Source organism: Dama dama, chromosome 25 (assembly GCF_033118175.1).
Source record: "Dama dama isolate Ldn47 chromosome 25, ASM3311817v1, whole genome shotgun sequence".
NCBI classification, from domain to species: Eukaryota; Metazoa; Chordata; class Mammalia; order Artiodactyla; family Cervidae; genus Dama; species Dama dama.
In genome coordinates, this window is record NC_083705.1 from 29,504,513 (window position 1) to 29,648,691 (window position 144,179).

The following is a 144,179-nucleotide window of genomic DNA, read 5'->3' on the forward strand; positions in this document are numbered from 1 at the left end:
TAACATTTGGAGAATCTAGATGAAGAATATATGATAATTCTTTGTATCAGTCACAACTTTTCTATAAATCTGAAAATATGTCAAAGTATTTTTTTTAATTCAGCTTGGCTGGAAGACAAGGGCATACATGCATAATGCTGCCTCTGTCACCTCTACTACCTAGAGAAGCATTTTCCACTACCCAGCTGTCCTCGCTCCAACTCTGGCATTGTAGAAGCATAGACATAGGACTGGGGGTCAGGAAATTGAATGTTAACTCAGCTCCTGCATTCCTTGTACAAACATTTATCATCTCTGGGCTTCAGAAGTCTGATGTAAAAGAAAGTTCAAACAAAATGATCTCTTAGCCAATTATCAAATGTCTTTTGTAAATATCCTAAGTTCTGGAACTGCCATAGTGAGCAAAACACCTGTGCTTGAGCAAATCATGGTCTAATGCAAAAACAGACCTAAAACAAATTATTCAGCCATATAAAATTCTGGAAGAGAACACATGCATAAACCAGAGATATGGGAGCATAAATCAAAGAGATCTGAGCCTTAGGAGTTCAGGAAATGCTTTCCTAAACAAGTCACAATCCAGCCAAGACCTGAATGCCGGGGAGCGGCTAGCTAGTGGAAAGAACTTTGGGATGAAGAGCATTGCAGGAAAGGAAACTGTATCTGCCAGATTTGAGAGAGAAGATTTGCTTGGCATCTCCAAGGAGTTGAAACAAATCCAGATGTGTAAGTCTAAGGACTAGAGAGAGAAATCTCAGGCTAGTGATGCAGATTGGATGGAGAGGTGGTGGTGGGAACCATGCAGAGTGCTGAATGCTATCTCAGGAATATAAAAATACCTTCCTAATCTATGATTCTATTGAAAAGATATTTATATACAGATATTTGACTTTAAAAAAGAATTCAAGGGAATTCCCTGGTGGTCCAGTGGTTAAGACTCCAAGCTTCCACTGCAGGGGGTGAAGTTTGATTCCCTGGTCAGAACTAAGGTCCTGTATGCCATGTGACACAGATAGAAAAAAGTAAAAATTAAAAAAAAAAAGAAGAAGAAGAAAAGGAATTTGAAGTTCATAAATACATCATAACATGGCTCTGGATTTGAGTGTCTAGCTCATAATAGTCGTTCAGAAACAGTTGTTGAATGTCAAATATATTCATTATCTTATGGCTCTTGAAGCCTAACAAGTGCATCTGATAAAAGCTTGCCTATCATAAAGGATGAGGAAGTCATCATAAAATTACTACCTTTCCATTAGAGGCTGGCACAGATAAATCTGATACTGACAGAGAAGTTCATTGACAGTGACAGAAAGGGAAACAGTCCTCAGAACAGAATGCTTCATGGCTGCAAAATCACTGCAAGTTGTAGCCACCTAAGATCTGAAATGAACAGTGAATAATCATCCTTTGGCTGGAAGACTGACAGTACAAGCTAACATCTCCTGCCTGTAAATTAGAAATGTAGATTAGTTCGTGGAAAGTTACACATATTATGATTTCTAAAACTTCTCTGGAATAATAAACATCACTCCCTTTGGGGCATATGTTACTCTGATTGTAAAAGAATAGCATATACCCACCATAAAGATTCACCAAGAAATTCACGCTGTTATAAAAATGAGGACAAAATGGGTCAAAAGCTTTATTTTTTAAATTAATTTTTATTGGAGTATACTTGCTTTACAATGTTGGTCAATAGCTTTAAATCAGCCTCAGCTAAAACCACTGGGCTTCAGAGCCTTTTCCGGAAGAGGCTGTGTCTGGATTTTTATCTTCTGCAGAGGCCAATAAGGCTGCTAATCTAATCTGCTGCTGTGTTCTCTCAGGGCAGAATCAAGCACAGAGGCCACTCACAGTGTCCGCTCTCTCATGAAAAGGTATTGACCGTGTGTGCGCCCTGGAAGAGGGCTGCATGTGGATGACAGCAAGGACCTGGCACTTTGGTAACATGGGCTTGCTGGATGTGCTTTATAGAGCACCTAACGTGGCTGAAGACAGCTAATAAAAATGGTGCAGAATATTCCTCTGGCCAAAGGGTCACACCACAGTGAACATTCATCCTTGGGTAATGGGGCAAAAAACAAAGCTGCTCCTGGCACACTCCCTGTCCAGAGCAAGTCAGGAAATAAGACAGTATCACCTTGACTCAGACTTGTGTCACGTAATTCCTGCATGTCCTGCATAGACTCTAGAGAGGAAATTAGGTCTAGATTCTAAGACGTGGCAATCCAATCTAACTCTTGATGTCAACTTTACCAAACCCTATCTCTGAATCAGTCTAAGCTGCATAGCTAGGCTAGGCATCCAAAGCCCTCAAGTATGGCTTGAGAGTCCATGTCTAGTGCTAATTCCTCACTGTTCTTTAGCTAAACTAAGCACACTTTCTCAGTCCTGTTTCTCAGCATCCCTGTCCCTTTGGTATGAGATGTCCTCCTCCCATCTTGACATGACCGAACTAATTTCCAAGGTCCAGCAGAAAAGCATCCCTTCTATAAAGCCTCTCCCAATGCCCATCCCTCCACCACCTCAGCCTCTGAAGTCCCTTAGCTCTCTTCATTCTACCCCTAATTTTTATTACTTTATGTCCAGATATTAAGCTAGCATTACTGCCTTTAACCATCACAACACTACCTCCATGCAAAATGAAGCATGGAAAAGTGAAAGTCTTGCCCAAGCTAAATTACTCACACTTGGTGTAGCATGTGCATGCATGCTAAGTCGCTTGAGTCAGTCCAACTCTGTGCAACCCTGTGAACTGTAGCCTGCCAGGCTCCTCTGTCCACGGGATTCTCCAGGCAAGAATACTGGAGTGGATTGCCATGCCCTCCTCCAGGGTATCTTCCCAACCCAGAGATTGAACCCATGTGTCTCACATCTCCTGCATTAGCAGGCAGGTTCTTTACCACTAGCACCACCTGGGGAACCCCACTGGTAGCACAGGATATAACAAATAATTACAACATGAGAGATGTATGGATTTTAAATGCAATATTTTTAGTAAGTGAGAAATTGATACACAATCTATCTAGGACTACTGGAATATTTTTAAACTACTCCAGGAGTTAACAGCATGATAAATATGCTTCAGTGAAGTAAGCTAGCATATCCACTTACGTCCCAAATATATCATGACTTGTATATTTATAGGATTTCTTATTTTATAAGCAAAACAAGAGGCTTTTAAAAGAAAAAGATATAAAGAGGATGCCTAAGTGGCTTTATTATTTAGGAAAATAACTGATGCAGCCACAATAAATCTGAACTCTATGAAACCAAGGTCAAGGTTTCTCAACATTTCTTTCCTCTTCATCTTTGAACTAGCAGGAAGGCAGACTTTCCAGAACATGGACAAAGGCCATCTCTCTGATCTCAACATCCCAAACCATTTTCTACAAACATAACTAATTACTGAGCTGAAGAAAAATCATCTGGAGACAAGAGTGATGATATACTACGGAAGGAACTGCAAAGTCAGCTCTGCCGGCTTCTCTGAGAGAAAGCAACACTGATTAGCACAGGAAAGAGTAAAGGCTGATATGGTCCAGCCACACTTGGGCCTGGAAAACCAAGGGAGTGTCTAAAATTCAAAAGAAAAATGCCATTAGGTAGTCCTCATCTTTTACTACCACTCCCTGCCAGGCCTGCAGTACCCTTCCCAGAGCCAGCCTGGCATCTAAGCTTGGGTTTCCCTGAAAAAAGAGGAACCAGGACTGGAACTCAGGAGATCTCCGCCCTGATTTGGGCCATGCTGAGAGCAGTTACTTAGAACAGTGGGTGTGACTGATGAGGACAAAGAAAAGAAAAGGCAAAATCCTAGTTTTGAATTGCTAAGCATGGAGGATTCCTACATCATATGGAGGCAATTTGAGGTTTCATGAATATCCAGCTGCATCAGATGTGGGGTGCAATCTGGCCCTCTCTCAAACCACTGCAGTAATAAATGGCATAGGTAATTCCTTCTGTCTCGTCCGAGTTAAATCACGCAAACATAGCTACGTCCAGCTGGGGGAGGGAGAGCATCCTTTGAGCTGAGGATATCATTCACACTGGAATTCTCTTGTATGTCTTGAATACCAGGAATTGTTATCTTTGCATAAGAAGAATTACACATAAGAGGATTTTGTGAGGCTTTTTCTTTATGTTTTTAAACCTGGGTGGAATCCTGCCTTGATTGAGGGTAGCACTGCATGATATTTGGTGTCCAGCCCTGCTGTGCTATAGAGACGTCCTTTTTCCAGAACTTCACAAGCCATAGCTTCACCTTCCTCAGAGAAGCTCACAGATGGAGTTGTGGAGAAAAGTAACTGCCATCATAGTTCCTCTTGAAGTTGTAGCTGTCTCCTGACAGTTATTTACACATGGCACTAGTTTACAGTGTTTTAGCATCGGTACCATTCCTACATTCCCTAAGGACCAAGAACCATTCTATTCTAAGTATTATGAGATCACTATGGCCCACCTAGCAACAGCTCTCCTTGCTTAAACTGATCAAACAGACTCCATCCAGCATTTCTGAGCAATATCTCAAGAGTCCCTGACTATACCACCAAATTATGACTGAACTCTCCTCCCAGTTACAGCCTTTAAGAACACAGCTGATTGTTTAAATGAAGCATACCCCTTCAAAGGAAAATCTTTACAAATGATTAACCAAGCCTATTGCCATGCCATACTCAGTAGTGTCTGACTCTTTGAGACCCCATGAACTGTAGCCCACCAAGCTCCTCTGTCCATGGAATTCTTCAGGCAAGAACACTGGAGAGTGGGTTGCCACACCCTTCTCCAGGGGCTCTTCCTGACCCAGGGATCGAAACTTTGTCTCTTACACTGGCAGGCAGATTCTTTACCACTGAGCCCAAGCCCATGAATTCTATCTATATCCTGCAAAATAAAGTCTCTGGAGAATAAAGCATAAGTAAACTAAACATAGAACGTGTTGGACTCCTCCTACAAAACTGTCCTCTGATGAGCTGCTGTACATGTGAAAACTGCCTAGATGTTTTATTATGCATCTTGGAGATGTACAAAGGAAAGCAGGATATACTGGCCTGTGAACTCTTTCATATCAGATGCCAAGATTTTGTTAGATCTCCAGTGGCAAGTACAAAAAAAAGAGAGAGAGAGAGAAAGTGTGAAATACCATGTTCTTAGAAATACTGTCATTTAAAAAATGAATCAGTTTTAGAACATGAGGGTTGCTTTCAATGTTATCAGACAGAAGACCAGTTTTAAGAGCTGGAATAGGCTTCGATAATTAGGCAGAATGAATTCTTAAGCCAGGGTGGCCAAGCACATGGACTTAATTACAGAGGAGCCTGGCAATTGTTAACGGCCTCTGAGTGTGTCAGCAGAATTTGTGAAAATAAAAGGACTGTAAGTAGTATATGACCAACAAACTCACACTTGTGAGTAGAATAACCAAGATGCCAACCAAAGTCCATACAATCCCCAAGCTGTAATGAAAAAATTTAAGACATTCAGACATGTGAAGACTGTCCTTTGGATTTGATTTTAATAAAATTTTTTTTAAGTTCTCCAATTACAACATTAGAGATAGATATTTAAACAATAGAAGACATAATTTATATTTAGAGATATTTCCCTAAGGAAAGTACAATCTAAAATTTCCCCAACCAGATATTGGGGAGAACAGTTTATGAATCCATTTAATTGAAGAAAGTAAAAGACCACACACTGAGGAACAATTCTCACCAATTTTTCAACTAAGTATGTTCAAAGCTAATCCCTTAAACATTGCACAAACACAAGCCAGACTATAGTCATAAATAACAGAGTGCCATCAGATAAGTTTTGTGTAGCATGGAGTGAAGGGACAAGACCCACTGATAAGAGATGCAAATTTGCTCTTATCTCAGTTACCAAGAAATATTTTGACAGGATGAATTGAAAGTTTTTATTCTGACCCCTGGAAGAATAAGAACCACAAGAAATTATATCAGGAACAGAGCACCAGGATTCTTTGAAAGCTCATGAGTAATCTATATGTTTATTCTTCTCCTTATTTCAAAGAGAAACATTTTATAGGACTGCTAGAAACATTTTACAGGAAATACTTTTTTTAAAAAAGAAAAGTAACACACAAATGTGGCTACCTCACTCATTGCAATTCTATGCAAATAATATTTGGTACATATTCAAAGCCAGTATAGAGACATTTACCAGCAAAAATATATTTCTCATTTCAACACAAATTCCATTTATCTTCTAAATCTCCTAGGAGTCCTGTGGAAATGATTCTCATCAACAAAATTTGACAGAGGGATGGAGATTCCATATGGCAAATGAGTTGAAGTGGTATCTCAAGGTTATTGAGTAAATCACTAGTGAAAATATATCTAAGATGCAGGACTCTTAAGTCTAATTTTTTGACCATCAGAATTTGAATTAATGGAACCCAAAATAAATTCAAATACTAATAATTAAAACTTTGAAAGCTAGGTAGAGAAGTGAGAATAATTTCCAAACAATTAATCTAGGTCTTGGTGATATGGAAAATATCATTTTTTTAAAAGCTGAGTAAAACATCATTGTTAATTTACGGAACCAAGTACTTTTAAAAAAGCACTGTCAAAAAAATAAATAAATAAAAAATAAAAAAGCACTGTCATCCCACACCTTGCAAGAGTAACTTGCATAGCTAAGAGGAATTGCGCTTTTAGCTGTATACCCAAATATGAGTACATTTTTAACACTCTATTATATATATAATGGTGCATGCAGTTAGAAAAACTGAGTAGAATCGTGATGAGTTAATACACATTCTGCTTTGTTTGACAGATATCAAAAAGAAAAACTTTAGGAAGGGAAATTATAGACCATCAGGAGCTGAGTTTTCTTAAGCTTTTAATAAGCACCCTTTCAACTGCATGCAAAAGAAATTTAACTCAAACTGTTTTTCGGAAAAATATTAATTTACATCACTGAGAAATCCAAGGACTATATCTGGATGAAGGGACTCTAAGAACATCATAGAGACGTCCTTTCAATCTCGTGGTTCCATTTATCTCTGTGTCTTGGGTTCATTTTCAGACAAGTTTCCCCATATACCCAGAAAGATAACCACTGCCAATATAAGTCTGTCTTAGGGCTTGTCATCCAATAGAAGAAATGTCTTCTCTTCTAGTGACCACATTAGGGAAGAATTTTATTGGCTGTGCTTGGTCAAAAGTCTGAGTTGAGTGTTGGTCGCTCAGTCATGTCCAACTCTTCGCGACCCCATGGTCTGTCCATGGAATTCTCCAGGCAAGAATACCGGAGTGGGTTGCCATACTCCTGGACCAGTCACTAGGCTAATGTGCTGGGTTCTGGCATTGTGCAGCATGGATTAAATGCCCAGACAGCAAATATTCTAGACAGCAGCGCTGGTGAAAGAGGAGGAAGCTCTTGTTGTCTTAAATCATATAGGCAGCCATCAATTCTACATGTGTAAAACTGGTCACTTCCAAATTCATACAATAACTGCATTTATAATTTATGAAACCACTTCTGTATAAGATGTCACTTACACAGAAGTTATTTATACTTACACCGTGATTACTGCTCTATCTGTATGTCAATTTTCATATAAAATAAAAAGAAAAATGTGAGGGGAGGGATACATGCCCGAAACATGATCCAGCTGACTTTTAACTCTGGATTATTGTGATTTTGAGGGTAAATGGAAAATATATTTCCTTTGTTTTAAATCCCCCATTAGTTTACTCAGTACCTTTTACTCAGGAAGCTGAGAAAGAAATGCACTAAGAATGTGTTAAATATTCAGGCGCTGCAATATAAACAGTTTAAAACAATGATTTGAAGTTATAGGAATTATGAATTCCAAAACCTTAATTTTAGCTTACTTTATCTACTATAGGGGATAGGGCTCAATATTAGCCAAATTCAATTTTAAAAAATGAATACATGTAATTAGCAACCCATATTAAAAACACTTGAACATAAATAAAATCTTGAACAAATTCCATGATGTTTTAAACTTAATAGAACAATTTGTTTAATGTTTCTTAAACAAGAAACATCATGTTTCTTAATTTAGTACACAAGGAAACAATTCTTATGTTTTTTTTCTTAATTTAGTATACAATGAAATCTGCCTTGGCACTGAACCTCTGATTGTGGCTAATAGGTAGAATAAATATTTTTTCCCAAAAGGTATACTTGTGAAATTCCAGAGGAATTTTCCCTAATAAAAACTATGAAAAAATAAGTCATTCTGCCAAAATATAAAGTCACAGTTTCTAGGACTGAGTTCATTTTCTTAACAAAGATCAGGGCTTCTCTTTCAAAATGATGTGTTTCCTATTTATAGTTTGATCTTTAAAAACACCTCCACATTAAAATAATCAGGATCTAATTGGACTTCCTATTAAAATGCAGGCATTATTCACAGCTCTCTTAATCACTCCTTCCCCTGTTCTTATCACATCTCTGAGCTACAATAAGGCTCCCAAGCTATTCATCTAAACTTAGCTTTCCATCCACTGGACTAAGGAGTTCTTTGGGCCACAGGGAGGTCTGTGAATTTTACTAAGGTCTGAGCACTAGTTCCCATAGAGATGTCCCAAAACAATGCAAGGAAGCCCCAGCACAGCAGAGAATGTGTACCTTTCAGTTTGAGGTTCATGAGTCATCAGAGACCAAAATCACTTTCCTATGACTTTGTGACTTACCTAAGTGAAGACTTATTTGCCACACTGAGGGATATCTAGCCTTTTTATTCTCAGTTTCTTTTCTGTGTTTAGATTAAGTTATAAACTCAAATCGCTACTGGAGATGTTGCCTCTGGATCTTGGAAAAGATGTGGTGAGTAGAGTGTGTGTGTGTGTGTGTGTGTGTACATACAAAATCTACAGAAAAAAAGACAAAAAGCTTCACTTTTATAGTCAAAATCATTGTGTGGGACTCTCTCACCAATAAAACTGGATGAGTTTCTTATAAAAATACTGTAGTGAAAAATGAATACCTCACTCTGCAGAGTTCAGTGTGGTAGTCTACTAAACAGCACACAAACAATAAATACAGCCCATAAAAAAGAATTAAGGAGGAAAAATGGTATTAACATAAAGATCCCCTCTTACACTCCAAACAGTAATCCATTATACTTAAAAAAAAAAAGTGACTTTGGCCTCTGTATTCCATCCAAACACACTCTGTCTATCGTCTATCTCATGGCTGGCCAGTGACTAGACTCCATCCTCCCCACTCCAAAATCAACTGGAGTAAAACTTAACTGGAGAGGAAGTTCTTAAGAGATAAATTCCTAGGGTTGACAAATGAACAGCCCTGCACAATAGAAAACTGTTACTTAGATTTTAGCCATCTGGCACGTAAGCATTTAAGATTCCTTTTCTCCCTTTTTTCATGGCATGTCTAGCTAGCAATCAGATTGAATGGTTTGAAGGATGCTATCCGGCTTCCCCAGCATTGTGACTCCTTGCCTAACTTCTGCTCCTCTGCATACCAACGCACTGAGACTTTGTTACCACTCTTGCTCCCCTCCAGACAATACCAACCCCTGCCTGCAAGGCATTTGGTTAACACATTAGGCACACATACTAAGATGCTGCACTCTGCACAGATGTATAAACCTAAAAAATAGCATTATCATAACATCTTCCAGTTCAGCTATTTTAGGCTGCTGCTCCCATATCACAAAGCCTTGCTATTTATATATCCCTGCATATGGAAGACTCATCCTTCCTGTGAGACTGCAGCCCAGTGGGTGCATCAGACAAAATTATAGGCCCCAGACTTGAATAGACACTCATCCTGGCTTGCTTATCTTCCTTGAATGCAAGCCAAGTTTATTAATAATTTTTTAAGTCGGAAGGAAAACAAAACAATTTTGATGTGACAGGAGGATGTCAAGAAACAAGATAAACAAGAAAAGCAGCCAATCTCAACCCAGAAGGTGAAGCTCCCAAGCCCAGGAAGCTAGGGAACCAGGTAGAGGGCTGGGCGTGTGACCCTGGCTGTGCCACAACCCGCACGTGTCACGGTTGTGTTCCTTAGTTGGCCTCGCTGTTCACAAGTGCACCAGGAAGGAGAGTGAATGTGCATCTTGACTGGCAACTGGAGAAAAGACACCCTCTCTGTGATGACCCAGAAGGGTGGGAGGAGGGGCTCAAGAAGAAGGGGATATATGTATGCGTGCATGCGTGCTAAGTCATTTCAGTCATGTTCAACTCTTTGCGACACTATGGACTGCAGCCCACCTGGCTCCTCTGTCCATGGGATTCTCCAGGCAAAAATACTGGAGAGGGTTGTCATGCCTTCTTCCAGGAGATCTACCTGACCCAGGTATTAAGCTGGCATCTCTTATGTATCCTGCATTGGGAGGTGGGTTCTTTACCACTAGCACCACCTGGGAAGCCTGGATATATGTATACTTAGAGCTGATTCACATTGTACAGTAGAAATTAACACAACCTTGCAAAGCAATTATCCTCCAATTAAAGATAGAAAGTAAAATATATTAAAAAAAATTTAAAGAATTCTTGAGGAAAATATACATATTTAACTTTCTAGACAATATGAAGAATTTCTTTAAATGAATTTGGTAGATTACCTGCTCTGTTTTAGAGACTCTGGAATTGCTGGTGAGGTTTACTTTTGGTAGACCAACAGTATTAGAAGTATCAATGCTTTCATTTTCTATCTCTCCAGAAAGTTCAAGGCAGAGGGGTTGTGAGTACTATTATCTCATAAAGGCAGAGGGCAAATGGTCTTCAAGGTAAAATTCTTGGTTTAGATTTAATTTGGTCAAAGGACTTATCTGGTGGCTCAGACGGTAAAGAATCTGCCTGCAATTTAGGAGGCCCAGGTTTGATCCCTGGGTAAGGAAGATCCCCTGGAGAAGGGAATGGCAACCCACTCCAGCTTCCTTGACTGGAAAATTCCATGGACAGAGGAGCCTGGCAGTTTACAGCCCATGGGGTAGCAGAGAGTCGGACATGACTAAGTGACTAACACACACACACACACACACACACACACACACACACATACCCCAAAGAGAACGGCCGCTCTTTAAGGCATGCGTTCAGCAGAAGTGCCAGGGACAAGCGCTGGGAGAGCTATCTGGCTAGGAGTCCAGATCCTACCTGTCAGATGCCTGGCCTCTATTTCCACACAGAGCCTTAGGAGGATAGGGGAGAGGCAGAGCAATGAAGGCTCATAAACTTCCCCTTCGCCTAGTCCCCAAGGACCTCTGACGGTCTTTGTGGGCCTGAAGTCTTACAAGAGGAATGAATCAGAGCCCTGCATCTGCATTCCTGTGGGGAATTTATGGCTCATGACGCAGCTACAGGGGTTTCTAGTTCTAGGTTTTGTATGCAACCTAATCTCTGTTGTGCAGACTACATGGCTTCTCTGTCAAAAGCAAAAGTAAAGAGTCTCCACTGTCACCTGAGTAGGACACTATTACTTTTACCTGAAAGTGCACTTGTTACATAGGAGTATGTGTCGGCCGAGAAAGGCCCCATCAGGGAGGCTCCCTCCCTCCACCTTCTCACGGTGGAAGCACAGCCACCCACCACCCATTTCTCACCCATCACTCCTGGATTTGCACCCACTAAGAACTGGTGTGCTGACGAAGAGGAGACAGACAGACCCGGGACTCTGACAGTCTGGGTTTGTTTGGGAGCACTTTCCTTGCATGAGAAACGCTGGAAGGCTGCCACTCCAGACCCCTGTTCCACTGCTCGGTTAGAGAGGGCTTCCCTGGTGGCTCAGATGGTAAAGAGTCCTCCTGAGACACAGGAGACCGGGGTTTGACCCCTGTGTCAGGAAGATCCCCTGGAGAAGGGAATGGCTACTCACTCCAGTATTCTTGCCTGGAGAAACCCATGGACTGAGGAGCCTAGCAGGCTACAGTCCATGGGATCGCAGAGTCAGACACTACTGAGCAACTAAAACTTAGATTCAAATTAGGGCTTTGCAGGTGGTTCTAGTGGTATAGAATCCTCCTGCCAATGCAGGAAATGCAAAAGACTCAAGTTCAAACTCTGGGTTGGGAAAATTCCCTGGAGGACAAAAGGACAACCCACTCTAGTATTCTTGACTGGAAAATCCCGTGGACAGAGGAGCCTGGAGGACTATAGTCCATGGGGTCACAAAGAGTTGGACACCTGAGCAACTGAGCATGCAGATTCAAATTCCTCCTGCAATTTCTGCCAAGGAGGGCATGGGGCCCTGCCCTGCTGGCTGGACTTGAGGAAGCGATGCCCTTGAGTGGGCCTGTCTTTGTAACACTGTTCCCAGAAGCCCATATGTTGCTGTGACTTTTTTTTAGCTGAGATATTTTCCCCGTGTCCCTTTAGACAGAGAAAGAATATTATTTCTCTGGTTACAAAGACCAATTTATTAGATTCAAGGGCAAGATGGACAAGTCATTATATGCCATCAGAATACAGAATGTGATGTGTTTTCTGTGTATGTATGTGTGCGTAAACATTTTCCTTCCCATTTAGTTCTATGCTATCTTTCAGGGTAAGAATGTAGATTAACCACATTATCTTCAATGTGACACACCATTTGTTGAGATTCATGTAAAGGAAAAATATGGCCAGAGAATGGGTGCCATTCTGCTTCCATAAAGACTTGAAGAAGGCCAAAGAGAAGAGAGATTCACATTTATTTGCGACTTGGAATTAGTCATGTTTGCCTGATCCCTGGTGAGTCACCAGCTGAACTCCGGGCACAGAAATGCAGCCTCCACGTTTTCAGGGGGTTCTATTGCGGGTCATGCAGAGGTCAGCAGGCTGTCAAAAGTTACACTGTCTATCCCTGGCTGCCTCTTAAAAATACCTTGGGAGTGTGTGTCCAGGGTTAAAGGTCATTCTGATTCCTTACCAAAATGAAACAAGGAAAAAAAGAAACCAAAAATCTTCTTTTACCTCAAGAGATGAACAGTCTATAACTGATATAGACGTGGAGTGAGGATACCAAACTCAAATGCTGATTATTAGATTTGTAAAATAGGAAGCATAATATCCCTTCTATTCCACCGTGAGGAAAGCAGGAATTTATTCACACAAATATCTTAGCCAAAGCAAGCCACTTGGTTCCTAACTGGGTTACTCTTTCTTCTCAAGACACAGAAACTGATTTTTACTGTTGATTCTCTATCCCTCTAATAGTAAAGCTACCACTCTGTAGCTCTGGACGTCTATGAGGTCACCAAGCTCAGACCCCATACAGGGCAGCCCAGGGCTGCAATTACGCCATCCAAGACAGACAGGCACTTGTCTGTTTTCTAAGGCATCCAGGGGAAACAATCTGCAAACACTCTTATTACTGTAATCTAGATCTCAGAACTTTGCTGACTAGAAAGTTGCCTTGTGCAACTGAAGCCCATTTTCCTTGTGTTCCCAGGAGATCACGGAAAATAGCTGGTCATTACACAGAACGAAAATAATTTCTGAAATGGTGTCACAACTAGTTCAAGTGTGAAAAAAAATAATCAGTTGTTTTATCAACTCAGTAATCTCCCACAATTATTTGACAAAAAAATTTTCCCTGATTTTCTTGTTTAAGACTGTGATTATACTATACTGAACATTGACTCAGTCCAGACAATTAATTCAAAACATAAATTTTTCTTAGCTTTATGTAAACATGTAGAACTTATTGTTGTTGTTATTATTCCATAGACCAAATATCTGAATCATGACAACTCAGTGTAAGATATTCCTGTTGCTAATTCTAAATCAGTTAAGTTTTCCTAATTATCATAGTAATAAAATGATTTAACTTTTTAAAACTAAATCTTTGATCACAATAACAACAACAGCACTATATGTAGCTACTTGGTCTGGCTAGTTTTGTGGTAGTCTTTGATCCTTTTCTCAAGATATCTTACCTAAGCTTTCCCTCATTCAAATAGTACAACCTCCTCAGTCACATCTTAAGAGGAAAGGAATGCTTTATAATTGAACAATGTCTCCCACCCAAGTGTGGGAAAAAATTTCAAATAATAGAACTCACGAATTAGGAGAGACATCATGAATTGTTTATCCAACTTATTGCCCAATGAAGGATTCCCTTCAAATATCCCTGTGAAGGTGACTCCACAGTTTCCCATGAGACTGAAACTTCAGTCTTAGATGCAAACTGTCTTAGTTTAAAATTTGTATTTATTGAAAGCATGTAAGTTGTGCTCTTAATTTATCTGACCATATTAGACACTTTACTTCACAAATAAAATACATATATGCTACTCTTTCTAAAGATTATTTTATTTGTTAAAAAGAAAAAGTAAAAACAAAAGAAGACTTGTGTAATTCTGCCATTTTCTCCCTCTGTCATTTACCATCTGTCCTAAGCCATAAATATTAAATCCTTATTTCATAGATCCTTTCCAAGCTTTCATATTACTTTTTGTTGGGTGTATTTCTTCTATTGTTTGATTATATTTCTTTCTTTATTTGAGTTTATCAGAGAGCCACTATAGAATGACATGGATTTTATTCATATATTCTTTCAATATTTACTGAGTACCAATTATGTGCTAAACATTTATTAAGATAAATTTCTCGTCTCTTCCCCATCAAGGTGGTTTATCGTTATATTACCAGAAATTATATTACCAGAATTTTGCTTTCACTAGCCTGTCAGTTCTTCTAAAAATCACTCCACTCTGGGGACTATGGTTATAAAACAATGCTTACCTTTAAAAATTATTTCCAAAAGTTAAATCCAAAATAAGTTTTGGTACTAATTTCAATATTGATATATTGGTATAAGCTTTAAAATGACTAGGACTTTTATGCCAGGTTTCTGCCTCTTCTTTACTAACAAGTTCTTCCTTGATCTGGTTAATATTATAGAGATTAAACAAGAACAATTTCCTCACATTGTATCCACAATTTTGCTGAAAGCAATTTGTAGGTAGAGCAAATTAGGATTTTATCAGATGCTCTGATTTGAAAACAATGAGTATATCTGTCAGCATCTGGGCAGGAAATGAATAGCACACTCAGAGTAGATGATTAAAGAGGATTTAGTGAAAAGACTCTTACAAAAGGTGTGGGTAGTGTCTTGAGGGAAGTGGAGTCTGAGACGAAGATTTTCTTGCAGGAAATTTACTAGGGAGTGCCCTTGGGATCAACACCTGTGAGGGTGAAGGAAGCAAGTTTGGGTAGAAGCAGGAGCCAAACCCTGATGCAGTCACTGCAAAGATTCTGGTCTGTCTCACATGAGCTCTGGACCTTGTACAGCCCTTCAACATTATGCCTCCTTAGGCAAGAAGGCCAGGTCCTTACACTCTCCAAGTAGACCCGCCATTGGTTGCTGGCTGCCTACTGGGAAACTTGGTCCAGATGGTTCTCTTGACTAAGGGCAACTTCCTTAGCAACTGGTAGAACGAGTATCTCAGTGCTGACATGATGCTGATTGGCACACCACACCACCCGTACAGACAAGATGGTGCAGCAACTCAGAGTTACCAACAGCGATGGGCTGAGGAAACATTCCTACCTCTAGAGTGGTTACTAGAATCTGGTGAGATTGTAGTAAAGGGCCCTTCTAGAGGGGCTATGGTACTTAGTGGAGGAACAAAGGCCCCACCAGCCATGGGTCTGGCAGGGAGGGCGCTGAGGCAAAAACCACAATTTATCTCTCTTCTCACCCTCCAATGTCCTGCTTCCTTCTCGCCCAGGCCAATCCCCAAAGAAAGCTAGAGGGCAAGAAGGCCTGTCCTTAGATTTCAACTTCTCCTGAGGACAGAGCAAGATAGAAAAGGGTAGAGAATGAGTCAGGAGAGGCAGATTTAAAACATCCAGCACATTCAGACTTTCAGCTTATAGTCCAGTTGTCAAAAATCTCTACTCAGTTCTGTATTCAGTTAGGAACAAAGTAATTGTATTCTCTCAGCTTTCTTTAACTTAAGACTCACAGAGACTTCTTTCAAGTACTGTTTATCAAAAAAAGCAGGCAAATTTAATCTATGGTGATTTGCTTGTGAATTTTTCTAATGAGAGATAAAATATATGAAATAAACCCCCAACATGGATTTATTTTCCCACATTTAAATCTCTAAAGGAATCTAGGTGAAAGTGTTAATTGCTCAGTTATGACTGACTCTTTGCGACCCCATAGACTGTAGCAGGCCAGCCTCCTCTGTCCATGGGATTCTCCAGGCAAGAATACTCGAGTGGGCTGCCATTCCCTTCTCCAGGGGCTTTTCCCGACCCAGGGATCGAAACTGCATCTCCTGTGTTTCCTGCATTGCAGGTAGATTCTTTACCATCTGAGCCACTGATCTAAAGGATGGGTCATGTGCCATCATAAAATTATTCAAATTTTCTAGTAACACAATTTATAAACAATTACTCTGAATATTTTACTCTGCTGAATGCTACAGAATAAAAGAAACACTTAAGTTAAAACAAATAAGCAAATATAGAAGACACTATGCAATCATTTCAGTCATGTAGAAATGGCATGGTGCTTCCTGGAGGAGCATAGGAACCTTAGGAAGGGATGAGAAATATGAATACAACGCATGCTCTGCAAATAACTGTCATCTTTGCCCTCCCCTGCCCCCTCCTCCCTTCCTCAATTACCCAAGCACATAGCACCGTGCCTGCACATGGCTATCACCAGTAAATACATTTTAAATAATAAAATTAATAGCACCATAAGAAAAAAAATACCATAATAACACATAAATGAATAGCTCTTACCTAGTTTTGGGAAATCTAATGAAGACTTCCTGGTGGAAGAGAGAGATGACAAGTAGAATTCCTCAAGAAAAGAAAAACTTAGTTTCAGGAATTCTTAACCATCAATACACATTAGCTGACACGAAAAGATTCCAATAAATTTTGAGCCTAGGACATCAGATGTAACTGGTGGTGGGTGGAGCCCAGATATTGGTTTGTTTGATGGATTTCTTGCTGTTTCTTGAGCATCCTGGGTGGTAAAGACAGGAATAAGAAGTACTGACATAGATTAAGATTGGATGAGAGGAGAATTAGAGTTTGGGAATGGGCTTTGCCAAGGCCTGGAGACAAGAGTTCATCATATGTTCACAAAATGGCAACATATTCCTCATTTTGAGGTTGAATTATAAATTATAAGGAGGAAATGGTGAGAGAGAAACCTGCAGGGCTTTCAAGGTAGACTTGAAAGGGTCTGGTTACCAGAAATTCTGCTAAAGTGGGACAATATCCTATGGGAGGGGTATGATCAAACTTTCATCCCTTCTTTCAGACTGATAGTGATTTACATTTACAGTGAAAGTGTGAAAGGAGGAGGCAAGAGAATTGGGGCCCAGAGATAGGAGATAGGAAGCTGGAATCGTCATCAAGACAAGATTCTACCTGCAGCCCTTCTTTTAAGGCAAGAACACCTTTTTTAAGGCAAGGTTACTGCAGGGTCCTGATGCGAAGAGCTGACTCATTGGAAAAGACCCTGATGCTGGGAAAGATTGAGGGCAGGAGGAGAAGGGGACGACAGAGGATGAGATGGTTGGATGGCATCACGGACTCGATGGACATGGGTTTGGGTGGACTCCAGGCGTTGGTGATGGACAGGGAGGCCTGGCCTGGTGTGCTGCAGTTTATGGGGTCGCAAGGAATCAGACACTACTGAGCGACTGAACTGAACTGATTGCAGGGTCATCTCTAAAAATGTGTAATACACCAGTATTTCTGGTTGTGACATGGTGTTTTCTATAAATTAATATTAGGATATTATATTCTTTGAAGTGATTCTGCATGTATTTCTTAAATCTATTGGTACAGTAAAAAAAAAAAAAGACAAAGAACGTATGCTTACTATTTACTTTGTGATCTCCTAGTATCTTATAATTAACAGTGGCGTTCACATTTTTAGAGGGCTTGGTTTCTGAAATTAAAATGCATCATATAATCTGGTTTTGAAACTTGAATTAAAGAAAGTCTTGGGCTCATAACTGATCCAAGGAGCCCTTTTAATATTTCTGTTTAAACAGAGACCCTTTCCCCCAGTAAACTATCAGCAAATCAGATCTTGAAAACATTAGGCTTTGATCTATTATAAAAATGTGTGGCAATTTAATCATCATAGGAAGTAAGCATTTTGTCATCATTGAGAGCTAGAGTAGTCAGAGGCACAAGACAAGAAGGAAAAGGAAAATTCAATACATCCAAAGAATAAAAGTAAAGTAGGCTTTTAGGGAACACTTCTATATTTTACTGTATTCTTTAAATCACATTTGTTTTGCAATTTCACTTTTCCTTTCAACAGAATAAAATGAAGAACTGAACTAAAACCTAAAACACAGAACAACATTTCTTATCTTAATATGAAGAGTTTCTTAATTGGCTATTGCCAATGAGTTAGATAATGTTTATGCCATGCAAGATATTTCCACTAACATAATTACATTCATGGTCTCCTTATAAAACGATTTCTTTGAGAGTGGAGGAGCAATGGTCTGCTCTTTCACAGCTGACACTAAGTATAAACAAATGTGCAGAAAAGTTTGACCTAGTCCTTTTCTTCAAAGGCCTAAACCCTGTGGGAAGAGTCGTCATCTATGCATCAAAGGATGAATAAAAATGGGATTTTGAGCTGAGTGTCACAGAAACGATAGAGATAATAAGGGAAAGATATGAAAAGAGTGGGAAGTGAGGAAGAGTGGCTGAAAAACTAGAGGATAAAGACTAGGGTGTGGGGCAGAAGTGAATATGTTGTTTACATAAGGTGAACAATAATGAAAAGATTTTTAAAATAACAGTAAAAAAAAAATCCAGGATGAAGCTGAGGAGAGTACAAATGAGCAACAAGGAATTCTGCCAACAGATTGACTTGCACATTGGTTCTTCCCTGGGTCTGCCTTCTGGCCCACCATAAAGATTTTGGACTTTCCAGCCACCATCAGTTAATTCCTTAGAATAATTCTATACACACACACATATGAGTTTGCACACAAACACACACACAATCAGTTCTGTTTCTGGAGCACCCTCACTAATAAACCTGTCTATGAAAAACTGGGCTTTGCTAGGGTTTTGACACTTCTAACCACTGAGATTCTTAACCCTTTCCTTAGGTTTAGCTTTTTTTTTTTCTTTTTTTTTATTATTATTATTATTTTTGTCCGGTGGGTTTTGTCATACATTGATATGAATCAGCCATGGATTTACATGTATTCCCAATCCCGATCCCCCCTCCCACCTCCCTCTCCACCCGATTCCTCTGGGTCTTCCCAGTGCACCAGGCCGGAGCACTTGTCTCATGCATCCCACCTGGGCTGGTGATCTGTTTCACCATAGATAGTATACATGCTGTTCTTTTGAAATATCCCACCCTCACATTCTCCCACAAAGTTCAAAAGTCTGTTCTGTATTTCTGTGTCTCTTTTTCTGTTTTGCATATAGGGTTATCGTTATCACCTTTCTAAATTCCATATATATGTGATAGTATGTTGTAATGTTCTTTATCTTTCTGGCTTACTTCACTCTGTATAAGGGGCTCCAGCTTCATCCATCTCATTAGGACTGGTTCAAATGAATTCTTTTTAATGGCTGAGTAATATTCCATGGTATATATGTACCACAGCTTCCTTATCCATTCATCTGCTGATGGGCATCTAGGTTGCTTCCATGTCCTGGCTATTATAAACAGTGCTGCGATGAACATTGGGGTACACGTGTCTCTTTCAGATCTGGTTTCCTCAGTGTGTATGCCCAGAAGTGGGATTGCTGGGTCATATGGCAGTTCTATTTCCAGTTTTTTAAGAAATCTCCACACTGTTTTCCATAGCGGCTGTACTAGTTTGCATTCCCACCAACAGGGTAAGAGGGTTCCCTTTTCTCCACACCCTCTCCAGCATTTATTGCTTGTAGACTTTTGGATAGCAGCCATCCTGACTGGCGTGTAATGGTACCTCATTGTGGTTCTGATTTGCATTTCTCTAATAATGAGTGATGTTGAGCATCTTTTCATGTGTTTGTTAGCCATCTGTATGTCTTCTTTGGAGAAATGTCTGTTTAGTTCTTTGGCCCATTTTTTGATTGGGTCATTTATTTTTCTGGAATTGAGCTGCAGGAGTTGCTTGTATATTTTTGAGATTAATCCTTTGTCTGTTGCTTCATTTGCTATTATTTTCTCCCAATCTGAGGGCTGTCTTTTCACCTTACTTATAGTTTCCTTTGTAGTGCAAAAGCTTTTAAGTTTCATTAGGTCCCATTTGTTTAGTTTTGCTTTTATTTCCAATATTCTGGGAGGTGGGTCATAGAGGATCTTGCTGTGGTTTATGTCGGAGAGTGTTTTGCCTATGTTCTCCTCTAGGAGTTTTATAGTTTCTGGTCTTACATTTAGATCTTTAATCCATTTTGAGTTTATTTTTGTGTATGGTGTTAGAAAGTGTTCTAGTTTCACTCTTTTACAAGTGGTTGACCAGTTTTCCCAGCACCACTTGTTAAAGAGGTTGTCTTTTTTCCATTGTATATCCTTGCCTCCTTTGTCAAAGATAAGGTGTCCATAGGTTCATGGATTTATCTCTGGGCTTTCTATTCTGTTCCATTGATCTATATTTCTGTCTTTGTGCCAGTACCATACTGTCTTGATGACTGTGGCTTTGTAGTAGAGTCTGAAGTCAGACAGGTTGATTCCTCCAGTTCCATTCTTCTTTCTCAAGATTACTTTGGCTATTCGAGGTTTTTTGTTTTTCCATACAAATTGTGAAATTCTTTGGTCTAGTTCTGTGAAAAATACTGTTGGTAGCTTGATAGGGATTGCATTGAATCTATAGACTGCTTTGGGTAGAATAGCCATTTTGACAATATTAATTCTTCCAATCCATGAACACGGTATGTTTCTCCATCTGTTTGTGTCCTCTTTGATTTCTTTCATCACTGTTTTATAGTTTTCTATGTATAGGTCCTTTGTTTCTTTAGGTAGATATACTCCTAAGTATTTTATTCTTTTTGTTGCAATGGTGAATGGTATTGTTTCCTTAATTTCTCTGTCTGTTTTTTCATTGTTAGTATATAGGAATGCAAGGGATTTCTGTGTGTTAATTTTATATCCTGCAACTTTACTATATTCATTGATTAGCTCTAGTAATTTTCTGGTAGAGTCTTTAGGGTTTTCTATGTAGAGGATCATGTCATCTGCAACCAGTGAGAGTTTTACTTCTTCTTTTCCTATCTGGATTCCTTTTACTTCTTTTTCTGCTCTGATTGCTGTGGCCAGAACTTCCAGCACTATGTTGAATAGTAGTGGTGAGAGTGGGCACCCTTGTCTTGTTCCTGATTTCAGGGGAAATGCCTTCAATTTTTCACCATTGAGGGTGATGCTTGCTGTGGGTTTGTCATATATAGCTTTTATTATGTTGAGGTATGTTCCTTCTATTCCTGCTTTTTGGAGAGTTTTAATCATAAATGAGTGTTGAATTTTGTCAAAGGCTTTCTCTGCATCTATTGAGATAATCATATGGTTTTTATCTTTCAATTTGTTAATGTGGTGTATTACATTGATTGATTTGTGGATATTAAAGAATCCTTGCATCCCTGGGATAAAGCCCACTTGGTCATGGTGTATGATTTTTTTAATATGTTGTTGGATTCTGTTTGCTAGAATTTTGTTAAGGATTTTTGCATCTATGTTCATCAGTGATATTGGCCTGTAGTTTTCTTTTTTTGTGGCATCTTTGTCTGGTTTTGGAATTAGGGTGATGGTGGCCTCATAGAATGAGTTTGGAAGCTTACCTTCTTCTGCAATTTTCTGGAAGAGTTTGAGTAAGATAGGTGTTAGCTCTTCTCTAAATTTTTGGTAAATAGACTTTCAAATAAAGGATGTGAAAAGAGACAAAGAAGGACACTACATAATGATCAAAGGATTAATCCAAGAAGAAGATATAACAATTATAAATATATATGCACCCAACATAGGAGCACCGCAATATGTACGGCAAACGCTAACGCGTATGAAAGAGGAAATTAATAGTAACACAATAATAGTGGGAGACTTTAATACCCCACTCACAACTATGGATAGATCAACTAAACAGAAAATTAACAAGGAAACACAAACCTTAAATGACACAATGGACCAGCTAGACCTAATTGATATCTATAGGACATTTCACCCCAAAACAATCAACTTCACCTTTTTCTCAAGTGCACACGGAACCTTCTCCAGAATAGATCACATCCTGGGCCATAAATCTGGTCTTGGAAAATTCAAAAAAATTGAAATCATTCCAGTCATCTTTTCTGACCACAGTGCAGTAAGATTAGATCTCAATCACAGGAAAAAAATTGTTAAAACTTCAAACATATGGAGGCTAAATAACACGCTTCTGAATAACCAACAAATCATAGAAGAAATCAAAAAAGAAATCAAAATATGTATAGAAATGAATGAAAATGAAAACACAACAACCCAAAACCTATGGGACACTGTAAAAGCAGTGCTAAGGGGAAGGTTCATAGCATTACAGGCTTACATCAAGAAACAAGAAAAAAACCAAATAAATAACCTAACTCTACACCTAAAGCAATTAGAGAAGGAAGAAATGAAGAACCCCAGAGTTAGCAGAAGGAAAGAAATCTTAAAAATCAGGGCAGAAATAAATGCAAAAGAAACTAAAGAGACCGTAGCAAAAATCAACAAAGCTAAAAGCTGGTTTTTTGAAAAAATAAACAAAATTGACAAACCATTAGCAAGACTCATTAAGAAACAAAGAGAGAAAAACCAAATTAACAAAATTAGAAATGAAAATGGAGAGATCACAACAGACAACACTGAAATACAAAGGATCATAAGAGACTACTACCAGCAGCTCTATGCCAATAAAATGGACAACTTGGATGAAATGGACAAATTCTTAGAAAAGTACAACTTTCCAAAACTGAACCAGGAAGAAATAGAAGATCTTAACAGACCCATCACAAGCAAGGAAATCGAAACTGTCATCAAAAATCTTCCAGCAAACAAAAGCCCAGGACCAGATGGCTTCACAGGTTTAGCTTTTAAACATATATCCCAAGAACAGTGTCTCAACGCAGCAAACTTATAAATAAGCTTTAAGCCAGCAATTCATTGGATGGCCACTTGACTGGATCTCGAATGCCTAGTACCTAGACTTTTGGACTGTCCCCAGATGGTCAGGTGCCTAAAAGCCTCATCCTCTTTCAAGGACTGGCTGTCCTCCTCCTGAGGGCCAGTCTCACATGACTAAAGGCAGCTGACAGGCTCCTGCGCCTACTGCTCAAGCCTCTGTGTTTACCCTGACCTAAGGCTCCTTTCCAACCTTTGACTGATGGTGTTTGCATGCTGCTTGTCCTTTGTCCTCCTAGACTGATCTTCCAGATGTGAAACAAGCTGAGGTCAGTTACCAAATGCTGGCCTGATCATATTGTTTGGCAGCTGCATTTTGTCAAACTTTTTCTGTCTTTATCTGTGTTCTAGCCAGCCCATCCCAACCCTACTTCTGACTCAGACAGACACATCAAATGTACCATCTGAACCCTGACTATGCTGCAGCTGCCTTTACTGCTGATGTTCTCACCTGCACCCCAAAGCTACCCCATCCCACAAACACACTGCACTCTCACCCCCCTCCACCATGAGTCTAACTAGTCTCTGCGTATCTGGGGTTCAGACCCTGCATCTGAACAAGGTCTTCTTGGCCTAGAGTAAACTGCCTTCACTGAGCCATGAAGAGCCTGCACAAACCCTGCCACCCTCAGGTCATCAGTGACCCTCCTGCTTGTCACTTTATCTTTCCTCCATCACTTTGTGTACTATGCGAGAGTAGTGTTATCTATTACATCATGCTTTCTCCAGTAAACTGTGACTCCCTTGAGGGCAAAAACTAATTCTTTCTTACTTTTGTGATCCGTGAGACTACTATAGTACTCATCACTGGAGGAGCTTGATTCTCTCCTGGTCCGATTATTGATTAACCATCCTGGGCAGAGAATGTCTCGCATTCTATCAATAACCATTAACCTGGAATAAATCATTGTGACATCAAATTACATTATTAAATTATTTTTCCTTCCAGGTATCAATTTTTAAGTATTGACTGGCTGTATACCAAAACTCAACTGAATTATAAATGTAGATGTAGAGGATAAATGCTTTATCCTAAATTTATTCTGAAACAGCAACTACTGAAAGTAGTTGCCAGAAATAGCAACTACTGGAAAGAAAATACCAATAAGCTTATCTCCAATCTAAAGCCTAAAGTTCTGTGGTTCAGAGGATGAAGAATGATTAGAAAGCCATAAAATCCACAGAAGCTGTAATATACTATTAAGCAAATTCTCATGCTCTTTTATTCTTTCCCTAGATGCAATGTCTTAATTTCTCAACTAAATTTTAAACTGCAGCATTTCTTCTAAGGTACAAATTTTACTTGTAGGTTTTGGTTTCAGAACTGACCTGTTCCTTAAGCAACAGAAACCGCTGCTTAAGTATTCTCTGTTCCTCCCAAACACCTCACCAAGGGACTACTTACCCCACATGATGTCTTCCCTAGTATTTTTTTATTGGAGTATAATTGCCTTACAATGTTATGTTAGCTTCTGCTTCACAGCAAAGTGAATCAGCTCTATGTGTGTGTGTATATATATATATATATATACATTCCCTGCCACTTCACTTCACTCCCACCCTCCCCCATCCCACCGTGTAGGTCATAACGGAGTTCCCAGTGCTATACATTAGGTTCCCACTGGCTATCTGTTATACACATGGTAGTGTCTATATGTTAATCCTAAACTGTCAATCTGTCCTACCTGGCCATCTCCTCCTATATCTACATGTCCATTCTCTATGTCTGTGTCTCTGTTTCTGCCCTGCAAACAAGTTCATCCAGATTCCCTAGAATTTTTTTAATATAAATTTATTTATTTTAATTGGAGGCTAATTACTTTACAATATTGTATTGGTTTTGCCATACATTGACATGAATCCGCCACGGGTGTACATGTGTTCCCCATCCTGAAACCCCCCTCCCACCTTCCTCCCTCCCCATCCCATCCCTCTGGGTCATCCCAGTGCACCAGCCCCGAGCATCCTGTCTCATGCATCGAACCTGGACTGGTGATTCATTTCATATATGATAATATACATGTTTCAATGTCATTCTCCCATATCATCCCACCCTCGCCCTCTCCCACAGAGTCCAAAAGACTGTTCAATACATCTGTGCCTCTTTTGCTGTCTCACATACAGGGTTATTGTTACCATCTTTCTAAATTCCATATATATGTGTTAGTATACTGTATTGGTGTTTTTCTTTCTGGCTTACTTCATTCTGTATAATAGGCTCCAGTTTCATCCACCTCATTAGAACTGATTCAAATGTATTCTTTTTAATGGCTGAGTAATATTCCGTTGTGTATATGTACCACAGCTTTCTTATCCATTCGTCTGCTGATGGACATCTAGCTTGCTTCCATGTCCTGGCTATTATAAACAGTGCTGCGATGAACATTGGGGTACACGTGTCTCTTTTGATTCTGATTTCCTTGGTGTGTATGCCCAGTAGCAGGATTGCTGGGTCATATGGCAGTTCTATTTCCAGTTTTTTAAGAAATCTCCGCACTGTTCTACATAGTGGCTGTACTAGTTTGCATTCCCACCAACAGTGTAAGAGGGTTCCCTTTTCTTCACAACCTCTCCAGCATTTATTGCTTGTAGACTTTTGGATAGCAGCCATTCTGACTGGCATGAAATGGTACCTCATTGTGGTTTTGATTTGCATTTCTCTGATAATGAGTGATGTTGAGCATCTTTTCATGTGTTTGTTTTGATTGACAAAATAACAAAGCAAAATCTGTATTAAGTTATACAGCCATGAGAAATCCAAATTCTCTCACTGCATCTTTATTTTAAACAACAAAATGATCAAGTGTGGATTTTGCTATTGATGAGAAATCTGCCCAGAAAAGGGTAGATAAAATTTTCCAATTCAGTGTAAACCATCTGCTTGCCAAAAAGTAGAGGCTCAATCAGAGACACTGAAGTTCATGACTCTGACAAATAAAGTTTAGTCAGTTCCATTAAGCCTGGGTCCTTCATTCTAAATGACCTTCATAATCAGCTCACTGACAATAAGACTGGGGGATTTTTACAATCTCTCAACTACTCCTGTCTACAAAATACAACAATGAACCACATCACCCACATCCATACCTTTGTGTTCTCCCCTCCTCTGCAATTCAGGGTAGGCTGGCCTGGGACTTGCTTAACAGAATGTGGAGGAGGTTATGCTGCACTGGCCTCTGAAGTTTTGTCAAAAGAAACCTTGAGCTTCTGCCTGGAGTCCTGAGTTGCCATCTGAGAAGTCTGAGCCCCCAAGACCACCATGCAGAGGACAATACATGTAGGCACCCAGGGCGACAGCTCCAGCTAACCCAACTATCCAGCAGTTATCCTAGTTCAGGTCCCAGACATGAACTGGTCAAGCCTTCAGATGGCTTCCAGTTTAGCTGACAGCTGAATGCGACCATAGGAGAGATCTCTAAGCAAGAACTAGTCAGAGCAGAACCATAAGAGACCATATCAAATCACTGTGCTAGGGCACTAAGTTTTGAGGTGATTTCTTATGTGGCAATACATAACTAGAACACAGTAACCAGGGAGAAGTAGATGAGTTCAGAAACAAGGACTGAGGTAAGAATTTCAAATTGATGGGCACCTAGACACATGCAAGCTGAAAAGAGTTTCCTCCCCTGGGTTTTTGACCTCTCAAAACAGAAGTAATATTTGAAGATGCCTTTCATTTTGACATATTTTCCTTTAGGTTTACTTAATTTTACTGCTACTCATCCCAGGTAGTAAAGGATTCTATCCATTTTATCACTTGGAGCAATAAAAGAGAAACCTACTGTCCCTTAAGACTGAAAAAAACAATGAGAGGACTGCCATTTCTTTCCAGGCTGGGAGTCAGGACAAGGGGAATTGTCACCCCGTGTTCCGATGGCCACTAAGCCAGCAGGGGGATTTCTCCCCTCCCTTTTCCCTTTTGTAAGCTAGCACCCGAAAGTGACACAGGAAGAGCATGACAGTGCGCTGGGAGGTGAAGACGCCACGTGAGGATGAGTCTGCAGAGTGGAGCTTGGCCCCTCTGCTCTACAAAGCTCATGATCACACTTAGCCAGGGGTGATTTAGCAAGTCTGCCTTCCAGAAAGTTGTGCAGGAGCTTAACTCATTGCAGCAGGTGCAGCTGCAACTACAATTAAAACTGAACTATAATAACAATCTCAATGGCAACTAAGCAGGTACATTTAGGGCCTCTCATGATGGAGGAGGAAACAATTTTATGTGTACACAGGCTTAAGCTCACAGAATTCATCAAGTGAGTTAGGAGAGAGAGACTTGGACTTCCCAGGTGACTGCTGCCTTACTTCCCAGGTGATTAGGTGACTGTGCCAAGCAGAAGGCCTGGCACACATAGGTATTTAATATGTATTTGTAAGGAAGGTAACTAAAAGCAACAGAAAATGAGCTAGACTACATGAACAGACCAGGGAATTGATATGCATAGTATTTATTATATGTCCACATCTCTATCTATTATGTTTCCTCATTTAGAGGCCCAATTAGGGAAAGCCCTACTTCCAAGCTCCCTCCAGTTGTTGGCAGAATTGATCTCCTTGTGGCTCTAAGACAGGTTCCATTATCTCGCCAACAGTTGGCTGGGTACCACTCTCGCCTCCTACAAGACCCTCTCAGGTATTTTCCACATGACCCTCTCCCATTTCAGTGTCAAATCCCTTTCATACTTCAAATCTCTCTCACTTCCTTTTCCACTACCAGCTAGAGAAAATTCTCTGCTTTTAAAGGGTTCTCTTGGTTAGGTGTGCTGCTGTTGTTTAGCCGCTAAGTCATGTCTAACTCTTTGCAACCCTGAGGACTGTAGTCCGCCAGGCTTCTTTGTCCATGGGATTATCCCAGTGCAAGAATACTGAAGTGGGTTGCCTTAGGCAAATAATAAACCTCTCTACCATCGCATAGGTCACTTTATTTACATCTGGAAAATTCCCTTTTCAAGGAACATAGAATAGTCACAGGAGTAACACCAGATGGCAGAGGTCATGAAGCTCATCCTGGAATCCTGCCTACCACATCCTCTGATATGCCCACTCCACATATGTCTGGACTCTTCCCCTGCATTGGTCAGGAAGATTCATTGCTGTAACAAATAAACTTCAGAATCTTAGCTTGGCATGATACAGGTTTACTCCTTTCTCACATCAGAGTCCTTCTAAGTCAGCAGGGGCTGTGTTGTACCTTATGATCTAGAAACAGATGCTTTTGGTCTAGGGGCTCTGCTATTCCTTAAGGTCCAGAGTTTTCCACTGGATTTTTTGTATTCTGCTAGCAGATGGGGGAAGAAAGCACATACATGAGATCTTGAGGGAATATATAGGCCAGGCCTGGAGGTGGCCTACATGATTCCACCCCCACCCCATCGGCCAGAACAAGTCACATGTTTGTCACTTAACTGCAGGGATATCTATTTGGGAAATGTAGTCTATGTGCCAAGAAGAAAAGGAAAATGGTTGATGAAGAACTAGTCTACTCTCTGCTTAACTCCTCAGGACCTAGCATCAATATGAACTTGACAGAGGGCAAATATTTACCTTTCTTTACCACAAATCCCACTTCTCCCGCTGCCTGCCCATCGCAAAAAAAAAAAAAAAAGATTGAAACTATTTTTGAAATGTATCTTCTAATCCTGCCACAAGACAAACAGATGTCTTGATGCTGTTACGTGTCATAAGCTGTTTGTAAATTTTGGAGACTAATCCCCTATTGGTCACATCATTTGCAAATATTTTCCCCCAGTCTGTGGGTTGTCTTTTCATTTTGTTTATTGTTCTTTTGCTGTGCAAAAGCTTTTGAGTTTAAGTAGGTCCCATTGGTTTATTTTTGATTTTGTATCCATTATTTGGGGAGATGAATCAAAAAAAGATGTTGCTGTGATTTATGTCAGAGACAAACAGCTTATGTTGCATCAAAATAAACAACCCACTCAAAAAATGGGCTATATTGTGTGCTTAGCCGTTCATTCATGTCCAACTCTTTGTGACCCCTTGGACTGTAGCCACCATGCTCCTCGGTCCAAGGGGATTCTCCAGGCAAGAATACTGGAGTGGGTTGCCATTCTCTTCTACATGGATCTTCTCAATCCAGGGATCAAACCCAGGTCTCCCACATTGCAGGCGGATTCCTTACTGTCTGAGCTACCAGGGAGGTCCCCAAAATGGGCAGAAGACCTAAAGAGACATTTCTCCCAAGAGGACATACAGATGGCCAACAGGCACATGATAAGATGTTCAAAATGATAGTTATTAGAGAAATGCAAATCAAAACTACAATGAGATGCCACCTCACACCAGTCAGAATGCCTATCATCAAAAAATCCACAAACAAATGCTGGAGAGGATCTGGAGAGAAGGGAACCCTCCTACACTGTTGGTGGGAGTGTAAATTGGTATAGCCACCATGGGGAAGAGTAGGGCAGTTACTTATAAAAAACTAAAATCAGAACTACCATATGACCTTGCAATCCCACTCCTGGGCATATATTTGGAGAAAAATATTATCTAAAAGGATACATGCACCCCAGTGTCCACTGCACCACAGTTTACAATAGCCAAGACATGGAAACAACCTAAATGTCCATTGACAGAGGAATGGATAAAGAAGATGTGCCACATATATACAATGGAATATTAGCCATTAAAAAAGAGTGAAATAAGGCCATTTGCAGCAACATGAAGAGACCTAGAGAGTGTCATACTGGTGAAGTAAGTCAGACAGAGAAGGAGACATATCCTATGACATCCCTTATATGTGGACTCTAAAGATAAATGATACAAATGAACTTACTTATAAACCAGAAAGAGACTCACAGACTTAGAAAACGAACTCATGGTTGCCGGAAGAAAGGGATAGTTAGGGATTTGGGGAAGGTCATGCACCCACTGCTATATTTAAAATGGATAACCAACAAGGACCTATTGTATAGCATATGGAACTCTGATCAACGTTACGTGCCAGCCTGGATGGGAGGGGGTTTGGGGGGAAAATGGACACAGGTACATGTATGCCTGAGTCCCTTTGCTGTTCATCTGAAACTACCACAACATTGTTAATCGGCTGTACTCAAATACAAAATAAAAGTTTAAAGTTTGGAAAAAATAAATTTCACTCAAAGAAAAAGTCAAACAAATGTCAACTATCTTATTGATTAAATTCAAAAGCTTGCGAGTATTTATGATACTGCATTATGAACTTGAATACCAAATGCAAAACGTAAAAATCAACTTTAAAAATCTACTGCTTAAGATAATAAGAAAGGAATATTATAAATGATATCTTCTCTTTAAAAAAACAATGAGAGCGCAAAGATATCTATCTTCTCATTCTGATAGTTTTTTTTTCAATAATTTTAGGTTCTAAGTAAACCTCTTTATCCAGCATTTAGTATGTCAAAGCACAAAAACTTCATTCTCATCACAAGTAGAATTTTTGCAATTAACATGTAACATATCTGATTAGAGTGCTGAAAATTCAAAGAAGATGTGACTTAGAAACGGAGGTGAGATGACAGGGACACACACACACATTTGTTTTATGTAGTTAAGCCAGACCCATCCCTTTTTCTACCATTAAAGAAGTTCCTGTTCACTTCCCAAAATGCCCTCTGAAGTCTTTCTTTTCAGAGACTTTCTGGTGTGACTGAGTTTTCTTCTATGAGCTGCAAGAAAACAACTTGTTATTTTTGGAGAGTTATAGTTCCTGTGCTGGATCAAGGAGAACATGCACTCCAACTCTGTGCAAGATCTAAGGGTAGTTTAACAGTCTCAACTTGAGAAGGAAAATTATTCTGTCCTTCTCTGCTTTAAAGAGTGCTGAAGGGTAAAGTTTAAAAGATGCCAGAAGCCCTTAGAACACATGGAACTTGGGATATTCAAAATTTTAGATGTCTTGAAGTCTTTTGTATTTCAAATGATTAGTTGGGCTCCTATTTATGTAAACATCACTTTTTCACATCAGTTTTTGTTCATTTACCACCTGCTCACTTGTCCTGTTAAATTTTACTATACAATGACTTAATATGGAGATTTTTTACATGCATGTTTAATCAGTTCCAAAAGTCTTGTTTTTCAAATTAAACCCCATCCCCATGATCCAGCATCTTTGAGGGTAGAAAAGCAAAAAAAACTGAGACCCGCCTTCCAAGTCTCTTCAGTGAGATGAAAACATGAGATCAGAAATGTCAGGAGGAGCAAGCAGAATTCCCCCATGAGAGCAAGCAAAGACTTGTGGGAAGAGTGGGTTTTTATTTATTTATTTATTTGGACTATTTAAAGGCTTCATCTTGGGGCTCCTCTGTAAGGCAAAAAGGTGGGAAAGGATGGACTAAGAATGTATGGCAAAAATGAGGCATCATTTCCTATTTAGGATAGATATATTTTCTTTGAATCAAAATAATTTTTGAATAACACAAAATATAGGCTCTGTGTTCCTTGAAATCAAATTTAGAGTAAAAATGGTATAAAGAAGAAGAGACAAGGAGAAAAACATGTTAAAGCAGACAGTTTGCCCATGCTTCTGGATGCCTTTGAACTGTGGTATTGGAGAAGGCTCTTGAGAGCCCCTTGGACTGCAAGGAGATCCAACCAGTCCATCCTAAAGGAGATCAGTCCTGAGTGTTCACTGGAAGGACTGATGTTGAAGCTGAAACTCCAATACTTTGGCCACCTGATGCGAAGAGCTAACTCATTTGAAAACACCCTGATGCTGGGAAAGATTGAGGGCAAGAGGAGAAGGGGATGACAGAGGATGAGATGGTTGGATGGCATCACCGGCTCAACGGACATGGGTTTGGGTGGACTCTGGCAGTCAGTGATGGACAGGGAGTCCTGGCGTGCTGCAGTTCATGGGGTTGCAAAGAGTCAGACACGACTGAGTGACTTAACTGAACAGGTTCTAGCCACCCTACAATCTCTTCTGCACCTCTTATCTTGAGTCAGTAATATTGTTTTAGTTTTTGTTTGGTCATATCACACGGGATCTTAGTATGTGGCATCTCAGTTCCCCAACTAGGGCTCAAACCCGTGCCCCCTTCAGTGGAAGTACAGAGTCTTAACCACTGGACAACCAGGGAAGTCCTCCAAATTGGTTATTTTAGAAGCCTGTTTAGAAATAAAACTCTCAAAGATGTTTTTTTCTATGACTTATTCTTGCCATCATTTTCTATAATTCACAGAATAATGCTGTTCATAATTAATTAATGCTGTTCATTATCATATAACCCTCCTAGCCTAATAAATATAGAAGAATCAAGAAAATCAAAGCTTGAGCAGAACATACACCCTTAACAAACATCTAAAAGACACAGTTGAGTGTCTAAAACACTAAATTTTAAGGAAGTAAAAGACAGTGGCCCATATTTCACTAAGGATGACTCACACCAAACATTTTTGGAATATGACCTGTTTATCATCTGCGCTGTTTCATTAAGTCTAGTTTTGTTTAGAAGTAGGTATCTTCTGGTATCAGAGCCTACAGATTTAATCTCTGTTAAATATGAAACACATGTCCTCAGCTACCAAGCCAGCAAATTATTCTGCTCTCCTTTGACCATTGCTTTTCTGAATACAGATAACTCTACCAAAGACCAACAGCAAAAGACTGTAAGGTTAATAACCAGTTAAGTTTCCCCTATCATAGCTTAAGATGAAGAAGCCACAAATAAAATATATATTCTTTCAGATGTTCAGGATGCAGTGCTTAAGATGCATTTTTATTAGGTTTAATGCATTTTTATAGGGTCATCAACCAAAATGATAAAAGGAAGCGACATTGTCATGCTGCTTAATATTATATAATAGCATTGGCTATTTGTATATGATGAAAAAAAAAGTTATTCTCCAGCTGTGTAATCTTTTTGTACAGAAAAAGCATGCAGAGGGTGAGGTCTACCAAAGTTCAGGACTTCAAAACCAGCTGACTGACTGGGCTGTAAATTACCTATTAGCCTTACATTACTAAATGGCCGATCAGTGAGGTTCTGCTCTCTGAATCCCAGGATGGTGCTCTGAAAGTTATGAACCCCAAGCTGCCATCAACTCTTCAGGGTGCTGAGGAAGAAGTGCACTCCTAGGGACATTTGAAACTGAAAGAAAATTGCAGGCATGGACCACTCTTGAATCCATGCCCCTTTCCACAGCAGGAAAACAGTTTGATGCCAGTTTTCTTTCTAACCAAATCTGCATTCCTTTCCTCCCCCTTCTCCTAGGTTTATTCCTCTTACTTTGCCTATGTGGCAAATAAGATATGATGGGTTTGGAGTATTTGGGCCAGTCAGTCAACAGAGGAGATGATAGCAGACGGTGACTGTTGGTTCATATTGCTATACTTTTCAACAAAGAACAAACACTAATATAAATGACTGCAGGGATTTCCCTGGTGGATGGACTGAGCGACTTCACTTTCACTTTTCACTTTCATGCATTGGAGAAAGAAATGGCAACCCACTCCAGTGTTCTTGCCTGGAGAATCCCAGGGACGGGGGAGCCTGGTGGGCTGCCGTCTATGGGTCGCACAGAGTCAGACACGACTGAAGCGACTTAGCAGCAGCAGCAGCAGAAGCAGCAGCAGCCAGCGGTTAAGACTTCGCCTTTCACAGCAGGGAGTGTGGGTTTGACCCTTGGTTGGGGAACTAAGGTCCTACATGTCTCATGGTCAAAAAAAAAGGAAACATAAAACAGAAGCAATACTGTAACCAAATTCAATAAAGACTTTAAAAATGGCCTTACCAAAAAAAAAAATTTTTTAAAGCACTATGAAAATTAAAAATATTCTAAAATGCTGAGTCCACTCAAAATAATGATATAATCATAAGGAAGCAAAAGGTTTTTTTCATTGCAGGGACAAGGCCATTTCATGGCCCCAGTGAAGGCACCCTAATGCTTTGAAATTATCAGTAAACTTCCATGTGGTTCTACTTGCAGCTTTGTTAACCACAAGGTGGAGAACCAAAATTATATGTTTGTATAAAGTGTTTAGCACTTAAATAAACTTCAAAAACCAATGGAAAAGTAGAAGTACGTCAAGGGTATATGCTTCCCTAAGCTACCATTTATCCACTTGAAGTTCTCTCTAACCTTAGGGTCCCTTAAACATAAACTTTACATGCTTCCAACTCCAGTGAAGGGCTCTATGGAGCCAGGGTAAGAGAGGAGAATCCAGGGCCAGAGAGAAAGGGGAAGGAAAACACTCCACCCCCGGTTCTGAAATTGCCAGAAACCTGTGGGGATTCTGATATATCTGCCCTGAATCCAACTTAAGAGACGAAGAAATATTCTTGTGGTAAACCACAAGGCAGTTATGTCTCTGTGACTAAAACTTAAACCACCAAACCCCTTTTCAAGTTCACAGCAGGGTATACGGCACCTCTCCAATGAAACCAGTCCATTCACCCACCTACTCAAGTCAGCCCTTTATCAGATGGAAACCCCAAAACCTCAAGAAACAAACTTGATAGCTTGAGTTATCAGCTTTTCTACCATTTGAGCCAGTGACAAGTAGACATAACTCAGTTCCAAACACCTTAGAACAGAACAGCTCCAAGTGTGGTCTGTGGACTGGTGCCAAGCTAAGTGCCGTTACCAGTCCATCATAAGTATAGACCATTACCGTTTAGACACTTTCATTACAACTTTGTAAAGTAATCTTATATTAATTTATTCTAATAATAAAAAGCTGGGGCTTCTATTTTATACATCTTTTATTTCATTTTTTAAGTTTTGTTTTTGTGTTTTACAAAAGTATCAATAAATCATGGACTAGGAAGTTAAAAAGAAAGTGTCATTTACCATTGTTAATTTGTGAAAGTGCTAGTCATTTCCAACTCTTTTTGACCCCATGGACCCTAGCCCGCCAGGCTCCTCTGTCCATGGCAAGAAGACTGGAGTGGGTAACCATTCCCTTCTCCAAAGGATCTTCCCAACCCAGGGACTGAACATGCATCTCCTGTGTCTCCTACATTACAGGCAGATTCCTTACCACCTGAGCCACCATTTGAGGAGCAATGCTGTGGAAGGTTCAATTTTTTTCTTAGTCCTGAGGAATAGCTTTCAGTATGTACAAGTTCACAGAGTATTGCACTTCTTGAAATTATTTTGCATATGTCTATGGTTGGTGTTGATGGATAGCCTATGACTTTGCTCATTGAATTTGTCCAGGTCCTCTGAGAGGCAGACAACAAGCCAGGATCACAGATGAATAAGGAGAATGCCAGTGAGAGGCAATTTGGATAGGGGAAACTGGAGAAGGCTGGGAGAGCATCAGACTGCAATGCAGGGCTGGTCCCTGTGAAGGAGAAAGGGAAGGAAGAAAAGAAGGGGGAAGAGGAAAGGGAGGCAGGAAGAAAAGTCTTTGATTGCAGTGCATTTCTAAGAAAGTTCAATAAAGCTAGTGTAGAGTCCTTTTGAGCCAAAATCACCTGTCCTAGAAGACTTTTATCTCCCCCAAATGGACCTGCCTTGGTATTTCAGTCACATTCAGCACTGGCTAGGAACAACCTTTCGAAAGTGAGACCTAGGCACAAATATGACAGTGAATTCCCGAGTAGAACACATGGAACATCTGTTCAACTACATCCTCTGTAGCAGGAGACCTGAGGGGCACATTTTCATGGCCACAGCGCTCTTCCTGATTCCACTAAGAGGAAGCAACTTCCTTTTCACCTACAGTTGAGGAACAGTTAAATGGGATTAATGCTTTAAATCCCCCTATCCCCTGCTTACTTACTCTTCTGAATTCATCTAATTGGTGAGACCAAGGAAAGCCTAGCCCTTTGCTGGGTTGTGTTATGCTATGGATGAGATCACAGCATTACAAAATGAAAGGCAGTCATTTCTGGTTCTAAGAACAATTAGATTTTTGAGGAACAAGCCATATTGGCCTTTTGGCTAGCTAGATAAGTGTTAGATGAGAAAATCCAACTGCCCCTTAGATTTAGAACGAGGAGTAACTTCATTCTACAGTTCAGCTTTTCCAGAAAACTCCTTACTTAGAGGGTTTTGAGGAAGTTGTCTAATCCATAAATAAGTCTATGTTTTCAGTCTTTAATCATATTGTTGTTGCTATTTGTCATTTGAACAGAGCCCAGAAGGGAGTAACTGGCACCACCTAATCTCCAATGTATGGATGAATGTGAGCTGTCTTATCCAGAATATCTGCATTATCCTGAGTATAATGCATGAGCCCTACAATGTAATTATATGACCCTTAGCACTCAAAATAATATCTGTATTATAAATAAACAACTGTTGGTGACAGCCCTTGTCATTGAAACAAAAGGATCAACCATTATGGCACAGAGAAATATGCTTTCAGTTGCAAACAGCTACTTATAATTAATGACAAATCTAGACAGTGTATTAAAAAGCAGAGACATTACTTAGCCTACAAAGGTCCATATAGTCAAAACTGCTTTTTCTAGTAGTTATGTATGGATATGGGAGCTAGACATTAAAAAAGACTGAGCACCAAAGAATTGATGCCTTCAAACTGTGGTGTTAGAGAAGACTCTTGAGAGTCCCTTGGACAGCAAGGAGATCAAACCAGTCAACCCTAAAGGAAATCAGCCCTGAATATTCATTGGAAGGACTGATGCTGAAGCTGAAGCTCCAATACTTTGGCCACCTGATGCGAAGATCCAACTCATCAGAAAAGACCCTGATGCTGGGCAAGATTGAAGGCAGGAGGAGCAGCGGACAGCAGAGGATGAGATGGTTGATGGCATCACTGACTCAATGGACATGAGTTTGAGCAATCTCTGGCGGATGGTGAAGGACAGGGAAGCCTGGTATGCTGCAGTCCATGGGGTCACAAAGAGCCAGACACGACTGAATGACTGAACAACAACAAACTTATAATTCAACACCTCAAGACTTTTCAAAAACAATAGAGATAACTTCAGCTTCTTAAGAAAACAAGGTGAACACATGGATAAGATTCTCTTCATTGAGGTCTCTTTATAAATGCAAGTCTCTAATTGGCCACTCAACCTGGAAACAAAAAGAAAGTTTCACTGCTAAGAATGGTCATCTCCTTGTGGATACCAGGAACAACTCCATTAAGAATTTATGAAGAGAGTTCAATCTACAGAGACCTCAGGTGTTCCCATTTTAAGAAGACTCTCAAGAGTAATACTGGTCTTCACCATGGGTAAACTGGAGAGATTTTACTTCAGTAGGCTACAGGAGAAGATGGCAGGCAGAAACACAAATGGAAATTCAGGCATTGATTCACTGTGGAAAAACTTGAGTTTATCCATGGTTCTTGTTTTATCTCTGGATTGTCTTCTTCTGATAGTTATTAAATAGCAAAGAAAATCTGCTTGTGATATTAAAAATGCAATAAACATATTGAATCTCAAGAATATGAGCCTGGAACATATTTTTTTTAAACAGTAGAAGCATTGTGAATAGTGTACAAAAATGTCAGACATAATCCAAACAGCATTTCCACCAACATAAAAGAGAATGTCCAGGAAGCACTTTGAAAGGAGCTTTCAAAGTCATCTGAAATCAGACTTCTTTGAAGAAAATTATCCTGGAAAATGGAGTGTAGCCAAAGCTATTTTTCTGTTCTGCTTAGGGATGATGCAGTGTTTTTCAGAGGACAACTAGAATATTACTCAAATCAATGAAACATATATCATTGAAAAGTCTACATCTTTGTGTGGTTATAGGTCCAGCTGCATAAAAAAGCAAAAATATGGTTTCTTTTCATCAGACATCCTACAGACAAAATGTTCCCATAAATTCTAATCAGTAAAGAGAATTATTTTAATGACCAGCAATTCACCCAAAAACCTATATTTTCTTGGGCTAATTAGGATAATTGCTGAGTAAATCATCCAGCCCCTAAAGAGATATTTTGTTTGCATAAATGAATTTCCATTCATACACGGAGGCCCATTAAATCCTATGACCTCGAATTAAAAGCAATGAAGACACAGCCAACATGATAAATTGGGGATTATAAAATATGACTTTTTTTGGTCCTTGACTTCTTCACTTAAAAGTGACTGCAAAGACTGCATCAGTACCCTACTCATGTGAGATGGCTCAGATCTCCTACAGCACTCTCCTCCCAAGATACACAGAAGAAATAATGAATCTGATTATCTTTTCAGGTTCCTATCATGCCACATATTTACACGAGCTTATCTGATCGAAGGAAAACATGTGGTACATATCGTCATTTCAATAACTATGAGAAGTCCCTATATGCTAATATAATAAAGGAAAACATTTAAACGGCTTGACACTTGGTAATCTTACATTAGTGCTCTACATGGAATTCAAACTCATTATACATGAATTCATGTACAAGTCTCCTTTACAGGCTACCATATGCAGACATGCCATGGTCTCACATGCAACAAGGATTCAGATTTGAATCTTCAAATTCTGCCTATAAATAAGTAGGAAAAGCTATATCTGGGGTGTTTCTATAAGTATCATTTTATCTTCCCAATTATATCATTCTCTTTTTAGGTACTCCAAAGAAAGTTAAGGTTACATTCTTCTGTGATTTTCCAGCTAAAGTGGTTGTGGTTACAGGCAGACAACTAATCTGAGATCTACACATGGGAGATTCCTACCTTCAGGCATTTGTCAATCCTTAAGCTACACAGGAAAATAGACTAAGAAGTTAAGCAGAAGTTATTTTAAAGCAGAGCAAAAATCCTCAATAAAATTTTAGGAAATCAAATCCAACAGCAAGTAAAAAGAATAGGACACCACAGCCAAGTATAATTTTTTTCTAGAATGCAAGAGAAGTTCGATATTTAAAAACCAAGCACTATAATCAACCACATTAACAGGTCAAAGAATAAAAGCCATAATATCATATCAATTGGCTCAGGAAAAGCACATGACAAAATTCAAAACTCATTCATTATAAAAATGCCTAGTACACTATGAATAAAGGGAGACTTCCTTAATCTCATAAAGAGCATCTACCAAAAAACCTATAGCTAACATCATACATATATCAAAGCCTGAATACTCACCCTCTAAGACCACGAACAAGACAAGGTGTATACTTTCACCACTCTTATTCAACATACTGGGTTGGCCAAAATGTTTGTTTGGGTTTTTCCATAAGACGTCATGAATGAACTTTTTGGTCAATCCAAGATTACTGGAATTTTTAGTCACTACAATAAGGCAAGAAAAAGAAAAAGCATACATATTGGAAAAATAAAAAATAAAACTCATCAGGCTGAGTTACTATCTCTATTCAGAGATGACACAGTTGGTAACAGAGGATGCTCCTGATTCTGCTTCATCCTGAGAAACACTTCTCTGTGATATGATAGCATCTAGAGTCTGCTCATTTAAGTAAACACAATTAACCAATAACAAATAATCCCTGGAGCAACTGTTTGCCTAAACACCTGCATAAACACAGGATATATACAGTCTCTGTAATTCTTGAGTTTTCTTAGTGCTTTCCTAACTTTAGGGAGTAGGACACAGAATGGAATGCTTGGCTATTCCTATCTAGAGGAAGGAAGGACGGTATTTCACAGGGCATATTTCTTCATAATTCTAGATCATTTGCTCATTCACTAAGTATAAAATCTTCACAAAGAAAGTGAACTAAGAAACCAGGAGACAATAAACTTAAAGGAGTCTATGAATAATTGAACAGCACTTATCTCCATGGGGAAGGAGTAGAGTTGAGTTTGGGGGCGCTGGTTGGAGTGGAGCAGCTCCCTGGTGAACTAGGTGGAGTTGTACAGGGTGCAAAGGCCGCTCCTGCTTTCTGCGGGTTTTCTGCAGGAGTCATAGTCATGTGAAGTCTACTGGAAATGTGACTCAGGAGCAAGAAAGAATGCCAGTTATCGATTTCCTGGATACCGGGTAAAACTTGAGAGAACTTTGGAAGGTGTTTTCAGTAAACAAGAGATTTAGCTGTGATAGATGAAGAGAAATTATGGCAGCAAATTTTGACACTGAAAACTCTATAATTAATGATGGCAACATTTCAAAAGTTGCAATAACTATTTTTTCTTGGGTGATATCAGGTAAAATATGTGGCTCTCCTCAGGAGCTAGTCACCCATTTACAAAAGTTCATAATCTTGCACTTACTACTGACCTATCAATCATAGAAGGCTTTGATACTAAACCTGACATTTGAACAAGCCAAGCAGAACTCACAATTCAGAGTCCTCTAATGCTGGTGTGTTCTGGGGATTATACCTTGTGTTTTTACAGCACCTTTCTCCTGGGAATCTCAGAGTTACAGACTTTTGCTCTGAACCTCACAAACATTTCAATGAGATAAAGAAAGTGAAGGATAAGTCTTCCGAGGAAAAGTTTAGTCATCTCTATTTGACTCAACACTTTCATTGAGGAGAGCAGCTGGTCTAGTGGCAATAAACAGAGGCTCAGTCATGTCTCTGAGTTCATGCCTCTCTGTAACCAGAGATGAGTCTCCCCATCATCTCCATTTCGCCAGCTGTAGGGAAGGGTTAACTATCAAATAGGGCAGACATCAAACATGTACAGGGCCTGGAGCACAAGTCCAAATGGACCTCTCTCCAAATGTTCAGTTCTTCCCACTTCCCATGGTTCTACATATGAAGGTTCGGATGTTTGTGGACGGCCCACAGTGTGCACCCACCCTCCCACATGTCTGTCCCTTGTCCACCTCTGTGTCCTAAGCTTGAAAGACTGGGGTTTGGGAAAGTGCAGTTAGGAGGGATGAAGGCTTTGGGCTCCAAGGCCCTTGACCCTTGAGGAGGGGCAAGGTTGGAAAAATAAGAAAATGTCAGGGTGGAACCCTCCAAATTACAGGACCCAAGGCAAGGATCCATGTCTAAAATGTCACAGTCTAAGGGACTGTGATGTACTTCCCAGAATCCTCTGTGGGACAGAAAGACACAGGTCTCCAGCTGCTGGAAGTCCTACAGCTGAGAGCCCTCAACCTCAATGACCATCTCTCCCTCTCTTGGAATAGCTCGAGACTGAAGAAAGTTGCCTCAAATAAATCATATCCCATCCCTGATGGCAGCCTGCATCCCATGGCTGATTGACATGGGTATACAACAACCTGGACCCTTGTCTCAACTGTGGAAAATTCTGAGGGGACATCCTCTCCTCAGAGCTCCCCAAGAGGAGCTCTGGTCTGAGGTCTTTACTGAAACTGCACCACAGTGAGATTCTCTTCTATACAATCCTGTTTCATTCCCTTCCCACATACATCTCCTGTACACTACCACCTTCTCAGAGCCTACTTCCTGGGGAGCCTGATCTTCAATGAAGAGCAATGATAGAAACACTCTGAAAACCTGAACATAAGAAAACTATAAAGTACTTGTTAAAAATAATCAAGTAATGCTTATTCATCTTACAAACAATTGGGTCTTTGCTTTCTACAAATATAAAATGGGATTTACTTTGCTGTTGTTGTTGTTTAGTCACTAAGTCATGTTTGACTCTTTGCGACCCCATGAACCATAGCCCGCCAGGCTCCTCTGTCCATGGGATTTCCCAGGCGAGAATACTGGAGTGGGTTGCCATTTCCTTCTCCAGGGGATCTTCCTGACCCAGGCATTGAACCCGCATCTCTTGCACTGGCAGGCAGATTCTTTCCCACTGAGTCACTAGAGAAGCCCAGGATTTACTTTAGAATTAAACAAACTCTACCTGTGCATGTATTTGTTTATTCATTTTTTTGTTGTTGTTCTTGAAGAACTGAGGGAAGAGAGAAGTGATCTGGGGCAGGAGGACTAATAACAGTGGTCCTCCACAGTCAAAGATCAAACAGAAAAATAAGACATTTCTGTCATTAGAATATGAAGCAAGGCAAAACACATGTTTTATCTCTACCTTTACAGAACTCTTAGCAGAGAGCTTCTTTACAGGTCATACTGAGAATGCTGCAAGGACTCCTAACCATTTAGAAATGCAATGCACTTATTTTCAGGATGGAGGGTGATTTTCTGAGTTGTATTGAAGGGACAGACAAGCAAAATCCATTCTTCCTAAAAGGCAGAAAATGCACAATGTTCAAATGGCTTCTCCCCAGCTAGTGGCTAGCTATTGTGATTAGACAGCATGATCTGAGAGGAAGGAATTTGCAATCTAACCCCATGAAGAGCATGGGTTTGTTCTCCTGCTCCTTTAGCATCTTAATGTCTTCCCTCCATCAAAGTAAGATGATGGTTCATGTTGCTGCAGCTGAGAGACAAAAGGCTGATTCATCAAGAAAAGGTAACAAAGCACTGATTGGCAGCTGAGAAAAGAATTGTCACAGAGATCATACAGTCCTCACTTGTCTTTGGGGCAGAAGAGGAAAAGATTTCCTAGGAGAGCACAATAAGAAATCGTGGTTGGGAAATTCACTTCCTAAAACCAATATCTAAAGCATCCCCAAATTTGGACACATTCATGTAAAACCTGACAGTCTTATAAGAAGGAAAAGCAACTGAATTCAGTAGTGTCTGAAGCAACAATGGAGGTTCAGTGTTAAAGTACCATAGTTTTTCTTCCTAACAGGATACTTTGTAAGTCTACTTTTCGTATCTTAATCAGTTTGTTTTTATCTCCCGCAAGAAAAATAGAACAGGAACAGGATACCGCAAGAAAAATAGAACAGGAACAGGATAAATCTTGTTACACTTTGATATGTTCAACATGTAACCATGTTCCAATGGATGGGGTTGCTAAATTCCTGAGCTTTTAACATCAATTCAGTTTACTGTTGTGTCCAACTGTTTGTGACCCCACGGACTGCAGCAAGCCAGGCTTCCCTGTACATCACCAACTCCCAGAGCTTACTCAAACTCATGCCCATCGAGTCAGTGATACCATCCAATCATCTCATCCTCTGTCATCCCCTTCTCCTCCCACCTTCAATCTTTCCCAGCATCAGGGTCTTTTCTAATGAGTCAATTCTTCTCATCAGGTGGCGAAAGTATTGGAGTTTCAGCTTCAGCCTCACTCCTTCCAATGAATATCCAGGACTTATTTCCCTTAGGATTGACTGCTTTGATCTCCTTGCAGTCCAAGGGACTCTCAAGAGTCTTCTCCAACACCACATCATTTCAGTTCAGTCCAGTCACTCAGTCATGTCCGACTCTTTGTGACCCCATGAATCGCAGCACGTCAGGCCTCTCTGTCCATCACCAACTCCCAGAGTTTACTCAAACCTATGTCCATCGAGTCAGTGATGCCATCCAGCCATCTCATCCTCTGTCGTCTCCTTCTCCTCCTGCCCCCAATCCCTCCCAGCATCAGGATCTTTTTCAATGAGTCAACTCTTCACATGAGGTGGCCAAAGTATTGGCGTTTCAGCTTCAGCATCAGTCCAACACCACATAGGAAAGAGTAAATTCAGTGATCGAAGGGCAGGAAGATAGGAAGAAGGAAAAGGCATCCGAAAGGCTATCTTCACTGAGTCAATGAACCCAGAGGAGAAGGATCCACCTATATAGTCACAGAATTGGAAAGATTTATGCTCCTTCAAAATATTAACACAAACTGGAGGTGAGTGAGTGGGGAGGGGTTGACTGTCCCATAGGAAGTCCTAAAGTCATAGGCCATATTTTCATAGCCAAATGATTCAAAGATAAAAATAGTTAATATTTACTAAGCCTTTTTATATAAGAAGCTGTGTGCCAGGTACCTTATATTCTTAGTCACTCTGCAAGGGAGGGGATATCATCCCCACATTATAGATGAGAACAGTGATACTCAGAGAATTAGGGGATTCACCCCAATCACCAAACTTGTCAGTGACAGAGTCAGGACTCAACACCAGCTCTAACTCTTCAAAGCCCTCTGTTTTCCACCATAACTAAGTCTCTTAATCCTGAAATCAATGGCCAAAGCTTTGGTTGCTACTTTGAGCTGAAGAATTTCTTGGATCATTAAATCATGATTTGTCCATTTGCTCTGCTCCTATTCTCTGAGACAGTCTTCTAATGAGTTGAAAAGATCTCTGTACCTTTGATGACCAGATCACCTGCAAACTTGGCAGATCACCTGGCAATTTTAGTAAGGTAAAAGGCTGCCAAGTGTATATATGGGATGTAGAACAGTTTGGGTAGGCCTGTGCTCATGTCTTTGTGCTTTAAGCTCAGTATCTGAGGTACTGTGATTGTCACCAGCCCTGATGTCACTTACCTGCCATGGGTAGCATGGTATGTTGTCTGCAAAGATGGCCACCAATAAATTTACCATCTCTGATGTCACTTACATGCTACGGGTGGTATGGTATACTGTCTTCAAAGATGGCCATCAGTAAATATTCTCATCTTATAGGAACATGCCCATTAAGAGTTCAAGACTACATCTAGGCTGGCTATGCAGTTTGCTTTGCCAATAGAATGTGACAGAAGTGACTCAGGCTGAGCTCTGAGACTCAAGAGACAAGGTAGCTTCTCTTTTCACCTCACTTTTGTTTGGAATCCTGAGCTATTACACAAAGAAATTTAGTTATACTCTAGTAGACATGCAACATGTAAAAAGAAGTCCCACTCAATAGCTAGTACCAACCACCAAATGCATGACTAAACCACCTTGCATCATCAAGCCCCAGAAGGATGCTGCCACATAAGAAAGCCCAGCTGACACCATGTAGAGCAGGAAAAAAAGGATCAGCTGGACCCAGGCAACTCTCAGAATTTTAAGAAATAATACAATTATTAATATTAGTGGCTTTAAGCCACTAAGTTATGGGATAGTTTATCATTTACTAACAGGAAACTGATACAGATGGGCTCAGTATGGTTATTGTCCCAGAGCCAGCAATAAAGCAAAGTTCTATCTGTCTACTAGGTGGCCAGCTTATAGAGTATACATTCTAGACACTGCAGGCAACCAGCTGCCAATGGAAAAGTCAAAGTCCAAGTCACTCAGTCTTGACCTACTCTTTGCAACCCCATGGACTATAGAGTACATGGAATTCTATAGACCAGAACACTAGAGTGGGTAGCCTTTTCCTTCTCCAGGGGATCTTCCCAACCCAGGAATCGAACCCAGGTCTCCCACATTGCAGGCGGATTCTTTGCCAGCTGAGCCACCAGGGAAGCCCAGCTACCAATGGAAAGTAAGAGGAAAAGGAAGACCCTCCTACCACCAGTTTATTCCATATCCTTAGTCAGCTCTGGAAGAGACCGGATCATCTCGCTTACTCAGCAGAGAGGCTCCAAGCCCTCTGGGTCAACTAATCATTCAGCTCTCTTCTGTAAACCAACGCTCTCTTAATAAGTGCTAAATCAAAGAAGAATAACAAAAATATCATCCCAAAGCTATTGATCCCAAATCTTTGTTAAAATAAGCTTTAAATCTGGGCTCATAGAGCCCAATTACTGAGGTACCCTGGCCAGCCCTTAACACTCCCTTCAAACGTCCCCAGATAACAGTTCCACATCCCTGCAGTGATGTACAAAGAAATCCTGCCCCCAGTTATTCAATTCTCTGTAGGAGGCAGAATCTCACCACCTCCATAAGAAGCTCTTCTTTCAGGTCCCAGAAGGCATCACAAATGACACGCCCCTCAATGAGGTGTTTTATTCAAGGGCGATATTTGCCCTTAGACCTACTTGGCACTGGTCATATGTAAGTTTCTTCAGTTTTTCAGAGCCACTTCATTTGGAGCCTTTTCAAAATTTATTACCCTACTGTATGGAGGAAAGTTTCATTTTGACCTTCCTCGTATGGTATATGATGTTGAAACAAGTGAAAACTTGTTCTAATCCTGGTTTTATAAATTCACAAACTCTTAAAAATCTTCATTGCACAGAAAAGCAATCTCTAAAAAAGGGATGAGACATACAGGAAATAATGAAATTCATTCTACAGAGGGTAAATTAACTCTTTCTTCCTGGAAAGAGGTAGGAGAAGGGAAGACTATATTATAGGGGAATTAGACTGGAGGTTTAACAATCACAGACCGAAAGAACCTCTGCTTGTGTTTTCATAATGGTGGACTGCCTTGGAAATGGTACTAGAAGATGGGGGTGAAGGGTGAGTAGGAAGGGAACTGCCGTGGTAGGAAATCCAAGAAATCACAAGACTTGACTCTCAAACATGAGAAAAGGAGGTCAAAGAACAGGGTAAAAGAAAACTGCTAGAGTCTTTGAGACCAAATAAAAAGAGGAAATCAGAGTGGGAAAGTCCACTCTAGGAGTCTGAGAAAGTGTTCTTGGTAACAATCCTTAAAAATAGTCCAGTTACTTAAACAAAAGTACTGTCTAGACAGGAGATTGTGGCTTTTGTTATTTTGTATTATTTAAACATTTGAGGCTTATTTAAGTTAGTTAAGTTTTAGTAAAGATCATCTTTTTTTAATTAAAAAGAAAAGGAAATCCTTTCCTATGCTGGTCAACCATTTCCACATGTCACAGCGTTTGGGACCATCTGAGCATGCATCTCTACTTCACTACATTATTCAAGGTATAGTAGATGGAGACTGTCAAAAACAAAAACGTATTTCCTGGATCTCATATAGTCACGGGAGCGACAGCTGTGCACGTCCTCTTTGCATTTGACCCTGAAGCTATGAACGGGCAGCCACAGCTATAGCAAAATTCCCTTGGTAGATAAGAAGTGTTTCTCCTCCTCCTCCTTCCTCCTCCTCCTCCTCAGCTGCTTCTCAGTTCTTAATCTCCATTCTGACACTTTCATGAGCCTTTGAGTCCATTCCAGCCACACTTTGATTTAATTATTTGTATTGTTATCACAGACGGCAAAAACACCCGTAATTCATCATTTTCTGGAGAAGGCACATATCCCCTTTGAAACTGCATTTTCATTTTCAGAAAGTCAGCATTCCAACAAAGGCATCACTTCCTTATTCAAACAGAAATAAAAGGCTCCTCTGCTGTTAGCCAGATTCCCTAACTCACCTAAGCTAGAACAACTAACATCTACCAGACACTTTCTCTGTGCCAGACACTATGCTAAGGGTCCTCACAAGGACCCTTTGGGGAGGCACGATTATCTTCCTCCGCTCTCAAGCTAAGATGGTTTGATATGCCCTGGTTCCCAGGTGGCACTAGTGGTAAAGAACCTGCCTGCCAATGCAAGAGACGTAAAAGATGAGGGTTTGATCCTGGGTTGGGAAGATCCCCTGGAGAAGGGAATGGCTAACCACTCCAGTATACTTGCCTGGAAAATCCCGTGGACAGAGGAGGTGGGCGGGCTACAGTCCATGGGGTTGCCAAGAGTCGGACATGACTGAAGTGACTTGAACATGCACGCACATACCCTAGTGAGTGGCAGAGCTGGACATCCACAATTTTACCCCCTGACTCCAGGGACTATTGCTTCCTGGGAGTGTAGAAATAGGGAGCCACAGTTTACCAGATCGAGTCTCTTCAGGTTAGCTGTCAAAGCTATTTCTACAAAATGTACTCATAAACCAGTTTGAATTTCTCAATTGATCGTAAGTATTACACTTACCCAATCCATGGAAATTTATATTTAAGAGTATTATTGATTTGTAGTAACTCTAAACCCAGATCTTGAGTATGGTAGGATGTAATACCTCATTCTCCTTTGGTAAGGAAGATATTTAAAGTCAGTCTATCTCCCTTCTTTCTCATTTCATATACTAAGTGAACCGTTCCAGTCACTAGATTATCTACCACCTATGGCCTTTAAAAGAGAAAAAGCAGAACAGCTTAAACAGACCGGATCACTTCCTAACTCTCCACTGCACTGAAAATGGTATTTGGGATAATGTCCTCCCTTTATCCTCCAAGTGAATTCTCCATTCTTCTAAATCCCTGCTCTCTGCCCTAGGAAGATGACATGATCAGAATACATCAACATAACCCTTGCTGTTGGCTCTTGTCAGATTTCACCAGTGGTACACAGTGTCAGGAGATGAGAAGCAAGAAGAGAGTGGGCGTGGGTGGTTTTTCCCCAGGAAATCCCCATGCTGGGCTGTGGGCTGGCTATCCTCCTCCATAGTCAGGCAGTCCTCTCTGTACACCTCTCTCTCTGGGTCTCCCTTGTATGCTGAGTCACTCGGTCATGTCTGACTCTCTGTGACCCCTCCAGCGTCCTCTGTCCATAGTACTTTCCAGGCAAGAATATTGGAGTGGTTGCCACTTCCTACTCCAGGGGATCTTCCCAATCCAGGGACTGAACCCACATCTCTTGCATCTCCTACATTGGGAGGCAGATTCTTTACCACTAGCACCACCTGGGAAACCCCTTACCTTTAATTTGTTCTTTCAGGCCTGGCAGTATTAACAAGAACCATGGCATAGGGGTAAATACAATCCTTGTCGCTTTCCCTAAGCCACGCTTGCATCCTTCTAAACTGACTTTTCACCAAACTCCCCTCAAATCACCTAATCTTAATGTGCCATCTGTTTCCCGTCAAAATCTTGACTGATACAATACTGAAAATGTTGGCAAGAACCTACAAGCTTCACAAAAACATTACTGCTCTGTGAAATTCCTACTTAAGATAGAATCTCAAAAATTAGGAGAGAGAGCTTTTTTTCTGAAGGCCAGGCTTTCATTTATTAGAGGTTAATTATGCACTTACTCAGATGAAGAAAGGAAGGTCGATTTCTTTCTATGTAAGTAAAAACATTCTAAACCTCATATAGCAGAAGAGAAAGAGATATGTTTATTTTTGTAGTTACCAGGATTCAGGTGCCCTGGCCTCTGGTGTTGTTTGGGAACACTAAATATCTGAGAGTACCACAGACCCCCACCTCCTACTTGTTCTTTCTTATTCTCTGGCCTTCTTGACTCAAAGTAACACAGAGGCCCATCTGCCTCCAGAAATCTGGGGATCCAGTACTTGCCCTTCTACCCAGTAATTCTGACCTTGGCTATATTATGTAATCTCCCCAAGCCTCAGTTCCTGTTATGAACTGAATGTCTGTGCCCTCCCACATGTTAAAACCCTAAACCCTAGTGTGATAGTATTTAGATGTGGGGCTTGGGGGGGTGGGTTGTTAGGGTTATTGGGGGTCGTGAGAGTGGGGCTCTCCTGAAAAGACTGAATGCCCTTATGAGAGGAGGTACCAGAAACTTGCTCTTTCTCCTCTATGTGAAGACACAGTAAGAAGGTGACCATCTGCAAGCCAGGCGGAGAGCTCTCCGCAGAAACAAAACCCTGCTGGACCTTCATCTTGGACTTTCCAGCTTCCAGAACTATGAGAAAACAAATCTCCTCTTGGCCACACAGAATTTTGTTACAGTATTTCATTGTGGTATCAGCCCAAGCAGACTGATGCAGTTCCCTTCCCTTTAAAACAGAGGTTATTATACTAGACCACCCACATAGGAATGTCTCTCATTTACTAGTTATAAAGCCCTGGGCAGATTGATTAACTGTTCCTCAGTTTCCTTGTCTATAAAATTAGAGTAATATCAGTACATCGTTCTTTGGTTTGTTGGGAGGATTGAATGAGGTAATGAGTACTCAGCACAGTATCTGGAACTTAACTCAATTAACATTAATCATCATCATCACTTCTATGGAACCTGAGAATAAATCACTCTGTCAGGGGTAGGACAGAGTTAGCAAAGTCTTCTTGAAAGTGGTGATGGAAAAAACAGGCAAGACCACAGCCTATGGTCAGCCCTTTTTGCACTCCCCAAATATGTAGCCCAATTTAACCCATCTAAGTGCTTGTAACCTGCTCTTTGATTAATATATTGCTATTTGAAGAAATAATCCAATTATAAACAAGTACAGGATGGTGAGTTTACACAAAGCAGGTAGTTTCTAGGCAGAGAAATGCCTTGGAAAAGGTCAGTTTATAACTAATTTCTCAAAGAATTTTGTAACTCCTGTTTTTCACTTGTGTGTGAAAAGAATTGCATAAAGTTAAGAAGAAGAAAAAGGAGAAGAAGAAGAGGGAAGCAGCTGGGGGAAGAAAGAAGAAGGAAAGGGAAAAGAGGAAGAATAAAAATGCCCTAAAATTTCTGGGAGAAGCCCAGGGACAGATGGGGATGAGCACCCCTGAAAAAGGGCGAGTCCTCACTGTTCCTTTTGTGGGAAACGGGGAATGTTGGAGCCAGTTAGCTGTAGGACAGGGCAGCAGGACCATCACCTGCTCTACCATCCAAGTCTGATTTACCTGAACAAACAGAATCAAGACTTGCTCCATTATCAATCTCCACCCCATGTTTCTCTTATTTGACAAAATACCTTCAGTCAATATGGTGGTTCACTTGGTAAAGAATCCTCCTACAATGTAGGAGATCAGAGTTCAACTCCTGGGTGGGGAAGATCCTCTGGAGAAGGAAATGTCTACCCACTCCAGTATGCTTGCCTGGGAAATCCCATGGACAGAGGTGCCTGGCAGGCTACATACAGTCCATGGGGTCACAAAGAGTTGGACACAACTGAGCAACTAAACCACCACTATGGTATTCATGGAGTTTGTGGGATTCACTGCTTTGCTAGTCCCAAATGCTGAAGAGTAATGAGACATAGCAAGATTAACTAGAATAGACATCTGTTCCCAATGACTTTTACATGCTGAGGAATAGAAAACACACAAAAGTGACTATATAGAAAAGAATATTATACAGAGAAGAGATTGATTCAAACACCAGAAAATTTGTATCTTTGTTAACTATTTATAAGGCTGATCAGAAAGGAAGAAGAAAAGTAAAAGTTTTCTTACAGGATGTGAGTTTGATAAATGTCCTGAAGGACATGATGGACTTGGCCTGACCACGGTACGCAATATCATTCCAACTTAAGGCTAGGGAAACAATCTGGGGAAAAATCGAACAAAAACAGACAAGATATATCCATCACTTACAAATTGTGCTCCATACCCCCTAAAACTGTATTATTGAGCATATTTTGGATTTATTGTTCTCTCATATAACAGATATCGAAAGGGGGTTGATAGAAGTCTGGTATGGTGTTCCTGGATGGCATCAGAGATCTAGACACTTGAATTTTCCATTTCTCTATTCTTGAGACCTATCTCTCACAATTTTATGTTCTAAAGATGGCTGCCAAAGCTCCAACCATCATGTCCATATTTCAGACAAAAGGAAAGCTAGAGTAAATAAGCACATACTTCTCTTTTGAGCAGCTTCTCCAACAATTTCCATTTATACCTTGTTGGCTAGAATTCTGCCACATGGCTACGCCTGACCTGCAAGGAAGGCTCAAGGTATATGCTGTTACCCAGGCACTTTGCTACTGCTCAAAGAATCAAATATTTATTATGAGTAAGAAATAATTCTAGAGCTCAGCAAAAAGTGCATGCATGTGTGGCTAAGACACTTCAGTCATGTCCAACTCTTTGCAACCCCATGGACTATACAGTCCACCAGGCTCCTCTGTCCATGGGATTCTCTGAGCAAGAATACTGAAGTAGGTTATCATGCTCTGCTCCAGGGGATCTTCCCGACCCAGGGATTGAACCCACATCTTCTATGTCTCCTGCATTGGCAGGGGGGTTCTTAACCACTGTGCTGTGCTGTGCTTAGTCACTCAGTCATGTCTGACTCTTTGCAACCCCATGGACTGTAGCCCACCAGGCTCCTCTGTCCATGGTATTCTCCAGGCAAGAATACTGGAGTAGGTTGCCATGCCCTTCTCCAGAGGATCGTCCCAACCCAGGGATCGAACCCAGGTCCCCCACATTGCAAGCAGATTCTTTACTGTCTGAGCCACCTCCAGGGGATCTTAACCACTAGCACCACAAAATATGAAAAGCACATGTAAACAGCTAACCACGGCATTTGTGGCCTATGTCAGACTTTGCAGAGAGGGTTAAAGACAAAGTAACAATTGTTGCTCCTGCAAAGTAATCTGGTTTTGAAGAGATGGATTAAAAGCTTGTCTAAGAGTTCTTGAAAAACCTCATGCAGAGGAACTGCTAAGTGCAAAACTTGTTCCACTGGATATGGAATGTCAATCACTGTGGAAACATGCTCAGGACCAGCAGAACACACTATAGTACCTGAAAGGTAGTAGCTCATATGAAATATGACACTGTGATCACAGCCTCTTTGAGGACCATCGACACACCAATTTCTTTATTAAGACCTTCAAGCTCCTTTGTTTTGATGTTTGCTGCATTTTCAAACTGTCCTCATATGAGTCTGACTTCCCATCGGTTGAGTTTAAAATAGAAATAAAAAAATTTTCTCATACCATTTTGTAAAATGTATTTGGCTGTATATTTAGTAATACAAGTGCAATTTTTTAAACTTGGGTCAAAAATATTAAGACACAGGTAGGTTCTCTGAAGTTTAAAAAAGCCAAGAGGCATTCTACCAGTGGCAATTCTACCACTGACCAGGAAGAGGTTCTGCAGAGTGTACCCATGATATACAACGTGCACGCTGAGAGTCCAGCAGGAGATAAACCCATGCAGATTAACAGGGGCCCAGAGCTTAAAGCCACTGAGGGCACCATTCATACTGTGATCGATGATAACGACACCCCTCGGCACAACTTCATAGAGCAGCCTGCAAACACCACCCCCAGAATGGTCCCAGGAACAAATGTCTATGGAAGAGGGCAATCTGCTAGAATTTCCATGTGGCAGTAACTGAAAACAATTGTAACACTTTATTCTTATTAAGTGTTTTACAATTTAGAATATCTTTAACATATGAACCAATCTGGATCATTCATTTTTTTACAGCAGAAGAAACAATCTCAGTAAAATTTAGCCACCAACACAGAGGCACACACCTCCTAAGTGGCAGGATCCATGGTTAAAGAGACACACCTATGTGCACTCAGAGTGTACACACCTATGTGCACTCAGATTATACTTGATGGGCAGGGTGAAGTCTCTCTCGAAGTTTCTCAGATCATGCCATTCTAGATTTATTTTTACTAATACAGCTGGTGAGCACTAAGAGATTATAGCTCGGTTTTTCTTCCTCTGGTTTATATAAATAACACAAGAGCCTTAGATACTATAAAATTACTAGCTTGCTTAACTGTATGGTTAAGAAACCTACTTTCAGCCCCTCTCATATCCATGACTCTCCACCCCAAACAAAACAAAACAAAATCCTTAGTTTAAATTTATGATATGTTAAAGCACCAGACTCGGAGTCAAGAAACATGGATGTGTTCCGAACTCTGTAACTAATAAATGTCTTCATCTCTAGGGTCCTCAATTCCCCCTCTGTAAAATGAGGACATTAGAGCTTTAACAGCCTATAAGCTTTACATCCCAAGATTCAGTGCTGGCCTGGTTAAAAAGCCACTCAAGCTTACTGAAAGGAGTTGGACATCTCAAAAGTTAAGATCCATGACACGATAAGGAACAATACAGAAAAACATGGCTTGCCCACATGACACGAAGGCCTCTATAAATAGGAATCTTAGAATATCTTTTCATGAGACTAGCGGCTGGTTAGCTCTCAGCTGCCTGGAGCTGCTATAGATTTAGAAGAAACTTCTCAGTTTGGCTCTCATCCCGTACTTCTAAAAATCCAGTAGCTAATTTAGGATTTAGGACTGATAGATCACTGCTTCATGTGGCTTAGTACACTGACAAGCTTGTAGAACCAGGTTTCCAGGTTTATTCCCTGTTCATGCTCAGTTCGTGACTTCCAAGAGAAACTGTGCGAGAGAGTCCTACTCTGTCTCCTACTTAGCCCCCCTCTTAACAAACTGGAACTGTATTTTAAGAGGGGAGCAAACTGTTCTCCCCGAGCTTGGGCCTGCCTGGGTCTGGAAACCTGCCGGGAGAACAGACAGAAGTAACAGCGTCTCCTCACCCCACACCCAAACTCACAGGGCTGTAAGGAGGGAGGGAAGGAAGACAAGAAGGCACGAGAAGACCTCCTTGACTGGCTCAGTGTTGATGTTCTTGGTTGTCTGATGGAGGACCAAGATAACTCTTTGCCCTGGGGCACGTTTGTGGAGTCTTTGGAGGTCCCTGGTGATCTTCAGCTGACCTGTTGCTTCTCCCTCACCTCAGCTCCTGCCTTAGCAATAAACCCTACAGCCTCCTACTTCCAGCGCCCCACTGCCTTGAAGAGCCCATTCCAGGAGGCTCCAACCTGATTCCTTTTCATGGCCGCATTTGGCCCAGAGGAAGGTCATATTGTTGCCAGATGTCAGATGCACAGCCTCTGCTCTCGCCTGGCCTTCACGTGTGGTTTCAGCCAGTCTTTCATCTTGAGACTATCTTCCACATACTTCATACTTCCACATACTTCCAGTATGTGCCCCCAAACCCAGGGACACACATCAGGTGTTCTGACTGGCCTCCTCATGGCTCCTCTCACTAGACTGAAGTGAAAGGCAAGCTCCCAATACCCCGCTGGTGCTGGGAGCAGGGGTAGACGCCCAGTTCCGACAACTCATCACTTAGATGCTGCCTCTCTTGGCCTTTTAAACATCAATCCTTCCCATCCTCAAGGTGCCTTTTGGGCTAAAGGTCATAGAGCTTCTTCCTGACCATCTCCTTTGAAAACTTTGCGTGAGGAATCTAACCTCACTGCTGGATGTGTCAGTACCTGCCTGCCGATGTGCCTTCTCAGACAACAAAGGTGGACAAAGAAAAGAATTTCTTTTCAATATCCTTTTGGTTAACTTACAAATATTCTTCCACCCCTCAAAATATGTCTGTGAACACGTAATCAATCAAATATTGCTTTTCTATAAATGCAAAAACCTAAAGTTTTTCATTTCCTCCTTATGGGCCCTTCCTCTTTTGTGAAGTGTGCCTTACCCTCAATCACTTACTTTCTTTACCCTTTTCCATTCTTTGTTTATAAGATTTTAATCATAGGAAGTTGATTATATTATTTATTTATTTATTGGCTGTGCTGGATCTTCGTTGCTACATGGGCTTTTCTCTAGTTGCAGTGAGTGGGGGCTACTCTCTAGTTGCGGTGTACAGGATTCTCATTGCAGTGGCTTCTCTTTTTGCGGAGCACAAGCTCTAGGGCCCACGAGTCCAGTCGTGGTGGTTCCGGGCTCCAGAGCACGCCTCAGCTGCTCTGATGCACAGGCTTAGGTGCTCTGCAGCATGTGGGAGCTTCACAGACCAGGGATAGAACCCCCGTCTTCTGGCATTGGCTGGCTGATTTTTTACCACTGAGCCACCAGGGAAGCCCATCCCCTCCATTCTTAATTATTTAGTATTTCTGTTTCCCCAGAGGCTTTATCCAAAGAAGTTTATAGGAAAAAGTTAGGAAGAACTTCAGAGTTCATAGAATTCAACAGGTTAGATTAAAAACAGTAAAACCTGTATTATTACACTTTCATTATTTTCTAAAACCTGAATTGTTTAGGATTGAATTCTGAGTTTCTGTTTTTGATCCACAGGGTCAATTTATTATGAAATGTGTGTATGAAATTACGCATGGCTTGATTTTTTAATGTAAAATCTCAATTTTAGAATAGTTTTAGGTTTACAGAAAAGTTGCAAAAGATAATAAATATAATAATATTGGTCAGTTGCTAAGTCATGTCTGTTCTTTGCAACCCCATGGACTGCAGTACCCCAGGTTTCCCTGTCCTTCATCATCTCCCAGAGTTTGCTCAAACGCATGTCTATTGAGTTGGTGATGCTATCCAACCATCTACAGAAAAATAAATGCACCAAGAATTAAGAAGGTCTCATCACAAGACTATCATACTGAGTAAAGTCAGATAGAGAAAGACAAATATCATATGATATTGCTTTATGTGTAATCTAAGAAAATGGTACAAATTATATGATTTTCTACATCAAATCACAGATGCAGAAAACAATTTATTGTTATGGGGGGAGTTGGGAGAGGGGGATAGTTTGGGAGATTGGGATTGACATATATACATGACTATACATACAGTAGAAAACTAATAAGACCCTACTGTATAGCCCAGAGAACTTTTCTCAATACTCTGTGATGATCTATATGAGAAAGAATATGTATTACTGATTCACTTTTCTGTACACCTGAAACTAACACAACACTGTGTATCAACTATCCTCCAATAAAATTTAAAATAAAATAAAGTTCCAAAACAGAAAAAAGTAAAACCCAAGACCAGAAAGAATGTGCCCAAAGTGAAAAAAACTAGCTAGCACCAAAGTTATAGCACTTTCTCTCCTTACTGTTTTTTTAATAAAAACAAAACCAAAAGTCAACCTTGAAAACTTAACATCACTTCCCCAGACAAGATCCACCCAAGACCACACATGGACATGGGTACACACTTGAGCCTGAGTTCCCTAATCTCTCCTCTCTTCTTTCTCTCTCTTTAAATCCTCAGGTTCCCTCCATCCCATTCTGTCCTCAATGGGAGGACAATCTGGTGGCTCTGCAAAGGAGCCACCAAACTGTTTTGTGTTTCCTGAAACCTTTATTTCACCACAGATAAGATAGATAAGTTCACATGACATATACCACACCAAGAAAAATTTTACCTCAATCTCTCTAGGCCTTTCCAGAGCTGGAATGATGACCAGAGCCTGTGTTGACATCTATGTGCATCATACTGAAGGGAGAGAAATTTACCTTTAAAACCCTCCTGGACTACTTCTCTTTATAGCTGACACTCTCATTCACAACATTCTCCAGTGCTACCATGCTACACTCTCATCAACCAAAGCTCTCCCTCTTTCTTAACACCAAGATGACCTGTCTAAACCCCAACCCATTATGCACCACTTGTATTAACTTCTAGACAATAATGACTAATCACATGGTTTGAACATATAGTCCATCTGGCACCCACAGGGAAGGCATTTGCTCACCTTTGTCTTCCAGGGCCACCCCTGCCGTGGGCAAGTCTGTTCTCACCTGCACTTACAGACCCAGCTACCCAGCTGAGGACCAGCAGTTGATCAGAAGGAAAGCTCCTCTGCAGTAGATGTGAGCTGAGAGGAGGCCAGTGATACGACCACAGTGAATAATCGAAGGGCCTGGGTTGCCTGCTCATGCTCCCTGTGTTCTCTGTCCCTGCCCGTGACCATCCTGCATGTACCTATTCTATCTCATAGTGCGTTGCCTTAATTTATGACTTGGGGAGTTTGTCAGAACACAGTCCACGATGGGCAACTGGGTAACACAGTCACTGGAGGTCCAAGGCCCAGTCGTTCCTTTTCTCCTGGGGCCGTGTAATGTGTCAGAGCTGTATTTTAAAGAGTTAATGCTCTTGCGGCAAATGGCAGGGGCTAGATCTAGAACCCTGGGTGTGAGCTGACATAAAACCCACACATCCTTCTCACCGTGCATCCTTTTCACCGCAGACCTGACACCAGAGTCTGTCGTGCATGAGGTCAAGGCGGCAGGGCTGCTGGCACCACGCCCTGCACCGGCTGCAGAGCCCTTTTCTTCTCCAGGCCCCACTCAGAGCTGGAAGCCTCCGTGTCAACCATTTGCTACTCTGTGCCCCAAACTTGGAATCTGTTACCTCCATAACCCAGAAAGACCTGTCAGATGGTGTGCCTCTTAGTGGCAGGAGGCATGGGGTGTGATCATTGGTCCTTTATTTTGAAGAGCTGTCTTGCCAAAGACAACTATGACCCCTGGAAAACTAGAACACTACAGACAAGGAGGACACAGGGAGCAAAGCAGAGACACCACCTCCCTGCCTGATCAGCTCAGGCAACCACACTTGCCATCAAGTTGTTTAATCACAGAGAAGCTCAGTCACAGAAGTAGGTCTCTGATTCTGATCCCTGTCACTCAGCATCCACAAACACACCTTTCCCGGTGTGTTAAAGGAGGCTGGCACACCACCCCTCTGCTCCATCACGGCCAGAGAAGTGCTCTGCAGTCTCACACGAGCTGAGCAGGAGCTGGAGAGCTGCAGATGTCTCACCACCCTGAAACCACCATCAAATTCTAGACCCCTTGTGCCTCCCACCCGAATACGCCTCAATCCACAACACCCACACCATAAAACCAGAGACAGGAGCCAGTAGCCAGGAAAGGGAATAAGGAATAGTTTGTGAATTAAACTGGGTTTAATATTTTAACAGGTCATGACTGCATGAGGCTAAAGAAGGAAAAAACTGTAATTCTTAAGCTATAGGTGTTTGGTCCTGCCTGAGAATCTGATGCTTGGTTGTGTATTGTTTCTGTGGCTACTTTAAAAAGAGGAATAACTTAATCTAGGCTGGAATTTCATAGGAAACCACATGTGAAGAAACCTAGAAAGTGCACACATCCTCAGTGGTTAAAGGAGGAAGGGAAGGAGAAAGATAGAGGATGATCGTACATCCCTACACCGACTTCACATACCTTACTTACATAAGCATGCTTGTTCCAGTCTAGCAGCTGAAGCCAGAAATAGTCTCTTTCCCCACCTCTCCCTGGTTGCCAGGCAGCTGGGGAATCAGCTTCCTGTGCACCACGCACAGGTCTGCTCTTCCTCAGCACCTCTAGCCAAGTTAGCATCTACTCTTCTTCCCGTTCATCTAGCACTGCTTGAGGTGGTGGAGGGGGGACAGTCCTCCACATAAGGCAACTCCCCCTCTTCCTGCTCTAGACCCCAGGGCTCAGCTCTTACTTCCTCCTCACTGCCTCCTTTGTTGTGGCTGTTCATTCAGTTACATTTAAGCTCTGTTTGACTCTGTAAGGAGTAATATTGATACTTTGTCCAGCTCCCTGGAGATGCCTTTATCTGATTATTGTGGGGTCAAGGGGTTTGGGAAAGCCACTCTGGGTGAGGTTCTGCCTCAGATGAAACCCCTGCTTCACTCCCTCTTCCTCCTGCCTCAATGCCTTCATGTGTCTCCTGTGGGAGCAAGTCCTTCATGAGCCAATTGCACACAAGTACTTGTCCCAGGATCTGATTCTGGGGGGACCCATCCTACAATGGATTCTAAAGCCTTGCTCTTAATTCCAATGTTATAGTTCCAGAAGGGTTTAGTCCTGCCACTGCACAGAGTGCCGATATTATAGTAGGTACCTAATATATGTTTGATAAACAATGCTTTGCAATAAATTTTAAGAAATGATAGGTCATTTGAATCAAGTAGATAGGAACCCATTTCTCTTTTATATAGATATTTGATGTTGATACATAAAATACATGACAATTATATGTCAGAGAGATTCATAAATGATAAGCTTCTAATAGCATATCAGAAACATATAATTGGTTCCATCTAAATAAATGTCACAGCACTGAACATTCCCACTAATTTCATAAATTTGAAATTTCTGAGAAATTTTTTAATTAATTAATTTATTTTAATTGGAGGCTAATTACTTTACAATATTGTGGTGTTTTTTTGCCATACACTGACATGAATCAGCCATGGGTGTACACGTGGCCCCCATCCTGAACCCCCCTCCCACCTCCCTCCCCATCCCATCCCCCAGGGTCATCCCAGTGCACCAGCCCTGAGCACCCTGTCTCATGCATCGAACCTAGGCTGGCGATCTGTTTCACATATGATAATATACATGTTTCAATGCTAGTCTCTCAAACCATCCCCGCCTTCGCCTTCTCCTACAGAGTCCAAAAGTCTGTTCTTTACATCTGTGTCTCTTTTGCTGTCTCATATATAGGGTCATCGTTCTGATAAATTTTTAAAAACACACCCTCTTGGGTTCTCTGAATTTTGTACCAACAAATACATATATATACATTCACATTCTCTTCACTATGATGTCACACACAGGAGGGAAAAAAAATATCTGAGAGTTTGCAGAGGTTATATAGACTTGATTTAAATGGATTCTCAATAGAGAATCAGAACTTGCCTGGGATCATTCCAGGCATTTTAAAAAAAATGCTGGTCAGGGACCTCCCTGGTGGTCCACTGGCTAAGACTCCATGCTCCTCATGCAGGGGGCACAGTCAGGGAACCAGATCTCACATGCCACAACTAAAGATATGGCATGCCACAACGAAGCTTGAAGCTCCTTTGTGCCACAAAAAAGACCCAGCACAAATAAATAAAAATAAATGTTTAAAAAATGCTAGCCAGCTTTAGCCATGATTTGAGAGATACCTAGTGGTCAAATAGGTAGGCATGAGCCTCAAGCAAGTCTAGGTTTATCTTGGAAAAGGGACCGAAACAATATGCTGCATTTTCCCCAGAATCAAATTTCTAGAATGGACCCTAATCCCCTAATACATAATCTCTGTAGTGGTAGCCTAGAAATAAAATGCCTGCTTTCCAAAGAGCATCACTAAACAGTAGACGCAGGGAAAGCAGAAGTCATGATCCCTGGTGTCTCTGGCGGGCCTGAGAAGGCTGTGATCTCGGCACCCTTATCTCACCTCCACTGCAACAGCTGCTGTGAATGGTCAGGGCAAAGCTGGGTCACCCTTGCTGCTGGGAGGCAAGCCCTTCTGCACCTGTGCCCCAGCCTAGGGTGCTGTTTCCAAGTTCTCAGCCTATTTCCTATGCCCATCTTGAACCCTGAGGCCAGGCACATTCCTAGGTCCTCCTACCCACTGCTGGCCTTAGTGGCTGACCTCTGCCCAGGACTCCAGCCTGGCACCCAGGCCTGCCACAATACCTCATTCCCTCTAAGGACATCTGGTCCATGTGACGATGATATGTTCCTCTTTCTGCTCTGTCCCTACCCCATCTTGTCCCATAGCCACCACTGTAACAGGAAGAGCTGGGTACAGGATACATGGGAACTGTGCTATCTTAGCAAAACAATCTGAATCTATTCTAATATAAAAAGTACATTTAAAAAAAATAAAATATTAGGGATCTTCATGGGTTTTAGGAGTTAAAAACCTCTTCTCTTCAAGAAAGAATAACTGTTTTTAAGGAACAGCCACTACTCAAATTAGCTTAATCAAAAATAGCCGACTTTTCTGGAATGACACAGGGTATTTCCAGGGACCCAAAGAAGGTAATAGAATAGAACCTCAGAAGAATCAGGATGAGTGAGAGGGCCTGAGAGAAGTTTCTCTCTCCAGGCCCATGGGGCGCAGGGGCTTTTAGCTCATATTCACTATGCTGCCAGCTTTCTGTGCTTCCACAAACCTTAGTGAACCCAGCCTCAGCTTCATACAGCTTCTCAACCCATGCACCTGGCAAGCACCAACTCAAGGCTGCATGTCCCAACTGTAGGTTCTTGAGAGAGTGGATCTGATGGCCTCAGCTGGGAAAAAGAAACCCCGGTGACATGAGGAAGATGGACTAGCAGCTGGGGCTGTGGGAGACACGCTCCTTGCGGGTGGGAGCAGCGATGAGTATTTCAGGACACTTTGTCCTCCAGAGGCCTGCAGAGTGAGTCATCTGGTCATCTGTTTTCCAGAGAGATGAGACTTTCAGAGAAGCTCCAAATTGTGTATTATCGTCATTAGACTTTTTGAAAATCTTTTAAACCTGCATTTTAAACTTCCCTGCCTTCCTAATCAGTATGCTGTGGGCAGCTAAACCTTTCTCTCATGACTCATCCATCCTTATCATCACCGTGTACTCTACATTCTGCAACACTGAGAGAGCCAGAGATCCTTTTGAGGGAGGCCTGCAGGGCAATTTACACCCACAGAAAATGGCACAGGTTATTATATTCCGGGGTTGTTTGTCACCGACAGCTTCCTGTTGCGCTCCGTGTACCTATTTCTAAAAGCCCTTCTCCTCAGGTTTAATTTACTACCGTTATAATCCCTGTAGCTTTGCAAATTCAATCATCCAGGCTATTTGTCACAGTCCATTAGGTTGCAAGAAACAGTCATGCACTCAGGCTCCTCAGTTAATGGAGGACTATATAAATATACACAAAACACTGGAGACGGCTCAGCATTCCCAAAACCAGCTCTCATAGGGAACTCAACTGTTGTCCAGGGTACACAGCCTAGCTCTCATGGCCCAGTTATCTTATTCCCTGTGGGGGAGGCAGAGTGGGCTTTCATAGAATGGATGGGATGAAACTGTGGACCCCTTAGCACAGCCATCACCACGGAAAAGGATCTGGAACATGCTCAGATGCAGCCTACCATGAATGCATAATGCATTCTGTTGAATTTTAATGTGCACACAAATTAGCTGAGACTTATTATAGATTTGGATTCAGTAGGTTTGGGTGAGGACTGAGTGCCTATATGTTCCTCAAGCTCACAGGCAATACCTTTGATGATCCACCCTGAGTAGGAAGACTATAAGGCATGTTCAGTTGTAGCCTATCAGGGATAAATACCATCCGTGTCCAGTATCCCTTATGTGAGAACTTAAGGGAGAGCATCACACTAGAAGAGACTTGGTTGGACCACACAGATGCTGGCTAGACCTGTCTAGACAGTCAAGATGATGGGGGTGGCTTCTCTGACTGGATTAATATCCCTTTAGACCCTCTCCCTAAAATTCTGAACCCTAAAATTCTGCACTTAGCTCTTAAAGGGCAGTAAATCACATGTTTGCCATGCCAATACTAAGTGAGCTTGTGCTAAGTGTAAGTCACTCAGTCATGTCCAACTCTCACCTCATGGACTATGTATTCCACCAGGCTCCCCTGTCCATGGAATTCTCCAGGCAATAACACTGGAGTGGGTTGCCATGCCCTCCTCCAAGGGATCTTCCCAACCCAGGAATCGAACCCATGGCTTCTGCGGCTTGGGTATTGCAGGCAGATCCTTTACCGCTGAGCCGCCAGGGAAGCCCAAGGGAGCTTGGGGAAGTACAAAACGTGCAACAAGAACGAAGCCGGTGCTCCTCCAGCCCAAACCCTCAGGCATTCACCTTAACACAAGATCTTCCTCCAGTGATGTTTCGCCACCTACTTTTTGTCCTTTCACTCTCTTCATTCTGCCAACCTGCTTCCTCTTTCCTCTTTCTGTTTCTGCTTGTACATGCCTTCAACTGCCCCACATTTCCTGCTGACACTTTTCTGTGTGTGTGAATCTGGGCTTCTACCCTTTATGTCTCCATCCCTCTCTGAGTCTCACTTTTAAATTCCCCAACACTCAGAATCTGACTGTGTCTGTTACTATTCAGTTTGGGCCATTCCATCTGAACAAAGATCTCACATCACATTGCCTCAATAGCCATTGGTTCTCCAGAGATAGCTGCCTTTGCCCATGGTTTTGGTCTCTAAATAAGGTCTAACCAGATGTGGCCAGCACCAAAAAGCCTTGTGTTGATAGAAGGAACTCAGGTTAGAAGAGAAAAGGCCTGGTTTGGTAACTTAGTTATGTCACTTCCTATGAGCCCTTAGGCAAGTTTATTGGACATGGATGGGTCTATATTTATTCATTCATAGAATGGAGAAAAATTGTTTTATTGCAAGGAATAAAATAATATTCACATAAAGCACTGCAATGGTTTGGTTTTTGTTTTTGTTTTTTATGTGTCAACTTGTTTAGACTGAACTACAGTCTCCAGTTATTCATTCAGAGACTAACGTAGGTGCAGAATGAAGAGATTTTGCAGATATAGTAAAGTCCCTAATCAGTTAATTAAGTTAGAGAGAGTATCCCATGTGGGCCACAATCAGTTGGAAGGGAAATTATTCAGTATATGTAGACTTAAATGATTTGGAGGATTTAAAAGAAAACTTGGACTTTCCCTGGGAGAGGGAGGAATAAGGAGGAGAGGAAAGCAAGAGAGACACTCTTATCTATAGACAACAGGCAGGGGAAGAAGGAGACCTCATGCCAGTGACTTTCAGCTTGCTTATGGTCTTCCCTTCTTGACCACCTGCCCAAGAACTCTGGCCTCACTGGGCGTAGTTAGCACCCACAGTCATGTAAGCCAATTCCTTGAAACAAACTGTGGTTTATATTTATATATATACAACACACATATGTATATATATACACATGTAGCATTTATCTAGTCTCCTACTGGTTCTGCCTGTCTTGTTGAACCCTCAATAAACCTGGAGCATAAAGTGCTCAGCAGATTTTACCTACTACCATCATCATCATTACGATCTATGCATAATGAGGTATGAGCAGCTGCTTCTCTGAAGATTGGACTGTAGGTATACTGAGCTCCCAAGATGGCCAATCCTAAGGCATGCATTCAGCTTTTAAGAATGGTGGGTTTAAAAAAACAAGGAAAATCAGGGCTCAGAAAGAGGGCCAGAGGGTATATCTATTGATAAAACTCATGCTACTTCTATGCTTATTTACTTCTTAGTTCTTAAGCTTGTCTGGAATAGGCAAGATTGCTAAATAATAGCAGTGGTGCTACTGTATTTTAAAAAGTTGATATTGACAATTTTTGAGCTTACATGTCAGTTATTTAACATTATTGAGGTTACGCTGAATGAATAGTTGTAAATGAAAAAAGGCAGAAAATTCTCTGTAATCCTACTTGATTCCTCTGCGCCAGGCATCTCTTGTCTTCTCTTCACCAGCACTACTATCTCCTTTCTTCTGGCAATAACACCCTGCTAGGAGGGAATTAATTACCTCTGCACATCCCATGTGGTTGGAAGAATGATAACAATGAGACTCTGCATGTTGGCACAAGAGTCAACTCAAGCAATGACTCTGTTATCTCCCTGCAGGGTAGGAAGCAGTACCTGGTAGACACATGATTCTATAGAATCTGATAAAAATTCTCTCTTAAGATCATATGTGGACCTTGAGAAAAACAGAATTTCTCTCCTACATCATGAACCATAAGGATGCAAGCTTATGATTATCTGAAGCCATCACCTATAAAACATACAGCAAGCTAACTTGCAAACAAAGGAAAATAATTAGAAAGCCAAGCTAAAAAGTGGAATAACATGGTTCATTGATTTTACATTTGAGACCCAGGACCAAACTATGCCTAAAACTGCATCCTCTTCTGTCAGTTATCTATTGCTACATTATTACCCTAAAACCCACAAACTTAAAACAATAATGTGTTATTTCCCAAGTTTCTGAGAGTCAGGAATCTGGGTGTAGCTTAGCTGGGTGGTTCTAGCTAAGGGTCTCTCATGCAACTGGAGTCCAGGTACAGGTCAGGCTACGGTCATCTACAGGTTTCTCTGGGACTAGAGAGTCTGCTTCTAAAATGACTTTTGGCTGAAGGCTTCAGTCAATTGCCAAGTGGGTGCTTCCACAGGGCTGCCCAGGTCTCCTCACAACATGAATTCTCCAGAGTGAATGACCAAGAATGAGAGCAACCAAAAAGTTACGATAACCCCATATGCAAGACAGAAAAAGAGACACAGATGTAGAGAACAGACTTTTGGACTCTATGGGAGAAGGCGAGAGTGGGATGATTAGAGAGAATAGCATTGAAACATGTATATTATCAAGTGTGAAACAGATCGCCAGTCCAGGTTGGATGCATGAGACAAGTGCTCAGGGCTGGTGCACTGGGATGACCCAGAGGGATGGGATGGGGAGGGAGGTGGGAGGGGGTTTCAGGATGGGGAATGCATGTAAGTCCATGACTGATTCATGTCAGTGTATGGCAAAAACCACTACAATATTGTAAAGTAATTAGCCTCCAACTAATAAAAATAAAGGGAAAAAAAGAGAGTCACAACATCCAGAGCCACAAACTGTGCTGCCACTGTACTCTATTGTGTGAGCCACTAAATCCAGTCTGCACTCGAGGACAAGGGAACTAGGTTTCATGGCCACAAAGCCTGTGTGGATATTTAACACTACCAACTACCCTTGGACTTTCAAATTCTATGACCCTACAGTTTCCATTTTCTCTCGAACGAGACTAAATTGGATTTCGGTCTCTTGTCACCAGTTGGGGATTTCATCACACTTATTCCTTCCCTGGCTGTGAACTTGCTTCCACATTCTCATAAGCGGACTTTCCTCCAGGTGACATGCCATCTGATGTTCCTTCCTTGTTTTCCTGTGCCTAAACCTCCATGCTGGTAACTGCCCAGGGGTCAGCTGCTTCAGGGCTGAGTTCCAACAAACTCTGCCCTGACTCACAATGACGACAACCCACCAGAACTGCAAAGATCTGCCTGTCCAGTGCTCCTGATGTTTTGCTTTGGAATTTCTTTATGCTGCCCGCTTGCCTGTTAGCACTTTCTGTGTTCTCATGCTGTACCTTTCTACCTCCCTGGATTTCTCCTCTTCACTAACAATAAAATCTGTGATTTCCCACTACCTCACCAGTGCCTGCCTCTTCCCCAACCACAATTATTTTCAGATCATAGTCCAACAACTCTGGCCCATCTCTCTGCAGTTAACCCTTCCATATCTGTTTGATTTATAAGATATAGAATTCTACAGTTCTTTTCATAAAAATTGATACAAGTTGACTTAAAAACCTTGGCTTAAGAACAAAGTGACAAACCCCCTAGAGTTATTGATAAGTCTCACTGGCAAGAGGTGCAATGCTAAAAGTTAGTATCAAGCATCAAAGCAAATAAACAGCTGCATGACTTTTAAATTTAAAAGTCTCTCATGAATAGAAACTAGAATATAATATAAAAATGATATTAATTAAATGACATTAAAGCCGGGAGCCCTAGACATCATGTCCAATGTTTTCCAACTTGGGGCCAATAAATGTAGCAATAGCATTCATGATATGTTTTTAATATTAAAAAAAGAATGGAAACATTTGCTCACAATGAGGATGTCAGACTGACTAAAATGCCAGGGTCTTTTTTATTTTGTATGAAATTTTTTCAAATCCGTATGGTACTGTATAGAACAAGAATAGGGTATTGCTTCTCTATTAGTGTTCAGATTCTTTGACTAGCTATATGTGACAGCTGGTTCACACTTGTTAACACAGTCATATGTAAGGAGATTTCAGGGCCCAAACTGAACATATCTAGTATACAATTGACCTGGGAATGGAAAAGAGAGTAAGAACAAAAGTAATGATTGGTAACAGTTGAAGGAGAAAAGGAAAGATATACCCATTTGAATGCAGAGTTCTAAAGAATAGCAAGGAGAGATAAGAAAGCCTTCCTCGGTGATCAATGCAGAGAAATAGAGGAAAACAATAGAATGGGAAAAACTAGAGATCTCTTCAAGAAAATTAGAGATATCAAGGGAACATTTCATGCAAAGATGGGCACAATAAAGGACAGAAATGGTATGGACCTAACACAAGCAGAAAATATTAAGAAGAGGTGGCAAGAATACACAGAAGAACTATACAAAACAGATCTTCATGACCCAGATAATCACAATGATGTGATCACTCACCTAGACCCAGACATCCTGGAATGCAAAGTCAAGTGGGCCTTATGAAGCATTACTGTGAACAAAGCTAGTGGAGGTGATAGAATTCTAGTTGACCTATTTCAAATCCTAAAAGATGATGCTGTGAAAGTGCTGCACTCAATATGCTAGCAAATTTGGAAAACTCAGCAGCGGCCACAGGACTGGAAAAGGTTGATTTTCATGCCAATCCCAAAGAAAGGCAATGCCAAAGAACGCTCAAACTACCCACAATTGCACTCATCTCACACACTAGTAAAGTAATGGTCAAAATTCTCCAAGCCAGGCTTCAGCAATATGTGAACTGTGAACTTCCAGATGTTCAAGCTGGATTTAGAAAAGGCAGAGGAATCAGAGATCAAATTGACAACATCCATTGTATTTTTTTTTTTTTTTTGGAATGTGTTAGTTGCTCAATCATGTCAGACTCTTTGCAACACCACGGACTGTAGCCTGCCAGTCTCCTCTGTCCGTGGAATTTCCCAGGGAAGAATACTGGAGGTGGTTGCCATTTCCTTCTCCAGGGGATCTTCCCAACCCAGGGATCGAGCCCAGGTCTCCTTCATTGCAGGTAGACGCTTTACTGTCTGAACCGCCAGAGAAGCCCAACATCCATTGGATCAATGAGAAAGCAAGAGAGTTCCAGAAAAACATCTACTTTTGCTTTATTGACTATGCCAAAGCCTTTTACTGTGTGGATCACAACAAACTGTGGAAAATTCTTCAAGAGATGGGAATACCAGACCACCTGCGCCGCCTCTTGGTATGCAGGTCAGGAAGCAACAGTTAGAACTGGACATGGAACAACAGACTGGTTCCAAATTGGGAAAGGAATATGTCAAGGCTGTATATTGTTACCCTGCTTATTTAACTTGTATGCAGAGTACATCATGAGAAATGCTGGGCTGGATGAAGCACAAGCTGGAATCAAGATTTCTGTGAGAAATATCAATAACCTCAGATATGCAGATGACACCACCCTTATGTCAGAAAGCAAAGAACTAAAGAGCCTCTTGATGAAAGTGAAAGAGGAGAGTGAAAAACTTGGCTTAAAACTCAACATGCAGAAAACTAAGATCATGGCACCCAGTCCCATCACTTCATGGCAGATAGACAGGGAAACAGTGATAGACTTTATTTGGCGGGGGGGGGGGGGGCTCCAAAATCACTGCAGATGGTGACTTCAGCCATGAAATTAAAAGATGCTTACTCCTTGGAAGGAAAGTTATGACCAGCCTAGACAGCATATTAAAAAGCAGAGGCATTACTTTTCCTACAAAGGTCCATCTAGTCAAAGCTATGGTTTTTCCAGTAGTCATGTATGGGTGTGAGAGTTGGACTATAAAGAAAGCTGAGTGCCAAAGAATTAATGCTTTTGAACTGTGGTGTTGGAGAAGACTCTTGAGAGTCTCTTGGACTGCAAGGAGATCCAACCAGTCCATCCTAAAGGAAATCAGTCCTGAATATTCATTGGAAGGACTGACACTGAAGCTGAAACTCCAATACTTTGGCCATCTGATGTGAAGAACTGACTCATTTAAAAAGACCCTGATGTTGGGACTGATTGAAGGCGGGAGGAGAAGGGGACGACAGAGGCTGAGATGGTTGGATGGCATCACCAACTCAATGGACATGAGTTTGAGTAAGCTCTGGGAGTTGGTGACGGGCAGGGAGGCCTGGCGGGCTGCAGTTCATGGGGTCGCAAAGAGTCAGACACGACTGAGCGACTAAACTGACTGACTGAACAGTTAATAGTACTAAGGTGTACTTGTATTTAAACTTCACTTCTGAGATTTCATACCCTCAGACCCAACAAAATTATTAAGACATACACACAGCATTGAAAATTTTTTAATGTCCCGTGGAGAGCAGAATCACTTTCAGTTGAGAATGACAGCTTTACCCATGTGATAAAATCTAAGTTCCATACTTGAAATGTGAATTATGTCTCCACTGCAACTGACTGCAAATCTTCTAAGAAAGATTTCAAAATATCTCTGTTGGAATCCAGCCAAATGACTGGAATGCCAATAAGGAGGGGATTATCTGTCTCTGGACTAAGAAAAAGAGGTTGACAAGGAATTCAACACAACTCAATCTAAAGCTGTGATCAACAGGAAAAAAGGTAAAGCTGGTCAGTGCCTACGTTCTGAAGGAAGCAGAAAAGTGGCTCTCAGACAGAACCTGCCTTACTAGGAAGCAACATAACACTTCTGAGGATCACTTTTGGTCATCTTAGCTCAGCTCATGCTCCAGGTTTCTCAGACCCTTCTTTAAGAAAGGTTTCTCACCCCTCTCATTCCACACATGCCCTAAGTCATCTCATCTACTTTGATCATTATAACAACCCCCTAGCACTGATGAATCCCAATTTCATATGTCCAGCTCAGATCTCTTCCCTGAGTTCTAAGTATGCACCTCCAGTTTTCAACTGAGCATTCCACTTATAGATCCCATAGATATGTCAAATACACATACCTAAAAACAACACCCACACCAGAGGTATTTTAGCCACAACTTCAGAGTAGGACTGTGCTAGGATCATGGTGGTATCCGGACAGGAACAAATCAGTGGGACTACAAACTCATTGACCATGAAAACTAGAGTGTCTGTGACCTGCCTCCATGAGTTTGTGGGTTCACTGTGTGGGGATGGCTGGCCTGATAATTATGAACAGACATGGAATGGCAGGATCATGCTCAAAAAGTTTCAAGGTAGCCCTGTGTGAAAAGGCTTCCATTTTATTTCTTTAAAGAAAAAAAAAACAAATCAGGAAAGGGACCTAGAAAAAAATGTACATAAAAACATGGTACATTTTGACATATTTGACACTGAAACATAATATCCTATTCCCAAGCCATGGCTCCAGCAAGTTAATATTTTGCACGCTGTGATGCAAGTCCCACTGAAATGAGGCCACCCATCCTGACCCAAAGACAGTGTAGCTGTAGGCCTCTAATTTGATAACATGTATATCCTGTCAAGTGGGTTCCCGTTTGAGTATTTCTTGGCCTTGGCACCTGGAAGCTATAATGAAGAACAGTGAGTCCTGACATGAAGCTGTAATGAGGAACAGTGTGTCCTGACAGGAACACAGCCTGAAGCAGGCTGTTCTAGATGGAGCAGCTCGGCAAGGCACAGTGACCGTCACAGAAAGTGTTGACACAGGGTCTTAAAGACTTGCCCAAACAGTAACACACGTTATTCACAAGAGAGCTGGCTGCATGGTTTGCAAATGACTCCCCTAGCACTTCCATGATACCAAGGCTCTATTTCTTTACCAGTAGAGCTGTGATGGCAAAGTTCAAACAGATTTCCTTCTAAACAAAACCTCCATTTAACTGCTTAAGAGAACTGCCTAATAGAATTACAATACATTTTTCATTCATCTCCTTTAAGGTCCACATTTTCATCACCTAGTGTAAGTAATGCCTGCTGCTGCTGCTGCTGCTGCTAAGTCGCTTCAGTTGTGGTCCGACTCTGTGCGACCCCGTAGATGGCAGCCCACCAGGCTCCCCCATCCCTGGGATTCTCTAGGCAAGAACACTGGAGTGGGTTGCCATTTCCTTCTCCAATGCATGAAAGTGAAAAGTAAAAGTGAAGCCGCTCAGTCATGTCCGACTCTTCACAACCCCATGGACTGCAGCCTACCAGGCTCCTCTGTCCATGGGATTTTCCAGGCAGGAGTACTGGAGTGGGGTGCCATTGCCTTCTCCGAAGTAATGCCTAGGCAACATTAAATACTTTTGGCTTTTGGTGTGTATCAAAACACTGTAGAACTGTACTATGTAGAGTTCAGAAGCCATTACTGCAGCTACTGCCTCATACTGGCCTGAGGAAATTGGCTCCCAGAAGAGTTAAATTTCTTAACAAGTCACTGAGCCAGTTAGTAGATGAGGTGAATTAAGAATTGGCCCTCTATTTTATAGACAGTATCACAGTGTATATATATGTCAATCCCAATTTCCCATTCATCTCACCACCACCCCCTCTCCAGAGACAACAAATGAGAAGTTACTGTATAGCTTAGGGAACCCTACTCAATGCCCCCTGGTGACCCAAATGGGAAAGAAAGAAAAAAGAGGGGATATATGTACACCTATGGCTGATTCACTTTGCTGTAGAGTAGAAACCAGCACAACATTGTAAAGCAAATATACTCAATAAAATTAATTAAAAAAAAAAAAAGAATCTGCCTTCTGTCCCCAGCCCACATCATTACCTCACTGTCTTGTACATGGAGCATGTGGTGTTTATAGAAGATCCAGGTAGACACATCCAGGACTGGAAATTGAAAAGAAAGTAGAGCTCAGAGTTACCCACTCAGGAATTATCCATATTGAGTTAAGGACAGAGAAAAAAGAGTTATGAGGAATAGAAGTCAGATTGCAATTCTAATTAAGCATCTCATATCAAACTGTAATCAAATCACTGAAAAATTATTTCAAAAAACAGAGACTGAAGTGAACCAACAAAGAATTTCATGGCATATAAATGCTTCCATCAGTTTCATAGTTATTCCATTCATTCAAACACCTGTGAGGACAATGTCAAGTGCTGGGAGATATGGAGATGAATAAAAACTCATGATGTCAAAAAACTCACAAGCTATTAAGAAAACAAATGAATAATGAATTATTTGGCCAGAATAGAACTATATTTAAAGTTCTATAGGAGTGCAGAAGAGAGCACCCAACTCTTCCTAAAGTTTTCATTAGCACGGATTTTAAAAATAAAACCAAGTAGCCACAACTTTAATGCAGCACACAGTCATAATTTGGTGAGCTCCCAGTCAAATATTTTACATCAAGATGCTAGGAAGGGTGGAATAACTCTTTAAAGATGGTGTAATACTAGCATTTGTCTCCTTCTTCTTTTCTGTTTTCATTCTGTCTCTGACAGAAATGAATTCTTGGGGTCACCACACCTTTGAAATATAGCCTCTGCTCCCACCAGTGCTAAAGTTGTCAAAATGGAAAGCAGGATAGATTAATCCTGTGTATGATTCCTGAAGAGTGATTTTTTTTCAAGAGAGGAAAAGCAGTTACATTCATTCCTAATGCACAGAATAAAATACTATCTAGCATGGAGATAGATCAAAGAAATAAAAAGATATCTGTTTGAAATTGCATTCAACATCTGTTCAGCCAGCTGGTTTCAAGAATAATATCTGGCTATCACCCTTCCTTCCAGCTAGCACCAAACTGTGTATTATTGTGTCCTCTTGTCTCTGCACTCAGGAGAAACACAGACTGGAAACAGCAATGGTCAAATGGAAATGGAAGAGCAAACTAAAAATCTATAAGTATAATGTTGGAAAATAAACCCTTGCCTCCTTCTGGGGTAAATCCATCTCCATTCCATCCATGCATACCTCCAAGTGTCTGCCCAACCTGAATACACCAACTATTCCCAAACAACCCTGGGAAGCAGGTAAGTAAGTATCATTAGACTAACTTGTACACATGAAAACTAAGATCGAATCCAGGGTTAAACAGCAAATTAGAAACTAAATCAGATCTAAAACTTAGACTTTATTTTTCATTCTAGTTCACAAATCTTTCTTCCACATCAACAGTTGGCAAACTTTTGCTACAGAAGGCAAAGTGGTAAGCATGTTAGGCTATGTCGGTCATCCAGTCTCTGCCTAGGATGGCCACACTATGCACAGAAAAACAAAGAACACTCAGCTTCACAAGTACATCTCAGGCAAGGTTTACTGTTTATCTGAAATTCAAATTTAGCTGGGTTTCCTGTATTTTGTCTGGTGATTCTATCTCTGTCACAGCTAAACAAGTCTGCCATTGTAGCACACAAACAGGCCCAGAGCACATCTAGGCCACATCATTGGCTCTGTCTTGACTACAGATGGTCCAGATAAAGGAAAACCAAGCTTGTGTTACTGCTGTATTTGATTCCTAGATTATTTAGCAAACCGAACTTTAAATGCCGTATCTCTCACTGAGGACTGACTCAATTTAGGGAGAACAGGTAAAAGAGCATTTTCCAAGAGACTCTGGGTTCACAAACTCATAGTATATTATACAAGAAGTCACTTCAGCATCCCTCGTGTCTCTCATTTTGCACATTTGAGAAATGACGTTCAAAGGGGTGGGTGACTGACCCAAGGCCACACACTAGTTAGGGGCAAAAGTGGGTCTATGATTCAAAATTAAGCAATCATTTAGATTTTAGTAAAGATTATTATTCTCAGCGGATTATTAGAACACTGGAATCTCTGTGGCTATAAATGTTTGTGTCGGCTTTGTTCGAACAAGTATTCCCTACCCAGTAAATGTTAGGCATTAAAAGATACTTGGCACATAGGAAAAATGTATAGAAAGATGATCCCATTTCTTGTCCTCTGAAGTCTCCTTCAGGTCTACTCCTTATTCTGTTCAGCGTGCCATGGCTTCCACTCTCAGGCTTACCCCAATGCAGACCTGCTTCCAGAGAGAATGTGCTTCACCTTCACTGTGGTACTAGGTAGGCGTTTCAGCCCAGCAACAGATACTTTGCTCCCAATCACAAACAATAGTTTTGCAGCTAAAGTCACAGTTGAGCAGCCATCCTTTCTAACAACTCAAAACATAACTGCTTCCATTCATCTATAGATGGACATTTCAGTTGTTTGAGTGTTCTGGCTATTAGAAATAGTGCTGCAATGAACACTGGGGTACATGTGTCTTTTTGAATGGATGAAGATGTGGTACATATATACAATGGAATATTACTCAACCATGAAAAAGAAATGCAACCGGGTCATTGTAGAGATGTGAATAGACCTAGAGTCTGTCATAGAGCCAAGTTAGTCAGAAAGAGAAAAACAAGTAACATATATTAACCCATGTACGTGGAATCTAGAAAAATAAGTACAGACGAACCTAGTTCCAGGGCAGAAATAAAGACACAGATGTAGACAACAGACCTGTGGGCACAGAGGGCAGGGGGCAGGGAGATGGGATGAACTGGGCAGTTAGGTTTGACATAAATACCACGGGTAAAACAGATAGCTAGTGGGAACCTGCTATATATCCAGAGAGCTCAGCTGAATGCCCCATGATGACCTAGATGGATGGGATGTGGGGGACTCAGTGGGGCTCGAGGACGGGGGTCTAAGAGGGACAGGATATATGCATACCTATAGCTGATTCGCTTTCTTGTACAGCAGGAATTAACACGACATTGTAAAGCAATTATACTGCAATTAAAAAATATGACCATGTAAATCCATGGCTGATTCATGTCAATGTATGACAAAAACCACTACAATATTGTAAAGTAATTAGCCTCCAACTAATAAAAATAAAGGGAAAAAAAAATATGACCACTTTCATTACCTGTATGCATCTGTATGGCTTCAGAGGACACTATACAGAAAGAGCTGACTAAATAGGAAAAGATCAAAGCTTGGGGAGGTGTAGCTAAAAAACTGAACAACACCAGATAGAGAGATATCATGGATGTAAATAAGTAGCCGCTATTTGCATAGCAAAGATAATGTTCGTGAAGAGACTTTTTGAGGAAGCACCTAAGTATAGGCACAGGGATTTCTGGAAATAGTAATATTGCCCTTAAACAACAAAGTAACTTCTCAGAACAAGTGAGTGTCAAAAACAGTGTGGGATTCAGGGAGCTTAGCTGGTGCTCCGTGATGATTTAGAAGGGTCGGATGGGGTGGGGAGTGAGAGGGAGGTTCCAGACGGAGAGGATATATATACATCTATAGCTGATTCACTTAGTTGTATAACAGAAATTAAGACAACATTGTAAAACAATTATACTCCAGTAAAAAACCTGTGGGAGTCATAAAAGAGAACCAGAAAAAAATCTTTCTGTAAAAAGAAAAATAAGAACCAGAATAAACGCAACTCTGTCAGCTAAGAGCAAGCAATGAATTTGTTAACAAGGAGTAATTAGAGATTTACACAGGGACTCTACTGTGAATCACTTAAACTTTGTGGTGTATGTGTATATCCGAGGTCTCTCTAGAGTAATATGTGTGTATTTATGTATGCGTGTGTGTGTTTATACATTCTCATATAAGACACAAGTTAACTCATTCTCAACTAACCCTCTTGATGCCTTCATAATGTCCCAAGGTAAAGAACCTCATCCAGTTACTGCTTCATGGAAAGATGAATTGTGTGGACCCTATATGACTGTTACAGTCAAAATTATGACTGCCCAAGGGTAATAAAGCAAAATCAGCAGGATTTACAAAATGAAAAACCTAATTTCTGATCAGATAAACATACAGGACCATGCCTTTTCTTCAATGTGTTTGATATTGCTAATGACATGACACCGTAACCATGTCCAATATATGCTACAAATTGAAAGTGAAATTTTTTATTTCATTTTTAAATTTCCCTTTCTCTCTCCTTTGCAGTTGACTCTTGTCATTTTGTCCACCCCAAAATCTAAGCACTCTTCATATGTAGGGGGAATTCCAATGTAGATGGGAGGCATCTCCCATTGCAGAATCAAAAGAGGAAAAATATCACCTGGGCATATCAAATTTTATGATGAAACCAGATTGTTTGGACAAATTCTTCCTCCTTTAAAATACATGAGCACTACAAATAGTAACACAAGTTCTCAGTATTATAATCTGTAACTGCTTAGTAACTACCTGGACTGGAAATTTAAGTAGCAACACAGTCTGTAAAAATAAAGATGATGCATTGCTTTTATTTATTTATAGCAGAAATTATACCTTTCTTTGAAAAGGTAATTTCAGCTCACCCAATAAGATATACCCAGACTTATTAATCTTAAGAATGAGACCCAAAAATGCCACCATAGATCAATGATTTAAGTCTTCCAAAGGCATCCCACAGATGTGGGAGTCTAGTCATGTGGACCAAGTAGGGGCAAGGGAGTCCATAGGTGTGGTGGTGAGAGCCACAGCCTGAAAGATTTAGCAATACTGGGGTGGAGTAAAGTGCTCCCTGTGCTAAAACAGTGTCTCAACTTACCCCAAAGCATGAACTTTCTGGTATACCTACCAGTCTGAAATCATAGCAGGTTTCATTACTTGATTTAAACTTGGGCATAGTTGTATATAATACAGTTTAATATAATCATGGTCATTTTTTAATTAAAATAATTTATAATTTTTTTAAAGTTAATCACTAGAAGGATATTGCCTATAAGGTTAATGGCCCATCTTTGGGAACCCAGCCTCTCAGGTAATAAGCGTTAAGCTAAAATACCTTTTTGAGCTCACAGGAAACATCCCCACCAGGCCCACCTGTGAATGATGGCGCAAAGAAAGAAATTAACACATCCCCTCCAGAGGCTGATCAGAACCAGTGAGTGTTACTTTACTCCCTCCCCATTTAGTATTAAAGAAGTCTGAATTCTAATTCAGGCAAGATGGTTCTTTGGGACACTAGTCCACCATCTTCTTGGTCTGCTGGCTTTCTGAATAAAGTCACTATTCCTTCCCCTCCCACCCCCAAAAAAAGAAAAACCAGTACAAAACAAAAATAATGACATCAACAGCAGCAAAGAGATTTTCTAATATTAATATATGGGGTCCTATCATGATTTGACTTGTTTTGTCTTCTATGGTTTAGACAAAATTTGGATTCTGCAAAGTTCTTGTCAATTCTTTGAGCAATTCATGTCAATTCCACTCTAAAACCTTGCAATAAAATTTGATCTTTCTTAATCAGAGTGGGTTCTATTTTTTCATAATACAAAGCCTAAACTGATACAGCCTGACATAAAATATTAGTAATCATTCTACAGCTTCAAGAAATTAATGTACACATGTACACACAGAGACAAATTTATGACAGAAGGCTATTATTTCATTTTTAAAAGAATTGAGGTCAAAAGGGATGGTTAATGTCAGATTCAGGGGTAGAATTTATAGCAGAAATTATACCTTTCACAGCTAAATCCTCCCCTAATACTTGCAATTTGTTATTAAGCTATAATCTATACAGCAGTTAATTAGAATTTGTTATGTTTAATATTATACTAGGTATTCTAAATAATAATTTGGCCTTTACACACAGTTAACCTGTAGTCAACTAACCCTAATGTCTATCTTACAAAGACTTTCTATGTAGGATAATACATTTAAACTAACTGGAGTTCAGCTTTCTGTTACCAGGATTCAAAACTACCTTAATAAATATACTACATTTCAACTATTAATGATAGATAAGTAAAAGAAACTACTTCTACTAAGGAATGTACTGCCACTGCTAAGTCACTTCAGTCATGTCCGACTCTATGTGACCCCATCCCTGGGATTCTCTAGGCAAGAACACTGGAGTGGGTTGCCATTTCCTTCTCCAATGTGTAAAAGTGAAAAGTGAAAGTGAAGTCACTCAGTCAGGTCCGACTTTTCGCGACCCCATGGACTGCAGCCTATTAGGCTCCTCCATCCGTGGGATTTTCCAGGTAAGAGTACTGGAGTGGGAATGGGGAACCATAAATCATGTCACATGTAAAATTATAGGAAAGTCAAATCTACATGCTGTGTTCGATTATCTGGGGGCTCTCAATTCTGTATATGTTCACACATTTCATTATTTTTTCACCTTATTTTTAGTGATATTCATATGTACAGTATACAAATTTCCACTGCAATAAGCAAAGCACTGGCTAGAATTTTTATGGTGCTATCACTGAGCTTTGCATCCTGAAATTTAGTTTTATTGTTCCCTGAAGCCTGGCTATTTTCCTGTTGTGTGGGTGATATCCCAGCTGAATACTGAGTCTGTTCATTATTCAGTTAAACTGATTGGAGAGAAAACACTGCATCATCTCTATTTTTATAGACTATGTTGCTACTTAAGTTTCCAGGCCAGGTCATTACTAAGCAGTTACAGATTATAATGCTGAGGATTTGTGTTACTATTTGTAGTGACCATTTTAGTAGTATTTTAAAGGAGGCAGAATTTGTCCAATCTGGTTTCATCCTAAAATTTAATATGCCCAGCTTTAGAATCAAGCAATAAATTTTTGAAAATGGGATGTTGTTTTTAAGTTTAAATGAGCACACAGCTAAAATATTAACATTTTACATTAGTTGATGCTCTATAAATTTGAAATGGCTTTTCTATTTAAAAGGCAATTTTGTAAAAAAAAAAAAAAAAAAAGGCAATTTTGTAAATGAATGGAAAATTATACCCACAGTTGATGCCCCAATACTTTTTTGTTAGTTTTTTAAATTGTTTTATGGCAAATCTGTGAGTCAGCATGCACTGTATCACAAACAATTCAAATCCAGAAAACACATCTCCCGTGTTTAAAGAAACAAATGACTTAGAAATTTATATGATATCACTTACATGTGGAATCTTAAAATATGATATAAATGAACTTATTTACAAAACAGAAATAGACTCACAGACATAGACAACAAACTTATAGCTACCAGAGGAAAGATGGCAAGAGGGATAAATCAGGAATTTAAGATTAACAGATACAGGCTACTATCTATAAAATAGATAAACAACAAGGGCCTACTGTATAGAACAAGGAACTATATTCAATAGTTTGTAATAACCTATAATGGAAAAGCATCTGAAAAAGAATCTATATATAACTGAATCAGTTGGCTGTATACCTGAAACTAATACAACATTGTAAATCAACTGCAGCTCAATAAAAAAAAAAAAGAAAAAGAAGAAGCAGCAAATGACTTAAAGCAAGTTGAAAATTATTTAAATATTCAGTGTCAGGATGAAAATCTTTTACTATCCCTCCATGCTCCATGTTTTATTGTCATCATTATTCTTAATACATGTTGTATTTTTTTTAAAAAAATGCACAATACCCAACAAAGCATCAGTTTGATCACTACTGAGCAACTACACATGAACAAAAGATGATTTCAGAAGATGGGACAGGTAAACTATGAAGAAACATATCCAATTTCTTAGAACCAAACAAAGGCGATCTGGGGATTAAATTTCACTGGAGTGTTCTGAATAAACCTGCAGAATGAACTATAAAACTATCATCTGGGAAATACGAAAACTAATGGTCCCAGTTATCTAGATGTTGGGGTACATAATTCAAAAAACAAATAAGAGAAGAAATGAGAGGATAATAAACTTCTATGGAAGAAAAATAAAGGAATTTCAAAAGAAGCAGTTAAACTAAAAAAAAAACGGGTTTTGGCAGCATGTTCTTCACAAAACAATCTGGAAGAAACAAAAGTCCCAATTATGCATTGAGGTTTGTTTTCTCTTAAGTAGCCTTTCTTTCTCTCTCTGAAGCAGATCCTCTACCCAGCACTAGAATCACTGTGCTAAAGAAGACATTTCAATTTCATAACACAAAAAGCAACTATACAAGACGTTTATTTTTCTCTCTCAGCAACCTCTCTCCCTTTTTCTTGAAAATATCTTTAATGTCTTTGTTCCAAACGGAGAAATATAACCAGAAAATTAACACAAACATTCCAAATAACATATTTAATCCCTGGTAGGAAGAAGATGGAAGAAAAAAAGCATGTGTCTAAGAAGTGTAACAACCTGACCTGGAAATGTAAAAGTCCTGAGCAATGCCATGAATCAAAAGAAGAAAACAGCCATGTTTGTGTTGATTGTTAACAAAAGAGCCCCTGCAGTGAGAACTCTGTATTTCCCAGTAGGGTTTTTATTTTTTTTAATTTTTTTTTAAATTTCTTTATTTTTTCAGTGGGTTTTGTCATACATTGATATGAATCAGCAATAGATTTACACGTATTCCCCATCGCGATCCCCCCTCCCACCTCCCTCTCCACCCGATTCCTCTCGGTCTTCCCAGTGCACCAGGCCCAAGCACTTGTCTCATGCATCCCACCTGGGCTGGTGATCTGTTTCACCATAGATAATATACATGGTGTTCTTTCCAAACATCCCACCCTCACCTTCTCCCACAGAGTTCAAAAGTCTGTTCTTTACATCTGTGTCTCTTTTTCTGTTTTGCATATAGGGTTGTCGTTACCATCTTTCTAAATTCCATATATATGTGTTAGTATGCTGTAATGTTCTTTATCTTTCTGGCTTACTTCACTCTGTATAATGGGCTCCAGTTTCTTCCATCTCATTAGAACTGATTCAAATGCATTCTTTTTAACGGCTGAGTAATATTCCATGGTGTATATGTACCACAGCTTCCTTATCCATTCATCTGCTGATGGGCATCTAGGTTGCTTCCATGTCCTGGCTATTATAAACAGTGCTGCAATGAACATTGGGGTGCACGTGTCTCTTTCAGATCTGGTTTCCTCAGTGTGTATGCCCAGAAGTGGGATTGCTGGGTCATATGGCAGTTCTATTTCCAGTTTTTTAAGAAATCTCCACACTGTTTTCCATAGCGGCTGTACTAGTTTGCATTCCCACCAACAGTGTAAGAGGGTTCCCTTTTCTCCACACCCTCTCCAGCATTTATTGCTTGTAGACTTTTGGATAGCAGCCATCCTGACTGGCGTGTAATGGGACCTCATTGTGGTTTTGATTTGCATTTCTCTGATAATGAGTGATGTTGAGCATCTTTTCATGTGTTTGTTAGCCATCTGTATGTCTTCTTTGGAGAAATGTCTGTTTAGTTCTTTGGCCCATTTTTTGATTGGGTCATTTATTTTTCTGGAATTCAGCTGCAGGAGTTGCTTGTATATTTTTGAGATTAATCCTTTTTCTGTTGCTTCATTTGCTATTATTTTCTCCCAATCTGAGGGCTGTCTTTTCACCTTACTTATAGTTTCCTTTGTAGTGCAAAAGCTTTTAAGTTTCATTAGGTCCCATTTGTTTAGTTTTGCTTTTATGTGCAATATTCTGGGAGATGGGTCATAGAGGATCTTGCTGTGGTTTATGTCGGAGAATGTTTTGCCTATGTTCTCCTCTAGGGGTTTTATAGTTTCTGGTCTTACATTTAGATCTTTAATCCATTTTGAGTTTATTTTTGTGTATGGTGTTAGAAAGTGTTCTAGTTTCATTCTTTTACAAGTGGTTGACCAGTTTTCCCAGCACCACTTGTTAAAGAGGTTGTCTTTTTTCCATTGTATATCCTTGCCTCCTTTGTCAAAGATAAGGTGTCCATAGGTTCGTGGATTTATCTCTGGGCTTTCTATTCTGTTCCATTGGTCTATATTTCTGTCTTTGTGCCAGTACCATACTGCCTTGATGACTGTGGCTTTGTAGTAGAGTCTGAAGTCAGGCAGGTTGATTCCTCCAGTTCCATTCTTCTTTCTCAAGATTACTTTGGCTATTCAAGGTTTTTCATATTTCCATACAAATTGTGAAATTCTTTGGTCTAGTTCTGTGAAAAATACCGTTGGTAGCTTGATAGGGATTGCATTGAATCTATAGACTGCTTTGGGTAGAATAGCCATTTTGACAATATTGATTCTTCCAATCCTTGAACACGGTATGTTTCTCCATCTGTTTGTGTCCTCTTTGATTTCTTTCATCAGTGTTTTATAGTTTTCTATGTATAGGTCTTTTGTTTCTTTAGGTAGATATACTCCTAAGTATTTTTTTCTTTTTGTTGCAATGGTGAATAGTATTGTTTCCTTAATTTCTCTTTCTGTTTTTTCATTGTTAGTATATAGGAATGCAAGGGATTTTTGTGTGTTAATTTTATATCCTGCAACTTTACTATATTCATTGATTAGCTCTAGTAATTTTCTGGAAGAGTCTTTAGGGTTTTCTATGTAGAGGATCATGTCATCTGCAAACAGCAAGAGTTTCACTTCTTCTTTTCCTATCTGGATTCCTTTTACTTCTTTTTCTGCTCTGATTGCTGTGGCCAAAACTTCCAACACTATGTTGAATAGCAGTGGTGAGAGTGGGCATCCTTGTCTTGTTCCTGATTTCAGGGGAAATGCTTTCAATTTTTCACCATTGAGGGTGATACTTCCTGTGGGTTTGTCATATATAGCTTTTGAGTTGTCACCTGTCCTTTCACCTTTGGGCAACATATCCACAAGCGAAACAGTTGTTATTCTGCATTCTCTCTGATGTATTTTTCATGATGACCAGTTTAGTAGCAACTAAAGTTACTTTACTGTAGCTTCTCTTGGAAAGAAGCAAGAGAAAAGCCCATCATCAACAAGATGTATGATTTACTGCTAAATTATTCCAAATTAGAGTGAATTGGCCAACCTGAGCCTGACAAATTGTATCCACATTAGTCAACCTCTCAGCAGGCAGGGACCTTTCCGCCCCACACATGTACTTCATATGCTTTTCCTTCCTGCCTGCAGGTCTTGCTTTACCCTACACCCTGATCTAGAAGTCTGCTCCTCAGAGCCCTATTGAGCCCTACGCTACAGTTCCTTCAAGACTGGCAGCAATACTCCTCCATCCTAAACAGGCTTCTCCTACTAATCCCACTTCACCAGGAAAATCTCCCTTCCCCTAGATGACATTATGTTTATAGCACACTCAGCATAATTTTTGGCCTCAAAGAATTGGTTTTTATTACTATAACTTTGTATTCCTTCCAATGTCACACTGCCAACTTTATTATTAGAATATCATAAAAATCATCTCCAGATTAAATATTTCTAGCAACCAATTTTCTCCTTATCTTTTTAGTTCTTGTCTTCTCTTTCTAAGAAAATGTAGAACGCTCAAGTGATACTTGATGAACTGAGTTTGGGGGTTTATTTGGGGGTAATCTTCTAAATTTAAAACGTTAAGTGTTTGTTTTTAAATTTTAAAGAATTTATGATTTCTTACAAACTCACTGAAAGAAAGAAGTGAAAGTGTTAGTCGCTCAGTTGTGTCTGACTGTTTGCAACTCCGTGGTCTGTAGCCCACCAGGCACCTCTGTTCATGGACTTCTCCAGGCAGCAACACTGGAGTAGGTTGCCATTTCCTTCTCCAGGGGATCTTCCTGACCCAGGGACTGAACCCTGGTCTCCTGTATTGCAGACAGATTCTTTATCACTAGCACCACCTGGGAAGCCCTATAAATTCATTAGGTTAATTCTATCAATAATTCTATCTAATAATAATTCTATCAGTAGCCAAATGGTTGATTTATGTTTCAGATCTACATTAATAGAGATATACAAAATTATAAAATGTGTCTGGTTGTGCTGAAGACTAAAGGAAAAATGAAGAATTTTTTAAATAAAGTCAAATGCTCTGAGGATGTCTACCCACTCTACATCTCCAGAGTTGAATCAGTTAAACGTTTAATGCAACTTCCATTCTGTAGTGAGTGACCTTCCTCATTTGACTTTCCATCTAAATGAAAGACCACCCTCCTTTCTAGTGAGCACAACTGTTTGCCTAAATAATGATTTCCGACACACTTAACTTTCATTCCTTGTCTTCTCTTTGAATTTTGAAAACCTAATTAAGTTTCTTTAACTTGATTCCATCATAGACAAGGTTATTGGAGGACAAACTGAGAAACACATTCAGAGGCCCTTGCCTTCTTTAAAAAAGTTTGATTTTTTTCCTCTTTCTCTTCCAAACTCTATTTTCCTGGAGGAAAGTGACCAAGTTCTCAGCTGATTCTCTATAATGATGAAGAAACCATATCTTCCCAGGCATAAAAAAACAGGGCCTCAGAAACTTCTGGACTCATGAGCAGATGGTGGGAATGATAAATGAGATCAGAGTGGTCTCTGACGCTGTGCTATCCCAGGTGTCTCACTAAAGTTTGGGTATGATATGGCTCATTTATTAATAAAGTGATTACTCCATAACTGAAATATCAATCTCACCTGTTGGACCTTTGCCTAGGATGAGAATTGCGTCTTTCGAAACATCCTCCATCCATCTGCTCTATTCTTTCAGTGCCTAACTTGATAAATGACTGTAACTTACGGTACAGTTAAATTTCAGCAGACGCCATCTAAGCTCCCATCTTAAGCTTAACATTTTTTTTCAGCTGATGTCCTTTTCTTAAATAATCTACATAGACAAACTAGTGCCTTTCTTTCTGTCTTCCTCACACCCTTTTCCCCACACATTCATTCTGGCTGATATAAATAACTTCCTACTTATATATAATTTCTGTACAAATATCCTTACTCAAAAAAAGAACTTTCCAAGAAGTCTAAACTCAAATTATTACAAATAGCTGTGGATAGTCAGGGACAGGCTCCAATGAATTGAGGCTTATCCCAAAGTTCCTCTCTATCATCTTCCTGAAAAATGGACACCCCTAAGATAGAACACAGTCTTAAAAAAGTAATCTGACAGCAGATTTTTACTTTCTACTCATCATTTACAACCCATGCAAGAGAACACGGCTATATTATTCTCCAACAGTTTGATTTCATAGAATCACAGAATCTTAGCCCTTGGGGAGGAACCTTGAGTATGGAATCTACTCCACCTTTCTCAGTCAGAAAAAGACTGCAATTCCACTAAAGTGACTTCTTATGGTCAAACAGCTGGTTAGTCACAGGTCTAGGACAAGAATTCAAGTTTTCTGACCTCAGCGCAATGCTCTTTCCACTATTTGTTAACAATATCCCATGCAAAGAATGAGCTGAGTAAAATAAATTCTGTTTATAAATTCCTCCAAACATAGCATTAGCCCTGAGAAAGGGAAACAAATGCCTAGATACAAGTTAACCCAAGTTGCAGTTGCCAAAAATGCATAAACGTAAAACACTGCTGAGGCCATTCATCCATGATCAGGAAAAACAAAAAACAATCAGAAACTATACATCATGGAAATCCCACAGATTTTAAGCATCCCCTTTTTGAATGGAGGATGAGATAATTACTGAAAAATTGCCAGGGGCTCATAAGCCTGAAAACAAAGGCTCAACAAATGTCATGAAATGATACTCTCATGAACATCTTAAAAAAGGGAAATGATTGGACATCTCCCACCGGGAACAGGTAAAGATGCCATGTGATCTAATAAGACAAAGTCTCTCCAAGGTTTTACTCTTAGAATAGAACCAAATTAAAACCATAATGTGTCCACCCTGACTTCTGGTCTCCTGCCCATATCCCAGGATATAGGAATTTGCTCTCCTGTTGGGAGAAAGCCTCTTCAGCTGCTCCTTTGAAAAGAACCAAAGCATCCTCTTCCTCCCCAAGTGTTCACGGTCTTCGTGTAAGAACTTGGTCTCCTTACTTCTCTCACCAGAGAACAGGTGAGCTGGTGATAAAGAAGAGATTTGTGCCATTTCCCCTCATATATGACAGCCTGGAATTAGGATCAAATAGAAACCTAGAGTTTCTGTCCTCACGCGATCTGGGGAGATACTAAATCTTTCCAAGTTATGTTTGAAAACAAGGAGGTTGAACCAGCTAATCTTTGAGATCTAAAGCCAATCCTTTCTGCCTTTCCAATCTTATCCCCATCCCTTCTTCCTTCTCCCTCCCTCCTTCCTCTTCTCTCATCTTTTTTATCTTTTTATTTCTATCACCTTCAGATTACAAGAAGCTCAGTCTGTGACTATGGATGAGCTGTTTTACAATCATTCCATATCAAGAACAAGAACAATAACAGAGAACACTAACTTGAGCACCAGAATTCTCAGGGTCAGAAGGGGTCAGTAAATGAAATTTCACTGAAACATAAGAGGAGGGGATACTTTGTAGGAAAGTTTCTAGGAAACTTTGTAGATTAAACAATGCCCCTACTACACCTTACCTACCATCTCTACCTCATTCAGCTTCCCCTCCAGTCAAGGCCCACTGAGAAAAGCATTTCCTACTTTTGTGGGCCAAATACCTCCTAAACATACCTGTTGAGTGATACATCTTAGTACTTCCTTCTAACTGTATAACAAATTTTCCAAGGATAATTTTTCAGGTGTGTGTGGTGGAGAGGAGTCATCTTCCAAAATCACTCTTAATTCTTTGTGTTAATGTTTAACCATCTCATCTACCTAGAAGACCAGCCATGAATTTCATACCCAGGCCTAGAACACAAGTCGAATGCATGGCATGGCTCAGAGACACAGACTTTAGCTTCAGACCAACAGGTTTGAATGGCAGCTCCTTTCGTGAGTTATATCTGAAAGGTAGACAAGCTGTTGAATACTTTGATTCTCAGTTTCCTAATCTGTTAAAAGGAAAATATCAACTCATCTGCTTTTTGTGAGGTATCAAAAATCTGGAATATAGTTCACATTTAGTAATTTAGAGCAGCATTAAATAAATCATAGCAATCATTGATGCTATTATGGTACATCCTAAAAATACTTGTTTTCACAAAGCAGAGGTTCAATTCCAATGGAAAAAATAATCTTTTTTTACATATAGTAAGTACAAATCCATGTCAGATGTTCCATGTCAGAATTCTGATAGTCAGAATGTGTATAAAATATTCATGTCTCCAGAGCACATGTACACACACACACACACACCCTTTAACTTTGATCCAGGTTCTCAATTCTCCATCAACAGAACTTACCACAGCCAGCAGCATTATCAAACTACAAGAAATGTGTCTGAGAAAATATTAATAGTAACTATGTGTCTCTAGTATCCATGCCATATTGAGAACATGATACTCCTCAGATTGACTTAGAGGATGCCCTCAAGGTGACCCCAGCTTCTTTTGTGAACCCCTCAAGAGATCCAGAAGGAAAAAGAAATATCTTCCGCCCTCTTCTCCTGCCTCACTTAGAAGTCTCCCATAAGAATTCTAATCCCATCTCACTGCAGAATGAGGGGAATAAGCAAGTTTACTAAGAGACCCAAGTCAGCAGTTACACTTTCCTATTGTATATTTTTCATACCATACAATATATGTGAGGGGTTTTGCCCTGACATATCATTTGTGAAGTTAACAACACCTAAAAAAATCTATAGATATAGGAAAGGCTCTTTTTCACCCCCTGGGAAACCAAGTGAGAAATTTAAACATATCCAGCTTTATTTCAGCAGAATCACTGAAATAGAAAGGAAAAAACCTCAGAGTAGAAACAAGAGTTCCTCCCCACCCCCGGCCACCACCACCACCACCATTCATAATTGTGTGCCTTTGACTTGTAACCTCTGAGTCACTACTAGATTTATGAGGCCCGCCATCCACAACCCCTCCTGAAGGGCCCTGTGATATAAATGACCACATTTGTACCATGTGACCTGCAGTCAACTGGATCAGGGGTTGTGCTTTTAAATATACGGTGATCCATCCATAGGCTGGACTTCAGTCTGTGACCTGGTGGGAAAAGATGACCTGAACCAATTAAATTCCATTCTTCAGAATTCAGCACTGAATTATGCCAAAACATAGGGTTGAGGTCCAGCTAGTAACAGGGGCAAGAGCTTAAAAGGGCATCAGGACATGTCATGCGGCAGCAAGGAGCCTCAGAGAACCCTGCAAGATGACAGCATATATAAGCTGACATTTTCGGGGAATGGAAAGTACAAGAAAGCAGTGAGCATGAAAGTCATCTGGTTGATGGGAGGGAAGAAAGGGGATAAACAGAGAAGGGACTGAGCCTCACTCCAGCCTTATCTACCCTCTTCCTTCTTCCACCCTTCCAGGCAAGCCTCGTGTTTCACACCTCAGTTCACCCCTCCCCTTTGCTTCTTTAGCTCTATTCACTCTCCCAAGCAGACCTCACTAGGCATGGCTTCAGATACCCCTCCATCACACACAGTCCTTGAGCTAGGTCCCAGGTTCCGAGGGCCATTTACCTCTTCAGATAAACATCAAAGGTCTAGACTGAAATGTGAGATTTGATATAGAGTGATGCAAAGCATGAAAAGTGGGACAACACCCCAAAGAAGGAGCCAATGTGAACTTTATAGGCAGAATATCATTCTGACATTGCCACGGTTATTGAAAACCATTGGCAGAGCTGAAACAGTTTTCCATGTATATAGGACTATTTCATTTGTTCTTACTAGCCCTTTCCAGCTGAATCATTCTCACTGTGTAACTTTTCCTCTTAAATATGTTTTGAATTCTAATGATGGTCATTTTCCAAGTTCAATTCTAAACCTTGGAATTTGGTAGCAATCAGCCTAATTTTGCTTCATGCTATGCTCTTCAATGATAAATTGAGAGAACAGAGAAATCACAGGTCTCTTTTAGCTCTCATATCTACAAGTTAAGATGTACTAATCATTAGCGTGATAACTGGAAACAAAGCAAACAGAAAAAAAAGGCATCTGATTTAGTATCTGTGCTCTAAAGGAGGGTTTTGGTAGAAACTTCTTATTGGAGCAGGAGCTTAAGAAGAAACATGAGGATTTTTAATTATCTTTTCAGAATATGTTAAATATGAATAAAATAAATTATGTTTATCCAGAAAAAAATAAGTAAAAAGGAAGTCTTGGCAATGGAGTTCAAAGGGCTTAAGATACGGCCTTGCTGCGCTGAGTCACTCAGTCACATCAGACTCTTTGCGACCCCATGGACCCCGCCAGGCTCCTCTGCCCATGGGGATTCTCTAGGCAAGAATACTGGGGTGAGTTGCCATTTCCTTCTCCAGGGAAAATATGGCCTTACTTACCCTGAAAACTGAAAGTGTTAGTCACTCAGTTGTGTCCAACTCTGCGACCCCACAGACTGAAGCCCACCAGGCTCCCCTGTCCATGGGATTCTCCAGGCAAGAATACTGGAGTGGGTTGCCATTCCCTTCTCCAGGGCATCTTTCTGACCCAGGGATCAAACCCAGGTCTCCTGCACTGCAGGCAGATTCTGTACTGTCTGAGCCATTAGAGAAGCCCTTACTTACCCTAACATTTTATAATGATGGTCTCTAAAATCTATCAACCCCCCATGGCTATACTCAACAATTCTCAATGAGTTCAAAGATAAGAAAGATTAGGACTTATTGTTTTGGATTTTAGATAAGGAAACAAGATGTCCTAGATACTTAAAGGGATTGATAATCTGTTTAAACATGCCAACTAATCAGGTGAATCCATCAAACCGATCAAACCCAATGAACATGTAGCCATGTTGAAATAGTCAAGGCTTTGAAAAATCATCAAACACAAAAGAAAAAACAAAGCACAAATACTCGTGAAGCCTAATTTTTAAGGGCTTTTTTACCTTGTCTATATCTCCAGGTTTATTGTCCACTCAGATGTTGAAGAGCTTAGAGTGGGAATGTGCCTTCACATGAGTGAGGGATGTCTGCTCCCTCCAGCCAGCTGACATGTATGGAGAGAAATCCTGTGTAGGGTGAGGCTGAGCACTCAGAAAAACTGCAGAACTGAGCCTCGGTGTCCTGATGAAGCAGGACAGAGCTCCTGGTTATGCACAGCTCACAAAAAGATGAAAGAGACATATTTTAAAACGGCAGTCATGTAACTTCTTATGGTAATGACAAGTTCTCACAATCCAAAGCAGAATATGAAAAAAAAAAAAAAAAAAACAGCTAAAATTTAACACCCATGAAAAGATTATGAAAACAAAATCTTTTTCTGTTTTTTTTTTTTTTTTCATCATAAGGAAAAGTATGTCTCAACTCTACCTCTATATTCCAGAACAGGTCAAGACCACCTCTGTGTGGAAAGAGGAATTGGCAACATAAAGGAGACATACTTTAGAAACTTGCAGTATATAAATGTCAAGTCAAATTAGGCTATTACTTTCCCCTTCATTGAACCATAATTCAGTGAGAGTTTTATTATTCAAATCCACTAGAAAGCACAGGTCTCTACAGCTCTGCCAAATGCTGAGTGCAACAGTGTCCCCCTCGTGTCATTCTAGTAAGAAAACACTCTATCTTGAGGATAGGAACCAGAGCTGATATAAAATTTTAATATGTTCATATTGCTTAATACAGTGATATCTTGAGAGAACACACAATAAATAACACTAGGAAATGGCACTGTTCTGCTCCAAGTTAACCAGAAGGAAAATGTGTTCTGAACTTAACTATAAAGCATTAATCTTCCGAATCAGTCTCCAGCTCTATGGTTTTCAGTACACTTTGTTTACGCCTGTTTTTGTTGCTTTTGGTTGTGTATTTTATGCCTGCTTCTTTTCTGTATTACCATGTGTATTACCCTTTGCAATTAACTACATTGCAAATTTTTCAATGTATACTTCACATTTATCAAAATATCTCAATTAATGGGAAAAGATGTGTCACTAAAGATTTTCTTGTTCACACCAACACAAATGACTTAAGGGATTAATGTTTAAGCCTCCTTATATAACCAACAAGTTATCTGAGCCATTTCCCAGGAGTTTAGAGACACTCTGGAAGACTTAAACCTTCTAACTACCCACAAAATGAACTCATCAACTTTATGAACTTGCCATAAAGCCCACTCATGTTCCTTAAATATAACATTTAATATAATCATTGCTGCTGATAACCGCTGTTCAAACAATGAGAACATGGCAGAAGGTCTGAAAATCTTTATTCCTAACAAACATTAAAAGAGCTCTTTGGAATATACAATTTCAAACCCAAAACATTTTATTTTCCTGTTAGAGTAATACCCACTTGAAGGAACTTAAGCTTGGTACAGTTGATGTAACTCTTTTTACCAAGGCATAAAGAAAAACCAGGTCCAAACCTCTGTTGTCATTCTCCTGTAACAACTTGATTTGAGTTGAGCAATAGCCAAGGGTGCTGCCAAAGCCACAACCTGAGCTCTTCCTATAACATGGCAGAATGGGAGCATCTCCAAGTAGCAGAGACTCAATCCACCTTGCTGCATGGAGCCCTCTCCAATAGCCCCAGCATGGTGTGATCCAGACTGCTGACGGATTCTCGGGATGACACACCCACTGGCCTTTCAGACCATCACTGGGCAACTCCAACTTGGGGAAAGGTTTTCTGTAGACCTTGCAAAGGATCTTTTCAATCTATGCTTGACATTGTCAGGCACATGACTAAAGCATCCTACCAGTCTCTGGTTCTTCCTGTATTTTCCCCACACCTATTTACCTCATCTGGGTCAGGGCACCACATTCCTGTCTTGCCTGGTTCTCTGAACCACAGGCTGAGTTCACAGCTCCTGATTTTCACTTCAGCCTTAGATTGCTCTGACAGCTATTCAGTCGTGCTTCTTGCATACTACTTAGCACTTTCACAGAGACATCATTTGTAATTTGTTCTCTGGCTCCAACGAGCTATAAACTATAAGCAAGAGGCCCTCCTACCTTCTGTCAGCTCCTGATCTATGGGCCTTGAGCAGCTTTTCCACCAAGGAGCCAGAATCAGACCATGAAGAGCTGCACCGTCCTGAGACTTCTACTCACATGACCCCACTCTGGTGGTTATAAGGTGGCTCAGTGATAAAGAATCCACAGTGCAGGAGCTGCAGATTCAATCCCTGGGTCAGGAAGATCTCCTAGAGAAGAAAATGGCAACCCACTCCAGTATTCTTGCTGGGAAATCCCATGGATAGAGGAGCCTGGCAGGCTGCAGTCCACGGGGTCACAAAGAGTCAGACCCCACTGAGCACAGTGACCAGGACCATAAAAATATAGTACATGGTTTACCAAGACGGGAACTGGGGGGTTTCTTTGGACAAAACGAGTTGGTTTCAGAGCCTGCCCAATCTCTCAAGACCAGGGGCCCTGGCAGGAGAGAGGATATGAGGCTAGAACCCAAGGTAGTGCTGCCTTTCCTGTTGAGGGCATGCCTCCTTGCCTTGGTCCTGAGCCAGCGCATCCAGCCTGCTTTGGACTTTGCTCCCTCCAGAGGAAAGTCCGTCTTTCTTCTCTCTGTGCCTCTCTTTCACAATCAACCTTGGCACATTTTTCCTTCAGACCTCAGAACTCAGATTCCACCGGCCAGACATGCCAACTTCACTCTAAGTGTATGTTTTAATCTTCTCTACAACTCTGCCACTGTTGCCTTCATCCAGGCTGGCGTCACTTCAAACTCCCCCTCCTGTCTCCTGCTTGTTAGCCCCAAAACCACATAGCCAAAGAGAGTTTTCTACAGCACAAAACTGCCCATGTCTTAATCCTCTACATAGAAAACACTGTCCATCTCATTTGTCATCATTTCCTTTCACTTTGCACCAGAAAAAAACCAAGTTGTATATTGCACCCTGAAGACTTCAAGCTAACTGCTTTTCTCCATACCTGTGTTCAGGATGTCCTCTCTGCCTAGAGTGTCCTGCACCCATATCCCCACTCCAGACTTGAATATGTCTTCTTCATTCCCCAAAACTCTACTTGGACATCACCAGCTCCAGTGAGTCTTTTTTCTCAGTCTCTTAACATTAGAGAGAAGGTTGTGGACTCTTAACACCAATGCCTCTCCCTAACAGTGTTGTGTTGATTGTGACTGTCTACTTAGGTATTTGTGAGCTTCTTGAGGGCAAAGCATGTACTCTCTCTCTGAGCAGGTGGCATACAGCGGCAACATGTAAAATGTTCATTCTATCTAAGATATTATAAAAAAAGAAAATGAACCTGCATATTCAAATATCTGAACAATTTTTTTAAATATAGGACATACCAAGCAAACACATGGGAATACATGGTTTTATAATCAAGGGCAAATCAGGTAAGTGTTATAATGATTGAATTGATGGTACTATATGAACATGAATCCCTTATGAGAATGATTTAGCAAAACTTGGAGTTGATAGTTTGGAGTCAATTAGAAAATAGAAGGTGGCTTGTATTGAATAGAGTTTATGTTATATTTAAGTCAGAGTACTAGGAGACCTTAGATCTCACAAAAATGTAAACTATACTGCAGAAATAATCACTCTCTAAGCATGAAAATCAATGAATAAGAGTGAATAAGGACCATAAAGTAACACTGTCTGCAATAAGTTATGGAGTAAGCCTTCTTTCAACCACAAGCAAGCAGCAGCCACTAGGGAAAAGCAGAGATCTCTATCAGCCCCTGAGTAGAAAAACAATACCTTCCAGACGAAGGCTACTACCCAGAAGAGCCAGGGCCTCTAATAAGACAGAGGGAGCTGCGCTCCTTGTAGCCCCACTAACTATTCCCTGGGAATCCAACTCTGACCATAAAACTAGAGTGGTTTCAATACTGGGATAAGTACTGTGACCTGGCTTCTGCATCCACTGTTTTTACCTACTTCAATCAGGCAAGATATGCAGAGACAACATATTAGAGAACATATGGCAGAAAAAACAAACCTGCAGTTAAACAACAGGGATAGCAACCTAAGAAAAACACGAATTCTAGCCTTTCCTTTTCTTCCCTCTCCCTCTCTTTGTTCACCTCTCCCCATATGAAGAAATGGAATCTCAGGAGACCCAGGTTTGATCCCTGGGTCAGGAAGATCCCCTGGAGAAGGGAATGGCAACCCACTCCAGTATTCTTGTCTGGAGAATTCCATGAATAGAGGAGCCTGGCAGGGTACAGTCCATGGAGTCAAAAAGAGTCTGACCCATATAGAATTCATCCCATATAAAGAAATCCCTCTTTCTTTTTCTTTAATCTTTCTCTTTTCTTCACCACTCTTATACTTTTCTTCTTTTTAAAAATAAGGAGAAACTGAAAGGGGAAAAGTATGAGATTCTGTGGATTTGGGAGTTTTTATAGGTTCATTGTCTAAATCTTGGGAATTTTCTCTGGCACATGTACCCGTAACCTCCAGTTATTTCAACAACCATTACTTATAAATGTCTAGAGTTCTTCCCCCAAATCATCTCCCACACCACAGGAGCCTCAATAGCTACATTCAAAAGATCAACATGGACAATTACTATATTCACGTTCTCTAGTGGGTTGAATGGTGCCCCTACCACTGAAAAGATACATTACCCAGAACCTGTGAATGTGACCTTATCTGGGAAAAGGTCTTTGCAGATGGAATTTGGTTAAGAATCTTAAGGAGAGATCATCTTGGTCATCTTAGTTGTCACTACATCCAAGGATACATCTAGAAGCCAAGGAATGCCAAGGACTGCCCACAGCCCTCAGAAGTTAAAAGGGGAACATGGAATGGACTCCCCATCAGAGCTACCAGAAGGAACCAACACTGCAGGTACCTTCCTTTTGGACTTCTAGCCTTCAGACATGTAAGAAAATAAACCTGTTGCTCTAAGTCACCTGATTTATGATCACTTGTTATGGCAGCCACAGGAAATTAATACATGCAATAGTTATCAAGTCATCTATATAACGCCTGTTTTACCAGCAAGCATTCTAGTGTTTCGTGATTGGAGGAGCATGTTTCCTTAAATGCTCCTGAAGATCCCTTCATTTCCTCTGGGGGTCTGAGAACAAGTGCTTTTGGTTACTCACTTGCTCTTTCCTGTTGCCAGAGGTGAGGTCCAAATGATGCCATCCTTTGGCCTGACATCTCTGCCCTAGTAACTGGGAACTTCAGTTCTCCTGCAGATACTACTGCTGCCAGCATCAGACGATGTAACGCAGAGAGTAATTTCCAACTGCTAGCAGATGTGGCTGATTTCGCTGTCCACACACTACATTGCACAAGACCAAGGGGGTCTATTTACTTTTTTCCCACATGAAAGGTAACCCCTGGGGGCTCTGTAGTGCAGTGAGTGGTCCTTCTCATGGGGCCCCTATAAAACCAGCCCCCTTACCTAGCCCCACCCATCAGGTCCCAACTTCATTCCAACTGTTAGTCGCTCAGTAGTGTCTGACTCTTTTTGACTCCACGGACTGTACCCTGCCAGGCTCCTCTGTTCATGGAATTCTCCAGACAAGAATACTGGAGTGGGTTGCCATTCCCTTCTTCAGGGGACCTTCCTGACCCAGGGATCAAACCAAGGTCTCCTGCATCTTCTGTGTTGACAGGAGTATTCTTTACCATCTAAGCCACCAGGGAAGCCCTAGAGTGAATTTAAGTAGCCCCATTATAGTCCAAAATCAAAACAACCATGAAGACCAAAAGCAAAATCTCCCCCTTGACTCAGTTTAAAGCTCACCTTCTCAGGAGCAGCCTCTTCTGACTCACAGTGGAGATACCTCACCTTTCCAAGATAACTTCATCTTCAACCCCATGTAACCTCACCACGTACCCCCCAGAAGCAATGGCATCAAAATTGAGCTGCCCCACATCTCTTCATTCCTCAGAGTTTGGGTTATTCAGTCTTGCGATCACTCACTGAAGACGATAGTATCTGTCTCCATGAGGACCATCATTAATTCCCTCCTTCCTGAACATGCACGTTAATCTCATGGTGAGAGGTCAAAAATATTCCTCCACCCCCTTCACCCTTGTCTGGTCTTTGATGCTTTGACCAACAGGGACTGAAGAGGTGAACACTTGCCAGCTCCAAGCCTAACCATTAGGAGGACGGGCACTGTTCACTTTAGAATCTGCCACCGGAGAAGCCATTGAGAAGCCCAGTTGTATACAAGGAAGCCTAGCCTAAGCTTCATTTGTTCTGGTCCCATTTCTTTATATGATGGTTCCCGCAGTGTATGGTGAAGAGTAGGTTTAGCTATCTCTTCTCCTGTATTTTTTTATCTCAGTTTTGGGACTCTCATCAACCTTCAAACAAGATACATACCTACATACCCTTCCATTAGAACAAACAGTAATTTACTCCCATAGCAATATCTAAGTCCATACTTAGGGAAAAAAAAGTATTTCTTAGAAACATATGCACAAAAATGTACCTCTGATTCAACTGTCCAAAATAACTGCTATCACTAAACCATTAAAGTACTTACAATCAAATTACTAGTTTCTTCTCAGTTTTCCCCAAGTGGACACTTGCTTTTGCATTTGCCTTTAGTTAAGGAATCTATTTAGTTTTCTCTGAACAAATAAAGAAGTCTGCCCAAAAATAGTGGTCACATTTTGACCTCTTTTAAAACTAACACTATACACAGTTTAGAAATGACAATTATTTCCTTCTCCATCATTTGCATCAAAGTTTTTAAAGCTTTGGGAATTATAGAATAGGGTACCATGTTACATTTATATGCCTGTGAGCTCAAGTTTTATTCTGAGAAACATTCAAAAGGAGGTGAGCCAACATTGCATCGCTCTCAACCCTTGATTATCTCTAGAAAGTGTTAATGCACAGAGAAAGAGAAGGAGAAAGCAGAGACAGGGAGCAGATATGGAAAGGACTGTCTCCGGGGGATCAGAGCCATTTCAGGAGAAACACTGAAATGAAGACATGAAATTCCAACTCCATTCTACTTCTTTCTCCTTCTTTACTTCCTGGCGATTACACGCACTTCACAAACACAGCACTGGGACCAGAATACAGTGCAGGAGCAGTCTTAAACCTCAAACGCGCTTCTGATTTTCCAAATATTTGAAATATTCCAAATGAAAATATTCCACTCCTTGAGAGCCAACCCAAAACTGTCCCTTCCGGTGTCCCACCAAGGGATGGTGTTCACATTGTCATCTCTCTGTCACTACCATTCCTAGTTATAGATAAAGCTGAGTTCACTGCTAAGGTTGCAAAAACAAATGCTCAGTTTATCCAAGTTACATGCAAACAGTAAGGACAAAAACAACTGCTTATAACTTAGCATAAACAAAAAAAAGGTTATTCTGAAAGTCTTGTTCTCCAATCATTTATAAGGGTAAATACCAGCTTGCTTCAAATACAGAGTCTGTATTTACTGTTAATACTTGATCAAAAATAGACACTTTTAAAAGAAGTAACAAAAGCTCACAAAAGCATCTGTTTTACAATCCAATATGTAATTACAAATAAAAATGTTCAAAATCAGTAATGCATTTAGACTAAGGGTCTTTAAAATCCCAAGTGTGTACCATTAAACTAAACAATAAATAAAGAAAATCAACACCCCTACAAGAAAAACAGAGTTAACAAAACCTTCAAAACCCAGAGGCACTATACTTTAAAAAGATTTATTATTTCCCTTTAAAAGTACAAAATTAATATATTGTCCCTTTTCATAAGCTTTTACCTGAATGAAAGTTGTGACTTCACAAAATATTAGATTAAAAGGAGATTCTAGGAATTCCTGGAAATGGAGACAATATTTAAATTCAACCATGGATTAGTAGCTGAAATATATAAAGATCTAGAAAAATAAAACAAGAAAAATATATGAAATCTAATAGAAAAATGGCAAACAGCCTATTCATGTAAACATATTAATCATGGCTCTGTTTAAGCCTTTGTCTAAGAAGATCAGTATCATCTGTGGATCTGTTTCTATGGTCTATAACAATTTATTCTCTTTCTCTCTCTGCCCAACCCCCACACATCATTTGTCAAGGATTAATAGTACGCCTTGTAAACTTTGGCTGAATGCCAGAACATGAAACTATAGAGACTCTGAATAATGTTGTCTTTTGTAGAAAGGGTTTAGCCCTTTTCTCTGTAAGAAGAAATAGAGGTGGCCACCTTAATCCAGTCATGGCCTGAGTGGTGTCATGGATGAGTTACAGTTCTGGCAAGGCTCTGCCTACCTCTGTATTTCTCTCCTCCTAAGATAAGTGCCCCAGAGTTCCAGATAAAACGGCCCTCGTCCCTCTCTGTGTCTGGTACCCTAATCCTTGTTTTCTCAGCCCACAGGCCTGCTGAAAATGCCACTCTGTTCTTGAAGCTTTTCTGCTTGGCTTTAGTATCAATATTCAATGACTGTCTTGAGGGGAAAAGAGGTAGTATGTGAAATTCAGTTCTCTACCCATCCCCTCTCAAAAGGATTCTGACTCTTCAGGTTCTAAGTGATGCCTTTCAAGCACCACTGGACTTACAGAAACTTTGCTGATTTTTCTCCCTCTTAGTAACAGTTCTTTTCCCAGATTTGCAGCGTCTTCCCCACACCTGGAATTGGCAAATGCTGAAAGAAACATTCATTTCCCCTTTCCCTGGGATTTTGTCCCTCAAAATACTGACTGCCTCAAAAGTTCTCCAATGCCTATAAATATGTTTTTTAATCTGGCTTTTCTAAATCCCTTAACCTTTGGTGGGAGCCTTGGGCTGCTGTAAGCACTCAATCATGCTACTGCTAAGTCGCTTCAGTCGTGTCCGATTCTGTGAGACCCCATGGACTGCAGCCCACCAGGCTCCTCCGTCCATGGGATTTTCCAGGCAAGAGTACTGGAGTGGGGTGCCATTGCCTTCTCCAATGTATGAAAGTGAAAGTGAAGTCGTTCAGTCGTGCCCGACTCTGAGCGACCCCATGGACTGCAGCCTACCAGGCTCCTCCGTCCATGGAATTTTCCAGGCAAGAGTGCTGGAGTGGGGTGCCATTGCCTTCTCCCACTCAATCATACCTGGAGGCAAAAGCTCAAGGTCTATGAACAACACACAGAGAATTGGAAATCTGGCATATTCATAGCAAGTCTATGAACGCCCTGTGACCCAAGATCTCATTTCTTGTGCAAGTGCGCTATTCATGGAATTGTTTGTGGTAGGGACCTGGGGGCATCTTAGGTCACCATCACTTGGTCAATGGATAAGTACAAAGGATGGACATACACTATGGGGTGCTGTGAGGCAGGGAGAAGTAATGAGCTAGACAGAAACACAGCTGACCTTAGACAATGTGGGGGTAATCCATGCATAATGTATATTTAGCCCCTCTGTATCTGCAGTTCCCCCACAGATTCAACCAACCATGGACCCTGTAGTACTACAGTATTTACTGTTGAAAAATATCTGCCTATAAATGAACCCACACTGTTCATACTCACATTTTTCAAGTCAGTTGCATAGCCAACTGGAGAAACCTCAAAAGTACAGAAACAGAACAAAATTATTCAGTCTATAAAGTGAAATCAAGCATACAGACACACATACACAAACACACACATAACATTATATACAGAATATACACATACTTAAGAACACAAACACATTAGAATAAGTGTCTATGGAAGTGGCTCTCAAGGAGGAAGGGGAAAAATACAGGAAAATAATGAGCAAACACTTTTAGAGATGGTATTATGTACCTGACATTGTCCTAAGCACTTTGCATTGACTAAAATCCCATCAACAGTGTGGGGAGACAAATGTTATTATTATCCGTTTTTTATAATTGAGGAAACTGAGGCATAGAGTGGATAAGCAACTTACTCGAGCTCACATAGCTAGTAAGTGGTAGAGTCAGAGGTGAAACCTGGGAAAACTGGAACGAGAGGCTATGCTACGCTGCCTCTCCTGGGAGGCTTCAGATCAACAGCAGTACTGCTGCTAAGGAATATGGTGACTTCAACATTCCACCCCAGAGGTCCCAAAATTAATCAACTGATTACTTTATCTACTACTAGATGAGAACATCTGGTAAGGCTGACTGCACTGAAGGCTTCAATTTCTTTCCACCAGAAGCTCATCTTTCATGGAAAGTATTTTCCTCATTTTCCTTCAGCATAGAGTCTAAATCATTTGAAGTGTATAGTCAGAGTTGAACAGTGATTATATTCTCATCAGAAGCATATGGTTTATATTGTATGCTTCTTTTACTTGAGAATCAAAGACATGATCTTTGGCTACGTCAAGCCTCACAGCTTCCCTCAGAGAACGGGAACTCACAAGAACAAAAATAAAAGATACTGCGGAATGTCCAGGAAAATATCAGAAAATTGAATGTACAGAGGAGTCCAGGTAGCTGGACTTAGGTGGGGTTCAATACTACACATTGATGTGGGTCCTAGGAGAGGTTCTAAAAATGCTTCTTAAGGCAAAAGGTTAAAAACAGATGTTAATGAAAATAATTCTGGAGTTTCTGGCCTTGGATACACTGAAATCAGTAAACAGAATGCTAGAAAAGGTGAGAAAGGAGGATGAGATCATAATCACTGTTCACAAGAATCTGCCTGTTGACTAAAGCAGTTTTCTAAGAAAGGAATGCAAAAACAAGGGTGGTGGAATGGGGAAAAAAGAGGAGAGGTAAGAGAGACAGAATGAAGAGGAAAGGGAGGAAGTGTGGAAAGTAAGAAATGGATGGGAAAGCAAAGAAAGTGGGAGAAGGAAGGGGAGGGGGAAGGATGTAAGAAGATGGAGGAGAGGAAGGGGGAGTTAAGATGCCAGAGCACAAGGAACAAAGTATCCATTCTGTTTCATAAAAATAACTTTTCCCTTTACAAAGTGGCTTGCAAATCTATTCCTCTGGGAAATCCTATCACAGTGAAAATCAATTGCTTTTACTCTTCCCACCTCCTCTAACACTCTCTCTCTCTCTCTCTCTCTCTCTCTCTCTCTCACACACACACACACACACATACACACACACACACACTTTTTTTCTTCACTATATTGACAGTCAAAGCTGTCAGATTTCAAGTAAATGGTACCAGATGTCCCCCCACCTCCTGCCGATGTTATTCACATGCACAGACATCACCACATGTGATATGTGGGCCATTTTCTTATTTGCTCTCAGATCCAGAGCCTGTCTGTCCCCTCTTAGCTTTAGATCCACTGCAGCTTTGTATCCCTTTGCCAACTAGTTTCTGGTTCGTTCAGTCAATGAGTAGGAGGCACTAGTGGATTGGAAAGGGAGAGAAGCCAGGGTAGGTGTCCCCACTCTCCTCACTGGAGGCAATGTCTCTAGGGGTGCCTATGCCTCTTGCTTGACCTCCGCTCCTGCCAGACACGCCTTCTCCAAGTTTTCAGCTGCAGTCCAGAGGCCCTGACTCCTAGGCTCTAGTAGCCCTACCTCCTCCTGTTATCCCTCCAACTAGAGATGCTCAATGCGTCTTCAGTAGTCAGCTCTGAACTGACCTGCCTCCCCTTGTCTTCAGCTCCTAAATCACCTCTATTTCCAGGCCCCCATCTGCAGTTCCCCCTACTGCACACAGCCCAGGTTTCCTGCCTGGAGCCTGTCTGATACACTTGCAACCAAGATCTGTGGTATAGGATGACACACAGCCCACCCCTCCTGTTCTCAACTCTTTTATGTGGTATGCATATCAACTTCCACCCCAAGGGATCCACTTAGTCAATGTAGGAACCTGTGAGTTGTTCTTTACATGATAAAAGGAACTTTACGGCTATGATTAAGTTATAGGTCTTGCAATGGGGAGATTATCCTGGATTATCCAAGTGGACCCAATCTAATTCCAAAGCTCTTATAAGTGAAAGAGGGAGGCAGGAGGTTCAGAATTCAAGAAGGAGATATGATGGTGGAAGCAGAAGTCAAAGTGATATGATTGCTGGAGAAGGCCAGAGGCCAGGGATGCAGACAGTCTCTAGATTGTAGGAAAAGCCTAGAGCATTCAAGCTCCTCCTGTTACCTTGATTTTAGCCCAGGGAAATCCATTTTGGACGTCTTACCTCCAGAATTGTAAGATCATAAATTTGTATTATTTAGGAACTTCCCTGGCATTGCTATGGTTAACACTCTGTATTTCCAATGCAGGGGGCACAGGTTCAACCCCATGTTGGGAAACGAAGCTTCCACATACCCACATGTACAAAAAAACAAAAAAAAAAAAAGAAAGAAAGAAAAACTGCATTATTTAAAACCGTTAAGTTTGTTCTAATTTGTTTTAGCAACAATGGAAAACTAATACATCCTGCAAGGGTCACCTACCCTAGGGAGCACAGAACACTGAAAGAAACTGTAGACACTCCTGGGAGAATCCTGGGCATCGTGGGCTCACAGGCAAGCAAAAGGAATGGAAAAAGCAATAACCCCTTCACTGAGGGTCAACAAGTCTCAACACCAGTCTCAACAGGAACATATGTGGGGGTCTTAATACAAACTAAGGAATGACAAAATTCAACTCAGAGCCAATATGACAAGCAAAACACCTGATTGGATGTAACAATGTTACTGGAGCTGCCTGCTCTTCCACTTCACAGTGTCCTCTCTGTAAGGATGCCAGGGAAATTTTCTGAGTTCAGTATCAGAAACCATTATGTTTCATCTATTTGACTAGTTTGACCTTACTTAATAGCTTCTGTGAAATGTGTTCAAGCCATACTTCCCCTTCTCATTTGACTCTTAGAACATTTAAGGCTTGAATTATTTCACCTGTGACCACAGGCCAGGACTTGATGAGATGTCTTCCGTGGACTAACCTCACTTCTGACTCCCCTGTCCCTTCCTACCTTTCCTCACATTTTTTATTTTAAATTTATTTTTTCCTGCATGGTTTATCCTGCATACCCATCAAAATAAAATGAAGACCCTTTTGACACAAGTTAGGATAAAATAAGTGAATAAACAAATCAGTTATCTACAATGGATGCTACTGGCAAGAGAATGGAAGGAGAGAACGACATGAATGATACATGACGAAATGGCTAAGGCAATCAGAAGTGAAGTTGAGACTGGACAATATTGAGATAAACATATTTTCAGTTAAGTAAAGATGTATTTTGAAGTATGCAAGTCAGACAAAGGAGCCAAGAGTTCTCTATCATCCCTCCACCAAATCTCCCATGGCTCTCTGATCAGGACTGCAGACAGACAGACAGGAGAACTGCCAGCATGTGATGAAGAGCTGCAGACACTAGGAAATCCCCGTTGGGGGTGGAGCACTCACAACAAATGAACGGATGTACTCAGATGCGGTTCTTAGCACTGACCGATATTAGCCTAGATATTTTTCCTTCTTTTCCCGAAAAAGACAAGAACACATACATACTACAGAGCCTACCAAACTGCAGATAAAACAGACCCAGAAATGTTCCTTTGGACTCCTCCATGTGATTTCCTACCTTCAATGAGATTTTGCAGGCAGGCTTTGTATCTGGGTAAAAACAACCATGGTCCAAGCAAATGCTATTCATAATGATTATTTGAAGATTTATAATAGGGAGGGTATAATCACTACCTGAATTAACAATATAGACTAAAGGCATCAGGTAACTGAGTTTCAGACCAAAAATAACTTGACAGCAGGGAACATAATTGCTTATTTATACAAATGATCTGTGCACCCAGGCATTCTGTGTAAATAGATCATTATAGCCTTTTCCAAGACATTATAATCCATTAAGTAAATTAGACATGCATTACTAGTCCTAATGATACAGCCCCATGACCAAATACCTCCAGAAACATTTATCCAGTTCATCTTTCAGACCAGCCTAACTCAAAATGAGAGCATTCAGCTGAGAAAACTACCAGGCGGTTCTATTTTGAGAAAAGGTAAGAGCTGGATCTCAAGGTTCAGGGAGTTGATACCTTCCTTGTGCTACTGAGCAATAGGTGATTATTCAGAACCAACCCCTCCCTTTAAAGTCACTAAATGATGAGATTTTTAATAACCACCAATAAGACTATGGACAGGAACTTGAGCAAACTCCAAGAGATGGTGAGGGACAGAGAGGCCTGGCCTGCTACAGTCCATGGGGTCACAAAGAGTTGGACAGGACTTGATGACTGAACAACAATAAAACTTTTCTCTTCATTCATTGCATAAAGATTTTCTTCTGAATGGCTTCAGTAGGTTTCATCTTTCATTCTTACTACTGTGACTCTTGATTGCCTAAGAATAATAATTCCCAGGCCTTTTCCCAAACAGTTCTGCCCTCATTATCTCTTGCCTGGATTATTCTGGTAGCTTCTTACTGGTTTGCTGGTCTCTGGTCTCTCTCTCTCCACTCAATAAATGCTTAGCAGCAGATGAATCTTCCTTAAGCAAAACTAGTAAGTATACTTTGTTTTGCCACATATGCAAACACATATTTTATCATCAATTATTAATCTGAGAAAAACTAGATAATTTCCCAGATTAAAATCAACCATGATGGTTTTAATTTAATCAACAATCCATGATGCCTCCCTGCTTACAACCAAGGTGACCTTGAGTTTCAATCTGCCCTGGACAGACGCAGCTTATATCCACTGTTCTGATACAATTCTTAAGAGCATTCCTTTCACTATCAAGAGTGTCCCAGGTCTGGACAATGATTTTACTGTTCAAATGTAGGGGAAAGCCAAAAATCTTTGGCTTAAAGTTCATACTTACCTATCCAGAACAGGAATTGCTCCAGACATAAATGTGTTAAGCACAAGACTGCAATCCCAGTAAAATCTGAGGACCAACTAACCACCCTGGCCACCATTCACACCAAACTCTTCCAAGACAAAGAATACTCCAAGTCAAGCAACTCCAGCATTTAATTGATGGGCAAACTAAGGCACAACTAGCTGATGATGGAGCCAGACACAGGCAGCTGTGCCTCCTAACTCTTGACCCGGGGCATTTTTTTCTTCTGCAAGGAGTGATAATGTGAGAAAGAGGTTTTTAATCTCAGTATCAGAATACACGTTAAACTGAGCTGTTGACATTCCTCCATGCCCAGCAGGTATGCCAGCATTTAAGAAGACTCTACTTGTAAGGGATGCTAACTGTTCTTGTGAACAGTAAAGCTTTATGACTCACAGAGACATCACACTCACAACCTCAATTTCATTAACAGCTCCTATGCATTTAAGAAAGGAAACAAGTTCATTTTCAATTCAAAGAAATGAGGCAAATAGACCACCTATTGAATGAGAGAAAATAGTTATGTCCAATAAGGGGTTAATATCCAAAACATATAAAGTTCAAATAACTCAATATCAAAAATCCAAGCAGCCTAATTTTAAACAATGGATAAGAAATGTAAATAAGCAGGTCTCTTTTCCAAAGAAGACATAAGATGGCCATCAGGCACATCAAAAGATGCTCAACATCACTAATCACTGGGGAAATGCAAATCAAAACCACAATGAGCTATCACGTCACACCTGTCAGAATGGCTATCAACAAAAGACAAATATTGTCAAGGATATGGAGAAAAGGAAACCCTTGTACACTTGGTGAGAACATAAATTGGTACAGCTACTTTGGAAAACCATAAGGAGATTCCTCAAAACACTAAAAATTGAAGAACTGTATGATCTGGCAATTGCACTCCTGGTTACACTTTAAAAAAATACTAATTTGAAAAGAAATATGCACCCCAGTGTTCATAGCAGCATTAGTTACAATTGCCAAGATATAGAAGCAACCTAGGTGTCCATCAATAGATGAATGGATAAAGATGTGAAATGTGTATATATACAGTGAAATACTGTTCAGCTATTAAAAAATGAAATATTGCCATCTGCCACTATATGGATGGAGGGTACTATACTTATGAAATAAGACAGAGGAAGAACAAATACTGTATGTTATCACTTATATGTAGAATCTAAAAACGTAAAACAAAAGAATGAATATAATAAAACCTAAACAGAATTAACAGACATAGAGAACAAACTAGGGGTTACCAGTGGGAAGAGAGAAGAGAAAGGTGTAGCAGATTAACAAGTACAAACTACTATGTATAAAATAAATAAGATATATGGATATATTGTCAAAACGTGAAATACACCCAATATTTTATAACTTTATTTTTTTCCATTTATTTTTATTAGTTGGAGGCTAATTACTTTACAATATTGTAGTGGTTTTTGCCATACATTGACATGAATCTTTAAATGGAGTACAACCTATGAAATATTGAATCACTGTGTTGTACACCTGAAACTAATATACTATTGTAAACCAAGGACGCTTCAATTTAAAAAATAAAAGAAGAAACAACTAGGGCCTTACACCCCATGGCCCAAACAAAATTACAATGTGTCTCCAGCTTCCTTGGTGTATTTGTTTCTTGTCTAATCCACAGGATCTGAGCAGCAGCTCAGCTCTCTATCCCTCCGTGATGTCTTTCTCTCTTCCCTTGCTTCTCTCCACCGTGATTAGAGGTGACAGGTACCCACTCGAGTATCCTTGTCATTCCCATGCTGCTTCCAGGGTCACACTGATGGGAAGAGTGATAAGAAAGGATGGGTCATCTCAGTCAAACTCCCTCGCAGTGTATTTCCTCCTCCTGCTTTGAATTGTTACAGCCAAGCAATGGGAGTTTTAGGAAAGAATTAAAAGCATGAGGTAGGTGTAATGGTTAGTTTTATGTGTCCACTTGGCTGGGCTACAGTCTCCAGTTGTTCAGTCAAGCAATAACCTAGGTGTTTCTATGTTCATACAACTGGCCCTCTGTATCCACAGGTTCTGCATCTGTAGAATCAACCAACCACAGAGCAAAAATGTTCAGTAAAAAAAGATCCCATAAAGTTCCAAGAAGCAAACTTGAATTTGCTGTGTGCCAGCAGCAATTTGGACTTCCCTAGTAGCTCAGAAGGTAAAGAATCTGCCTGCAATGCAGGAGAGCTGGGTTCAGTCCTTGGGTTGGAAAGATCCCCTGGAGGAGGGCATGGCAATCCACTCTAGTATTCTTGCCTGGAGAATCACCATGGATTGAGGAGACTAGTCGGTTATAGTCCATGGGGGTCCCAAAGAGTGGGACACAACTGAGTGACTAAGCACAACAATTCACATAGAATTTACACTGTATTTGCAACTATTTACCCAGCATTTACATTGTATTAGGTATCGTAAGTAATCTAGAGATGATTTCAGCCATCTTTCAATCTAGAGATCCCCTCATACACATAAGGGGATGTGTGTAGATTATATGCAAATAGTATGCCATTTTCTGTGAAGGACTTGAGTATCTACAGAATTTGGCATTCATGGGGGATCTAGAACCAATCCCCCTCAGATAATGAGGGGACTGTATTTTGCAGATGTGATTAAAGTCCATAATCATTTGACTTTCAGGAATGGAGATTATCCTAAATAATCTGAGGGCCTGACTCAATCAGATGAAAGTCCTGAAGAGCTAATCTGAGGTGAGGCTTCCTGAAAAAAGAAAGTCAGCCTGTGGACAGCAGCTTCACCTAATGTCCAGAAGTTACAGGATAATCTTCCTGAAGGCCAGTCACATGGATTTCAGACATGTTTACATTTCAAAGTTGCTTTATCAGCCACCACAATCACATAAGCATTTGCACAACCATACAATTCTTTACAATAAATCTCTTAATATAGAACTCTCACTGGTCTGTTTCTTGATTAAACCCTGACTGATAAAGTAGGGACAAAAACTCTTGGCTTTTCTTTCCTTTTATTGTATAATTATATAATGTCATAGGCTTCCAACTGAAATATATTAGAGACCTAGCCAGGTCCAGACCTTCCAGCAGGTAGTTAGAGCCCAGTGGAAACAGTCCCCTCACTGGAGTCCATCCACCTCCCTCTTTTCTACCTCATCACTCAATCCTTTGACATGTGCATATCACAGCTATATATGTATAAGGCTTCACAAAAGATGGGCTCTCTTTTCTGGCTTCACTTTAGAATCCTCTGAAGTGAAGGATTGGCCCCACACCATACCACATGGACCTGAATCCTGGGGATGGGGTCTGGGCATGACTGTTTATAAGCTTGCAGATGACTAATGGTCTTCCCTGGTGGCTTAGGTGATAAAGAATCTGCCCAAAATGCATATGATCCAGGTTTGATCCCTGGATCAAGAAGATCCCCTGGAGAAGGGAATGGCAACCCATTCCAGTATTCTGGCCTAGAGAATTCCATTGACAGAGGAGCCTGGCTGTCTACAGTCCATGGGGTCACAAGGAATCAGACACGACTGTAACAGCCCACAGATGACTCAGTGTGAGCCAGGGTTGACAGGCTTACTAGCCAGTTGTAATTATAGCTGCATATTCAGTTGCTCTGTCATGTCTGACTCTTTGCGACCCCATGGACTATAGCCCACCAGGCTCCTCTGTGCATGGGATTGTCCTAGCAAGAATACTGGAGTGGGTTGCCATTTCCTCCTCCAGAGGATCAAACCGCATCTCCTGCATCTCCCGCATTGGCAGATGGATTCTTTGCCATGGAGCTGCAGTGTTAACTGCAATGTCAACTAAAATCATTCTTCCCTAGATAATCTAGATAAGATTGTCTGAAATCTCCTTGTGGGTAGTCCAATGTCCTTGCTAAGATTTCTGCACATTTACTGGGGCACTTATAGTCCTATAGTCCTATGGTAAGGTTGCCAGGCTTAGCAAATAAAAATAAAGGATACCCAGTTCAATAGCAGAATGTTTCAATCTATTGAAAAAGACTGAACATAGGACACTTAGGGCATCTTGACAAAATCAATACATGCTTCAGGATAAAATCATGAAATACAAGGCAATGTTCTGTATGGAGAGAATGCCTGGCAACTCTATGACCCATGGACACTCTACAACCCAAACTCTTTCTCTCACTGAACTGCTTTGATTTATTTAGTCTACTTGTAATCCTATATGTTCTGTCAGGATTCTGCATACCTGAAATCATACATACATCTCACTTTCTGCCCTTAATTTCACCCTTGTGGGTAAGTGACTTTACTGGGGGATTGAGAAGGAGGGTATTAATATTACAGCAACACAAACAACTGAAGATTGAATACGAGGTACCTTGTAGTACACAGTTAACGGTCACTTCACTTAATTGTTTAGTCTCTTCCTCTTCTATCCTCCTTTTCCCAAATCCAAATTCCCACTTTTTTCTAATGAGGTATGGTTTAGCAACTCTACAGTTGCTTTCTCATCTTCTATCTGAGATAACTTACCAAGATACAGCCCTCAACAAAAACAGGCCCTTCTCTATGAGGGATTCTAGTGCCACCTAGAAAAACACTTATTTTTCACCCATTCCATGATTATGCTAACGTTTTCTATGTCAACAAATACTCCTTTGGGTCCTTACCATTTGGGAAACCATTTATCCTGCACCTCCAGTTTTCAATATAAGAGAGCACTTGTGTTAAGTCAACATTATCTTTCTAAGGGGAGCAAAGTGAGCTATCGAACTGGATCACCTAGAACTGCACAGTCCGTTAGCCTGACTGGTTAGCTGGAATGTGCAATGTTATTAAGTCAGCCTTTGGGATCAATGCAGTTTTCCAACATGTGCTAATCATCACCATTATCTGGGCCTATTAAAGGGCACAGTTTCCGACTCCCAGACCAGACTTTGAGAATCAGAACCACAATGGAGGTCATTTGAATAATTAGCCAAGTTTAGTAAACATTAGTTTAAGCACTTAAAGACCCTGCTAAAATATAAACAAACACATTTTCCACATGGGTGTGTGTTAGTCATTCAGTCATGTCTGACTCTTTGTGACCCCATTGACTATAGCCTGCCAGGCTCCCCAGTCCATGGAATTCTCCAGGCAAGAGTACTGGAGTGGGTGGCCATTCCCTTCTCCAGGGGATCTTCCCAATCTAAGGGTCAAACCCAGGCAAATTTTTTACCATCTGAGCCATGGAAGGATCAACATAAACTGATTCCATTAAGCAGTCCTGGAGAGAAGATTCACTGACAGTTTACTTAAATCTCTGAGTCTCGTTCTCATTGGCTCAGTGGCTAGGATAGAATAATCTCTCAAGTTTCCCTCAACTCAAGAATTTTAGAATTCTGCACCACTAGATTCAATAATGAGGCTTCCAGACCACAGGCCAGGGGACTGACGCAGGGAAAGGAATAAAGCCAGGAGGAGATCAATTTTAAGAGGCTAAACAGTGAGAAAGGAAGCAAAGCCTTCTCAAAAAGGATACTTTAAACTGGAGGGCCCTGAGTCCAGTGGGAACACAAGAGGCACTCAGGAGGCAGCTGTGACTAAGAGCACAGCTGGGGGGGTCTCCATTACACTGGATCACTGTGCCTTGGGACAGATAAAGGACCACCCCTTTATCTCTTCATATAAAAATTAATGGTCAGATGTACCTAATGTTCCTGAGGGATAGGCCAGCCTGCTCCTATTCCCACTAAGAATTGCAGCATGGGTGTTAACAAGGGGGGATGTGACATCCCTAAAGTACTTACTAATGGAGCAAGCCATTTCACCACCCCAAATATCCAACTTTCTGTTCAAAACGCATTTAACAGACCAGCAGTTAACTCAACACAGAGGTGCAACAATTAGAAAATGATCAGCAGGCACTTGTTTAGCTGTGCTGGGCAGAGTATGTCAGAGTCAGGATTAGGTATCCATAAAGGACACAGAGAGGGAAAGGGCCGTTTCCATGTCATTTATTCATCCTTTAAAGATGGCTGCAACAATATTGAATTCAGGTATGAAAGCTTCAAATCACTCAGGCAAAACTGAAGATAAATGACAAAATGCCATTTTTACCTATTGTTCAAATAGAACTAAGATTTTTCAAGAAAATCCAGACTACTGCCAGAAGTTTCAAAGCAATAACTACAACTGTTCCAAAGAAATGCAAGCAAATGGTTAAAACACTGAAAAGTAAGGCAATACTTCTATAATGTTAATTCCATATAAAGTGAAGAAGATGGGAAGAGGGGAGGAGAGGGATGAGAGGAGATGGTAGGTGTAACATGTAAAAATAAGAAGACTATCATACTGTGAACCTTTTTTATAAAGAGGTTGCTAAAGAAGGAAGTGGGAGAATGGGAAATAAAAATGAGGTATGCTGTGTTCAGCCGAGAGGTTATTGAACACCTCAGATGGAGCCCCAGACCTGGCACATTAAGATCCCTGACTCAAGAGTCCTGTGGGAGCAGGCAGAAGTTAAGTCAGAGAGAAAGAAGGACAGAACCAGGAGTTAGAAAGCCTGAGCTGGTTACCTTTGTAACCGTGGACAAGGAACCCGGCTGCCATGCCAGTCTCCTTATTTATAGATTGAGCATATAAAGCTGAACTCACTGAATGTTTAAAGGATTATTAACACTGTGACAGCCCATACAGGGTTCCCTGCTAGCTCAGCTGGTTAAGAATCTGCCTGCAAAAAAAAAAAAAAAAGAATCTGCCTGCAGAACCAGGAGACCCTGGTTCGATTTCTGGGTCAGGAAGATCCCCTGGAGAATGGATAGGCTACCCATTCCACTATGCTTCAGCTTCCTTGGTGACTCAGATGGTAAAGAATCCACCTGCAATGCAGGAGACCTGAGTTCAATCCCTGGGTTTGGAACCCTCACTCCAGCATTCTTGCCTGGAGAATCCCCATGGACAGAGGAGCCTGGCAGGCTACAGTCCATGGGGTCACAAAGAGTTGGACACCACTGACTAAGCACAGCACAGGAGTCCACACACCCACTAAAGTGTCTGATAGCTACTGATATGACCTGAAGTCTTCATCATGCTTATGATCATTCTTATTTGCTAGAGGCCTTTTGGATACACTCACAATATAAACTGTCAGACGTTCCCTCTCGGAGAAATTATACATCTCCAGCAACATGTTATCAGACTTGCTTTTGCTAATCAAAGCCAACATAAGAATGTCAGAATTCTGAAGACTGAGAAGCAAGACTGACGAACTTTGATGACAGGAAAGTGAGAAGGAAGAATACAGATGGAACACACTTTCTTCCTTTCTGACAAGGAAGACAGGGAGGAGGGCGGCACATACAATGGAAGCCTGGCAGGGTTGCCCAGGCAACAGGAAGTCAGGCTGAGGACCCTGCAGAATCCACTGGAAGATGCCTCAAATCTGAGATAATGAGGCATTGAATAAAAATCTGCCTCTCTCACAAATGTGTCCCTGGTGAATGCTTGGTAGTTTGCCCTTTTAAGGGCACTGACACAGAAGCCTGGCTGCCAGGGTTTGAAACTCAACCTGGTCACTTCTTAGCCGTGTAACCTTGAGCAAGCCACATAACTGCCTTGGGCTTTGCCTCCTCAGATGCACAATGGAGAGAATGCTGGAATTACACCAAGGGGTGCTGCAAGGGTTACACATACTTAGCATCAAAGGAACACTGCATCAAGGGCCAGTCTTGTTACTGACATCATTATTTACTCAATAATATCCCACATAAACCCTGAGTAAACATTTTAATTACTTATCTGTATCTGTTACTATTTTTTACTTCTAATTAATTTTATACTTTCACTAATTAAATCTCTCAGATTCATAGGTTAGCAAGTCTTAACAGTTTTGAACTTGGAGGGCTCCTTTATCTAAATGATGTTAAGGATTCACACATAATAGGTTAGCAATTGTTGAAAAAAACACACTAATTCAGTAAATTTTCTTAAAGTAGAATTACTATTATTTTTGTAACAACAATACCTGCTAGTGGCCTTTTTTAAGTTCAACCAATTAAAAAATACAAAAAAAAAAAAAGATTCCAAAGGTCACTTAAAATCCCAGTACCTAAAATAGCAAGCACCAACGTGACATGCATATGAGTCCAGGCATTTTCCAAGGTAAGTGATCCTAGAAAAAGTATTTACTGTCAGGAAAGTATGACAAATTGGGTTGGAGAAGGAGTGTGACTCAGGCTATTGGAATTTGATGAAAACCCCTCCAGAACACTCCCCCATTTCATTTGTAGGCCGTGGCAGCAAAGAAAATCTAAATCAGTTCAGTGGACAAGATGGAGAGCCTACCACACTCAGTCTTAATCGCACGTGTTACAGCTCCTCTCCTGAATGTCAGAATAATTCAAAAGCAGAACTCCCTGCCATCCACATCAGCCACAAGAGCCGCTCCTGACTTCAAAAGGAGGCCGCAAAAGGAGGTGTAACCACAGCCCTGAGACAGCCTTGCCAAATACGGCCAATAAAGTTTAAATCACTTGAAGCTCAGTTCCAAATAAATATGTTTCTAATAAAAGTGTGTTTTCATAGATCTTCACTGATGCTGACATTCTTGGCTTGGGAAGCTCTGGGGTTTTATCTCTAAAGAAGGCAGGCCCAAGAACAGAGTTGAGGAGGCAGGCAGGTAGCCATAGAATTATATGAACCAAGCTGCCCAGAAATGTAACTACTTTCCACATTCCCATATAAGAAAGGAGGGGAAGAACAGAAGTAGAATGTTTAGAATTATCTGTGTACAGGCAGAATCTCTTCCACCATTTTTGGTCCAGAATAAATAAATCATATTTCTTCTATTGTACTGCTATATGTTGTTCATTAACCCATCGTTAAAAAGCATATAAATTATCTTATATTTAGTAAAGTGATGTCCCAAACACTGTGTAGAAAATCAGAGTCCCTTCAGAGCTACTATCTCACTTATCTCTCTAAGCAGTTTATATTTTAGAAACTTCTAATGAGACTATAAAAACTTTTTTTTTATAAACACTGGCAAATATATCTGCCACAGGGTGGTTTTAAGTATTTTAATGACTGCATTAATAACTTACTCTTTTAAATTACCCTTTATTATCACTGATCTAAAGCATGTGCCTTAAAGAATATCTATACCAAGAGGATTATTTTAAACAATTCTCTCAAAGAAAGTTTAAGGAATTCATTTTAATAAGAGACTTAAAACTCACAAAGAGCAAGTTATTACTTTGCCATATTGCTCAACATAAAACTTCAAAATGGTGACCTCTGACCATTGGTCAATTGATCATTGATTTTTATAGTTAGGTCCAGTAAAAGAAAGTGACTCTTGTTATGGGCTGAATTTTATCCCCCAAAATTCACATGTTCAAGCCCTAACCCTCAGTGTGACAGTATTTGGCGATAAAGCCAAAGGTGAAGGTGAACTGAAAGTGTTAGACCTTCAGTCAGGTCAGACTCTTTGTAACCCCATGAACTTTAGCCCACCAGGCTCCTCTGTCCGTGGGATTTCTCAGGCAAGAATGCTGGAGTGGGTTGCCATTCCCTTCTCCCGGGGATCTTCCCAACCCAGGGGTCAAACCTGGGTCTCCCGTGTTGCAGGCAGATTCTTTATTGTCTAAGCTACAGGGAAGTCCAAAGCCAAAGGTAATTCAGATTAAATGAGGTCCAAAGGTCCTCATCCAACAGGATCGCTGTTCTTATAAAACAAGGAAGAGATAGCAGGGATATCACCCTCCTGCTCTCCAGACACAGCAAGAGGCAGCTACTACTAACCAGGAGGAGGGGTCTCGCTGGAAACTACCTTGATCTTGGACTTCCAGCCTCCAGAAGAGTGAGAAAGTAAATTTTTGTTGCTAACATCACCAGTCTATGACATTTTATTATGGCAGCCCAAGCTGACCAATACACCCCAAACAAGGAATTCTAAAACAGTATGATAAATGCTATGAAAATGGGAAGAAGCCCAGAGGCTGCAGAGAATACAGAAGCAGCAGCACACATGGGATCAGTTCAGGAAGGGCCTTGCAGAGAAGTGACTCTTAAGCTGAAACTCACAGTGAGGATGAAAGCAGTTTTTCTCCAAGTGTGGTCAGAGGACATCTGGGAGACACTGAGACCTTCTCAGAGGGGTCCTTAAAGTTCTACCTCTCCCAGCTGTTATGAGTTGAACTGTGTCTCCCCCCAAAAAGTTACTTTGGAGTCCTAACCCCCATAACTCAGAATGTGGCTTAATTTGGAGATAGTCTTTACAGAGATAATTAAAATGAGGTCATTAGAGATGGCCTTTGATATTGATTAAATATTAAAATAACAATATTTTGGATATAATAGATTAAAAATATATTATTAAAATTAATTCTATATGATTCTTTACCTTTTAAAGACTAGAAAACTTAAATGACAGTGCTGGTCTAGCCAAACTCAGCTAGAGACTGAAGGTCAATAGAAAATAGTATATCTAAGTTGTTTGTTTTTTTTTTTTTTAAATGAAGTTTGTTTGTTAATCTCTTTAAGATTTTGGAGCTTAAGTAACCTTGCTTGGGACCACTCTTGCCACCAGTGAGCGTCCAACAGGAAGAGGGAGCATTCTCCTCCTAACTTTAAAAAAGGCATCTAAGCAACAGCTGAGGCCCTCTAGGGATAGTACCATTCAGAGATCAGGAGGACAGCATTGAGGAGCTGTACATATTGATTCAAGAACCTCTAACCCCCCCCAAAAAAATAATACGAGCTGGAGATTAAAAAGGATCTGGGTTTCCTTTGTTAGGAGGCCAAGGCTTGGAACTAATGGGACCTTTTTCATAGCCTCAGGCTAGTGAAGTCAAAGGACATAAGAGGCACAGTGACTACTTCAAGAGTATACCTCTTAAAATGCCTTTAGCTGCACATAAGAAAACAATTCAAAGTAGCATAAACAATAGGAGAATGTCTTACATAACAGAAAATTAAGAGACAAAACAAGATAGAGAAACTGTTGATCAACAAAGTTCAAAACGGTGAGCAAATATTGTTTCTTTTTGTCCCTCCCTTTTTTCATTCCAATCCAACATTCCATTCCAATGCTTGGAATGTTGTTTTGTCTGGGGTTTTTCTCATGGTCGTATAATTTCATTGGTGGTATTTGAAACTACATGTTTCATTTACTCCCACCCCTAGAGAGAAAGAGTAACTTTCCCTGTCTCATTCTTAAAAGCAAATAAGAATGTTCTCCACAGTGTCAACCTCAAATTGGCACTTGCCTGTCAACTACAAATTGACACTTGCCTGTCACCTACAAATTGGCACTTGCCAAGAGCATTGTCAACAACTGAACAACAAGGCACCTGCCTCTGTGGAGACTGAACCCCGTACTGTGGCAGCTGTTGAACTTCAGCACTCCCTGAGGGATTTCAGGGTGGAGTGGCATTCTGTGCTCCAGTCTGGTGGAATAGGTCTTTAGATAGTTAGATATTCTTAGGAACTGATTTCATGATCTTAATTCATGCATCTCTTCATATCTAGAAAAGCGCTAAATCCTTTCATGATGAAATCAGCTCCTTGTGACTAGCAGAAAACTTTTTGTAAAAATGAATGCTTAATTAACTCCCCCTTCACCAAAATCTTACATATTGACCTTCCCCCTCTGCCTCTTTGGAGCAGTCTCTCAGAGCTATCTGAGGTACTGTCTCCCAGGCTGCAGTCCCCATTTTGCCCCAAGTAAAACTTAACTCTCAAGTTGTGCATATTTTTTAGTCAATAACAGCTACCAGGAAACTCTCCTCCTGTCTCATTGGCCAGACTTAGGTCACATGCCCATTCTTGAACCAGTCACTGACCGGGGTGATGGGATTACACTTAGACCAATCGGGTTTCCTTTTCCAGAGCTGAAGGGTAGGGTAGCATACTCTGAGCAACTTGCCTTGCAAGAGGGTGAGGTGGTTGACTGGACAAAATTCTGGTCCTTTTAGGAAGGTCGGAATTAAAGAATTCTACTGGGTAGGCAACCCATGGTATCTGTAGCAACTGTTTAAGAAGGAGCTTTTCATGTCCAAAATACATGAAAAACTTACACAATGCAACAGGAAGAACCAACAATCTGATTGAAAAATGGGCAGAGGATCTGAATAGACATTTATCCAAAGAAGACATACAATGGCCAACAAGTATACAAAAAGTGCTCACCATCACTAATGCAAATCAGAGCCACATTAAGATATCACATCATGTCTATTAGATCAGTTATCATTAAAAATACAAGAAATGACAAACGTTGACAAAGATGTCGAGAAAAGAGAACATTTGCACATTGTTGGTGGGAATGTAAATTTGTGCAGATACTATGGAAAATAGAATGTTCTCAAAAAATTAAACATAGAACTACCATATGATCCATCAATCCCATTCTAAGTACTTATCCAAAGGAAACAAAATCCTAACTTGAAAATGTACCTGTACCCTCATGTTGATTACAGCATTATTCACAATTGCCAAGACATGTAAGTAGCCTAGATAACCATCAATATATGAATGGATAAAGAAAATGAGATATACACACATACTGGAATATATTTAAATCATAAAAAAGGAAAAAATCCTGCCATTTGTAATAATATGAATGAAACTACAGGACATTATGCTAAGTGAAATAAGTCAATGATAAATATTTATGATCTCAGCTCTATGTGGAATCAAAAGAAAAAAATTGAACTTATAGATGCAGAAAAGAGATTGGTGGTTGCTAAAGATGGATGGTAGGGAGTGGGCAAAATGAGTGAAGGTAGTCAAAGTTACAAACTTCCAGATAGCAGATAACAAATAAGTTCTGGGGATGTAATGTACAGTATAATGAATATGGTTTACAATATGGTACTGTATATTTGAAAGTTGCTAAGAGATTAGATCATAAAAGGCTCATCACAAGAAAAAAATTTTTGTCTAACTATATCTGCTGATGGATGTTAACTAAAGTAATTGTGGTGATCATCTGGCAATATATACACATCAAATTATTATGTTGCACACCTGAAATTAAATTCAATGTTATATGTCACTTATATCTCAATTCTTTAAAAAAAAAAAGAAAGAGAGAGAAGGATCCAATGGGGAGAATGTTTAAAAACACAAAAGGGGGAATAGTACTTATAGCCAATTATTCTCCTGAGCCAACTTCCCTCAGCCTCGCATCAGCCCTGCAACTAGTTTGGCTCAGGGAAAACCACCTAATTTAAGTGGCTGAAGCAACAGGTCATTGTGAAAGAGCATGTAAAAACAAAGATTCTATTTCAAAGCTGAAGATAAAGGACTTCCAAAACATTTGTTTGGTACTATCTGGACCTCCTCTGCCTCTGTAAACGGTGAAGAATCAAATAATCCTTAGTTTCTCGCTCCATTTCTAGCAGATATGCTTAACCCATCTTTATGTTCCATCTTTTTGTCTTTACATATTCCCCCAAGCTTTTCAGGCCACAGGAATGAGAGTGTGTTCTCTTGTGACTATTTTCCAAGCCTCATTTGATATAGATAGGCCATAAGCTAAGAGGAAGGAATTAACTTGTAGGATCAGGGTTTGCTTCCTAACTGAGCAGGGGACAAAAGACATCCTTTAGTTACTGTTGTGTTTATCACAAAAACAGCTTAGGTTTTTTAACTCTTGGCATTAAATATTCTAATTCCCCCACATGACTCCTTCTGTAGTGGCCCAAAGGTCAAGATATACAGAAGGAACTGGAACTCCACAAAGTTGTCTCTTCACAGAGCACAATGAAACACAATGAGCATACACAGTCAGAGCTAGTAATTAAAGGAAACAAATCGTGCTGACAGGGCTCCAATCAGCCAGTGGAATTTTGGAGTTAGAAGAGAACTTCAAGACAATCTAGCCCTCTGTGGCAGGCAAAATAATGCACCCCCCACCAAAATACTCAACGACCTGATCCTGTGAACCTGTGAACATGTTACTTTACACGGAAAGGGGTAACTTGTAGATGTTTTTAAGTTAAGAAATTTGAGATAAAGATTATCCTAGATTCTCTGGGTGGGCCCAGTGTAATCACAAAGTTTCTTATAAGTGAAAGAGTTGGGCAGGAGAGTCAGAAATGGGTTGTGTTGATGGAAGCAGAGGTCAGAGGGATGCAATTGCTGCTGGAAGGGGTCCCTGAGCTGAGAAATGCAGGCAACCCATGGAAGCTAGAAAAGAGAAGCAAGCTGATCCTCCCCTAGAGTTGCCAGAAGAAATGTGGCTCTGCCAGTGCCTGCATTTTAGACTTCTGACCTCTAGAACCATAAGAGAACAAACTTGGGCTATCTTACGTCACTCATGCTTCCTTCTTTCATTTCTATTACTGCACTACAGTAATATTTTTGTTTACTATCTAACTAGATTCTGAGCATCTCCAGGGCACAAATCCTCTTTTCATCTCTAATAACGCCTAACACAGACTTTTGACCCACAAAAATCATCTAGTAAATTGTGTGTGTGTGTGTGTGTGTGTGTGTGTGTGTGTGTGTGTGTGTGTGTTAGTTGCTCAGTCATGTCCAACTCTTCACAACCCCATGGACTGTAGCCCACCAGGATCCTCTGTCCAGGGAATTCTCCAGGCAAGAATACTGGAGTGGGTTGCCATTTCCTTCTCCAGGGGATCTTCCTGACCTAGGCAGCAAACCTGTGTCTCCTGCATTTCAGACAAATTCTTTACTGTCTGAGCCAACAGAGAAGTTCAGATATCTGTGAGCTGGAAAGAATCAGGAAATAAAAACAAAAGAAGTAAGAAGGCCAAAGACATCTCCCATGAGGGGCTCCAAAAGCCCAGGCTCACTTCAATCACATCCTGTCCAGACAAACGGGAGGAGAGCCAGTTTTAATGGCTGGGACACAGGGCACAACTCTGAGGAAGGAAGGGCTCAGAGTCAAGGAGAAGGCCTCAATGTTTGTATAGCTATGGGGTCAAAATGCTGCAGGAGCAACCAAAATGGTATCAGGAGGTGATGCTGAGCCTTCAAGTTTCTCTGCAGAAATGGATAATATTCTCCAAATTGCAGTGGCTTCCAGGGTCCTCAGCTTCATCTGTAAAATAGACCAGTCCCCTTGGACATAACATGGACTCCATGAATCACAGTTTCCCCCAGGACTTTGTATTAAGCCTGAGTGCCTAACACCAGTTATGCCAGGGGCCCTCCCCAAGGATTTTCAGATGCACCTTGCAGGAGACCAATCTCTGTCCTCCTGGCTGCTGGCTGTCAGGTGACCAGGTTGCCTGAATCCACATTCTCCTGCCCTTGCCCAAAAGAAGCTAGGACTATGGGGACAAGCCTCAGAGAGAAGCAGAAATGAAAGTGAGACCTGGACAGGCCTGAGCCCTCAAAGGTCCCAGGAGCTGCCCTGGTTTGTCTAACTCTTCCTTGAATTCTGTGAACTATACCAATAACTTTGCCTGGGGCTCATTCTGCTTGAAATCGGTTGCCCTGTCACTGTTAGAGGAATGCCTGGCAAACACGCTGGGTGTGTATACAACCAAGCAAGACAAAGTTGGTGTCGTCTCCAGCGTCGCCTCACACCACATTCTCTGAATGGGAGCCTCCCCTCCTATGCATCACTTTATATCTGCAGGCAGCTGTCCTCACCCTCCTGGGTCAGCCTCTTGGCCATGATGTGCAAGTGCTGCCAAGACCACATTTTTAGTGTCCCCAGGGCCACAGAATATGGAAAACAGTCTGCGGCAGGAGACAGGCAAGGGGGGAAATTTAGGGGGGTGGGCTGCAAGCATTTCTTTCTATATAAATACTTCCTTTGCTAAAAACTGAGCTAATCAAAACTTTTCCTCTTCTCCATTTCGCCAGCTTTGGTTGTTGCTGTTCCAGAATATTATGTGGCAGATCATAGACACAAGCCAAACATTCATGAGGAGGTTCAAAGATGGAAGGAGGGGAATTTCTTGAGTAATACCCTTTATTTGGTCAAGCAATGAATCCCCTATTTTGGCTGAAGCAGAGTCATTAACAAAGTTTCCAGCTTCTGAGTCCTGTTTTCATTCTTTCCAGCCTCTCCCACTGAAGGCTCCAGCCCTCAGAAAGGGGCCCGTTCACTACATCATGTCCCTGTACCTCACAATGTGTTGAGTACAAAAGGAAATCAATCCAAAAACATTTCTGGGCAACACATTATCACAGGATACACTCAACTCTCATGGTTCAAAGCACTGTGTGAGATACAGTTCCTGCTCAAGGAGGCAGTGATAATGATGAAGGTAATGATAGCAGCTAGCAGTTACTGAGACCATACCACATGCTGGGTCTGCTTGGAGGATCTAATCTAACACTAGAAGAAACCAGAAGAGCATTATCTTCAGCTTGTAACACCCTCCCCCCCCCAAAAAAGAAGCTCTATACTGCTCTTATAGCTCAACAACAAAACAAACAAAAAAGAACCCAATTGAAAAATGGGCGTTACTCCAAAGAAGACATATAGTTACCCAACAGGCACATGAAAAGATTCTCAACATCACTAATTATTAGAGAAATGAAAATAAAAACCAAGAGGAGCCAAGATGGCGGAGGAGTAGGACGGGGAGACCACTTTCTCTCCTACAAATTCATCAAAAGAATATCTGAACGCAGAGCAAACTTCACAAAACAACTTCTGATCGCTAGCTGAGGTCATCAGGCGCCCAGAAAAGCAGCCCATTGTCTTCGAAAGGAGGTAGGACAAAATATAAAAGATAAAAAGTGAGACAAAAGAGCTAAGGACGGAGATCCGTCCCAGGAAGGGAGTCTTAGGGGGCATTGCTTGGGGTAGGGTCCGGGCCTGAGTGCCCTGAGGACAATCGGAGGGAGCTTCTGTGAGTTGCCAACTTGAACTGTGGGAGACCAAAAGAGAGAAAATTAACCGGCCCGAACACACTGCCGGCCGAAGTTCGCAGAACAAAGGGACCGAGAAAGTCCAGAGAAGAGCTCGCAGGCTGTGGACCAGCCCAGCCCCTCCGGAGGCAGGAGGCAGGGGGGAGGGGAAGGTCGCGGCGAGACACAGGGCGCAGGCACCCGGCCGGCGCGGGCGGGGACTGGGGCTGGGGACGCGGAGGGCAGAAGGCGCGCGCACCCGACTGGCGCCAGCGGAAACTGAGACTGGGTCCGCAGAAGGGAGGGGGCGCGCCACACCTGGGGATAGCGCGCCCATCAAGCCCCTGGCTGCCTGGACCGCTCTGACGGGGAAGGCACTGAGAGCAGGCGCAGCTTTTCGTTCCGCGCTTTTGTGGAACACCCGAGGGCTGGAACCGCGCGCAGCGCGGGGCACACTCCACATAGAGCAGCCGGGAGCCTGAGCAGCGCAGACGGAGAAAGCAGCGTCAGCCCCTCCCAGCAGCCCCAGCCCATCTCCGCGGCGCAAGCCTGTCCCCACAGCACCAGCCCCTCCCCGCGGCGCCAGCCCCTCCCCGCGGAGCGACGGAACTAGCTACTTGAATAAGAGTCCACCTCCCCCGCCTGTGTCAGGGCGGAAATGAGGCTCTGAAGAAACCGGCAAACAGAAGCCAAATAAACAAAGGGAACCGCTTCAGAAGGGACTGGTGCAACAGATTAAAATCCCTCTAGGAAACATTGTCTACACCAGAGGAGCCTGTAGATATCGAGAAGTGTAAGCTGGAATGAGGAGCTATCTGAAACTGAGCCGAACCCACACTGACCGCAACACGTCCAGAGAAATTCCTAGATATGCTTTTACATTTTTTTTTTTTTTAAGTAAAGAAAAAAAATTTTTTTTCTCTTTTCTTTTTTATTTTTTCTCTTTTCTTTTCCTTTAAAATTCTCTATTACTCCCCCATTACTCCTTAACTTTCATTTTCATAGATTTTTATGATTTTTTTTTTAATTAAGGGGAAAAAAATTTTTTTTCTTTTTTTTTTTTTCTTTTTTCTTCTTTTTTTTCTTTCCTTTTTCTCTTCTATTTTCTATTTTTCTTTTCTCTTATTTCTTTTAAAGTCCTCTAGTACTCCTCTACTACTCCTTAATTTTCATTTTCAATACACTATAACCTTACAAAAAAAAAAAAAAAAAAGAAGAGAAGCCCTATTTTTAAACCGAATATTATTCTCTCCCAATCTTGACTCTCTGTTTTCTACCTCAGAACACCTCTATTTCCTCCTTTCCCCTTCTCTTCCCAATCCAATTCTGTGAATCTTTGTAGGTGTCTGGGCTATGGAGAACACTCTGGGAACAGACAGCTGCGTAGATCTGTCTCTCTCCTCTTGAATCCCCTGTTTTCTCCTCCTGCTCATCTCTATCGCCCTCCTCCCTCTCCTCTTCTTCATGTAACTCTGTGAACCTCTCTGGGTGTCCCTAACGGGGGAGAATCTTTTCACCATTAACCTAGAAGTTTTATTATCAGTGCTGTATAGTTGGAGAAGTCCTGAGACTACAGGAAGAATAAAACTGAAATCCAGAGGCAGGAGACTTAAGGCCAAAACCTGAGAACACCAGAAAACTCCTGACTACATGGAACTTTAAGTAATAAGTGACAGTCCAAAAGCCTCCATACCTACACTGAAACCAACCACCACCCAAGAGCCAATAAGTTTTAGAGCAAGACATACCACGCAAATTCTCCAGCAACGCAGGAACATAGCCGTGAACGCAAACATACAGGCTGCCCAAGGTCACACCTAACACATAGACCCATCTCAAAACTCATTACTGGGCACTCCATTGCTCTCCAAAGAGAAGTAATCAAGTTCCATGCACCAGAACACTGACGCAAGCTTCCCTAACCAGGAAACCTTGACAAGCCAATCGTCTAACCCCACCCACTGGATAAATCCTCCACAATAAAAAGGAACCACAGACCTTCAGAATACAGAAAGCCCACTCCAGACACAGCAATCTAAACAAGATGAAAAGGCAAGGAAATACTCAACAGGGAAAGGAACATGAAAAATGCCCACCAAGTCAAACAAAAGAGGAGAAGATAGGGAATCTACCTGAAAAAGAATTTAGAATAATGATAATAAAAATGATCCAAAATCTTGAAAACAAAATGGAGTTACAGATAAATAGCCTGGAGACAAAGATTGAAAAGATGCAAGAAATGTTTAATAAAGACCTAGAAGAAATAAAAAAGAGTCAATTAAAAATGAATAATGCAATGAATGAGATCAAAAACACTTTGGAGGGAACCAAGAGTAGAATAACGGAGGTAGAAGATAGGATAAGTGAGGTAGAAGATAAAATGGTGGAAATAAATGAAGCAGAGAGGAAAAAAGAAAAAAGGATCAAAAGAAATGAGGACAACCTCAGGGACCTCTGGGACAATGTGAAACGCCCCAACATTCGAATCATAGGAGTCCCAGAAGAAGAAGACAAAAAGAAAGGCCATGAGAAAATACTCGAGGGGAAAATAGCTGAAAACTTCTCTAAAATTGGGAAGGAAATAGCCACCCAAGTCCAAGAAACCCAGAGAGTCCCAAACGGGATAAACCCAAGGCAAAACACCCCAAGACACATATTAGTCAAATTAACAAAGATCAAACACAAAGAACAAATACTAAAAGCAGCAAGGGAGAAACAACAAATAACACACAAAGGGATTCCCATAAGGATAACAGCTGATCTATCAATAGAAACCCTCCAGGCCAGAAGGGAATGGCAGGACATACTGAAAGTAATGAAAGAGAATAACCTACAACCTAGATTACTGTATCCAGCAAGCATCTCATTCAGATATGAAGGAGAATTCAAAAGCTTTACAGATAAGCAAAAGCTGAGAGAATTCAGCACCACCAAACCAGCTCTTCAACAAATGCTAAAGGATCTTCTCTAGACAGGAAATGCAGAAAGGTTGTATAAACGTGAACCCAAAACAACAAAGTAAATGGCAACGGGACCACACCTATCAATAATCACCAGAAATGTAAATGGGTTGAATGCCCCAACCAAAAGACAAAGATTGGCTGAATGGATACAAAAACGAGACCCCTATATATGCTGGCTACAAGAGACCCACCTCAAAACAAGAGACACATACAGACTAAAAGTGAAGGGCTTTCCCACCAACAGTGTAAGAGGGTTCCCTTTTCTCCACACCCTCTCCAGCATTTATTGCTTGTAGACTTTTGGATAGCAGCCATCCTGACTGGCGTGTAATGGTACCTCATTGTGGTTTTGATTTGCATTTCTCTAATAATGAGTGATGTTGAGCATCTTTTCATGTGTTTGTTAGCCATCTGTATGTCTTCTTTGGAGAAATGTCTGTTTAGTTCTTTGGCCCATTTGTTGATTGGGTCATTTATTTTTCCGGAATTGAGCTGCAGGAGTTGCTTGTATATTTTTGAGATTAACCCTTTGTCTGTTTCTTCATTTGCTATTATTTTCTCCCAATCTGAGGGCTGTCTTTTCACCTTACTTATAGTTTCCTTTGTAGTGCAAAAGCTTTTAAGTTTCATTAGGTCCCATTTGTTTAGTTTTGCTTTTATTTCCAATATTCTGGGAGGTGGGTCATAGAGGATCTTGCTTTGATTTATGTCGGAGAGTGTTTTGCCTATGTTCTCCTCCAGGAGTTTTATAGTATCTGGTCTTACATTTAGATCTTTAATCCATTTTGAGTTTATTTTTGTGTATGGTGTTAGAAAGTGTTCTAGTTTCATTCTTTTACAAGTGGTTGACCAGTTTTCCCAGCACCACTTGTTAAAGAGGTTGTCTTTTTTCCATTGTATATCCTTGCCTCCTTTGTCAAAGATAAGGTGTCCATAGGTTGGTGGATTTATCTCTGGGCTTTCTATTCTGTTCCATTGATCTATATTTCTGTCTTTGTGCCAGTACCATACTGTCTTGATGACTGTGGCTTTGTAGTAGAGTCTGAAGTCAGGCAGGTTGATTCCTCCAGCTCCATTCTTCTTTCTCAAGATTACTTTGGCTATTCGAGGTTTTTGCAAACTAGTACAGCCGCTATGGAAAACAGTGTGGAGATTTCTTAAAAAACTGGAAATAGAACTGCCATATGACCCAGCAGTCCCACTTCTGGGCATACACACTGAGGAAACCAGATCTGAAAGAGACACGTGCACCCCAATGTTCATTGCAGCACTGTTTATAATAGCCAGGACATGGAAGCAACCTAGATGCCCATCAGCAGATGAATGGATAAGGAAGCTGTGGTACATATACACCATGGAATATTACTCAGCCATTAAAAAGAATTCATTTGAACCAGTCCTAATGAGATGGATGAAGCTGGAGCCCATTATACAGAGTGAAGTAAGCCAGAAAGATAAAGAACATTACAGCATACTGACACATGTATATGGAATTTAGAAAGGTGATAACGATAACCCTATATGCAGAACAGAAAAAGAGACACAGAAATACAGAACAGACTTTTGAACTTTGTGGGAGAATGTGAGGGTGGGATATTTCAAAAGAACAGCATGTATGCTATCTATGGTGAAACAGATCACCAGCCCAGGTGGGATGCACGAGACAAGTGCTCCGGCCTGGTGCACTGGGAAGACCGAGAGGAATCGGGTGGAGAGGGAGGTGGGAGGGGGGATCGGGATTGGGAATACATGTAAATCCATGGCTGATTCATATCAATGTATGACAAAACCCACTGGGAAAAAAAAAAAAAGAAAAATAAATAAATAAATAAATAAAAATAAATAAATAAATAAAAGTGAAGGGCTGGAAAAAAATATTTCACGCAAACGGAGACCAAAAGAAAGCAGGAGTCGCAATACTCATATCAGATAAAATAGACTTTCAAATAAAGGATGTGAAAAGAGACAAAGAAGGACACTACATATGATCAAAGGATCAATCGAAGAAGAAGATATAACAATTATAAATATATATGCACCCAACATAGGAGCACCGCAATATGTGCGGCAAACACTAACGAGTATGAAAGAGGAAATTAATAGTAACACAATAATAGTGGGAGACTTTAATACCCCACTCACAACTATGGATAGATCAACTAAACAGAAAATTAACAAGGAAACACAAACCTTAAATGACACAATGGACCAGCTAGACCTAATTGATATCTATAGGACATTTCACCCCAAAACAATCAACTTCACCTTTTTCTCAAGCGCACACGGAACCTTCTCCAGAATAGATCACATCCTGGGCCATAAATCTGGTCTTGGAAAATTCAAAAAAATTGAAATCATTCCAGTCATCTTTTCTGACCACAGTGAAGTAAGATTAGATCTCAATCACAGGGAAAAAATTGTTAAAAATTCAAATATATGGAGGCTAAATAACACGCTTCTGAATAACCAACAAATCATAGAAGAAATCAAAAAAGAAATCAAAATATGTATAGAAATGAATGAAAATGAAAACACAACAACCCAAAACCTATGGGACACTGTAAAAGCAGTGCTAAGGGGAAGGTTCATAGCAGTACAGGCTTACATCAAGAAACAAGAATAAAGCCAAATAATTAACCTAACACTACACCTAAAGCAATTAGAGAAGGATGAAACGAAGAACCCCAGGGTTAGCAGAAGGAAAGAAATCTTAAAAATCAGGGAAGAAATAAATGCAATAGAAACTAAAGAGACCATAGCAAAAATCAACAAAGCTAAAAGCTGATTTTTTGAAAAAATAAACAAAATTGACAAACCGTTAGCAAGACTCATTAAGAAACAAAGAGAGAAGAACCAAATTAACAAAATTAGAAATGAAAATGAAGAGATCACAACAGACAACACTGAAATACAAAGGATCATAAGAGACTACTACCAGCAGCTCTATGCCAATAAAATGGACAACTTGGATGAAATGGACAAATTCTTAGAAAAGTATAACTTTCCAAAACTGAACCAGGAAGAAATAGAAGATCTTAACAGACCCATCACAAGCAAGAAAATCGAAACTGTTATCAGAAATCTTCCAGCAAACAAAAGCCCAGGACCAGATTGCTTCGCAGCTGAATTCTACCAAAAATTTAGAGAAGAGCTAACACCTATCTTACTCAAACTCTTCCAGAAAATTGCAGATGAAGGTAAGCTTCCAAACTCATTCTATGAGGCCACCATCACCCTAATTCCAAAACCAGACAAAGATGCCACAGAAAAAGAAAACTACAGGCCAATATCACTGATGAACATAAATGCAAAAATCCTCAACAAAACTCTAGCAAACAGAATCCAACAACATATTAAAAAAATCATACACCATGACCAAGTGGGCTTTATCCCAGGAATGCAAGGATTCTTTAATATCCGCAAATCAATCAATGTAATACACCACATTAACAAATTGAAAGATAAAAACCATATGATTATCTCAATAGATGCAGAGAAAGCCTTTGACAAAATTCAACACTCATTTATGATTAAAACTCTCCAAAAAGCAGGAATAGAAGGAACATACCTCAACATAATAAAAGCTATGTATGACAAACCCACAGCAAGCATCACCCTCAATGGTGAAAAATTGAAAGCATTTCCCCTGAAATCAGGAACAAGACAAGGGTGCCCACTCTCACCACTACTATTCAACATAGTGTTGGAAGTTTTGGCCACAGCAATCAGAGCAGAAAAAGAAGTAAAAGGAATCCAGATAGGAAAAGAAGAAGTGAAACTCTCACTGTTTGCAGACGACATGATCCTCTACATAGAAAACCCTAAAGACTCTACCAGAAAATTACTAGAGCTAATCAATGAATATAGAAAAGTTGCAGGATATAAAATTAACACACAGAAATCCCTTGCATTCCTATATACTAACAATGAAAAAACAGAAAGAGAAATTAAGGAAACAATACCATTCATCATTGCAACAAAAAGAATAAAATACTGAGGAGTATATCTACCTAAAGAAACAAAAGACCTATACATAGAAAACTATAAAACACTGATGAAAGAAATCAAAGAGGACACAAACAGATGGAGAAACATACCGTGTTCATAGATTGGAAGAATCAATATTGTCAAAATGGCTATTCTACCCAAAGCAATCTATAGATTCAGTGCAATCCTTATCAAGCTACCAACGGTATTTTTCACAGAACTAGACCAAAGAATTTCACAATTTGTATGGAAATACAAAAAAACCTCAAATAGCCAAAGTAATCTTGAGAAAGAAGAATGGAACTGGAGGAATCAACCTGCCTGACTTCAGACTCTACTACAAAGCCACAGTCATCAAGACAGTATGGTACTGGCACAAAGACAGAAATATAGATCAATGGAACAGAATAGAAAGCCCAGAGATAAATCCACCAACCTATGGACACCTTATCTTTGACAAAGGAGGCAAGGATATACAATGGAAAAAAGACAACCTCTTTAACAAGTGGTGCTGGGAAAACTGGTCAACCACTTGTAAAAGAATGAAACTAGAACACTTTCTAACACCATACACAAAAATAAACTCAAAATGGATTAAAGATCTAAATGTAAGACCAGAAACTATAAAACTCCTAGAGGAGAACATAGGCAAAACACTCTCCGACATAAATCACAGCAAGATCCTCTATGACCCACCTCCCAGAATATTGGAAATAAAAGCAAAACTAAACAAATGGGACCTAATGAAACTTAAAAGCTTTTGCACTACAAAGGAAACTATAAGTAAGGTGAAAAGACAGCCCTCAGATTGGGAGAAAATAATAGCAAATGAAGAAACAGACAAAGGATTAATCTCAAAAATATACAAGCAACTCCTGAAGCTCAATTCCAGAAAAATAAATGACCCAATCAACAAATGGGCCAAAGAACTAAACAGACATTTCTCCAAAGAAGACATACAGATGGCTAACAAACACATGAAAAGATGCTCAACATCACTCATTATTAGAGAAATGCAAATCAAAACCACAATGAGGTACCATTACACGCCAGTCAGGATGGCTGCTATCCAAAAGTCTACAAGCAATAAATGCTGGAGAGGGTGTGGAGAAAAGGGAACCCTCTTACACTGTTGGTGGGAATGCAAACTAGTACAGCCACTATGGAAAACAGTGTGGAGATTTCTTAAAAAACTGGAAATAGAACTGCCATATGACCCAGCAATCCCACTTCTGGGCATACACACTGAGGAAACCAGATCTGAAAGAGACATGTGCACCCCAATGTTCATTGCAGCACTGTTTATAATAGCCAGGACATGGAAGCAACCTAGATGCCCATCAGCAGACGAATGGATAAGGAAGCTGTGGTACATATACACCATGGAATATTACTCAGCCGTTAAAAAGAATGCATTTGAATCAGTTCTAATGAGATGGAAGAAACTGGAGCCCATTATACAGAGTGAAGTAAGCCAGAAAGATAAAGAACATTACAGCATACTAACACATATATATGGAGTTTAGAAAGATGGTAATGATAACCCTGTATGCAAAACAGAAAAAGAGACACAGAAGTACAGAACAGACTTTTGAACTCTGTGGGAGAAGGTGAGGGTGGGATGTTTCAAAAGAACAGCATGTATACTATCTATGGTGAAACAGATCACCAGCCCAGGTGGGATGCATGAGACAAGTGCTTGGGCCTGGTGCACTGGGAAGACCCAGAGGAATCGGGTGGAGAGGGAGGTGGGAGGGGGGATCAGGATGGGGAATACATGTAAATCTATGACTGATTCATATCAATGTATGACAAAACCCACTGAAATGTTGTGAAGTAATTAGCCTCCAACTAATAAAAAAATAAAATAAAAACAAAAAAAAAGAAAAGAAAAACCACAGTGAGGTACCACCTCACACCAGTCAGTATGGCCATCATTAAAAAGTCTAAAAATAGCCAGTGCTGGAGAGTGTGTGGAGAAAAGGGAATCCTCTTACACTGTTGGTAGGAATGTAAATTGGTATAGCTATTATGGAGCCCAGTATGGAGGTTCCTTAAAAATCTGAAAATAGAGCTATCATATGATCCAGCAATCTCACTCCTGGGCATATATCCAGAGAAAATCAGAATCCGAAAAGATACATGCACTCTTATGTTCATAGTAGCACTATTCACAATAGCCATCAACAGACAAATGGATAAAGAAGACGTGGTACATCAATACAATGAAATGTGATGCTATTGCAAAAAAGAATGAAATAATGCCATTTGTAGCAACATGGTTGCAACTAGAGATTATCATACTAAGTGAAGCAAGTCAGAAAAAAATAGACAAATACCATATGATATCACTTAAATGCAGAATCTAAAATATGACACAGATGAACCTATCTAGACTCACAGACACAGAGAACATGTGGCTATCGAGAAAGAGGGTCGTGGGGGAGGGACCGATTGGGAGTCTGGGGTTTGAAGGAGGGCGTGGCAACCCACTCCAGTATTCTCGCCTGGAGAACCCCCATGGACAGAGCAGCCTGGCAGGCTACAGTCCCTGGGGTCTCAAGAGTCAGACACAACTGAATGACTAAGCACAGAGCAGACTCAGAGACATACAGAACATGTAGCTACCAAGGGAGGGGGTGGGAAGGAGGGATGGACTGGGAGTTCGGGGTTAGGAGATGCAAACTATTACATATACAGAGGATAAACAACAAAGTCCCATTGTATAGCACAGGGAACTATATTCAGTATCCTGAGACAAACCATAGTGGAAAAGAATATAAAAAAGAATAAATACATATATATGTGTGTATAACTGAGTCACTTTACTGTACAGCAGAAAGTAACATTGTAAATCAACTATACTTCCATTTAAAAAAGAAAAAAAGACACAGAGGTTCTAGTAAAAACTGTCTTGTGCAAGGTTTCATAAAACATTGAGTAACTGGGACTCAAACTCAGGTCCGAATTCCAAGTCTCTGCACTTAAAACCTTAAGAGATGAAAACTCTGTTACAGGGGGTAACTTATAGAGACATATGCATGTCTCTATTGCACAAATGGGGTAAAAAGTTAACACTTAAGAGAATCTGAGAGAAGAGATATGAGGTTTAATTGTACTGTACCTGCAACTTTTCATAAGTTTGAAATTATTTTGAAATAGACTATTTAAAAAGTATGCCTAACTTGGGGCACTCTATGTTGAAATGGAGCTGTATTTTCACCTATGCCAATGTGACAGGAGAAAATAGTTGTCCTAACTTACATCTCCTTGTTAATGAGCATTATGCTTTTCATAATTTTCTTTGCCATGTGTATTTTCATTTTTAGTCAATTTTCTGTTTGTGACTTTTTCTACTTTTTCTAGTGGGTGTGGTATCCCACCCAGATCCCATCTTATGAGCTGGAGCCATCATTTGCCAGCTGCTGGCAGCTCACAGATGCATCCATCACAGAGTGTGCCTCCACTCCAGGAAACTGTCTCACCCACGGGTACTCCCCTTTCCAGCGGGCAGCTGATAACCAGTGACTGTCTAAAGTGGTAACATGAGGCCTGGCCCTCAGCCTGAACTTGGGATAATTCCGAAGCCCATCGAGTTCCTAGTAAATTTGGATGAACACTCACTTGCAACCACTCTGTGAATCACTGCCTCCCTCCTTGTCATCTGTCTGCCTCACTAATTTTCATGTGTATTTCAGATAACACTCTCCAACAAGCCTTCTGCACGCAACTCTCCATCTCAGAACCTGTTTCCTGGGAACCCAAGACAGGCATAGCATCTTTTACTTATTGAAATGAAATATGAGCTATGCTGGTCATCATTAAAACTTGGAAGTCCACAAATGCTTAAGAGAATTTAAACTGTTCATTGTCAATCCACTCACTAATACTGTCAATCCACTCACTATTATCACTAACATCTTCTACATTACTCATAACTACATAACACTTACAGAGAACCTAACATGTGCTTTTCAATTGCTCTGGAGCCAAGAACTTATCTGTGTTCAGGCCCAGATACATCACTTACCCAATTACCTAATTTCTCTAGGCTTTGGGTTTCCCAGGTGGCGCTAGGGGTAAAGAACCTGTCTGCTAATGCAGGAGACATAAGAGACATGGGTTCAATCCCTGGGTCAGGAAGATCCCCTGGAGAAGTAAATGGCAACCCACTCCTGTATTCTTGCCTGAAGAATTTCATGGACAGAAGAGCCCGGTGGGCTATAGTCCATAGACTTGCAAAGAGTCAGACATGACTGAAGCAATTTAGCACAGAGCTCTAGGCTTCAGCTGTCTTACTTATCATGTGGGGATAATATCGATTCCTACTTCTTATGGGTTGTGATTGAATTAGTTCAATAGTGTAAAGGTGATACCTGCTATATAGAAAATACCATGAGGACGATCTTCACAGCCATCCAACGAGCCAGCCTATTTTACTGCTCAAGACCATCAGAAGTACTCAGAATTACACTAACTCTTGCATGTACTTTAGTTAAAAAAAATAATGTACAAATATACAAAATAGCTATCATAAGTACAGGAAGTTACAGCTTTAGTTCATATCATATTTCACAGTTCTACAGCAGTATATAATAATCTTCAAATCTCATTCCAACCAAAATTCTGAGTATTCAAGTAAACAGCTGCAAGTAATTCAAGTCATAGTCGTAATATATACTAGGTTTTCCATGTGTAACTTGAATTATATAAAGACATGCTTGACATTATCTTATGTTTCAAGGCACCTATGACTCTACTCTTTAAATCCATTTTATTATACTTAGGTTAATTGCAAACCCTGAAAATGTGGTGCTGCTGCTGCTAAGTCACGTCAGTCATGACTTAACTGACAATTTGAGTACTTCTTGGCTTCTTCTAGAAAAGACATTTGAATGCAGTGACAGTGACTGAATAATTCCGTGAAGTTGAAGGCTAGGAATTAGGCTTCTGTTGCCAAATCAAGGGACTAAGAGAACAAACTTAGCATGAAAAAAGTATGATTTCAAATTTACATATCAATTTTTGCAACTGATGCTTCTTCCAGTATTTTAAAAATAATTTGTATGGTTTATGCCCCAGGCATTCCTTTATACTTGAACTCCATGGGATGCAGAAAGGTAAATGCCAACCTATCAATCACTCTAAATTTCAGCATTACAAATTTTCTACTTGAAGGTTTTGGGAAAAATGGCATTTCCCACACTTACTCCCTGGGAAATATGCACCCTTTCGTAATGCTTCATGACCAGAGAAAGGTTTACTTACAGGATCACATGTCTACTCAAGCTAGATTTGGTCTTAAAAGTGCCTCTTTATTTCATGTCACCAACATTTATAATGCTCATTTAAAATAAGTATTAATTCACTAAAAGTAAGATAACTAAATAACACCCTTCAAGATTTCCCTGGTTGTCCAGCAACAGTTAAGAATTGTCTTCTAATGCAGAGGATATGGGTTTGATCCATGGTCGGGGAAATAAGATTCCACTTACCTCAGGGAAACTAAGCCTACATGTTACAACTACTGAACCCGTGCACTCTGGAGCCTACACCCCACAACTAGAGAGAAGCCCATGAGTCACAAGGATGATCTGGTGCTGCAACTAAGACCTGACACAGCCAAATAAATAAATAAATACAAAAAAAAAAAAAACCACCCTTCTCTTTGCAAGTTACTCTCTGCATTGTTTTCCTAACCTATAATATGCAGGTAAAAACAATACCTACCTCAGGGACTCCTCGCAAGGATCAAATGACTTAATAAATGTAAAACTTCCAGAACAATGCCTGGGACACAATAAATACTATTTAAGTCTTAGCTACTACAACATTATAGATCATAGCAAAACAAGGGAATTCCAGAAAAACATCTACTTCTGCTTCACTGACCACACAAAAGCCTTTGACTGTGTGGATCACAACAAATTGTGGCAAATTCTTAAAGAAATGGGAATACCACACCACTTTACCCACCTCCTGAGAAATCTGCATGCAGGTCAAGAAGCAAGAGTTAGAACTGGACATGGAACAAAAGAATGGTTCCAAATTGGGAAAGGAGTAGGTCAAGGCTTTACATCGTCACCCTGCTTATTTATCGTATATGCAGAGAACATCATGTGAAATGCTGGAATGGATGAAGCTCCAGCTGGAATCAAGATTGCCAGGAGAAATATCAATATCCTCAGGTATGCAGATGACACCACCCTAATGGCAGAAAGTGAAGAACTAAAGAGTCTCTTGATGAAGGTGAAAGAAAAAAGCGAAAAACTGGCTTAAAACTCAACATTCAAAAAATTAAGATCATGGCACCCGGTCCCATCACTTCATGGCAAATAAATTCGGAAACAATGGAAACAGTAATAGGCTTTATTTTCTTGGGCTCCAAAATCACTGCAGATGATGTCTGCAGCCATGAAATTAAAAGATGTTTGCTCCTTGGAAGAAAAGCTATGACAAACCTACACAGCATATTCAAAAGCAGAGACATCACTTTGTTGACAAAGGTCCATATAGTTAAAGCTATGGTTTTTCCAGAAGTCATGTACAGATGTGAGAGTTGGATCATAACAAAGGCTGAATGCCAAAGAATTGATGCTTTCAAACTATGGTGCTGGAGAAGAGTCTTCAAAGTCTCTTGGACAGCAAGATCAAACCAGTCAATCCTAAAGGAAATCAGTCCTGAATATTTATTGGAAGGACTGATGCTGAAACTGAAGCTTCAATATTTTGGCCACCTGAGGTGCAGAGCTGACTTACTGGAAAAGACCCTGTTGCTGGGAAAGATTGAGAGCAGAAGTGTGTGTGTGTGTGGGGGGGGGGGGGGGGGGCAGGGGGAGGGATATGACAGAAAATGAGTTGCTTGGATAGCATCATCAACTCAATGGACATGGGTTTGAGCAAACTCTGGGAGATAGTGGAGGACAGGGAAACCTGGCATGCACCATCTATGTGGTCACAAAGAGTTGGACACAACTCAGTGAGTGAACAACTACAACTTTATTATTATTATCATCACCATAACCATCATCATTGCTGCTATTAAGTACAAGTTTTATTCCATGTCCCTTATGGGCTTCCCTGATAGCTCAGGTAGTAAAGAATCCACCTGCAATGTGCGAGACCTGGGTTTGATCCCTGGGTTGGGAAGATCCCCTGGAGAAGGGAAAGGCTACCCATTTCAGTATTATGTCCCTTCTATATTCAAAGTAAAGTAATTTTACTTATTTGTACTATTCTGTGAGTCAGTCTTTTCTTGTAATTCACACTGGCTTTTCTCCCCAACTTTATACACACTAATGAAATTTGACAATTACACTTACTTTCTGCCCTATTCATAACGTGACAGGCACTTACTATGAGACTTTCAAACACAAATAAAGCCTCACAATTTTTTCTGCAAAAGAGCAAAGAAAATAACTAATTCTATTTTATTCTTAATTGGAGATATTTGTTCTATTCCTAATTGAAAAACTGTAAGATGCCAAATCTGGAGAGATTTTAAAATGTATTTCATTTTATATCTTTTCAAATTACTGTCGACTCAATGGACATGAGTTTGAGCAAACTCTGGGAGATAGTGAAGGACAGAGAAGCCTGGCGTGCTGCAGTCCATGCGATTGCAAGGAATCAGACACAAGTGAGCAACTGAACAACAATAGAATTACTGTCAGGAAAGCTCAGGGCAAAATACAGGGACTAACAAAACCAAACTTCAGTATCATCACTAGGGCTAATTGTAGCTCATTACATAGAAAAAAAAACTTCATCTTCTAAATTCAAAACGCATAGTTTCTAACTATTTTCTTTCATGCAAAGGAAATAAATGAACATAAATAATTCAAAGTCAATACCACTAAAAAGTCAATATTCTTCCCTTCAGTGGGAAATAGTGATTTAAATTTAATATTTAAAGATAAAGAATAAGCACTTAAAGCAGATAATTGTAACTGAATTTTTTTAAAAAATGGAGTGGAAGAAGAGATCGGTAGGTGCCCAAAACAACTAGAAGCCATTTGTAACTGTGCCAACTTGTCCCCGTGGCACAAGTGGCAGGTCCTTCAGCCTCAGAACGGTGGTTTGCTCTGCAAAGCTTGTAGGAGACGGAAGAGAAGGGTCTGGTGGCCGTGACACAAAAGTCTCCAGCCCTGCTTCTATTTGCCTGAACATGGAAATAAATTGTACCAGGGCCAGTGTGAGACAAAATGGTCCATTAAGCCCACCAAAGATGCCTTCAGCCCTCCCTTTTCAAACTCTTCTCAACTTCAGTGACCTAGAATGTTTCTGCTTATAAAACTCTTCTTTCCTGGCAAAATGAGGAGAGGACCCATGCCATCATTTGTACTTGGAATGAAGTTTATCTGCACTTCCTTCACCCTCTCATCCGAATTTCCACCTTCAAGCCTTCTATCTCTATTCATAGAAATAAGAATATTTGGCCTCTTCAAAAGAAGTTTAAGAAGCTGTCATAGTTTCCCATTGCTTCTGTAACAAATTACCATAAATTTAGTGGCTTATACATGTATTATCTTCTAGTTCCAGAGGTTAAAAGTTCAAAATAGACCATCGTAAGCATTAGGTTCCTTCTGGATTCAAAGGGAGAATCCATTTCATCCTCTTCTGGAGGCTGCCCACGTGTCTTGATTCACGGCTGTATTAACCTGACCTCTGCTTCCATCTCCTTCTCTGATGCTGACCCCTCCTGCTTCCCTTTTATAAAGACCCTTGTGATTCCATAGGGCCTACCAGGGTAAGCCAGGCCAGTCCTCTCATCTCAAGAGCCTTAGCCTTAGCCTAATCACAGCAAATATGTGGTCAGGGACAATAACACGTTCACAGGTTTCAGGGATTAGGACATGGAGGAAGAGTGGGGGTCAGGGAAGACTAGAGTGTATTATTCCACTTACCTCAGAAGCTGGTCCCTGCTCCACAGACTATGCTTTAGCATTGCTGCTCCTTGAGACCTGGAGCCTTTCCTGCCTAGACTCTAACCCACCTGTTTTCATATTCTCTCCTTTTCTCCAATGCTTTCCAATTCCTTTGTCCCAAGGTCACTAAATATCTATTACCCAAAACTCTTCAGTCTCACTGTGAATCCTTTTCTGGATGATGTAACCTGGTGCTGCCCCTCTGTCCCTGCCACATCCCACCACCACCTGCCCATTCATGAGATCTGCCCCTGTTTCTGTCCTAGTAATACAACACCCAGTATATTGCTATGATACTGCTGTCCCTACCTTGGCTTAAGAACTGCCCCCACCTGGGGCTAGGATATACTGTTTAAGAAACTTTGGCTTGGAGGCGAGAGAAAACAGAATGTTCATGAAAGAGAACTGCAGATGGAATGGGCATTAGTGGGAAGAGCATAGAGAAACCAGTCCTGAACGTTTCTGCTCATAAAACTCTTCTTTCCTGGCAATTTGTTCTTGGAATGTTGTATAAGCAGAAACCAGTCTTTACATTTGAATCTCTGATGAGAGGGAAAAAATCACCATTAAAGTCTATTTAGAAAACTAACAGCATTAAAAGAAAATAAAATTAAAGGTGAAAATTTGTTTTGGCTAAGCAAACATCCTTTTAAATGATTTATACCTTCATGAGAGGAGCTAATCTTCCATGAATGTATCAGATCAATTTGGTTGTACATTTTCTTGGGTTGCTACACTAACCACAGTATAACTTACAGAGCAATGAGAATGGTTTTACAGCCCACGGAGAGTCAGAATTTCATGCTCTCCTTCACTGTCACAATTTTCTCTGACCAGGTCTCACATAGTAAGACCATAGAGCCACATCTCTATGAAATGAGAAGGAGTATTGCCAGATAACATCATTAAGAGCCCACTAAAGGCCAAGTGTTTCTGAAAACATCCCAGGCCATCGTGGCTTCCTTTGGATAATCCTACTCTCCATCTCACATATGTGTATGGAGGGTGGGGAGGGAGATGCCATCCATGTTCTATTCTCAATGTTGTGGTACAGACTCATTTTTCTTTCCTCCTCTTCGCTTCAGGGAGCTATAAAACCTCTAAGCCCTGGAGTCCGAGCTTCTTTTATCCCACAGCAGAATTATAGGTCTTTGTGTTAAAAAATTTAGACTCCCAGAGGTTTTAGAATTAGTAGTAGAAGAAGAGAAAAGAACTCAACATGGTGAGTAAGGAAGGAAGGGTTCGCAATTTCCCATGTGTTGAAAGGGTAACAGGGATTTGGGGAAATCTCTAGAGAAGAAAGTACTCATGCATCATTTTAGATGCAGAGACAGCCAGCCATTCACCTCTGAAGCCATGGAGTGCCAGAGAGGGTACCAGTGGCTTAGCCCAAATCAGCAAGAGAACTGAGGATGTGGAACTACATTGTTACTTAATTAAAGACAACTCTCCTCACCCCACCTCCTTCCACTTTCTGACTGGGGTGGAATCTTTGCTTCCTGCAGTGTCCAGTCCGCACTGTCCAGAAGCGGGGATTGAGCACTGCCTGTTTCTGCTGTGGCTTACTTAGCCTGAATCAGTGAGAGAGTGTCTGAGAGCCCCTGGGTGGAGTGGTGCCCCACACAAGACGGAGAAGGAGACTCAACTGCAAACCTCAGAGGGAATGAGGCAAACGACCACCAAAAACCAAACCAAGGCCTTTCTCCATGATTGGGGGTGAGACGGGGGTGGTTTATGACTCCTCTGCCAAACACATTCCCTGGTGTAAGTGCTAGGGAATGACATAGATTCCAAAACCATGACTAAAGTCAGCTATGGCAGTGTTTTGGCAAATGTAATCAAGGATCCAGATTTATTTTAACTTGGGGGAAAGAAAAGCAATATAGCATTTCTTTCACTTAGAAGTAAATTCATGTGTTTCACCTAAATATTTGTAGGAAACAAATTTTTACATTTTGCATCTGTCCCACACATATATATATTATTTTTAAATTTGTTTCTCTAATGGGAAAAAAATTTCAAAAAGAGAGATCCTGTGTAAAATATGGAATACAGATTACAATTTGTGTTTACATGAGAGGGAAGAAAGACAGGTACTTCATTTGAAGAAAAATCTGCCTACAAAATGAACTTTATTGAAAGAACTTAAAAAAATTAGCTCAACCTTCACAGCTCATCAAATGCTGCATTTCAAAAATGAGTACATAAGGAACTCCAAACAAGGCTTACCACATGTGTCAAAGTAGATACTTGATTGATTCTGTTCTTTCTTCTTAGTTTTTAGATTTCATAAATCATTTCACCAAAAAGTTATAAACCTTTAAAGTCCTTTCCAGTGATTTATCTTTATCTTGCATAGATGATGCCTTTGCTCTGCTTTCATATTTTTAAAAGAAACAGCTCAAAATATCTCAGATGTTTCTCTTTAATGTAATAAGGCTTCCTAGGTCTTATTTCATTCCGTGTTTTTGTTGTTGTTGTTGTTGTTGTTAAGGGAGTTTTTTTTTTTTTTTTTAATTACAGATAGTACACAGTTACTCAAAATAATTTACCATTAATTTTCTATGAGATTGAATTCATTGACTCTCAAGTTTATCAAGACTGAGTAATTAGATAACTGATTAGAAGAGGCCTCTAGTAAACAGTGGAAATATGGTGCTTTTTTAAAAGAAACTATTCCCAGAAAATGCATGGGATTATCTCAATGAAATGTCTCTACAAATGGAATTTCCCAAATTGGCAAGCCAGCTACTTGCCCTGTCACCCATTAGAGGGCTGTGGTCCTGGGTGGGAGGAGGGAGAAGAGGGGCAGGTGAGGGAGAGGAGTTGTATAGATACAGCACAATTGTATATTAAGCAGAATCCTGGTTGAAAAAAAAGCCAAAAACCTAATGAGGCACTGTGTGCTCAGTCACTTAGTCATGTCTGACTCTTTGCCACCCCATGGACTGTAGCCCACCGGGCTCCTACGTCCATGAAGCACTAAATTTCCTGATAAAATGCTTCTTTCCCACAGGATTTATTTATGGAGCAAGATACTCTATTATTTATTTATTTATGGAGCAAGATACTCTAATTAGGGAAAAGCACTGTGGCACAAAGGAGTGAAAGATCACTGAAATCAATACATCATGGTCTTGTCTCCTAAAGGACCTAACATCTATAAGGAAAAAAACCATTACAAACTGTTTAGCAATATCTCTACTGTATTCCTAAAGCTGTCAATCCTGCATTATAAGCAAACTGCAAAGGGTATATATCATCTATATTTCATAAAAATAAGTGATATAGTAAGCTATACTTCCGTTTATAAATTGCTCTTTTTAGTTTTCTTTTTTTTTTTTTTTGCTGTGCTGGGTCTTGGCTGCTGCACGTGGACTTTCTCTAGTTGCAGTGAGCAGGGGCTTCTCTCTGGTTGCGACAAGTGGGCTCTCACTGCGGTGGCTTCTTTGGTCGTGGAGCACGGGTTCCAGGGCTCTCAGGCTCGAGAGTTGTAGGGCACGGGCTTAGCTGCCCCGCGGCACGTGGAATCCCCCCAGACCAGGGATCGAACCAGTGTTTCCAGCATTGCAAGGTGGATTCTTAACCACTGGACCACTAGGGAGGCCCCTACAGAGTATTTATACTTTTACATTCACTTTTTTTTTATTCCTGCAATAAACCGATGAAGTAGGAATTATTAAAATCCCTATTTTACAGGTGAAATTGAAGGTGAGAGAAATAAGAGCAGGGAACTTATTCTCTTTCTGCCCTCAAAATAGAGGCTGTTGCCAGTGTAACTGCTGCTGGAACACTGGCTTGCGGGGAGCACCCTCTAGTCCTATCAGAAGTGCCTGGCAGCATCTGCCCCCTGCCCCCATCTGTTGGACCTGGCTGGGGTCTGCTGGCAACTCAGTGACCACCACTCCTGGGCGCTGCTCATTTCACTAGGCTGACAACCAAGCTGTGTACAGCCCTTCTCAGCAAGGCCACATCTCTTGAACCTGTCTCTCTTTGTGTTTCTAACTTTTGCTCTGACCACCCTGTCTCAGCAAAGCATAAGCCATGTCTGCCTACATGATTCACTGCGTATCAGCTCACTGCACACCTCACCTCGCCTCCTCTCTGGGTCTCCTGATCAAACATGTGACACTGAAATCCCGGTGTCAGTTGTTAAAGCCCTCACTGCTGGCAATGCCATGATCAAAACACTAATTAAAGTGTAAACCAGAGATTCCCAGGCATTTTCATTCTTCATGATTCCCAACTCTACCAAATCCCCACCATTCTACACACACTACACACACACACACACATACACACACTCCCTTTGCATCGATTGGAGAGCTGATAATACCACATTCATTTATTCATTCTGATTCAATTCAGTCGCTCAGTCATGTCCAACTCTTTGTGACCCCATGGACTGCAGCACACCGGGCTTCCCTGTTCATCACCAGCTCCTGGAGCCTATTCAAACTCGTGTCCATCGTACCAGTGATGCCATCCAACCATCTCATCCTCTGTCGTCCCCTTCTCCTCCCACCTTCAAGCTTTCCCAGCATCAGGGTCTTTTCTAATGAGTCAGTTCTTTGCATCAGGTGGTCAAAGGATTAGGTAATTTATAACTCTGAAGTTTATAAAAATTATTTTTTAAAATCTTAAACACATATATGGCACCTACTGTATACCAAATGCTGCTCTAAGCACTCTATAAATAATAACTCATTTAATCCTGGTAATCCATGTTTCCATTTCATAGATAGGAAAAGAGGTCCCTTGCCCAAGATCACTTGCTAGGAAGTAGGGCCAAGTTTCTACCTCTCAGAGTCTATTTCCTGCATCCATCATTCAGCCCATAAGCCCTATGACCTCCTAGTTGAGGCACATCACAGGTGATTTCAAGAAAGCATGGATGAAAATGAGTACTGGCATAGAACGAACTGAAAAACATGGACTATCACACTGAGGAGAGAAGAGTGACCTCAAAAGACGGATCAGGTAGCAGTGCAGAGACCCTCCACTCACAAATCAAGCATCGCTTGGGAATTTCAGGTTTCCCAATTTCCTCAACCCGTTTCCTTCCCTCTCCATCCTCAATACACCAAAAATAACCAATTTGGAAACATCTCACCATCCGCTCTCCTTCTAGCTCACATGGGAGGGCTGATTTACAATATTTTCTGCCTCCTAACTGTCAAGATACGCAGGAATTATATGAGTCCATAAACAGAGGTAATGCCGTCACAATTTATAAACAATTGTTTTCGAAGCTGCCGCACACAGACACTTCCCCTGAGCTTGCAAATGGAAAACAAAACAAAACCCCCAGTACCTCTATATTCATCTCTCACGTTTGTTTCAGTAAGGGGGATGGTGGTTTTGGTTTGGTTTTAGGGGTTTGTTTTTTGTTTGGGTTTTTCTTTTCTTGATTCACTTGATATTCAACCATGTGGTCCTGCATTGACAGTTTGATCCACACTCCTCTGAGGACCTTTTGTGTGGCAGCATTACAGACATCTCGGTGTTTTCCTTAGATTCCAGTTTATGATCACTTACTGAAAGTGGTAGTGTTAGAGCTGAGGAATTTATGTTATAATATTGGTTCTTCTCTGGTCTAAAAAGGACTAATTGTTCCCCATTCTGTGCTGCTGCAACTCCTTCCTTCACTGAGTTACAGTTGACCAGTATTTATCTATCTGGGTGGGCTTCTGGTAATAATTAAACTGCCATCTCCATTAAATCCCAAGGACAGCAAACAGCAGGAGCAAATCAGCAGGGCTGGCACTGACATGTCACCATCATGCAGAGGACAGCTTGGAGGGCATTCGTGTATTCTTTCTCTCTTCTTCAGCCCATAGAACTATAAACATCTGATGATAAAGCACCCTTTAAAAGCTCTGAATAATTTATGGGCTCTTGCTTACAGCAGGGTCCTATTGTTTTTTAACACTTCATTTCTACAATTAGGCAGTGAATTTGGAAACACATTAAAGAGTCCTTCAAATAATACTATAATTCACACCCTAATAAGGACCAGATTTGGAACACTTAACCCCGAACCATAGCATTTATAACAAAGAGAAAAAGAGAGGGAGAGAAAGAGAAAGAAAGAACATTTTGTTTTTTTGTTTTTTTGTTTTTCTTTTTTAATTTTTATTATTATTATTATTTTTTCTTTCCAGTGGGTTTTGTCATACATTGATATGAATCAGCCATGGATTTACATATGGAAGTAAAGCATGGATTACTGGCAAAAAAAAGTCCTAAAATCCAGAAATGAATACAAGTTCCACCTCTCCAAGTGCTTCACTGTGATCCAAAAAAAAAAAAAAAATGAAAACATCCTTAGGCTCTTGTTTCCAATATCCAAAACCCAAAGAGGAGAGTATCAGTTAAAACTAGATTGGGCAGCATTATAAATAAAAAAGTTAGAAACAACAGTGGTGTGAACACATAATAGGCACCTGGGGTAGACAGTCAAGGGCTAATCTGGTGAACCCATAATTAGGGGCCCAGGCTTCCACTTTGTGGCCTTCTCCATCCTCAGGCTGCCCACGCATGGTTTAAGATGGTTGCTTGAGCTCCAGCCACTGTGTCTACATTCCAAACAGCAGGGAAAAGGAAGGAGTAAAGAAGGAACTTGCTTACTCCCTTAAAGAACACTTTGGAGACCCCCAGCATACTTGTGAATGACATTTCATTCTCCAAATTTAATCCATGGCCAAACCTTAGTCACAAGGAAGCAGAAAAGGTAGACTTTTACCAAGTAGCAAAGAGTCAGTGTTAAAAGCAAGACAACAGACCAAAATGGAGTTGCTTATGCTAAACCTCATATCACCAAACACTTAATTACAGTTTTGATTATTCCACAAATGGTATCTTAAAGCAATCAGAAATCATCTGATCAGCACTAGCTAGCTACTCTGCCTGATAAACCCTCGCCATCCCCTGAAGGAAAGTCATCTTAAAATAACCAACCCACTTTTTGCCTAGCGTGACTTCCTTGTTCCTGCTTCCTTCTGACTACAAAGGTTTTTCATCTGTACAGCTTCTTTGATTGCCTTTGTATCTGCTAGACTGGATATTACCCAATTCAAATTTTTGCTCAAATAAACTCTTAAAATGTTTAATATGTCTCAGTTTATCTTTTAGCACCAGCTTTGTAGGAAATAGAGGATGGATTTAGGGAAGCAGTCTCTGCAGGCTTCCCTTCTGGGATATTAAAATGTGTCAGTGAAATACTAATATTATTTCTCCAAACATGGCATTTAGGCAATATTACATAGCAATCAATTGTTTTCTCTTTTCCACTCAGCTCTCTCTGACCTGTACTGCAGCTTTCTTGCCCACCAGCACCATTCCCAGATCTGACAATGTCCTTCAGGTTTTCAGCTGGGGTATCTACATTGACTATACTGTTTAGAGTCATGGAATTAGAAGATGGCTCTGAGAAAAACCTACCAAAACACCAAAAGGTGATCATAAATATGAGAAGTAACTTGTACTACAAACTAAGAAGAGACAGAATTCACTGCTGAAACTGTTGCAGTGATGATCAGGGACAGAATGGAAAGCTGTCATGATCCTTACAAGAGGGAGGTGTGAGGACAAGGAAAGCTGAAGCTTGTAGTTCATGTGATACACATCAGACATACCAGCCCCGCTAGTACTATGCTAATCCTTGTCCTCATTTAACTGTCAAAAGAACTCTATGACCCAGGTAACATTTTT